The 144,179-nt window shown below is 30.8% G+C and overlaps 1 protein-coding gene and 2 long non-coding RNA genes across 3 annotated transcripts; 1 reads left to right on the top strand and 2 right to left on the bottom strand.

Annotated features, from left to right (window-relative positions):
• Nucleotides 1-2,098: 2,098 nt before the first annotated feature.
• On the bottom strand, nt 2,099-10,771 carry LOC145271275 (uncharacterized). Its single transcript, XR_013865794.1, has 2 exons — nt 10,613-10,771; nt 2,099-3,971 (listed from the first exon to the last, which is right to left on the bottom strand). It is a non-coding gene; the product is annotated as an uncharacterized LOC145271275 (long non-coding RNA).
• A 42,753-nt stretch (nt 10,772-53,524) lies between these two features.
• On the top strand, nt 53,525-64,557 carry LOC145270579 (uncharacterized). The gene is made up of 2 exons (XM_080126209.1): nt 53,525-53,770; nt 60,374-64,557. The coding sequence occupies exon 2, from the start codon at nt 61,824-61,826 to the stop codon at nt 63,186-63,188; it is 1,365 nt and encodes a 454-aa protein (XP_079982335.1). The 5' UTR covers nt 53,525-53,770; nt 60,374-61,823; the 3' UTR covers nt 63,189-64,557.
• A 27,447-nt stretch (nt 64,558-92,004) lies between these two features.
• On the bottom strand, nt 92,005-112,346 carry LOC145271274 (uncharacterized). Its single transcript, XR_013865793.1, has 2 exons — nt 112,099-112,346; nt 92,005-93,142 (listed from the first exon to the last, which is right to left on the bottom strand). It is a non-coding gene; the product is annotated as an uncharacterized LOC145271274 (long non-coding RNA).
• Nucleotides 112,347-144,179: the final 31,833 nt, after the last annotated feature.

Here is a 144,179-nt window from a genome sequence, read left to right as displayed (position 1 = left end):
TATTGATGAAGGTTTCTGAGAATGTGGCAGGGCTTTTAGAGACAAATATGGCTCAATGGAAAACGGTGCTGACAGCAAACAGAGAGATGGGCAGGTTGGCATTAAACGTGGAATATTTCAAGGAGATTCTGTAATGATAATGATGCCACTGAGCATCCTCTTGGAGAAGGAAAAACTGGGGTATAACTTTGGATCTGGTGACAGGCGCCTCAGCCATCTTCTATTTATGGATGATTTGAAAATATTCGGTAGAAATGAAAAGGAAATGGAGAGACTGGTAGAACTTGTGGAGACATACTCAGAAGACATTGGGATGGAATTTGGGATTAGTAAATGTGCGGTGATGGTGATGAAAAGAGGGGGAAAGGTTCATTCGAATCGAATACTACTGACAAATGGAGAAATCATGAAAGAAATAGAAGATACAGGATATAAGTATTTGGGAGTGTCGGAGGGTGTAGGCATCATGAACAGAGGAATGAAGGAGAAAGTAAGAAAGAAGAGTGAAACTAATTGCAAAGTCGAAACTGTATGAAAAAGTCAGTATTTTGCGGGAATTTTAGAATGATCTGACAAGGATTTGCATGACATGGATATCAAAACCAGAAAAGTTTTACCAATGTTTGGTATATTTCACATTCGAAGTAGCGTAGCAAGGCTGTATCAAAAGAGGAAAGACGATAGGAGAGGATTGAAAAGTGTAAAAAAAAGATTGTGTTAAAACTCAGATGTCTTTGAAAGAGCATGTGGTTAGAAGTTAAGAGTGGATGCTTAAGCTTGTGGCCAATGAAGTGGAAGTATATGAGACCAAGGGTGATCATGTGAAACGTATGAATAGAGAAAGTTCAGAGGAGCTTGCTAGGAAGAAAATGCATGGAAGGTTCTTCCAGGATCTAGCAGAAGTGGCTGATGAAAGATCATGGCAATGGCTTAGAGCAGGGTATCTGGCTAAGAGTACGGAAGTTTTTGTTTTTGCAGCATAAGAGCAGACATTAGGAACACGATTGTTCAAAAAGGTGGTTCTAGAAAAGTAAGATGTTGCAGAATGCCGGATTTGTGGTAAGACCTCAGAGTCAATTGCGCACCTTGCAGCAGGGTGTAGTAGATTGGCCCAGAGAGAGTACTGCAAAAGACACGATTGCATGGGACTCCGGATATATTGGGAGGTGTATAAGAGGGTTGGGTGAAGTGTGCTGGAAAATTGTTTGAGGAGGTGCCCGTTGAACTGAGAACAAGGAAGGGTGGCAAGGTAGAGGTATGGTGAGACAAAAGTGTCATAACGACCAAGCAATTGGAACATAATCGTCCGGATTTGGTCGTCATTGACAAGGTCTAAAAAAACTGGCAGATTGTAGACTTCTCAGTACCCTAGGACAGGAATGTGAGAGAGAAGAAGAATGAGAAGTGGAGCAATTATGTTATTGGCTTTGGAGACAAGGCGTATATATGGGTTTAAAACACAAATAATCCCAGTCGTAGTTGGTACACTACGAGTAATATCAAGTCGTCATGAAGGACAATTGAAAAAACTACAAATTCCCGATGTTTTAGGTGGCCTTCAGACCTCTGCAATTATAAGTACCACCAACATCCTTAGGAAAACCCTTGATCTTTTAAGCTCCTGGTTTGAAGCCGGGATTAAGGGAAATGTTGCAGTTATTATTATTATTATTATTATTATTATTATTGGACCACTGACGTGCAGAGATTGGGTTCTAGGTGTACGGAAGCATTTGTCTCTTTTAATCCTGTTTTAAAAGTGATCTTTTGCAGAAGAATGTATAATAGATTATTTTTATTATTATTATTGACGCAGATAGGTTTATTCCGCTGACTTAGGGTATCAATACTACCAACCGAGCTTCACTAAAATAAAGATGCGTTTTGGCCCCATATACATCTGAGCATAGACGTACAGAGAGTGAGTGCTAGGGGTGAGGAAGAATCTGTCTCTTTTAATCCTGTTTAAAAAGTGGCATGAGAATGTATTATAGGGTTGTGACAACAAACTTGCTCATGAGCAACTCCATGGTAGCAGTGATAGCATCGTCAGCTGTACAGACTTTCTTCATCCAACAAATCACAACAAATACAATCACAGACTAAACAATTTTATTTATGCAAGAGCCAAAATAGTAAGTATGAAGTTCAAATCAGAAAAACAGCCGGAGAAAGATTCATTGACAAAACCCGGATGGAAAATAAGGCTAGAAACCCAAATAAACAAACATAAAAAAGAAGCTTAAACGAGAAACATGAAGAAAATTGAAAATTGGAAATGTGACTAGCAAATGACATGTGACGTAAGGTTCTCTAGAAGAGTAGCTATTACACACAATTCGTATAATAATATAATACTCTTCAAGAGAACCTCACGTCAGCTGAATGTCAGGTGGAGCACTGCATTCAATACCCAACTGTTTACAGATGGTCCAATAAACATATTTACACACAAATCGTATAATAATATAATACTCTTCAAGAGAACCTTACGTCAGCTGAATGTCACGTGGCGCACACTCTCTACTTCTGTGTGACTTTCTTTTCATGTCATGAAAAACATTGGCATCTCATTATTTTCCCTTTTAGCTTTCTTTAATCCAACATAATTGGAAACACTATGTTCTTGCCTTATACCATAGTCACAGTGAACCTTAAACCGTTTAGTGGGGATATTTACACACTTCATTGTTTTGTCTCGTATAATGTCTGCTTCTATATGACAATCTGCTGTCATTGACTAAAAGCATTTATGATAAAGCTGTGATGTTCAGAAACGATTATAATTCTGACCTAATTATTGTGGTACGATCCACTTGTTAGCAAGGCTAATATTTACAGAAATACTCAATACTACGGAAAAATAGGGGACATAGTTTCCAATTACTTTTTTTTATTGTATTTTATTTATAAAGTCATGAGAGAATCAATCTACATACTTTTAACTCAGACTTGTTTGCTAAACTTGTCCATTTCGTCCCAGTGTGAATGATCATATGTTTCACTATTTTTTTTCAGAACAAGAATAGCCACACATTTCTCATAACTATGGATTTTTCCCAGTGTGTTTTTTCATATGTCTTGTTAACTTTGATTTTTGGGAACAAGAATATCCACATATTTCACATGAAAATGGTTTTTCTCCAGTGTGAGTTCTTATGTGTATCACTAAATTTGATTTATCAGAACAAGAATATCCACAAACTTCACAAAAATGTGGCTTTTCTCCAGTGTGAATTTTCAGATGTGTCACTAAATGTGCTTTTTGAGAACACGAATATCCACACATTTCGCAAGAATGAGTCTTTTCTCCCGTATGAGTTCTAATATGTCTTACTAACGTTGATTTTTGAGAATAGGAATGTCCACACACTTCACATGAATATGGTTTTTCCCCAGTGTGAGTTCTCATATGTGTCACAACATTTGATTTTACAGAACAAGAATATCCACAAATTTCACAAGAATATGGCTTGTCGCCAGTGTGAGTTTTCATATGATTCATTAAATGGTATTTCGTCGAACAAGTATATCCACACACCTCACAAGAATGTGGCTTTTCCCCAGTGTGTGTCTGCATGTTTCATTCAGATTTTTCTAGAACAAGATTATCAATGTACTAATAATAAGCTGACAATTTTTGTTCGCATTTAAATTTAAATGCAAGAATATGCCATTCATTTAATTTGTCTGTGTTTTGTCGTGCTGCATAAAATATTTTTCTGCAATTTGTGACTCTATCTATTTGTACCTTTGCATTTATTTGCACAATAAGCAGCTATTTCACATAAGATTCTCTTCGACATGTGTGATTTTTTTCATTATTTAAGAGAGTTTGTGGAATATCCTGAAAAGTATATAGTCGCATAGATGTCTTTGTCTTCTTCCAAATACAAGTCAACAACTGCTTCTATAATTTTAAAGTAAACGCTAATTCTTATAATTCAATTAACGTGTTTAATCAGGAACATCTGTAAATAAAAAATAAAACAAAGTCAATATTTTAATATCGTGGATCAAATATTAGTTTTTGCTTGTTGTAAATATAATGAGATAGACTCACAATTATTTTATCAATACATAAGTAAAATTAGCACATTGGATTTGTAAACGTGTATCTAGAAGTGTAAGCCATGTTTAGTTTCAGAACAGTTTCTGATAGTTCGGTGTCCTAGACCGGTCTTGAGAGGTGACTGGTTTGCAGTAGACAGAACAGTTTCCGATTGTTCGTTGTTCTAAACAAGTCTTGAGAGGTGACTGGTTTGCAGTAAACAGTTCCATAGAGCAAAATATTCTTACCGTGTCGATACGGAAAAAACATGCGAAATTGCTACAGAAAAGGTTTAATATTTATGAAGCAATTCTGGTTTCTGATTGGTTGGTAGCAGAACGTGAATTAATTCGATTCGTCAGTTCCTAGCAGCATCGTTTATAAATAGAATCGTCCGACTGTATGGGATCATACCCCATTATACGTCCAAAATATTGCAACAGAGTATGTGTTGGTCTGCGGGAATGTAGTCCAGTGATAACAAATTCCATATACTAGAGGCACAGACAAAGAAGCCAGGCACATATCGAAATAAGAGAAATTCAGCAACATGGCAAGATAACTTCCGCAACACTGTCTTTATTCAACAACATTGCAAGATAAACCATTCCATAGACTAGATGCACAGACAAAACAGCGATGCACATATCAAAAGAAGAAAAAAGTTGTCTTTATTCAACAACATTACAAGATAAAACATTCCATAGATGCACAGACAAAACAGCGATGCACATATCAAAAGAAGAAAAAAGTTGTCTTTATTCAACAACATTACAAGATAAAACATTCCATAGATGCACAGACAAAAAAGCGATGCACATATCAAAAGAAGAAAAAAGTTGTCTTCATTCAACAACATTGCAAGATAAAACATTCCATAGATGCACAGACAAAACAGCGAGGCAAATATCAAAAGTAGAAAAAGCTGTCTTTATTAAACTGAGAAGCCACGATGTCATGAAGTATCCTCTTTGCTATTTTTACAGAAAACTTTACTGACGATTAAATTCAGGTGATGCCACTGGGAATTGAATTTGTTTTACAAACCAAGTTTGACGAAAATGCTGAAATATGTTGGGAGCTTAACTTGTGACACCATTTCAAAGAATTTATAAATTTATTTCTTGAGAGATAAATTGTGAAATTGGAGATAATTTGTGACACTATTTTTACCGATTTTGTGAGAGTTATGTATTACAGATTAAACAATATTATTATTAATTTTTTTTTGATAGAGTAAATGTGTAATGTTTTGAATTTAACCTATGTTTGACTTCTGGTATATAATTTCCTCTTTTCAATTTATTTACTTTTGTGACATGATTTAACCGAACGATATCAGGTACAGGGAGCTGGGTAATCTCTTTAACGGAATTTTATTTATTATGAGAATTGTATTTGCTTCACATACGGAAATGCTGAAATACGTTCGAATTTAAATTTGTAACATTAGTTTAAAAATATTATTACATTTTTAAAGAGTTATCTTTAAAGAATAATCGGAATTTGTTTACGAGTATGACGAGAAAAAGACAATTTTGAAACGCTTGAGCTTCTTGGACTTGAAGTTCTTAGTGGAACATAAAAACACCTTCCTTTTTAAGCCTTGCGCTGAAATAATGAGGATGCGGTATTAATTTTGTTTTTATATAAGTAACTATTTTAAGAGAGAGAAAGAGAAAGATAGATGGTAATGAAAATTGGGGTACTTATAATTCTTCAATATATAAGAAATATGATTAGAGAGAGAAAGAGAAAGAGACCGCAACATTTTGAGAGATGCGTTACTTAATGAGATTATTGCAACTTTAAACAATTAGAATGGATTTTTGTCAAACATAACTCAATCCCCCATAGTGTTGTATTTTGTTAAGATAGACGGCAAGATTTTGAGAGATGCGTTACTTAATGAGATTATTACAACTTAAAACAATTAGAATAGATTTTTGTCAAACATAACTCAATCCCCCATACTGTTATATTTTGTTAAGATGGACGGCTACATGTTGAGAGATGCGTTACTTAATGAGATTATTGCAACTTTAAACAATTAGAATGGATTTTTGTCAAACATAACTCAATCCCCATACTGTTATATTTTGTTAAGATGGACGGCAACAGGTTGAGAGATGCGTTACTTAATGAGATTATTGCAACTTTAAACAATTAGAATGCATTTTTGTAAAACATAACTCAATCCCCCATAGTGTTGTATTTTGTTAAGATAGACGGCAACATTTTGAGAGATGCGTTACTTAATGAGATTATTACAACTTAAAACAATTAGAATGGATTTTTGTAAAACATAACTCAATCCCCCATACTGTTATATTTTGTTAAGATGGACGGCAACATGTTGAGAGATGCATTACTTAATGAGATTATTACAACTTAAAACAATTAGAATGCATTTTTGTCAAACATAACTAAATCCCCATACTGTTGTGTTTTGCTAAGATAGACAGCAACATTTTGAGAGATGCGTTACTTAATGGGTTTATTGCAAACTTAAACTTAAAACATTTAGAGTAATTTTTTGTCAAACATAACTCAATCCTTCTACAATTTTCTTATATTTTCTTAAGTAAAAATAAAAGTCTTATTGTAACAATTGTTGACTAAAACAGATGATTTGTATGAAAAAAGAAATCATTAATCACAATGTCCATTAGTCATTCTAATAAATTGGCAGATAATTTTCTATTAATATATTAATTCGCGAATATAACAAGTGAATCGTAATGCAGTCACAGAAAAGAACATTGTAAAAACAAATGAAATTCATTTGATTCAGTCAGGCAAATGACTGAGAAAGATTTAAATGTAACCTTCTTTAATTTTTTAAGAGAAAATTTCTAATGTTCTAATGAGTTAAAATGACTGGAACAGAGTAATGAGCTAAACAATTTTAATAACTATAACCTAATGCTTCAGTCAAGAAAACAGGCAACAGGTAAGGAATTGCAAAGAATTTTTACTATTTTTTTCTCACTAAGCTGATTAAATCACAAATAAAGAGGAAATGTAAACAATAAAAAAGTCAACACACGAGTAAAATATCTAAATAGAAAACAAAATATAAACAAATAAAAATACAAAGTATACAGTAAAAAAAAGAAAATATGCAAATGAAAAAATAAATACACTAGAAATTTTCAACACTTTAATCTTTAGAAGCCCGAGATAAACAATCGCAGTGCAAGTGGATCAATGTAACCATATTTTCTTTTGTTACTAGAAAAAATGTTTTGCTTTTATGGAAATAGCTTAGAGTTCATAGTGGAGGAAAATTCTTAAAATAAATTTAAAATAAAATGATCATCAATTTCCACACCATTATTCATGGACAGAATTGTCTAACTATTTAGGTTTTCTTAAGTAATTTAGACAAAGCTTTTTTTTAATTCACCCCCTCCTCATTTTGAAATGTCTATTAAAATTTTAATAATTGATTTACTCACCGAAGTTTTATATATCAAAAATTGAAGATAAAAGATCAATAAATAATATATTGTAAATTTAAACAAAAACAAAATGAAATGTTTTTTGGAAATTTACCTGTAAAGTTCAAAGTGTAAAACCTTTTTTTTTAAACCACGTTGTTTTTTTTTAATTGGAAACCTATGTTTTGCTTATATTGTCCAGTAAGTGTTGGACGCTGACGACAATTTTATTCTATTTCATTCAATGTTTTCTTTTTTTTAGATATTTAAAAACATATGCACTCGATAAAGGAGAATTAAAATATATTAAATCAAAAATTTATGTATCCTCGACCGTTTTTTTTTTAAAGGCAAAAACTTATAAGTAAAATTTGACTAGTTTTCATCTATGGGAACATATATTTCTTCAGGAACAAGGCTAGACATCTAATGCAAACGTGTGGTTTTTACTTCCTTCTGTCCATCTGTAGTTCTAAACAAGAACAAACTAGTACTCTCAGTGTTTTTATTAGAACGTAAACATACTTACGTAATGGTGCCTTTTTCAAATAGTCGTGTAAAAATTCTTTTATTTGAAAAATAAATGGAATTAAAAATGTAAATATGGATAAATTCTTACAATGAATAATGGAACTACACATTGAATAGTATTTTTATAGGTAAGTGATTTTTTTGGATTTTATATCGATTTTTTATAATCGAAGTAAGTAACATTTCGTTGATTTTTTTCAAATCTTTTTAAAAGAAAACCGATTTAAAAAATTGCATAATTTGCTATTAAACCTGTTATTTTTTTTTTGTCTTCTCTCCTTTAATTGAAAAAATTACATTTTAAAATAGTTATAAGCGTGTAAAGATAGGAGGTCGAATTATTAAAATTTTTTCACGCATTCTTAACGTCGGTTTCTGACACTGAACGTGTTGGCTCTACTCCCTCTCCAAAGCAGAAAAAAACGACACGGTCACAGTCTCCAAGCCTCCTCCACCACAAGGATTAGAAACTACAAACAATTACATGTCTTGTTGATCATTAACTTGCCACAAAGTGCTTGCTCATTTTACATTAAATTTATATCACACACCCTGAAATCTTAATTATTTATTGTTCTTATCAATTCTTTGTGGATATCTTTATAGGCTTTTGAAACGTAATAACAAAACAGAAGATTTTTTAAATTTGTAGAGGATAAACTATTCTGCGTAGATTGTAAAGATTCACCAATATATTTTTTTCTACATTCCGTAACTGCTAATTGGTGATGGCCAATAAATGGGTGCTCATTTTATGTACACGTTATAAAAGGAAGTTACCTCGATTGTAAAATCTTAAAAATTGGATAAAACATCAAAAATCAAACATTATCCTCTATGTAAGTGTAAACAGAAAAAAGATTGTTTAAAATGTTAAAACAATTTAATATCGAAAAAGCAGTTTTGACCAACTTTGAATTAAATTATTATTATTGTAAATTGTTGTGTTTATGGTAAACATTATTATTTTCTCAGAAATCACACAATGTTTACTTAAATAAACATTTTTTTACAGAAATCTAAATGTCACATGGAAAATATTACTTAAAACATATACATTTTGTACTAAAAACTTATATCGGACTCAATATGTGGGACCAATTTTTTTCTTTAGTGAATTACAATAAAAACGTTTTTTTGGTACTAGTGCACTTATCGATCCATGCTGAAATAACGTTATTATTTAGAATGCCATTCTTAACATAGGGAAGGGGATGGTGTTTTGTACTTATTCTGAATTTTAACCTTAAAATTTAATAAAAACAGATGGTACTGTTTTACAATTTGTCACTGTGCAGAGGTAGATAACTCTAGTTTACAAAGAGATTCATTTTTTCAGCTCATAAATGATGACGCGATGTTTTTTTTTTAATCAAAACATTAAAAAAGCAAAGGTGCGACGATTTTTTTTAATGTAAAACAGCGCCAAACAGATATAACAAAACTTTAATAAAACTTGAAAGCACTATTCCAAAAAAAAAATAGTGCACTGGCACTTTTTTTTATATTTAAGACTATTTTACACCATATAGAATGAGATTGTTGGTTTTCTTTCAGATGCAAGGTTCATTGTTTACTTGTGGTTTTAACGATGTAAGATTCCGTTGTACGGAAGACCAAATCGGCCAAAATGTCTATGATGTTTTTATTGGCGCTTTTCTTCGTATTTTTAATAACATTTGTTTGCACCATTTACAAGTTCTTTTTACAAATAATTTTTTTAATACTGTAATAGTAAAATAAAGATACATTTATTAATTATACGGAAAAAGTATCTCGTAATGTTTTCACACGAGATTTGTTTCCTGTTGATTTTTCTTTTTTTTTTTAAATATTAAAATTGATTTACTATTTAAAGTGATTTTAACGCCTTTAACATGACGGAGTTTACAATGAAAACCAAATTACCGTTAAAATTAAAATAATCTTTATTAGAAATTTGTAACAAAATAACAAAATTATAAAACTATTAGATTAAAATTGAGAACTTTTAATTAAACAACGTGAACATTTTATAATGAGTGTTTTCATGAAATGTATTTTTAATAATAAAAAAATAATAATCTTTATTAGAAATTTGTAACAGAAGTTAGAAATCAACAGGAAAAAAAATCTCGTGTGAAAACATTACGAGATACTTTTTCCGTATAATTAATAAATGTAACTGTATTTTACTATTACAGTATTAAAAAAAATATTTGTAAAAAAAACTTGTAAATGGTGCAAAAAAATGTTATAAAAAATACGAAGAAAAGCGCCAATAAAAACATCGTAGACGTATATTATCATTTAAACAGTATATCAATTTAAATATTTAAATTCAGTAAATAAATTTAAATATTTAAATTATGGCCGATTTGGTCTTCCGTACAACGGAATCTTACATCGTTACAACCGCAAGTAAACAAGGAACCTTGCATCTGAAAGATAACCATGTATATATATATATATATATATATATATATATATATATATATATATATATATATATATATATATATATATATATATATATATATATAAGATTATTTTAAAACATGTTGAATAGAATTGTTTAAATGTCTAAAAAGGAAAAAATACAACTTACCTTTCTTTCAAGAATTCAATAAAAAAATAAGTGAAATGTTTTTTTGTTTGTTTTTAGTTAATCGACACACCTTTTGTTTTGTGTGTCCAATTCATTAAGAAATAAAATATATGAAAGTATAGAAGAATCAAAATAAAAACATGAAGACCACGAGTTAAACGTGAAATTATTTGAAAAAAAAAAAAAACTGCTAAAGAACTATTAATAATTGAGGTCATCGTAACACGGTGAAACCATTATTTTGTTCCTCGCGTAAAAAAATGTCCGTGCATTAGTTAAGTGTGCCGAATCGTTTTTATTCTTTTATAATATATTTCACTTGAAGACATGTTAACGATAAGTAAAGACAACTGACAATAAAAACAGAAACTTGTTTTGTTTTTAGTAAATCGATACAACTTTTCGTTTTGTTTGTCAAGGAGATAAAATATATGAAAATATAATGAATCAAAATTAAAAGATGAAAAAAGCGATTTAAACGTGAAATTATTTAAAGAGAAAATCCACTGGTAAAGAACAAAGAATCATCATAATACGTTGTAATCATCATTTCGTTCCGTGTGTCAAAATATATTCATATAAACATATTTCACTTTAGCTGTGAAGACATAGGCGTATAAGAATTTTTGTGGGAATTTTTGACACCCCCAACACGAAACTGTGAATAAAATATTAAAAAAAACTCGTAATTTCTCTTTTATAAGTGGATTGTTTATTTTCTGTATGGATTATATTTCCAAAATAAACTATTAAAGTTATATAATGTATATAAAGTTGTATAAAAAGTAATAGAAATATTTTTTTTATTATTAAAAAAAACAGTAGTGAAAATAATTGAATTTTACGAGTTCAGTATTTTTCAATTTCTATAAACAGTTTTCTATTGATTCAATTTTTAACGATATTTTCAGGGTCAATTTTATATTTAAAAAAAGGGGGCTTATCATTCCCACTTACCTCCCTTTAATACACTAACAATCTAAAAATAGGGTCTGTCTAATTAACCAATCAGGGACCCCCGTTTATTGGGTTCGCTTTTAGAACAATCGTTTCTTCCTCTTTTAACCATAGCTCGTCCATGAAGCAACAGGTAGGAAAATTCCTCTCCTAAAATTTTGTGCCTATACAAACATTACAAGAGCCGTCTAATTCTTTGGACGTAAAAGAACTTTATTGTTGGACTTTCTCTAAAGCCGCAAACACAATAAGTTTTGCAAAACTTGTACATTTTATTGTTTTAATAATAAATACTTTTTTCTATATCCTGTTTTGTGTCGTTAGTGAACCCCTTTATTTCAGTCTGCTCCAACGAACTTCGAGGCAATTTCGGACTACAACCCTCCATTTGCCAAATTCGCTTTATTTTGCAAAACCTAAAAAACGTTTGGCTGCTTGAAAAAAAAAAGAAAAAGGGAACTAATAGACACATTAAAAAAAAAAACGAGAAAAGTCAACTTAGAGAGCCCTCTATAAAATTAAATTTATTTAATTGCCTTGTAAAAAAGGGTGTCTTTAAAGAAAAAATATCAACTCGCGTGTGAATTACATTTGTTGAGAAAAAAAAATTTAAACTGATGTCATTTCCTTTGTAAAAAAAAAATGGGGTCTCTTTAAAGAAAGAAATTCAACCCGCGTGTGAATTATATTTGTCGAAAAAAAATTTAAACTGATGTCATTGCCTTTGTAAAAAAACAAAAAGGTGTTTTTAGAGAAAGAAAATCAACCCGCGTGTGAATTATATTTGTTGGGGGAAAAAAAATTTAAACTGATGTCATTGCCTTTGTAAAAAAAAAATGGGGTGTCTTTAAAGAAATAAATTCAACCCGCGTGTGAATTATATTTGTTGAAAGAAAATCAACCCGCGTGTGAATTACATTTGTTGAAAAAAAAATTAAACTGATTTCATTGCCTTCGTGAAAAATCAAACAATGCACCCACGCACAAATATGTCTTAAATGACGACAAATTTCAGCACGTGTGTTGTAACGCTTATAACAGCACCAAAAAAAAAAAATGGTAAACAGACCTATTTTTTGGTTTAAATTAAATACTTCATGTGTTCTGTTGGGGTCTCTTATTTGTGACCTTTGAAAAAAAAGGGGTGAGTTTCTTTCCCTTTTGTTGAATTACCTCTGTTTATATACCTCCAGTGAATACTTATTTGTGACTTTCTTAACCTCTGTTGTAAAAAAAAAAACCGCATACATTTTATTTATAACGTTTGTTTAACTAAGACAAACTGCTTCATTTCATTAATTTAAAGGGAAATTGACATCGCGTTTGATTACAAAACATCACTTACCCGAGGAAGCACATTAATAATAAAAATAAAATTTTTAAAAAATGGAGAATTTCATGGCCTTGAAAGGTGTGAAGCCACTCGTGGATTCACGGAACATTTTAAAGGATGATATCATCCTTACTATTGAAATGTTGGAAGAAGGTGAAGGACCGACTAAGAAGACTTACCAGGAAGAATTAGCCATTATCAAGGATATGCAATTAGAGGTTCGTACCTTAAATAACAAAATTAAGGGACTATGCATCAAGGCAAAGCTCGATTTGAAGGAGGGTGGCTTCGTAGAAGAACAGAAGAAGGAAATTAGGTTTCGGACTAGCTCCAATGACCGCCTCTCTGTCATAGAAAGCTTTGTTGTAGAACACGCCCCGCCGGAAAAATCTGAAGCTGACCAAGTTCCTCTGTTGTCGATCCCTAAGTTGCAGTGCGCTACCTTCAGTGGAGTCAACCCCTCTAAGTTTGAATTTAAGAATTTTGTCTCTCAATGTAAAAATTGCACCGATTCCATTAAGTCTGGTAATGAGGACAGAATTGAGAGATGTAGACGATTGAGATTATGTACAGCGTGTTCCAGTTTTAAACATAAAAGTGAAAACTGCCCTGAACTCCAGAGCAAATCACCTCTCTCATGTAAATTATCTTCCTCTAAGGCGCATATTGCTCCATTGTGTGACGGTACCAAAAAGGTAATTTCCCTATTTTCACACATGCTTGAAAATGACATTCTACTGCATATTGTTACTATTTCCTTGAAATACTGCAACCAGTGGACGAATGTTAACTGCCTTTTGGATACGGGAAGCCAGTGTTCTTATTTTTCTAAAATAATATTAAAGGAGCTAAGGTACCCTGACGAAAATCCTAATACTTCTGACTACCAAATGAAAACTTATTCTGGTATTACCCTGAAAACTCTTGAACAGGTTGTACTAGAAGTTAATATAGAACCGGGGAAGCAATTGCCTATTCCTATCCTGATTGATGAACAATTTAACATACAATTTGAATTTAGTAATTTCAGCAAGGTGAAATCCAACTTGAATAAATTAAACTACAAGTTGGCATTTGCAAGTGATAACCAGAGTGATACTATTAAAATACTGGGTATCATTGGTATCGATATATTCCAATTCATGACAAGCACCAGGGTCATTGAATGCATGAATGGACACGCCTGGGATTTGCCACAGGGGATTACACCCTTTGAAAATGTCCAACATTTTTATATCCTCAGCAGATAACCTCTGTGGGAACTAGCTACAGACTTTGCCGTAATTACCATACAGTAGTTTTGGAATATGCATACTGTCCTGAGCGGCAGTTAAATTATTCCATATTAGAACCCAAATCTACATACCCAGATCCATTCCCGGACATATTTGAAACTTCAAACGTGGAAAGAAACTTGAAGAACATGTTTGCTGTAGACTCAGCTGCTGCCCCTCTTGGAGAGGAACTTGTTACCGACTACGGCAAGGAAAAGATTGAGACATTTAAGTCGTCCATTGAATTCAAGGACAATTGTTATTTTGTGGATTTACCCTGGCATAAGGACAAGGTCAGTTCAGTTCCTTCCAACTACCAAGTCGCACTTAAGGTGCTAGAAAGAACAATGCTTTCCTTGAGAAAAAGGAATTTGGAGGAAGCGTACACTGACATTTTTCGTCAGCAGGTGTCTGAGGGGATAATTGAAAGAATTGCACTCAACCCTCGAGATTTCCACAAATACATCTGGATACCACACAGACCAGTCTTCAAGTTGGACCAACAGGTAACTACCAAAATAAGACCTGTTTTTAATTTTTCTCTCTGGAGGCGGTTACTCCCTCAATGAAGCATGTTATCCCGGCATAAATATGATGAATAATATGCTTGAACTTTTACGGTTGTTTGTCGCTAACAAATATGTCCTATTAGGAGATAGAAGGAAAGCCTTTTTGATGATAAAACTCAAGTCTGATGAAGACAAAAACAGATTTTGTGTTTTGTAAAGGATGGAGATGACTTGCTATGCTATCGATATTGTACTTTAATATTTGGGTTCAATGCCAGCCCCTTTATTCTAAATTACATTCTTCGACACCATGTGAATCACTTCCCAAATGATGCATGCACTGAAATGATGAGGAGAAGATTTTATGTGGACAACTTCTGCATGACAATCAATTCTTCCGAGGAAATAATTAACCTCTATAAAAATGCGGTACCTCATTTGCAGAAAGGAAATTTCCAACTGAGATCAGGTAATTCGAATTATGAACCCCTGCGAGATATTATGATCAAGGATGACAGAATTGTGCAACATAGTTGTGAATTTGAGAAAGTACTAGGGTATAAATATCACCCTAAAATGGATTATATCAGCATTGCTAACACTTCTGTTCAAAAAACATTATCTCGAAGAGGGATATTTTGGCCGAGACAGCAAAATTATTTATTAATAAGAGAGATTTGGCCACTGGATTTACGGGCCTTCTTGACTGGTTGGGGAGCCTGAAAGATGGCCTACAAATACTTTAAGTTGTCTAAGTTCTGAAAACAAATGCCATGTGGAAAATGTTTTCCATAACACATTAAGTGAAACAATAAAGGAACCATTGATCCCTTATGAAAGGTTTTCGAACTTTGATAAGCTGTGTCGCTCTACTGCCTACATATTCAAATTTGTCAGAGGATGCAAGCGAACAAAAGAATAGTCTGATTCTATCCAAACTGCCAAGATTTACCTGATAAAATGATGCAACTGGAAGCATTTAATAAAGAAATTGCATATCTAAGAGATCCTTTTAATAAGGATATTCCCTTACTTGTTAAGAATCTTAATGTTTTTATGGATTCTGACGGCATCTTAAGAGTGGATGGGCGAACTGCCAATTCTTCTAGGTACAATTATAATTTGATCTTCCCCATTTTAATTGCCAAACGGCACCCTCTTACAAAGTTAATAATCTTGGACAGCCATCTTCGATGCAAACACTTAGGCATAAGCTCAACAGTGACTAAATTAAGACTATCTGGATATTGGGTTCTTCAAGCGAGACATTCTGTGAAAACAGTGATTTCTGATTGCATTACCTGCAGAAAATCCAATAGCCTTGCCTTCAAATACCCCAAATTGACTAATTTACCTAAACACAGGGTTAAGTTGATAAATCCATTCCAGCACACTGGAATCGATTATACAGGACACATTTGGGTAAAAAGAGATGGGGAGTCTCATAAAATGTATCTATTGATTTTTACATGCATGAATGTGAGAGCGATTCACATCGAACTTGTGCCTGATATGAGCACGCAAGCCTTCATACAAGCATTGCTACGCTTTTCTAACCTTTATGGAACACCCACCCACATATACAGTGGCAATGCTCGTGCATTTGATGCAGCTTTAGGTGGTGATGTAATTAGACATCACATCAGCAGCAATGAATTTAGAAAGTCATTTACTAAATCCGCCATCAAACTCATTAAAATACCCTTATACTCCCCTTGGATTGGAAGTACATGGGAAAGGATGATTAGAGTGATTAAATCCTGCCTATTTAAAAAACTGATTATTTTAACCTACTATCCCTCCTTTCTGATATCCAAAGGACAGTTAAACCAAGACCCCTGACTTACAGATGTTCTACAAATGTGGATCTACTCCCCCAACACCCAACTGCTTTATTCATCCAAACATAAACTCCGAGCTTTCCTTCCATTCCGATTCACCCAGTTTTGTTGAGACAGAACCTACCTCCAGATCAGATGTGATTGCCTTGGAAAACAGAGAAGAGTTGAGGGCAAAATTCAAGGACCTTTGGCACGACGAGTATTTGCTAAGTTTGACTGAATTTCAAAATAAAATTAAGGTCAATGAGGTGATCCTTATTAAAAATCCGGCCAAGTCCAGTTCGTTCTGCCCGAATAAAAAGAGGTGATAATTCAGTAGAAACACACAGCCTCAAACATTTATACCCTTTGGAGTTGTCCCTCACTCACAGCTATTTCCCTGACATATCAGCCGACGAAGAACCTGATGAAGTCATACCCTCTCCTAAGAAAGCTAAGGACGCACCAGAATCTTCAATTGAAATGATAACTAACCGGCCTAAGCAGATAAAAAAAAACCCAACTCTAACCCTGATTACCATTACTTTTGAAACATGTAATTAGGCCATAATAATGCCTAAAAATATTTGAAAATAAATACTACAGTTAGCCATGCAACGATTACATTCGTTGCATTTTTGTTATCGTTGGGAGAGTATAAAAAAGGGGCTTATCATTCCCACTTACCTCCCTTTAATACACTAACAACCTAAAAATAGGGTCTGTCTAATTAACCAATCAGGACCCCCGTTTATTGGGTTCGCTTTTAAAACAATAGTCTCTTCCTCTTTTAACCACAGCTCGTCCATGAAGCAACACGTAGGAAAATTCCTCTCCTAAAATTTTGTGCCTATACGAACATTACAAGAGCCGTCTAATTCTTTGGATGTAAAAGAACTTTATAGTTGGACTTTCTCTAAAGCCGCAAACACAATACGTTTTGCAAAACTTGTACATTTTATTGTTTTAATAATTAATACTTATTTCTATATCCAGTTTTGTGTCGTTAGTGAACCCCTTTATTTCAGTCTGCTCCAACGAACTTCGAGGCAATTTCGGACTACAACCCTCCATTTGCCAAATTCGCTTTAATTTGAAATTATATGCTCTTTCCAATAAACCGATTTTATTATTTTAGATAAACGTTGTTTTTTTTTTTAAATTCACGTCCCCACTATTTTGAAATGTCTATTAAAAAGTAATTAATTAATTTATGTGCCAAATTTTTATATATCACAAATTGAAGAGAAAAGATCAATAAATAATATATTCAAATTCAAAACAAAATAAAGAATAGTTTTTTTTTACAAATTTGCCTGTAAAGTCCGAAGTTTAAAATTAAAAAAATACAAAAAAAAAAAAAAAACACTTGTTGTAGTTTTTTTTTATTTTTAAATGAAACCTTGGTCCTTTCTCGTTTAATTGAAAAGAAAATTAGGGGTTGAATTACATTTTTCGAGTAGTTATAAGCTTGGAAAGACAGGGGTCGAATTAATTCACGCTCCTATTTTGAAATGTCTATTAAAAAGTAAATAATTAATTTATGTGCCAAAGTTTTATATATCACAAATTGAAGAGAAAAAAATCAATAGATAATATATTCTAATTTAAAACAAACAAACAAAAAAGAATAATTTTTGGGTTTGTATTACTGTACACATAGATTCGAAAAAGTTGTCAAAAACAAATATATAACAAATAAATATTATCAAAGGCAAGATAAGTTACTTTTCCACCAAACTGGATACATTTTGTTTTGTTTTTATTCAATGTAACATGTTTATTCAGCTCAAAAAACATGCAGTGTTTATCGATGTATTGGAAAATTAAAAATGGCGCCCGACACTCTCTTTAACATGGTAAGTTCGGGACAACGTGTTATAAATAATAAACTAGACAAAATACTATTAAAAAACACCGAATATATGTCAACTTATGTCACGGTAACATATAATGAGAGAATTTCTAACAGTATTTTGTCTAGTTTATTATTTATAACATCTTTTCCTGAACTTACCGTGTTAAAGAGAGTGTCGGGCGCCATTTTGAATTTTCCAATACATCGGTAAACTGTATGTTTTTTCGAGCTGAATAAACATGTTACATTGAATAAAAACACGAAAAATATATCCAGTTAGGTAGAAAAGTAACTTATCTTGCCTTTGATAACATTAATTTGTTATAGATTTGTTTTTTGACAACTTTTTCGAATCTATGTGTACAGTAAAAGCGATTTTCTGGACATTTCTTTCTCCTGATCTCGCGGGTTTTTTTAAGTCTTAGTTGACAACATTGCATCACTAAAAAACAGTAATACAACCCCCCCCCTTTTTTTTTTTTTTTTTTTGAAAAGTACCTGTAAAGTTCGAAGTTTAAAAAAACACATGTTATTAAATGAACGATAAGTAAAAACAACTGGACACATGTGTTTATTCAACGGATACTTTTATTAACTGCTGAGTGCTGCTTAGTAAGTCGGCAGATGTGTCATTTAGTTGTATAAATATCCTCAAACCAGGTAATTATTGAAAATGTGATCATCGTTATTAAAATTTAATTTAAACTAACCACGTTGTTTAACAAATAAAAAAAAATGCAAGATGAAGTTTTAAAATGATTAAATATGTTTTATTTTATAATTTAACATAAAAACATTGAACAATAAAATGTAATTTTGGGTACTTATGTATTTTTTGTTACTGTGCTAAAATAATGTTATTATTTTGAAAGCCATTCTTAACATAGGAAGGATATTTTGTAACTAGTCTTACAGTAAAAAAAAAAAAAAAAAAAAATTCGTGAAACTTAAATTTAACCTGAAGAAAAAACATTAAAAAATAACGTGATATCTAAAACGCATAAGCGCCAAATTTTGGTTTAATTTTACAGTAGATATTGTTCTCGGACGTATACGATGGAAAATGGCACCGTGCTATTTTTAGGGTCTTTTTTTTTTTAGTTTAAATTCAAGTTTAACGATATATATATATATTTTTTTTTTATATATAAGGTGAAAGCGGAGAATAGTTACAAAATACCCTCACACCCTCATTAAGAATGGTTTTCAAAATAATAACGTTATTATTTCAGCACGGCACCAAAAATATATAAGTACCGAAAATTTCATTTTTATTGGTCAATGTTTTTAATTTTAAATAAAATAAAACACATTTCAAACTTCATCATTTATATATATTTTTTAATTTGTTAAAGATCATGGTTAATTTAAATTAAATTTTAATCACATGATCACATTTTCAATAATTATGTGATTATATTTTACCCATTTAAAGTTTGTAAAACATGTAAACAAACTTTTGCTCGATACCGGTGTCGACTTGTAAGAGTCCCTTTTAGTGATTACCTGGTTTGAGGATATTTGTACAACTAAACGACAAATCTGCCAGTAAGTCTTAGTATAAGAGTAGGAGGTTGCGGTCTAAACAACACTAGTGAGGAAGGGAGATAACTCCTGTTTACCAATATACAACGATTTTTCTTAATATTTATTTATTCCTTGTATCTAAGTGGTACGAGCTTCTTTACAATAGCGTTAAGTGTAGTATCTGTACTTCAGATGCTCCACTTCCATTTTTTTGTTCTTTTTCGGTGGAGGAGAAGTCCTTCACGACTGAGACAATTTTTTTTTTAATTATTATTTCTATACCTTTTCTTCACGTTAAAAAAACGACTCTGGTGTCTAACTCTGTCCCGTGGGGAAGCATTGTAAATAGGTACAAGAGCGTTGTTGCAAAAGTATAAAAATATTTAAATAAAAAAAGGGCCAAAAAAGGCCAAATTGATAATTGTACCTAGAACAAGAAACGGAAGTGCAGCAATCTGAAGAACAGATACTACACTTTGATCTTGGCCAAAAGGCCAGTGATAATTGTAGTCAAATTTTCATAAACAAAAAAAGCTAAATTGAACATTTAAATTCTTAAAAGAAATAACAGAAAATGTGTGCGTAAATGTAAACATTCATATAAATTTCTTTGTGCTTTTGTAGATTAATCATGTTTAAAACCGAAATATTTCAGGCGAAAACATCATTACGTACTTACGTGTCTGTTTGAAATTAGCATAAATTAAAATAAATAAATAAATAACAGTTCATGATGTAGAATCATTTCTCTTAAAAAAATACCCGGATATCTTAGACCTAAATGAAACTAACTTGAACTCCTTCATCTCCTCTGACCACTTTCACATGCCTGGTTATCTTTCTATCGCATTGCTTAAAATGTTACACGAGTTTTCCATCATCTTCAATGACAAAATTAATTGACTAACGATAAATTTTTCCCAAATTTTAAAGTAATTTTCAAGGAAGAATTATTCGAGGAAATCCCTCAATAGAAGTTTTAATTGGGATTAAACCTTCAATTAAGTAATTTTTAAGTAATTTTCAAGGAAGAATTCCTTAATTGAAGGTTTAATTGGGATTAAACTGTATTATAAATGTTGCTGAAATGTTGATTGAAAAATATTTTGGAAAAATTAAATTGATCCTTGAAAAAAAAATCCTCAGTCTTGAAGTATTTCTCCTTCATTAAATGAGGTCAGATTTTGCACATTGATCTAGTTGAATTTAATGGATGTTCGAGATGGTTGAAACTGAAGTTTTCTCGATCTATTAAATTTTACAAAATTGGTCATTAACTGATTTAACTTCTAGGTGTGACGAGAATGGATTGATTCTAAATGATCTTTTAATTATAAACTAATTACTTTGAAGAGTTTCTAAATTCAAAATGAATTTGGTAATGATCTATAAGAATTAATTATCTTTAATAATAAATTAATTTAAAAATTGAAATATATTCTGAATTTTAAGAGAAACTAATATTGAAATGAAAAAAAAAACTTGCGATGTTTCTGAATTTCATTGCGAAAAGTTGGTTAAATCGAAATGAATTTATAACCTTTTGCGAATGAAATTATTTTAATGATGAATCAAATACTCTGAAGTGTTTTTAATATTGAAAGAAAGTTTATTATAAACGAAAAAGGTGTCACGTTTTAACTAATGATACCTTACAAAGGATAAAACAGTTCTCCTTTTTGTCAGTGAAAATAAGATATAATGTGGCAATAATAAGCTTCCTATGAATTATAGGACAACTGTTTTCCTAGTCAGAGAATTGTTAAACCTTTAATCTGAAACCAAGAATAAAATGTAGTTTACTGGTTTCTTAAAGCTGAACATTTTTCATGTTATTACGTCAATAACGTTATTTATACACAGGAAAGCAACTGTGACATTCTTATTATGGATTTCTATGAATATTAAAAAATCTTATCGATTTATACGAATATTTAAAAAATATCCAAAATTTAAATAGAAATGAATAAATGAAATAACGCAATTATTTTTATGCCGAAGAAATGATTTTATTTGAAATTTTTATGGTGTTTCAAATCAAGAAATATTTGAAAAATAAATTTAAAAAATAAAAAAGCAAAATTTCACAAAATATTTGAAGCATTCAATCAGTTTGACGTTGCTAAATTGTGCAAGGTGTGTTGTCTGTTTCATGGATGAGAGGAGACGGTTTTCCTTTTATGTAACTGCAAATGGTCTCTTATTAATTTCTTTGAATACTTAATAAACTAATGTGATTTTCCAGAGAAATAATGATGTAAACGTGCTTTAAAAGTGTATTCCACAACAGAATAACATTTATAGTAGTGACCACTTAATTTGGCTGGAACAAATCTCTTGTTGGAATGTTTTTTGTACAAATAATGGTGCATTCCTCCCTGTTTACATTTATTTTTTATCTGGTTTTTATATATGATTTCTTGTATTTTGTATCCTTTATGATTTTTAGTTTCGTATATTTTCGGTTAGTACGAAACTCCCTTTAGTTTGGAGAAAAGAGAAATGCTAGCTCTGTAATGACGTCACGAGCCCAGCGCGTATGTCGTCCTTTTTTGAAATTCTACTGACGTGGAGAGTGAACGTGTTGTTCATTGCTCGGCGCTGAAAATGGAATTTTGATGAGCCCTCCTTCAAAGAAGAACACTCGGCAAGAAATAAAGAACCGGTTACGTGACAAGACGTACTTCTGGAAACTATTTACGTGACTACGGTTTTGCATGTATTTTACAAGGAGTGAAATTATTTTAAAGAAAATACCTTTTCAAGTGACAAGGAATTTTGGAATTTCCTATCCGGACAAGCGACGAGGTCTTGCTCCTGAAATTCATCTGTGTGTCTACGGTTTGCATGCAAACATGGAGGGAAAGACAATTCTAAAAGGACTTTAAATAAAAAAGGCACGTGCCTGACTAGCTTTATATTGTGAGTACACTCCTAAAATTAATTTCATATCCGAGTGTGATTAGGAGATACTACTATTTTGTACATTCTTGTTGTATTCGTTTATGGATACACACAACTTCTTTATAAAAACCAGTGTTGTTGTTTTTTTCATTACATGTTACTTTTTTCATAATATGTTACCTTGGCGTTTCATAAGTTAAATGCCCGCAAAGGTAAAAATTTGCAACTTATTGTAAATAAAATTTCTTCTTCATTTCAAAGCAAGACATTTATATTTTATTCTTAACCCCCTCCCCCTCTTTTGTTTCATGCTGGGTTTTTTTTCAGCTTAGTTACTTTAGCGTTAAATTTATCTGGAAGCAGGATAAATTCCGACACTCTAGAAGAGACATTCTAATAGCAATCATCGTTTTCAACATGTACACCTTTGAAGAGCACATAAAGAGACACTATCGTGATTTGCCCATTCGCACAGGGGGTCCTTGATATTCTTAGGGAGCAGTGAAAAACTAAGCTTCTAGTAACATTGTTTCTCAACCTATTTTGCTTGGGGTTCACAATTCATGTGGTATTTTATCGTATCACACTTATTTTTATTAAATAAATAATCGCAGAATCAAATACTCTGTAATGTAAACAACAGTTTTTACGTCATTTTGTCAATTGTTTATTTTTACACCATATTTATCACAATTACAGAATTATGAAAATACTGTGGGCAAAATCTTGTCTTTGGTTATTTTACGAATACAAAAATATTGACGTAATGTGCAAGTAATCTGGTGTTTGCAGTCATTTTGTCATTTCCCTAACGTTTTAGTTGTATACTATAGATATTTTCAATTGTTTTTTTCACAACACTTTAATCACAAAACATGAATATTCAATTTTTATTTCATAAAACTTTATTCACAAAAATAATATTCACAAAAACATGAATATTATATAGTTTTTTTCCACAACACATTAATCTCGAAAACATGAATATTCAATTGTTTTTTTCATAACACTTTAATTACAAAACCTGAATATTCAATTTTTATTTCACAAAACTTTATTCACAAAAACATGAATATTATATTGTTTTTTCCACAACACATTAATCTCAAAACATGAATATTCAATTGTTTTTTTCACAACATTTTAATTACAAAACCTGAATATTCAATTTTTATTTCACAAAACTTTATTCACAAAAACATGAATATTATATTGTTTTTTCCACAGCACATTAATCTCAAGAACATGAATATTCAATTTTTTTTTACAACACTTTAATTACAAAACCTGAATATTCAATTTTTATTTCACAAAACTTTATTCACAAAAACGTGAAATTTATATAGTTTTTTTTTCACAACACTTTAATCTCAAAAACATGAATATTTAATTGCTTTTTTTCACAACACTTTAATTACAAAATCATTGTGTGCAAGAATATGCTTTTTACAGGAAAAGCATTAATATTGACAAAGTGTATAATTTTAATTTCTTTTTATTAGACTATTCGTTTCTACAAAACCAAGGATAATTTTAAAAAATCTTTCCAGATACAATGAATAGATTCCTCAATATAGATTTTCAATATAAGTCTGTTGTATAATTAAAATTCTTAGCTTTTATTTCACTTTTTTCATTTTTCTTCATCTTTTTCTTCTAGGGGGGCATCCAACCAGATGTCTAACATATACTCCTATTTTAGCCAGTCATACCAAGAGATCTTTTCAGGATTTTAGCCGTCCCTTTCAGTGCAATCGTTTGTATTTCACTTGCACTTGGTTCACCGGGTATGCTTGCTATGTACTTTTTAAAGTACTTTATGAGGACTGGTATAATTGAAAGGTCTTTTAATTTTCCATTTCGTTTCATATCATACATAAGTCCTTGATACTTTGCTATCTTTTCCCTCTCAGCTCTGTTAAGCCCTGTACCATTGGACACACTGACCTCTATTATGGTCGCTTTTTTGTTTGCTCTGTTCTAAATCACTATATCTGGTTTAACAGCTGCGTTTTCTAGATATGCACAAGTAAGAATTATGTAGTCATAGTAAATGGTAAAGTTGTCATTCCCAACTGTTCGTTCGGGTATATGTTCCCAGGAATTTTTACTACACTCAATGTTTAGTTTCTTACATATCTTCCAATGAAGGTATTTGCAAACTCCGTTATGACGATCTGTATAATAATCATCTCCAAGTCGGACTTTGCAACTAGAAATCAGGTGGCCCACACTCTTGTGGGTTTTTTATGTATTAGCCAGTTACAAACACAAAAATATTCACATTTGCTGTGAGATTTCTTAAATGTGAAAATACAAGAACATCCACACTTCACACGAATGTGGCATTCTACTAATATGTTTCAGTAAAGTTAATTTATGTAAACAAAATAATAACATTTGCAGTGAGAAGACTCTACTCTCCTTTGCATTTTTTTTATTTTTGTGTCGTTTGTACAAAATGTTTAGTCAGTTTTGTGATGGAAGTTTTGTTCTACTGTTTTTGCCTCCTGGTGTTCATATACAATTTTAAGGTTTGGATACTTAGCTCATCCATTATGGCTTGGTTTCGATGGTAAATCTCCGAGAAACCAATATCATTTGCTACTTGAAACAAATGCAACCTTGGTGACAATGGATTCTGTACATAATTTTGTATAGTGTCAACATTTTGTTTTAGTATTATGATCATCATAAACACCTTTAAAAGATTGTGGTCTCAGTGTCAGTAAATGTGATTTTTTAACACAAAAAAAACACACACACATCAAATAGTGTGGCCTTTCCCGCAAAGTGTGTCCTCATTCACTAAATTTGGTTTTCGATAAAAAGAATATCCACACTTCACTAGAATGTGGCTTTTCCTTTTTTATATTTTACTTTTGTTAGTTTGAAGAAATCAAGGGGCTCCTTCATGGGGCTAACACTTGATTCTATTATAATTTAAATTTATATCAGAGGACCCTTTTAAGGATAGACATTGTTCCCTTTATGGCAGCTATTTGTATTTCCTTACATCTTGTTTTTCCAGTATTTCTGAAGGTTTTTTTTATTAGTGCAGTTGCTCCCGTCACAATTCTTATTTCTTTCAGTGACAATGTTGTTTTTAGATCATTTTCTACGTCCTGATATTTTTTTTATCTTTTCCCGTTCAGTAAAGCCACACACCATTAAAGCCAAAGTCATTTGGTACTGTGACGTCGATAATGAGTGCAGTTCTTTCGGGCTTGTTCCATATTACTATATCTGGTTTGATGGCCTTGTCTTTTATATATCTGCCTGCCTGTATGTCTTTGTTGTAGAACATTGTCACTTTTCCATTTGATGCTATCATGGTGGTTCATGTTCCCAGACGTTCAAAGACCTATCTAGTTGCATCTCTCCACAGATCTTCCAATGTAAGTATCTACATGCATTGTTGTGGCGAGCAGTGTAATGACCATCGGCTAGAAGGATCTTGCATCCAGATATTAGGTGGTTTGGGCATTCAACAGCTGAGTGACAGAATCTGAATTGGTCGAGTATTTTTCAGACCAACCATTTTCTTAAATCCATTTGTGCGTAAGCCTTGGTCTTGTGTAGCTATAATTAATCATTCTTCATCAAATGGAAATTTGTCACTTTTAAGCCATTGTAGTGAGGCCTCCTTGTCAATGTATCTCTGGTTCAGTTCTTCCATGAACCTGCCTGCTCTCTTCTTTCTTTATGGTGCACTTAGCGCATTTGTCGAATCCAAACTCCATGAAGATGTCCTCTGTATAATTTTTAACAATGCCTATCAGAGAGACAAGTTGTTTCTTAGATTCTGCATAGAGTTTCATTACTCTATTATTTTCTTCTTTCTTTCTGATATGCTGAGATTGTATCCAGCATTGGATCGTTTAAGTATCTTACTTAATGAATCCATTGTGAGACAGTAAAAAAGTTGTGAGAGGCTGTCTCCCTGGAATATTACTTGCGTGATCTTTATGTTTGGGGTCTTTATCCTTCCTTGCGTGTGCTGTAATGTAATTGAGGTGCACCATCTGGTCATTTGTTTTTGAAGGAATGATGTAATACCAGCATGCACATTGTACAATTCCAAACAGCGAAGTATCCAGGAATGAGGTATACTGTAAAAGGCTTTTTTGTAATCAATCCAGGCCCGTGGCAGATTTCTTTGTCTTCTAATATTGTTCTGTTTACAAGGTGTTGGTTTTTTGTGCCTAGCTTTTTCTCAGACACCCCCTATGCTCAGTTTCTAGGTAATCACCAACAATCAGATGGTCGTATTTGCATCAGCGATTATCTCTTTTAGAAGCTTGTAGGTTGCTGTGAGGCAGCGGATTGACCGATATTTGGAAGCCATGTTGGTGTCCTCATTTTTGGGAATAAGTGATGTACTGCCTACAGTAAGCCACTCAGGCGGCTCTCCATCTCCACTGATGATTCTATTGAATGCCTTGGCATAGTGATGATGAAGTGCGCTCAGTTTTTTTCAGCCAGAAATTTAGTATGTGGTCTACTCCTGATGTCTTGAAATTACTGCATTGAGCTACCTTCCTGCAGACAGCTTCCTTGGTAATTTTTAGAGCTGGCATCTTTTTTCTCCTTGTTCTCCTCTTTGATGGTATTTATCCAGTTGTTTTCTTTATGTACTTCAGTGTCCTCATAGAGTGGCCTTTAGAAGTTTTCAACTTCTTCTTGTGTTGGTGGGGAGCTCACCTTTATTTCTTCTTTAACGAGGCTCTTGTAGACCATTTTTGGATTGTTGCAAAAAGTTTATCCTTTTTGCTTCAAAGTTTTTGGTTTATTTTTTTATCGTTGACTTTTGAAACAAGCACCTTGAAGGATTTATTCATAATAATTTTTACCAATCTGGGCCGATCTTCAACAGCCAGACCTCGTGCTATTTCTATCCTGTTGGCCAGCTCTTCCTCTAGTTCCAACTGGTCCGCGTACAGTATAACATCTTCAAGTGGGACATACTCTTGGCATGTCTGCCCATATTTAAATTGTTTTGGGTCCGTTGGGAATGATCCCTGGGGAGATGTTTCATTATTTGATGGAGTGACACATCGGATATATTAACGGTTTGCTTTTGGTAGGCATGTAAAACTTGGACGAAGGTAGCGGTGTCAGGTGAGAATATGTTGTAGTGTCTTCTTGTTCTAGGATTGTTTGCAAAAAGCTTATTCTGTGTCTTTGCATGAATCTTTGCCATGCGATGTTTAATTCTTTGGGCAATGGCTGGTATTTTGCCTTCCAGTTCCTTCACTATGCTTCTGATATTTTTACAATTTGTTTTAAATTTCGCACAGATTCTTTTGACGATGTTTCTGAGTCTACCTTCCACTGTGGGATTATTCATGAACTGCTTTAATTGGCTAAGTTCCTTTCTACAGGTGTTTATTTTTTTTATCAGCTTGGCTTTCCATTTTGGTGTTGCTTTGGTTACATTAGGTATTTTATTTCTATTTTGGTGTTTATTCAGAGGAAGTATTTTGTTGCTAATGTACAGCCCAGCTGCATATGTGATGTTATTTAGCTGCCTGAGGTCTATTTCTTCTAGAACAAGCCTTATAAGAGCAATATTGACTTTGATGATCAATGACTTACAGAATCTTAAGGCTTGTATTTTAGATAACCTAGGCCTTCCTTCCATGCTCATATTGTTAACTTTTTCTATTGTGTTACAGAGTTCCTCTTCTATTTCCAATTGCTCATCATCTGGTTCTGGAAGCAAAACACAAGATGGAGTGTTTCCTTGTGAAGGAGTTATTTCACACGTTGATGGAAATGCAGATGTGTTCCCTGCTTTATAGTGAGATTGAGCTGGTGTAGAGGATTCTGTAGGTATTTGAGTTCCTGATATAGAGTGATGCACTTCTGTTGTACTTTGTTCTGTAAGGGTTATCTGTTGGGTAGCTACCGATAACTGTTGCACTGATCAAAGGTGGTGGTGTTGCGGACTCACATTTGCGGTCTCATAAAATTCAGTGGGATACAGAATAGGTTTCTCTAGTGGGTTGCCTGTGTGTTTATTAGGACTGTTATTTCATCTCTCATGTATTTTAGTTCTTCCTCGTTAAACACTCGTTCTTTTAAAATATTATATTTTTGAGAGGTTAAATTACTCCGTGGGACATTCTTCTTCCATGCACAGAAATAGAAGATTTCCCTCCAGGTTTCTGTCCTTTGCTTTTGTTTTACACATTTGCTTTTGTTTTACACATTTGTTTTACTTCTTAAACTTTTTCTTCTAGGGGATGGGACATCCAACCAGATGTCTGACATTTACCCCTATTTTAGTGAGCCCAACCAAGAGATATTTTCAGGATTCTAGCCGTCCCTTTCAGTGCAATCGTTTGTATTTCACTTGCACTTGGTTCACCGGGTATGCTTGCTATGTACTTTTTAAAGTTCTTTTTCATAAGCCCAGTTGCTCCTATGATTACTGGTATAATTGAAACGTCTCTCAATTTCCAATTTCGTTTCATATCATATTCATATCAACTCTGTTAAGCCCTGTATCATTTGGTACACTGACCTCTATTACGGTCGCTTTTTTGTTTGCTCTGTCCCAAATCACTATATCTGGTTTAACAGCTGCGTTTTCTAGATATGTAGCAGTAGGGATTATGTAGTCATAGTGAATAGTGTAGTTGTCATTCCTAACTGTTCGTTCGGGTATATGTTCCCAGATGTTTTTACTACACTGAATGTTGAGTTTCTTACATATCTTCCAGTGAAGGTATTTGCAAACTCCGTTATGGCGATCTGTATAATAACCGTCTCCAAGTAGGACTTTGCAACCAGAAATCAGATGCCCCACACTCTCAACCTCAGTGCTACAGAACCTGCATTTATTATTGTTGCTTAGACCACACGTCTATTTGAAGGCGTTTGTCATCAGGCCCTGGTCTTGTGCAGCCAATATCAACCTCTCTTGGTCGTAATGGAGGGATCCTCTTTTGAGCCAGTCCATGGAACCATCCCTATCAATATATTATTGGGATAGTTCAGTCGGTAGGTATTTTGCCCGTTTATGGTTGGTCCATTCTTCTATTTTAACACTATGGAACTGGCTAGTGAATTTTTTCCGACTTTTCTGGGCTATGTTAGTGGCAGGCTTGTTTGGGTTCTCAGTATCATTTGTAAGGCAATCCTTTCGAAAATTAGTGGCAAGTTGTGTTATAGTTGTACTACTTGCTCGATTCTGATAATGATCTTTAATTTTCATAAGCTTGGGGTTACAGGAACTTATTATGTACTGACCTATGCTGACGATTGTGGCTCTGTGTTGATGATTGACTTCCGAGAGTCCCATACCTCCTTCTCGCCTGGGTAGGTACAAACGAGGCATGCACTGATTTCGATAAATAACTCGGTACAAGGTTAACATTTTCTTTGTCTTTGTGTCAAGTCAATTTATGTCTTTCTGATGCCAGTCAATAATGCCAAAACTATATGTTAGTACTGGCATGGCAAGTTGGTTAATTGCCGTAATTTTGTTCTTGTTTGTGATTTCAGTTTTGCAGATTTTTCTTACCCGGCATAAATATTCTTGGCTTAGTTTCTCTCTCATCTTGGAATGCTGGATGGACTCATTTTTATCAATGCCGAGGTATTTGTATGTTTCCTGTTCATCCAGTTCTCTGATTACACTATTTTCATCGTGCTGTATATTTTCAGTAGATATCTTCTTGCCAGCTTTCAGAGTACACATAGCACACTTATCCAGCCCGAGCTTCATTTTGATGTCATTGGAAAAAGTGTGGACAATTTTTAGTAGATGATCTAAATCCTTATCCGAGCTAGCATACAGCTTAAGATCATCCATGAAAAATAAATGGTTTATTAACTTGGAGGATTTTCTTTGGCGGCTGTAGCTTAGATTATAAGCACCTTGGCAGTTCTTTAGAAGCTTACTTAGAGGATTAGTTGCCAAGCAAAATAGTAGAGGAGATAAACTGTCTCCTTGGAAGATTCCTTTTTTTATTCTTATATTTGGGATGGATATCCTTCCCCCGTTATGGTTTAAGGTAATGGATGTTTGCCACTCCTTCATTTGGGCAGTTAAAATTTCCCCCAGTGTGAGTTCTCATATGACTCACTAATTTGGATTTTACAGTAAAAGAATATCCACATACTTCACAAGAATGTGGCTTTTCTCTTGTGTGAGTTCTAATATGTCTCACAAAATTTGATTTGTCAGTAAACGAATGTCCACACACTTCACAAGAATGTATCTTTTCTTCAGTGTGAGTTCTCATATGTCTCACTAAATTTGATTTGTCAGTAAACGAATATCCACACACTTCACAAAAATGTGGCTTTTCCCCAGTGTGTGTTCTCATATGTATAACTAATGTTGATTTTTGAGAACAAGAATATGCACACACTTTACAAGAATGTGGCTTTTCTCCGGTGTGAGTTCTCATATGTCTCAGTAAAGTTGATATTTCAGTAAAGGAATATCCACACACTTCACAGGAATGTGGCTTTTCTCCGGTGTGAGTTCTCATATGTCTCAGTAAAGTTGATTTTTCAATAAAAGAATATCCACAGACTTCACAGGAATGTGGCTTTTCCCCAGTGTGAGTTCTCATATGCCTCTCTAAATTTGATTTTTCAGTAAACGAATATCCACACACTTTACAAGAATGTGGCTTTTCTCCCGTGTGAGTTCTCATATGTCTCTCCAAATTTGATTTTTCAGTAAACGAATATCCACACACTTTACAAGAATGTGGCTTTTCTCCGGTGTGAGTTCTCATATGTCTCTCTAAATGCCATTTTTCAGTAAAAGAATATCCACACACTTTACAAGAATGTGGCTTTTCCCCAGTGTGAGTTCTCATATGGCTCACTAAATGCGATTTTTTAGTAAAAGAATATCCACACACTTTACATGAATGTGGCTTTTCCTTCATATGTTTATTCATATTTAAACAAAATTCTCCTGGCGCAAGATTATCACTTCAAAGTTATACACTCATTTTAATCCTGAGTTGTTGATGCAATTTAGATGTTAAATAAATTTCAATTTGTATCACTTTATTTGATAAGAGATATTTCGTTGTGTAAAAGTTTAAATATTCTATTTTATAAATAAGCAGATTTTTCTGAAATGTTAAATTCGATATCTTATGATTTATAAAAATAGTAAACAAAATTTTCACAAATTTAAATGTGTGTGATGTTCTTATCACTATTTGCTAAACAATTCAGATAAAATAACTCTTCACACATATATGTCTAATAAAGTTGTATGCAGCCGTTTTTGTTGTCAGTCACGTAAGGAAATAATTGTGTATAGAATACTGTTTAAGGTAAAGGATGGCCCTTAATATTCATTAAAAACATTCAAGCAGGAACATCTGCAAATAAAAAATAAATGAAATATTTTAATATGATTGTTTATTTTAATCGTGCCAACAAAACAGAAACATAACTTTATAAAACATTTAAAAATCACAGAAATACACACTTAATTCACATTCATATTTTTTAAATGTAAAATACTATTCATGGTATTGTGTAATAGATAAAGGAATTATGCAATTAATAAAGTAAAATAAACAATAATATAGTAAGAATTTGTAGAATCAATAAACATATAACTACCATGCTACTACTGATAATAATAAAAATATATTTCTAACAATAGAAATATAAGTGTTTAATACAGGAAAAATGATTTCAAATACTCAGCTTTCGTTTTAAGTCGTATGAGTGCATTATTATCATTCCCATATTTTATCATCCAAATGATAAAAGCAGTATAATAATAGATTATCACAATTTCATTTTTTTAATTAACGTCTGATAATACATATTTGTATACGAAAAAAGCCACCGAAAGATGAGAATTTGGTACCTTACCAAACCTTATAGAATTGATATTCTTAGTAGTTATTTTTAATTTTGATTAAAATATTGTTTAATTTTTGAAATTCAACAAATTGTTACTAGCATTCAACAAATTATTTCATCCACGTTTTTAGTGTATTTTTATTATTTATATATTTTTATTTTCTTTATGATTTTTTATCAGAATAATTTTCACCTTCTAATAGTATGGATTAGTAAAATGTATTAATGTTGAAATCTTTCTCTCTATTTTTTAAAATTTTTCTTCATCTTTTTCCTCTAGGGAGTGGAACATTCAACCAGATGTGTAATATTTACGCCTATTTTAGTGAGTCCAACCAGGAGATCTTTTTATGATTCTAACCGTCCCTTTCAGTGCAATCGTTTGTATTTCACTTGAACTTCGTTAACCAGTTATGTTTGTTTAAAGCTAAATATGAATTTAAATATGGCCTTAAAATGAGTCTAATGGTCTATGGACTAATCTTCTTTCATTCTTCTGCATATTAATGTTGTATCTATAACCAGTAGATATTTTATTGTCGGTAAAGCTTTTTATTTCGTTTTAAAATTACGTTTCTTTTTCTTACTGGATTTTGGATTTTTATGTCTTTAAAACTTTTCTAACCAGCTTAAAAATTACGTTTCGCTTTTAGATTTTTATGTATTTTAACCCTTTCTAATCAGCTTTAAAATGACGTTTCCTTTTTTAGAGCAAATAAAAATTACGTTTCCTTTTTTAGAGCAAATAAAAATTACGTTTCCTTTTTTAGAGCAAATTAAAATTACGTTTCCTTTTTTAGAGCAAATAAATTTATTCTTTGATGATTAAAAGTCTGATGATTTCATTGGGTTATGAAACATGTGAAAGTGTAAATCATTTCAATTGAGTTTAATAAACAATTAATTTTAATAAAATTTTAATTAATTTATTATTAAACAATTAATTTTAATAAACGTTGCAATTTTAAGATATGCTTATTGAATATATACATTATAAACGTATATTGTTTTAAGGAAAATGTGCATATGCCTGTGTGTGTGACAATCTTGATGTAATATTTGTCATTGTTATAATGAGATAAATATATCTAGGTTCATCAGAAAACGTCTGTTTCTTGCCTTCCTAAAGCAAATGCATATACTGTATATATATATATATATATATATACTGTATATATATATATATATATATATATATATATATATATATATATATATATATATATATTAATATTTGTATATAGGAATACTTGATATAGGAAAATGTAAATTCAATAAAACTCTCAACACTTTCTTAAAAGAGACTTATTTAATGCAAAAAACGAAACTAATTCGGTTGAAAAAATCTACAGTAAAATATGTACATTTATCTTTTATTAGTTTTACTTGTTTTCCATATATATTTCTCAAATTTAAAGCATATTATTAAAATTTATAAATTGTTTAAGGAAATCCGTTTATCGCTAATTCATTTGAACATAGAAATTGTTGTTACTCATCAGCGAGTTAATATTTAATCTTTAACTATTGATTAAAACAAAATTGTTATTTAATAATTTGTTTACACAATTAACATAGTAAGGATATTAAATAGCCTACTGAAACCTTGCTAGAAAATTACATAAGAGTATCCTATACGTCTACAAAGTTCAGATAACTATATGTATTGTGTATTGTTGCCAAATATGGCTTCATGCAACTATCAAGACAATATTTGTCTTAGAATTCTAAAAAAGTCTCAAGTATACGCTCTGCACCAACGTACTTACTCCTGATCAATGGGACAAACATCAAAATCCAACCATTCTCCTCTGTTCATGCTTGTAAGGCTTCTATTGTTTGAGACGAAAATAGTGAAAATTGGGGTTGGAATGTTTTATCTGAAAATATTTGTTCATTCTTAATTTATCTGAACGTTAAAATTATTTGGAATCATAGACGTTTAACTTATAAGCGAGTTTAATGTTTTATATTTAAATATTTGTAAGACAAAATATTTAAATTATTAACATATAACAAATATTTAACGTAATTATATTATTTTGATTTTTAACTAAACATTTGATAACAATACAACTACCACATGTAGGTTGATATTTTCTTTGCTTGGGACAATTACATTTTCTATTTCTTCTCGTGTATTTCTCAATGTGTCAATTCTATTATCCCAAACCAATGAAGAAAAATATCTGTTCATCTCTAATTCAGCTTAACATATTTTTTTAAACTTAATCACATGTAAGATCGGCACATTTAATAATAAATCTATAAAAATGGTTTTATATTTAGAAAGTTTATTCTGTTTCCTATTTTTTTAGGAATATAGTTTTTAGCGATTTAATATTGAATTGTTACAGTGAAAACAGACGCAATAGAGTTCCACAAGTGTACAGCTTTGAATAGCCATCACTAATATTATATAGTTGTTAATACTAATAATAGCGACTTTAATGCAACAGAATCAGATTCTTATTTTTTACTTTTATTTGTAGAAATAATCAGCAAATTTAAGAATAAATCTCTACAAATTGTATTATATTCAGAAAGTTAATTCTTTTTTCTTCTATTTTTAAGGAATATAGTTTTTAGAGATTTTATAGTGAATTGTTATAGGCAATAAAAACAGACGCAATAGAGCTCCACAAGTCTGCAGCTTTGAATAGAAAGGTACTGGAATATGATGATGTATTATAACGAGGTACCTGAACATAGAATTGATGAAGAGCAACACTAGATCAACAAGTCAAACAAGTTAATCTTTTTTTCTGTATCTTGCCGATATTTAATGTGCATTAATTGTTGGTTTGTGTAGACAGAGCGGCAAGCAATGCTGATTGTAGTGAATTTGTACTTTGTTTTCATATGATTATCATTATTATTGAGTTTTTATTGAATTAAATAGTATTTTATATGATTAACATTATTATTGGGTTTTTATTGAATTTAATATGTAGTGAATTTGTCCTTACCACAAGCTTGTTAATGACTTTAAAGTATTTCACCCTTTACCGTTGAAAGTTTTGAGGATTGTTACACCTAATGTTTTCATATGATTATTATTATTGAGTTTGTTATATTGAATTAAATATTATTTCATATAATTATCATTAATATTGAGCTTTTATGCAATTAAATATAATTTCATATAATTATCATTATTGAGTTTTTATTGAAATATTATTTTATATGATTATCATTATTATTGAGTTTTTAGTGAATTAAAGATTTCATATGATTATCATTTTTATTTAGCTTTTTATTGAATTAAATATTATTTCAAACGATTATCATCATTATTGAGTTTTATTGAATTAAATATTATTCCATATAATTATCATTATTATTGAATTTTTATTAAATTAAATATTATTTCATATGATTATCATTATTATTAATTTTTTTTTATTGAATAAATATTATTTCATATGATTATCATTATTATTGAGTTTTATTGAATTAAATATTATTTCATATTATTATAATTATTATTGAGTTTTATTGAATTAAATATTATTTCATATGATTATCATTATTATTAATTTTTTTATTGAATTAAATATTATTTCATATGATTATCATTATTATTAATTTTTTTTATTGAATTAAATATTATTTCATATGATTACCATTATTATTGAGTTTTTATTGAATTAAATATTATTTCATATGATCATCATTATTATTGAGTTTTTATTGAATTAAATATTATTTCATATGATTATAATTATTATTAATTTTTTTTATTGAATAATATATTATTTCATATGATTATCATTATTATTTATTTTTTTATTGAATTAAATATTATTTCATATGATTATCATTATTATTAATTTTTTTATTGAATCAAATATTATTTCATATGATTATCATTATTAATATTTTTTTATTGAATTAAATATTATTTCTTATGATTATCATTATTATTGAGTTTTATTGTTTAATTAAATATTATTTTATATGATCATCATTATTATTGAGTTTTTATTGAATTATGATTTTCATGATTTTACTGTTTTTTTTGCCTGTTTTACAAGTATTTTAATGGTATATACTCTGACGAACTACAAGCTCTTGTACCCCCTTAATGAAAATCCTCCCGGCAAGCAGCAAAGTCCCACCCTTACACAGTAGAGATCCCTAGATGTATGAAAGCCTTCTATTCTAATAGTTTCTTCCCAACAACTGCTAGACTAGGTGTAGACTTTGTGAAAAAATATTGAATAATTCCACCCCTTGTCTTTCCAAGCTTATAACTACTCGAAAAATGTAATTCAACCCCTAATTTTTTTTTAGTTAAAGGAGCAAGGACCGAGGTTTCAATTAAAAGAAAGAGAAACAACGTGGATTTAAAAAGAAAGGTGTTACACTTCGGACTTTACAGGTAAAATTCTAAGAAACACTACTTTTTTGTTTTAAATTTGAATATATTATTTATTGATCTTTTTCCTTCAATTTGTGATATATAAAACTTTGGTGAGTAAATTAATTATTTACTTTGTAATAGACATTTGAAAATGGGGGCATAAATTTAAAAAAAACGTTTGTCTAAAATATTATATTCAGTTTATTGGAAAGAGCATAAACATTCACATTGACCCTGAAAATATCGTAAAAATATAATCAATAGAAAAATTTTGATAGATTTTTAAATTTTAAAATTGAAAAATACTGAACTCGTAAAACTCAATTAATTGCATTACTGTTTTTTTTTTTTTTATAAAAAAATATATTTCTATGACTTTTTATACAACTTTAATAATTTATTTTGGAAGTATGATCCATAAAGAAAATAAACAACCCACTTTTAAAAGAGAAATTACGAGTTTTTATAAATATTATATTCGAAGTTTCGTGTTAAGGGTGTCAAAAATTCCTACAAAAATTCTGATACACCTACTGCTAGACTTAAAAATTCTCTTCTGGCTTCCTGCTTCCCCAACTGTACTGACATGCAGAAGTTCAAATGTAATGTAAACAAACATTTTGCTGATGAACTCCTTACATAGTGTCCTTGCAACTTAGGTCCCTGATAGTAGCCCCTACATCAAAGTGCCAATGTGCCGTGTTTTGTGTAATTAAAAAAAAACGGGTAAAACCAAACAGGAGACCCATGTAAAAAAGTAAATTTATTGGACTTAAGGAGTCGGAGTTGGATAAAACAAATTTCGACTCCGACTCCTAGTACTCTTAGAAATGCAAATCAAATAAAATTATTGTGTTTATGATAAACATTATGATTTAGTTACATAATAGATAATTGTGGACATAAAACTACATCGAAAAGAAACAAAAAAAATCTAAAAAAAAAAATCTTTAAAAAAAACGAAAAAACTATTTCGATTGTTAATATTTACAAATTATGTTGTTCTATATTAAGTTTCTGTTAATTAGTAATGCCCAATAAATGAGAGATCATTTTATGTAAACTTTATTGAATAAAATTATCCTTATTCGAAAATCCCACGTATTGAATAAAATATCAAAATTCAAACAATTCTCTAGCGACATATTAGATAAATGTGGACAGAAAACTCTTTCTAAACACACACATACACACACACACACACACACACACACACACACACACATATATATATATATATATATATATATATATATATATATATATATATATATATAACAGTTTCGTGTTCAGTTGTTTAACAATTCAACCAACTTCGAATCAAATTATTGTGTTTATGGTAAACATCAGGATTTTCGCAGAAATTACGTAAATTTTACTTAAATAAACACATTTTTAGTCACAAAATCCATATATATTTTTTTAATGTTCAATATTATTGGAAGAATCAATATTTTTTGGACGATTGAAAAAAAAAGAGTTTCAGATTATTTTAAAAGTTTTTGAATGGGAATTTTTAAAGCGTAAAAAATAACTTACTTTTTATATTGGATTGCATTAAAAAATAAACTTATTTTCATATTTAAAATTATTTTAAAGTTGTTGAATAATATTGTTGTAAAGTGAAAAAAATAAACTTACCTTCCATTCCAGGAAGTTAAAACGAAAAAAAAAAATCGTTTTTCTTTTGTGTCCAACGCAGAAAATTTGTTTGTTTGTTAGGATTTCTTAATATAATCGTTAGTAAATTGATACAAATGTTGTTTTGTGTGTCCAATTCATTAAGCAATTAAATATATGAAAATATAAAAGAATCAAAATTAAAAGATGAAAAACACGATTTAAACGTGAAATTATTATAAGAAGAAAAAAATCAACTGCTTCAGAACAAAGAACTTTTGTTCATCGTAAAACGGTGTAATCATTATTTTGTTCCTCGTGTAAAAGATTGAACATTTCATTATGATTTGGATTAGTCGAACTACTGTTTACATCCAAGATGAGAACAGTAATCCAAATAATCCAAATATAAAAAAAATGCAAAACTGAATATTTCACATAAACAATTCAAAAAGGAAAGAATTGAACAAATAGCGAAGTCAATCAAATAACAAAAACTAGATTTGAACCAACAAGAAACAAAACAATAATCACATCATTACATTATGAAAATTGCGACTTATTTTTATCAGATTCGATTCCGTTAACTTTATGATAATCTTAACTTATAATTCCAGACTTACACCTGATGTTTTGCATCAAATGACTGACGATGGAAGTGTAGTACCTGTTTCTAGTTTGTGTGATCATTTCAGCCATGTGTCGCGTTATCACCATTTTGGCTTTACTTGCCATGTTTTGCTTTTTGTGCCCTCCCATATATTACCGCCTCCTTTGATAGAGAAGTAACGCAATGGTGTAAAACGTCCCGACTCGCAGATGTGAATCTGAGAAAAAGAAAATTAACAACATTCAGATCGCCGAGTAATTTGCTTGAACCATACATGATTATTAATATATATATATATATATATATATATATATATATATATATATATATATATATATATATATATATATATATATATATATTCGGTACGGGCAAAAATGACCGGACAAAAAGCCGATTTATCATAATATTTTTGTAGGTTTCCGACTACCTTTTGATTATATTTGAAAGATTAAAGACTAAACTCAATTTCCAAAGGGAGGGAAATATTTGTACACGGGAAAAATTCAGCTAAATTTTGAGACTAAATAAATTCATTGTAAAAATCCTTTAAAAGATAAATAAAAAATAAAGCCTTTGATAGGGTATGGCATAAAGGTTTACTTCATAAGATCGCTAGCTATGGTATAGCTGGAAAAGTCTTCTCAATTATTAAATCATTTCTTTCTGATAGGTTCATAAGAGTAGTAGTTGAGGGGCAAAAATCAGAAGCTCACAGTATTAATGCCGGTGTCCCTCAGGGATCCATCCTGGGCCCAACTCTTTTCCTGATCTACATTAATGATCTTCCAAATCATATCCTTACATCATTTGTAGACATTTATGCTGACGACACTAACATTTATGGTACCACATCTAAGACAGTAAACGACCAAGTTCTCTCCAATTCTCTCTCCTCTGATCTTGAGCACGTAGTACAATGGGGAAAGGAGTGGCTGGTTACTTTTAATGCATCTAAAACCAAGCTTCTCTCTTTACATCATCAAAATTCTAATCCACATTTGGCATCAATTGAAATGAATGGCTCTCGTCTTCAGGAGGCCTCAAGTTTTGACAAGCTTCTGGGCTTGACCATTACTCATGATCTTAAATGGAACACGTACATCAAATCTGTTGCCAAGGCCGCTGGAAAAATGGTGGGATCTTTTTATCGACCCGGTAGATATCTCACTGCTGATGCTATTCTCTATCTATATAAGAGCCAGGTACGTCCAAGGATGGAATACTGTTGCCACATCTGGGCAGGAGCTGCTAGAAAGGACTTGTCCTGCCTTGATATAGTTCAAAATAGACTTCGTAGCCTCGTAGGAGATGTCCTTTTCTCCTCCTTGCAACCTCTATCTCACAGAAGAGATGTTACGAGTTTGTCTCTGATGTATCGTTATTTTCATGGAAAGTGTTCAACTGAGCTTCAATCTATGGTCCACCCTCGCCAAACTTTCACAAGAAACACTCGTCTAGCTGTAAACACTATCAATAATTTCCCCCACTCTTTATCTGTGCCTAAACCTAAACGTAGATTCCATGAACAAAGCTTCTTTCTTAGAACTGCACGCCTGTGGAATTGTCTTCCGTTTTCCTGCTTTCCGGCTGACTACAATATGGTTGTGTTCAAGTCTAAAGTAAATAAGTTCTTGATGAGCCGTTCCATATAAGTTATCAAATTTACCAAATTTTCATTACTAATGATTACTATATTGTCCAATTTCTACTATACACTCTTTAACCCTTATCCTTGAGTGGCCTTTGGGCCTTGATAATGTGGTGATGCCTATGTAAAAAAAAAAAATTAGTTTTCTTTTCTTTTTTTTTACACAGTGGTCACCACTTATCAAGGCCCGGAAGCCACTCAGAGATAAGGTTTATTGCAAGTACATTGCGTTAGTGTGGAGATTTGATGAAGTGTTTACTTAAGGGGCGGTTCATAAGGAATTTGTTAACGTTGGACTTGAACACATCCAAGTTGTAGTCCGGTGGGAAGCAGGCAGACGGAACAGAGTTCCACAGGCGTGCAGTCCTACAAAAGAAGCTTCTTTCATGGAATCCAAGTTTTGATTTAGGCACAGATAAAGAGTGGGGGGAAATTTTTCACAGTGGATTCAGCTAGACGGGTGTTTTTCGTGAAAGATTGGCGATGAGGGACCAGTGATTGGAGTTCAGACAAGCAACTGCCATGGCAATAACCATAAAACAAGAATAGGCTCGTAACGTCTCTTTTGTGGGACAGAGGTTGCAGGGTAGAGAAAAGGGCATCCCTCACTAAGCCACGAAGTCTATTTTGTACTCTGTCAAGGCAGGATAGGCTGTTTTTAGTGGCTCCTGCCTAGATATGGCAGCAGTATTTCTATCCTTGGACGTACTTGGCTTTTCTGGGTCTATTTCAAAGATAATTAATGGGGTAAAGTCATAAGATATTGAATTAAATTAAAAAAAAACACCTTGTTTGAACAAAACATAAATTAATTAGCCAAAAACCGAGTGATTCTAGCGTTCGCAAAACGCAACAAACTAAAATGTTGTAAACAGGAAAATTACGAAAGCCCAAAATTTCAGGCAGTCGAAAGACTGTGAAAATGACGTTATGTAATTAAAAGTGGGGGAAGTTCTGTTTTTTCCAGTCGCGCATCCGTACATCCCTTTTCTGAACGTTTGTATTAATGTTTGCATATTTTAATTTAATTATTTTTCTATGATCCTATTTTTAAATTATTTTTTAAATTATTTTTCAATATTATATAAAAAAAAAAATGTTACGCCGAAAGTTTCACATTTTTGCGAGCAAGGAAATTAGTAAAATCTTGCTTATAAAAATTAGGTGAAATTTGTAATTTAAAAAAAAAGTAGAAGTATTTTTTGCAATTATATTTTTTGTTTGTGTGAAAATATTAAATAAGCAATGCTTAATCCAATGGTAATATCGGTAGTTCGAGAAATTCATCTTTCTTCGAGTTTTATAGAATTCATTAATACGGATTTAGGGACCTTTTTCGTAATGTTTCTATAAAAATTATTTTATTTTATTTTTATTCTTACAAATTACGATGCTTTATTTATATATAAAAAAGCAAAAATAACGTCTTGCGTTTTTTATTTACTACTGAAAACCATAACTTTATCAAAGGTATTTTTGTTAAAACAAAATAATACATTTCAACTAAGATTTAAATAAAAATTAATTTGTTCATTATATTCCGCGATCATTATTTGATAAATACTGAAAATTTCATTAAAATTGGTTAATTTCCTGATTTTTGCTGATTTTCTAAGTAAAGGTCAAAATTTTTATACGTTTTGAGCATCGGTATTCATTTCGTCCGTACCTAAATAATCCAAACTTTTGAACCGACACTTTTATACGAGGAACGAAATAATAATTACACCGTTTTACAATGACTTAAATCATTGTCCCTTAGCAGTTGATTGTCTCTTTAAATAATTCACGATTTTTTTTATGTGAGGATTATTTGAATTATTTGGATTACTGTTCTCATCTTGGATGTTGATTGTGGTTCGACTAATCCAAAAAAATAATGAAATGATCAATCTTAAAAAAATAAAATCTGTTTATTTTTATAGAAAATAAAGATACAAAGAATAAGTGGCAGTCTTACAGTTAACTCCCGGCAAAGTTCGACAACTCTAGAAGGGTAACATCAGTATTTTACACCGTCAAATCAAGAATATTATGGATTATTAGTTTTAAAATAAAACTAAAAATTATTAAAGTTTTAAACAAAAAAAATATGTAATTAATATTTAATAAAATGTGGAGACCATTCTTATCTTCCTTTTCAAATGTGATCAGAATCCCTCCTTCCTTTTCACATGTGACCAGAATCCCTCCAGTGGAGGGATTCTGGTCACATGTTAAAAGTAAGATGAGAATGGTAGCGACTAATGAAAATTTGTTCCATTCCCATCTAATGGAAGAGTTGTGGAGACGGCGTGAGAAAGGACACGCATTTCCACGAATTATTAAAAGCATAAGACAACAAAACACTTTTTAAGAAATGTTTAATTTTCAAAGTTGTTTTATTTTGTATAAATTTATATTTTGTTTATTTGGTGCATTACTTAAGCTTTTATTTTGTTCGTTTTTCTGTTAAGACAATAATACACTTTCTAAAAATTGTTTCATTTTTCTGTTGAATAAAAAGTTATAAATATATAAAAACAGCCTATCCTGCCTTGACAGAGTACAAAATAGACTTCGTGGCTTAGTGGGGGATGAACTTTTCTCTACCATGCAACCTCTCTCCCACAGAAGAGACGTTGCGAGCCTATCCTTGTTTTATCGTTATTTCCATGGCAGGTGCTAGTCTGAACTCCAATCTCTGGTCCCCCCTCGCCAACCTTTCACGAAAAACACCCGTCTAGCTGAATTCACTGTGAAAAATTTCCCCCACTCTATATCTGTGCCTAAATCAAAACGCGGATTCCATGAACAAAACTTCTTTCTTAGAACTGCACGCCTGTGGAACTCTGTTCCGTCTGCCTGTTTCCCACCGGACTACAACTTGGATGTCTTCAAGTCCAATGTTAACAAATTCCTAATAAACCGCCCCCTTAAGTAAACACTTCATCAAATCTCCACACTAACGTAATGTACTTGCAATAACCCTTATCCCTGAGTGGCTTCCGGGCCTTGATAAGTGGTGATCACTGTGTAAAAAAATATTTTGTTCGTTTACTTTATTTAATCAAGCGCTTACTTCCAAGAAATGTTTAATTTTCAAAGTTGTTTTATTTTGTATATATAAATTTATATTTTTATGTAGTACATTGTTTAATTTTTTCTGTTAAATAAATAGTTATAAATATATAAACATGTATATTTTGTTTCTTTAATCAAGTGCGTGTAATATTAAAATATGTTTACTCAAGAAATAAACAATAAAATAGAAAAGAAATTTAATAAAGAAATCACATGAAGCATTGGCAAGTTTTAATCTAAACTTGTTAGTAAAACCTTTCATAGCAAAACCTTTCGAATATACACGCGGAAGGAAATAATGATGAATTCCTATTGTTGGAATGTTAGTTCGTTGTTCCTCTGGCAGGATCCATGATGTTCATGGAGAACACGGCAGGAATGATGGTGCCTATAATCAGGCATAATGTGAGCCCCACAGGACTCCAGAAAAAATGGAAAATAAACATGCAGAGCAGTTCTTGGAAGTCATCCTTGATTTCGCTAGATTCAGCAATATAAGTTGTCTCTGCTTGAAGAAACGTGTCTTTCGTTCACCAACAGTTTGGTGTTCATAAAGGAATTGTCTTTGCTCCCCTGAGGGATAGAGCCGCTGAGTTATTTATTCCGATGCCGTCTTTCTGCTAGACTGAAAAATAAACGCATGAATACAAAAAAATGCGCCAAGTCAAATCACCTGACACATTCAAACTTAAACCAATCACAGACCGGCTACTAAAATTGTGTGGCCGGCCTAAAAGAAAGATGGTGGTTGTATATGGAATTTCTCACAGCACAAGTTCCAAATATTTAAAAACAATTAGAAAAAAAATCAAACATTGGGAGAGGTACTTAAACCATTAAAAAAAAATAACGGTAGCATAAATGCATAAACAACATTTTTTTTGTTTTGCTTTGCTTTGCTTTCATTTTGCTAGTTTGTTAAATCCGCCCCCCTCCAAATAAAAATAACAAAAAAAAAAAATACAAAAACAATAAAAAGAAAAGAATTTGTAAAGTTTGTGCCAGTTGGCACAGTTTAATATTCAAATTTAAAGTCGTTAAATACAATTTAGGCGCGCAGTGCAATTGATTGTTTCGGCGCGTTAAAAAAATGAAAAATGACACCCACGCAAATTCCGGCGTGACCTTTATATACCAAAGGTGCGGACCTAGTTGAAAACACCCCATGTGATGTCTTCCATCCAATGGAATTCCTCCTAGGACACATTTTAAAACTGATTTTCTAGAGCTCGTTTGGAGCCGATCAAATCAAATATAAACATGCACAAACACAAAATCTATCTCTTTAGTCTCTTAGCCTTTCGAGCATTCTTTCGTCTCTTTAAACTCTTCCAACTCATTCAACGCTTTCTCATTAGGACTTGCCACGCGTGCAGACATCAATTATTTCATTTCCACTGCTCAGCGCATTAATACTCTCTTTTAACAGACGAACATTAATATTGTCTCTGTTACAAATTTGAACATTCAAAGAACACAAAAAAAAGAGACTCCCATCTTTCATATGAACTCAATAAAAGGAACTCTGAAATATTGAGAACTATGTTTTAACTTGTTATTGTTTGTTATTTCTATTCCGGAAATAAACCTCCGTTTGTGTTGCACATAAGATTTCTTATTTTTATTTTTATTATTTGTGGAGGAAGTCAGTTCCCCAAAAAAGGCCAGGCGACCCCCACAAGTTGGTGATCCGACGCAGAAATCATATGCACAACGGAATCTTATAAACTATTAAACATCCATGACTCAGCGGCAAAAGCGACAATTTTTTTTGACCACAATTTCAAGCTCCGCATCATCGGAAAAAGTCAGTTGACAGTTTAAAGGCTTTGAAATCACTTTCGAGCAAAGAAAACAAACATGGAACCTTCCTGTGTTGAAAAACCTCTGGCAACGTTAACGGTAAATATACCAGTATTTAATCCTACCAACATAAAGACCTGGTTTATCCAAATCCAGGCCCTTTTCGACGCAAAGCGGATAACGTCACAACGAACCAAATACTGTTACTTGGTGGAAAAACTCCGGGCAGACGTCATCGAAGAGGTGGCGGATTTATTGGAGAATGTGCCAGAAGACAACCCATATAACGAACTTAAGGAGGCCATCTTACGACGGACAGGCTTTTCAAACGAAACAAGGTTACGCAATCTTTTCACCCAAGTAGAATTGGGAGATCGCACTCCGTCACAACTTTTGCGATACATGCGTACATTGCTAGGGGACAACAAAATGTCCGAAAATTTTATGAGAAGTATGTGGCTGGATACACTTCCAGACACAACAGTACAAATCCTAGCACCCACAACGGAAGAGACAAATATTGAAAAACTCGCCGATATGGCAGATCGAATCCATGAAAATCTGAGGCACCGCAAAGTAAACTCAGCACAAGCACAGCAGAAATAGACGTGCGACGACGATATATCGGGACTAAAAATTACGGTCGAAAATCTCACTCGACAAGTGCAGGAATTAACGCAAATAAACCATCGTTCTCATTTAATAAACGATCGGACTACCGAAAACGAAGTCTTAGTAGAGGTCGAAGCAACACACGGGAACGAGCGAACGAAATCTGTTTTTACCACAAAAAATTCGGCACACAAGCTCGGCGTTGCACTTATCCTTGTTCTTTTAAAAACAAGAATCAGGGAAACGAATATTCCGGCCAGTAGAGACGACGACTGTCGTTGGATTTTCCACTAAAGGTCGTTTATTTTTTATTCGTGATAATAATCATGGATATAACTTCTTAATAGACACTGGAGCTGAAATCAGCGTGATACCACCTCTACGTAAACAAAAAGCTATTCCACAGCCTTACCACCTCCAAGCAGCTAATGGCACACAAATACCGACATACGGTGAAAAATATTTAGACATCAATCTCGGCCTGCGCCGCACATTTCCGTGGATTTTTACCATAGCCAACGTGACGACACCAATATTAGGAGCAGATTTCCTAGCACGGTTTAATCTATCGGTAGACATGACTAGTCGCACACTGACTGATAACCAAACAAAAGTCGTAATTAAAGGTATCACCACAAGATACCAGTCTACTGGGATTAGTTCTGCCTTACCTGAAGAGACGTACATTCGGCGGCTGTTTCAAAAATACCCACAAGTTACTCAGCCATTCAAAGTCACGGATAATATTAAACATAATGCAAAGCATTATATTAAAACGAATAGACAACCCGTCTACGCCACCCCCAGACGTCTGAAGCCGGATAAGTACAAGATCGCAAAAGACGAATTTCAACGCATGTTGCAACAAGGAATTATCCGACCTTCCAAAAGTGCGTGGTCATCTCCTCTACACATGGTACAGAAAGCAGATGCGACAACATGGCGTCCATGCGGCGATTTCAGGAGATTAAATGCACAAACTGTACCGGATAGATACCCTATCCCACACATTCACGATTTTGCAATCGGACTGCAAAATGCCACGGCATTTTCCAAACTGGATTTAGTAAAAGCGTATTACCAAATACCGGTGGCGGATGAAGATATCCACAAAACAGCACTGACCACACCATTTGGACTTTACGAATTCGTCAGAATGCCATGCAGACTTAGGAACGCTTGTCAAACCTTCCAAATGTTAATAAACGAAGTTTTTAGGGACCTTCCATTCATATTCGCTTACGTGGACGATGTCCTAATTCCTAGTAGAAACCTCGACGAACATAAACAACACTTGGAACAAGTTTTTCAAAAACTGTCCCATTACGGTTTAAAAATAAACTTGGACGAATGTATTTTCAGTCAGCAAGAAGTAAACTTCCTTGGACATTCAATTGATAAGGATGGTATATCACCATTACCCGAAAAAGTAAGCGCCATTACGGATTTTCCGCAACCTACGTCTGTTAGACAAGTTCGTCGCTTCATAGGTATAATTAATTATTACAGACGATTTTTACCTAACTGTTCCACAATCCTTGCGCCGTTAACGTCATTATTGAAGAACAAAACGAAAAACCAACAATTAAAACTGGAAGAATCAGCTTTAAAAGCTTTCCATCAAACTAAAACTGCCTTAGTCAATTTCACAAAATTGAATTATATTAAGGACAGCGAAGAATCGAAGCTTACACTTACAACAGATGCGTCAGACATCGCTGTAGGAGCAGTTATACATCAACTGACAGGGGATACAATGACCCCTATATCGTTTTTCTCAGCAAAACTGAGCAAGACACAGACAAATTACAGTACTTTTTCAAGGGAGCTATTAGCAATTTATTTGTCAATTAAACATTTTAGACATCTGTTAGAAGGAAGAAACTTCTGTATTTACACTGACCATAAACCGTTATACGCATGTAGATAAATATGATCAAAGAGAAATCAGACACCTTGATTATATTGCCCAATATTCCACAGACATCAGATACGTCAAGGGGCAAGAAAACATCGTGGAGGACGCATTATTACGAGCTGCAATAACTTCACTAAATTCCAGTTCGTTAACTATGGAATTAATTGCACAAGAACAAAAGACGGACAATACACTCACTGACGTACAACAGAAAACGTCTTTGCAACTGAAGGAAATGCCCGTACCTTTTAGTGTAACAACACTTTATTGTGATACAGCAAAAGAACAACCGCGTCCATACATACCGCCAAGCATCAGACGACATGTTTTTCTACATTTTCACAATATGTCGCATCCAGGCAAACGAGTTACCGTAAAAATAATAACAGACCGCTTTGTTTGGCCGAATATGAATGCAGATATTCGAAATTGGACCAAGACGTGTGTATCCTGTCAGAAAAATAAAATACACAGGCACACGAAGTCACCGCTGGGCACTTTCAGTGCGCCTGATGCCAGGTTCACCAATATCCATGTTGACTTGATGGGGCCATTGCCGCCCTCAAAAGGACACACCCACATTCTCACCATAGTCGACAGGTTCAGCAGATGGCCAACAACCATACCCGTGAAAGACACATCGGCAGCGACAGTAGCTGAAACAATACTAAAAGACTGGATAGCAATTTTTGGAGTACCGTCAATACTCACAACGGACAGAGGTTCGCAATTTCAATCGAAACTCTTCGCAGAGTTCAACCAATTGTTGGGAACAACCCACATAAAGACTACTGCTTATCACCCTTGCTCAAACGGCCTCATCGAACGCTTTCACAGACAGCTAAAAACTTCTTTGGCTACGAGTCTTAACAACGCGGACTGGTTAGATAATTTACCATTAATCCTATTAATGATCTGAAACACAATAAAAGAAGACTTAAAAAGCACACCAGCAGAGCTAGTTTTTGGATCCGTAGTCACACTACCTGGACAGTATTTTAATGCATACACAGATATTTCACCCACGGCTACATTTGTGACGGAATTAAAGAACAAAATGTCTTCTCTCAAATTTACCCCTACCAGGAAGGCTGACAAACAAACATATATATCAAACGACCTTCACACATGCAAATTTGTGTTTATCAGGAATGATACGGTCAAAACGCCATTTTGTCCAAATTACACTGGACCATACCAAGTTTTGGACAGAAGTGAAAAATATTTTACTGTCAAACGGAAAGGCAGGAAAGACAATATCGCGATCGACCGAATTTAACCAGCATACATTGAGGAATACCCTCAGACAATTTCCCCACCAGAACAAATTCCCTTAGAACATGGGAGACCAGCAGAAAATGACAAGGACACCAAACCCACGACAAAAACGGGTAGGAAAGTCCACTGGCCGAAACATTTCAAAGAATACATTACATATTGAAAAAAAAAATTTACAATCTGGGGGGAGTATTTGTGCCAGTTGGCACAGTTTAATATTCAAATTTAAAGTCGTTAAATACAATTTAGGCGCGCAGTGCAATTGATTGTTTCGGCGTGTTAAAAAAATGAAAAATGACACCCACGCAAATTCCAGCGTGACCTTTATATACCAAAGGTGCGGACCTAGTTGAAAACACCCCATGTGATGTCTTCCATCCAATGGAATTCCTCCTAGGACACATTTTAAAACTGATTTTCTAGAGCTCGTTTGGAGCCGATCAAATCAAATATAAACATGCACAAACACAAAATCTATCTCTTTAGTCTCTTAGCCTTTCGAGCATTCTTTCGTCTCTTTAAACTCTTCCAACTCATTCAACGCTTTCTCATATGGACTTACCACGCGTGCAGACATCAATTATTTCATTTCCACTGCTCCGCGCATTAATACTCTCTTTTAACAGACGAACATTAATATTGTCTCTGTTACAAATTTGAACATTCAAAGAACACAAAAAAAGAGACTCCCATCTTTCATATGAACTCAAAAAAAGGAACTCTGAAATATTGAGAACTATGTTTTAACTTGTTATTGTTTGTTATTTCTATTCCGGAAATAAACCTCCGTTTGTGTTGCACATAAGATTTCTTATTTTTATTTTTATTATTTGTGGAGGAAGTCAGTTCCCCCAAAAAAGGCCAGGCGACCCCTACAAGTTCAAGCGAACTTGAAATTTTTATTTTTTATTTTTAAATAAAAAATAATGCAGGTATCGTAAAACTTTAATTAAACTTGAAAATAAAATTTAAAAATAGTTCAGATTCCATTTTAAATTTTACTAATTTTCTTCTTAATAATTACATAAACTCTGGCAAAAAAAAAATTCATCCAAAAAACAAAAAAAAAAAAAAACAAGAAAAAAAATAAATAAATAAAAATAAAAAATCAAGCACAAAGTTACGTCTGTTAGAAACCAACCTTAAGAATGCGTGAAAAATATTGAATAATTCGACCTCCTATCTTTCCAAGATTATAACTACTTGAAAAATGTAATTCAACCCCTATATTTTTCAATTAAAGGGGCAAAGATCATTTTTTTTTAAATTATAGGTTTAATAGCAAATTATACAATATTTGCTTTTATAAACCCTTTTTTTTTTGTAAAAAGATTTGAAGAAAATCAACGAAATTTTACTTCTGTTGATTAGAAAAATTCGATATCAATTCCAAAAAATCACTTACCTATAAACATTACTAATCAATGTGTAGTTCCATTCTTCATTGCTAAGGATTTATCCATATTTATATTTTAAATTCCATTTATTTTTTTAAATCTAAGAATTTTTTAAACGTCTATTTGAAAAAGGCGCAATTAACATGAGCATTTTACGTTCTTATCAAAACCCGGAAGTAGTTTTTTTTATTATTGTTTTGAACTACGGATGGACAGAAAGAAGTAAAAACCATACGTTCACGCTAGACGTGAAGAAATATGTGTTCCCATAGGTTAAAAATAGTCAAATTTTACTAATAAGTTTTTACTTTGAAAAAGAAAAACACTTGAGGATTTTTGTTTCTTTTCTAAAAGAAATACATACATTTTTTTATTTATTATATTTTCATTCTTCTTTATCGAGCGAAGTTTTTTTTATTAAATATCGAAAAAAAGAAAACATTGAATGGAATAGAAAAAATGCCGTTAGCGTCCGGTATTTACTTGCTGATATAAGCATAACATGAGCTTTCATAAAAATCAATGTGGTTAAAAAAAAAAGGTTTTACATTTTGGACTTTACAGGTAAATTTCCAAAGAACACTTCTTTTTTTTATTATAATATTTTATTTATTGATCTTTTATCTTCAATTTGTGATATATAAAACTTTTGTACATAAATTAATTATTTAAATTTTAGTAGACATTTCCAAATGGGGAGGGGTGAATTAAAAAAAAACCGTTTGTCTAAAATATTATTTTCGTTTCTTTTTTTTTTTTTTTATTTGGAAAGAGCATAAAATTTCACATTGACCCATAAAATATCGTAAAAATTGAACCAATCGAAAAATTTTGATAGATTTTTAAATTTTAAAAAGTTGGAAAATATTTCACTCGTAAAATTCAATTTATTTCATGCCTAAAAAAAAAGCTGGTTAAACGCACGCAGACACGTTGTAAACACTGTTTGTTTGTTTTTTTAAATAATATTTCTATTATTTTTTAAACAACTTTAGTAGTTTATTTTGGAAGTATATTCCATAAAGAAAATAAACAACCCACTTTTAAAAGAGAAATTACGTGTGTGTTTTTTTTATATATATTTTATTCTCCCGAAATTCTGATACACCTAGCGCAAAGTTCAGGCCAAAATAAAAAAAAAAATAAAAATTAAAACTAGGTAACACACGCAACAATTCTGGCAGTTAAGTCCCGGCAAAGTTCGGCAACTATAGAAGGGGCACATTTATACACCGTCAAATTACGAATATTACTAAAATCAGATTTAGGCGGACGTACGTACACGAATGCTACCCCACGAGCGAAGAAGCACTGAGCAGTAAGCACACATCGGCTCTGATGTTGTACGTTGTTCGACTGCGGGATCCGTTATCATTTCGCAGTCTTGCAGTTAAGTCCCGGCAAAGTTCGACAACTCTTGAAGGGTCACATCAGTATTTTACACCGTCCAATCACGAATATTACGAATTATTACTTTTAAAATAAAAAAATTATTAAATTTTTATAATATAAAAATATGTAATTAATATAAAAAAATATTTTAATATTGGAAGTAAACACTTGATTAAATACAGTAAACAAACAAAATATACATTTTTATATATTTATAGCTATTTATTTAACAGAGAAGTGAAACAATTTTTATAAAAACGAACAAAATACAATCTGAAGTAATGAACCACGTTACAAAATATGAATTTATACAAAATAAAACAACTTTGAAAATTAAACATTTCTTAAAAAGTGTTTTATTGTCTTATGTTTTTAATAATTTGCGGACATGCAAATGCCTGTTCTTTCTCACACCGTCGCCACAACTCCTCCATTAAATGAGAATGGAACAAATTTTCATATTTGACGGGATAAACTACTTATATGACCCTTCTAGAGTTGTCGAACTTTGCCGGGACTTAACTGCAAGACTACGAAATGATAACGGATCCCTCAGTCGAACAACGTACAACATCAGATCAGACAGAGCCGATGCGTGCTCTCTGCTTCGCCCGTGGGGTAGCATTTGTGTACGTACGTACGTCCGCCTAAATCTGATTTTTATATCTTCATGTATCTTGTATATTTTAATAAAATAAAGATACAAAGAATAAGTTTCATGTATCTTGTAGATTTTAATAAAATAAAGATACAAAGAATAAGTTTCATGTATCTTGTAGATTTTAATAAAATAAAGATACAAAGAATAAGTTTCATGTATCTTGTAGATTTTAATAAAATAAAGATACAAAGAATAAGTTTCATGTATCTTGTAGATTTTAATAAAAAAAAAAACAAAGAATAAGTTTCATGTATCTTGTATATTTTAATAAAATAAAGATACAAAGAATAGGTTTACTAAAGAAATAAAAATAAAATAGAAAAAAGAAATTTAATAAAGAAATCACAACAAGCATGAAATATTGACAAGTTTTAATCTAAACTTGTTAGTAAAACATTTTATAGCAAAACATTTCGAACATTTAACTAATTAACAGACATTTTTACACGAGGAACAAAATAATGATGACACCGTGTTATTACGATGACCTTAAGTTCTTTGTTCTTTAGCAGTTGATTTGTTTCTTTAAATAATTTCACGTTTAAATTGTGTTTTTCATCTTTTAATTTTGATTCTTTTATATTTTCATATATCTTATTTCTTAATGAATTGGACAAACAAAACAAAAATTGTATCAATTTACTAAAGAAATCTTAACAAACAAAACAAATTTTCTGTTGTGAACACAAAGAAAAAAGAACGAATTCATCCCACTTTTGTTTTCGTATTGAATTTCTGAAATGAAAGGTAAGTTATTTTCTTCTTTTTTTGTTTACAATTTCAAAAAATACATCCAATAACTTTTAAAATAATGTTAAACATTAAAATAAATTTATTTATTTATTTATTATTATTATTTTTTTTTTTTTCCAATCCAATAAAACTAGGCACCGCCAAAACTGGGGGGGCAGGTCAGTACTTTTTGACGGACCGTCTTTTTAAAAATCTACCAAAAATCAGGTAATTATCCGATCAATACGAAATTTTCAGCGATTATTAGGAGAAGAATGAACTTTATAACAGTGTACTTATTTTCCATAAACGATATTTATATAAATTTTTTTTTTTTGCTTACAAAACCCCCCCTTGTTTTGAAGTGGGAACAAATATGCTTAAAATAATCATCTGAGACTGAAATCAACATATTGTGTTGTAAGGGACAGAATTATAGATTCAAAAAAAAAAAAAAAAAAAAATTGTTTGCATACCTTATTTTGACGTCTGAATATCAGAACTTCGATTGTGTTTAATTATCCCGCTTTTGAGTTTTGAAGTGTGAAATTCGGTGAATATGTTAAGTAAAATAATTAATTTAAGTTAAGCAAAACAAAAAAAAAATTTTTTTAAATATTTATACGAAAAAAGCTATTTTAAAATTTTTGATAAATAAATTAACAATTTTTTTTTAGCGAGCCGAATAATGCATGACCATTATTAAACAGGGCATGCTTTGAATAATCGATACCCCCCCCAAAAATTCGATAAATATTGTGCCCTTTGTGTTAAAAATAGCATCTTTTTTTTCGATCCCGTTTGAAAACGTTTGCCGCCTTTGACTATGGTGGACCAAACGCGCTGAAATAATTTTTTTATATTCTGCTTTAAATTGCCCCCCCCCCATTTTGGGGAGTCTGGCCCCCACACACATACACATTAAAAACCAAACGCATACAAATGGTCACACATCTGGTACTGGCCAGCCTCAGCTTAATAATACATTGAAATTTTCGTCACTGAAAAATAAGGTTTTTTTGGCCTGTTTGGTCTTCCATAGTTTGCTTTTTATCAGACGAAAACGTAAACAGAGTCGATCTGAACTCTACGTCAACGCGAATATCTGGTTACCTATATGAATAAGTGGAATTATTTGAAATTCAGGTACTTATATTATAATATTTTTGCATATTCTCTTAGAAAATCATCCTAAATCTTAGTTAGACAATAAATAAATTAATTAATTATTTCAAAAACCCTTTTTTTTAAATATTTAAGTACGTTTTTTGTGAAAGACAAAAAATGTGAATTGTTAACTTTTTGGGAAAATTTAACATTTAAAATTGAATTAAAAATAGTAGAAAAAGTTTTACATTATTCTGTTTTCTATATGATAAAATTCAGGGTTTTATCTTTCTGGAAAAAAAAAGTTACTCAGAAATAATGGATTTTAATAAACGTAATTTCGTTTTAAAAAACAACAACAACTCGATTTTGCGGCCATTTTTGGCGGTGCCTAAATAAAACTATGGATTCTGCTTTTAACAAACGTGAATAAAAAAGATATGAATCTCCAATTATTAAAAATCTCCGCGAAGAACATATTATTCAATCTGACATTAAGACTTTTTTTAACATCAGAATTTTGTTTATTTTTAGTAAAACTTATGTGATTTCTTAGAAAATAATAATGTTTATCATAAACACGATAATTTAATTCAAATATGGTTGAATTGTTAGAAAACTTAGCACAAAACTGTTTTAGCAGTTTTTTTATTATTTTAATATTTTTAGAAAACGTTGAATACACTTATTTAGTATTATTATAAATATTGTATCCAATACTTTAGATTTAAGAATGCGATCATATTCTTCTATAAATTTACATAAAATGATCACCCATTTAGTGGCCATTACTTAAAAATTTCTAATCTACTTTTATTGACTAATAATTTTCAATAACCTTAAAAATATCCGGAAAGAAATTTTTAAAAATATAATTATTATTTAAGATTTTAGAGTAAGATATAACTTTGCTATATAAATTTATTGTAAAATGATCACCCATTTAATGACCAGTTAACGATTAACAAGACATGTAATTGTTCGAAGATTCAATGTTTTGTGGCAGAGGAGAATTGACTTTTGCTTTCTTTAGTTTTTATTTTTTTCACTCTGTATTTTCATGTAGCAATTTAATAAACAAAACATACCATAAAATATCATTCTGTATTTTCATGTAACAATTTAATAAACAAAAAATACAATCAAATATCATTCTGTATTTTCATGTAACAATTTAATAAACAAAACATACCATAAAATATCATTCTGTATTTTCATGTAACAATTTAATAAACAAAACATACAATAAAATATTATTCTGTATTTTCATGTAATAATTTAATAAACAAAACATACTATAAAATATCATTCTGTATTTTCATGTAACAATTTAATAAACAAAACATACTATAAAATATTATTCTGTATTTTCATGTAACAATTTAATAAACAAAACATACTATAAAATATCATTCTGTATTTTCATGTAACAATTTAATAAACAAAACATACTATAAAATATCATTCTGTATTTTCATGTAACAATTTAATAAACAAAACATACTATAAAATATCATTCTGTATTTTCATGTAACAATTTAATAAACAAAACATACAATAAAATATCATTCTGTATTTTCATGTAATAATTTAATAAACAAAACATACTATAAAATATCATTCTGTATTTTCATGTAACAATTTAATAAACAAAACATACTATAAAATATTATTCTGTATTTTCATGTAACAATTTAATAAACAAAACATACTATAAAATATCATTCTGTATTTTCATGTAACAATTTAATAAACAAAACATACTATAAAATATCATTCTGTATTTTCATGTAACAATTTAATAAACAAAACATAATATAAAATATTATTCTGTATTTTCATGTAACAATTTAATAAACAAAAAATACAATAAAATATCATTCTGTATTTTCATGTAACAATTTAATAAACAAAACATACCATTAAATATCATTCTGTATTTTCATATAACAATTTAATAAACAAAACATGATATAAAATATCATTCTGTATTTTCATGTAACAATTTAATAAACAAAACATAATATAAAATATCATTCTGTATTTTCATATAACAATTTAATAAACAAAACATAATATAAAATATAATTCTGTATTTTCATGTCATAATTTAATAAACAAAACATACCATTAAATATCATTCTGTATTTTCATGTAACAATTTAATAAACAAAAGATACCATTAAATATCATTCTGTATTTTCATGTAACGATTTAATAAACAAAACATATAAAATATCATTCTGTATTTTCATGTAACGATTTAATAAACAAAACACACCATAAATATCATTCTGTATTTTCATGTAACAATTTAATAAACAAAACATACTATAAAATATCATTCTGTATTTTCATGTAACTATTTAATAAACAAAACATACCATTAAATATCATTCTGTATTTTCATGTAACGATTTAATAAACAAAACATACCATTAAATATCATTCTGTATTTTCATGTAACTATTTAATAAACAAAATATATAAAATATCATTCTGTATTTTCATGTAACAATTTAATAAACAAAACATACCATTAAATATCATTCTGTATTTTCATGTAACTATTTAATAAACAAAACATACCATTAAATATCATTCTGTATTTTCATGTAACGATTTAATAAACAAAATATATAAAATATCATTCTGTATTTTCATGTAACGATTTAATAAACAAAACATACCATAAATATCATTCTGTATTTTCATGTAACAATTTAATAAGCAAAACATACCATAAAATATCATTCTGTATTTTCATGTAATAATTTAATAAACAAAACACACCATAAAATATCATTCTGTATTTTCATGTAACAATTTAATAAACAAAACATACCATAAAATATCATTCTGTATTTTCATGTAATAGTTAAATAATCTGAAATTTTATGCACTTTCCAATAAACCGAACATATTTTAAACAAACATTTTTTTAATCCACGTACCCCCCATTTTAAAATGTCTATTAAAAAATAAATAATTAATTTAATCCCCAAAGTTTTTTATATCACAAATGGAAGATAAAAGATCAATAAATAATATATTCAAATTTAAAACAAAAAATAGTGTTTTTTTTTAAATTTACCTGTAAAGTCCGAAGTTTAAAATCTTTTTATTTTTTAAACACGTTTTTTTTTGTTTGGTCCTTGCTCCTTTAATTGAAAAAAATTAGGGTTTGAATTACATTTTTTGAGTAGTTATAAGCTTGGAAAGACAGGGGTCGAATTAATTAACACCCCCATTTTGAAATATCTATTAAAAAGTAAATAATTAATTTACTCACCAAAGAGTTATATATCACAAATTGAAGATAAAAGATCAATAAATAATATATTCAAATTTAAAACAAAAAATGTAGTGTTTTTTTAAATTTACCTGTAATGTCCGAAGTTTAAAATCTTTTTAAAAAAAAAAACACGTTGTTTGTTTTTTTTTTTCTTAATGAAACCTTTGTCCTTGCTACTTTCATTGAAAAAACAGGGTTTGAATTACATTTTTCGAGTAGCTTGAAAAGACAGGAGCTGAAATTATTTAATATTTTTCACGAATTTCTTTTTTTACTTAATTAAAAAGTAAATGTTATGGCAAGGTTATTAAGAAATTAGTCTTTAACCTTTAAAAGCTACCAAGAATGAGACTAATAAAACAAGAATGGAATTTTTACAGCTGCGGCAACATTTTTTTATTACTGTAAGAGAGCTTATAATATTAATAACATCAACATTTAGTTTTTAACATTACAAAAAATGAAACTGCAATGATAGTAGTAAGCTGCGCAAGTTTTTACTACATTTTTTACGACTTTATAAGAGATTGCATGCGACGATAGGAAATTATATTTTTACTTCAGAAAAAACTTTTTAATAAAACCAAGATGAAAATATGAAAAAAGGTTACAGCGGCTTTTTTTTACTGATCAACACATTAATAATACCAGCATCAAGTAAATTGCAGTTTTCGTTTAATAAAATTTACAAACTTTTTACAACTAGGTTTTCCTAAAAATAATCAAAGACAAGATGTTGGCCTTTAAATATTTCTACAATGTTTCTGCCATTTCTGTAACTGAAACTCAATTAGCTGGTGATATACTGTATTTAATATGTAAATATTGAATTATATGGGTGTAAGTTAGAAGAGTGCAGGTATATATATGAAAGAAAATAATATAGTTTAATAGACGTTACACAATAAAATACATTGTACACAGAAGCAGATATGACTAAATATATGAAAGGAAAATAACATAGTTTAATAGACGTTACACAATAAAACATATTGTAAACAGGAACAGATATGAATGAATATATGAAAGGAAATAACATAGTTTAATAGATGTTACACAATAAAACATATTGTAAACATGAACAGATGTGAATGAATATATGAAAGGAAATAACAGTTTAATAGACGTTACACAATAAAACTTATTGTAAACAGAAGATATGAATGAATATATGAAAGGAAATAACTAAATTAAATAGATGTAGAGATTCAACATCTCTATCAACTGTGGCATGGGCCCCGAAAGGCGATCAAGGTTGGATTTTTTTATCTTAAAAATCCACGTTTATTAATTATTTGATCTTCCATGGTCGGGTCCATACGGAATGGTATATATATATTATTTTAATTGGAATTCATTATTGAGATGAGTATTATTTATATTAATTTATTTATTGCGGCTTATTATTCTCATCTTTATTAGTTGTTGTTTCACAACGTTTTGGCCAACTATTCCTCTGGCCTTCATCAGGTGGTAACCACGACAGATACGAAGTTCGAATCTCCCAACTGCATTCTCATCAATCATTGCCATCCATATTGTAATATATGTTTTTCTTCTCATTTTGATTTACATCTGTGTATCTATAAAAGTGAACGTGTCTGTCTGTGTACATTTCCCTACACAGTAACTCTGTAAATTTTCAGTCTACAGACTCGAAATTTGATATACAAGGTACTGAGATTTGGGAAAATCTTTGTAATCCTTTTCCAGCCAGTAATTTGCTGTTAAGGGGTCAAAATTTAATGATTTGACCTGTGAGAACTCTACCAAACTCCGCCAATTTTGGGTCTAAAGACTTGAAATTTTAGATACAAGTTCCTTCACATGGATCCAACTTAATAACTTGATTTGAGCCCAAAACAATAAATATTAAGGGGTCATAATAGGCGTAAAAGTTTTAAAAAATTGACCTTTTTTTTTGCTAATCTTACACCTCCAAACACCCGGGCAAGTCATGGCTGAAATGCTCGTCATCAAAAAATGCTAGATATTTCAACAGGACTATATCTTAAAATAACACCTGTATGGAGTGGATCTGTGTCAAGTTAGAAAATATCTGTTTATTTTCGTAAAGTGTCTCGTATAATTCTTTTTTTAGATTAAATTAATCTAGATATTGAATTCAATCTAATAATATTAATAACAATAAACAAAGATAATATTAATATTTGAATAACAATCTTAAAAATATTTAATTTCATTTAATTTTGCAGATGTTCCTGATTGGACGCTATTATTCAATTTTAATGGAGTGTCATTTTCCTAAGCATCATCCTATACACAATTATTACTTCATTTGAAAGAGAACACCGACATCTGCTGCAAGATTATACTTTTTAATGAATTTTGTGAAACATTGGTGAAAACATAACACATCCTAAAGGTAAAATATTTTTGTTGAATAGAGACAAAAGCTCATCAAATATCAAATTGAAGAAAAGTGTGTGTTTTTCTTTAAGAAGACAATTTTTTACAGCATCAGAAACTATAAAACTTATAAAAAGTTTGTAGAAGAAAAAGTGTGTGTTCTTCTTTAAGAAGACAATATTTTTTACAGTATCAGAAACTATAAAACTTATAAAAAATTTGTAGAAGAAAAGTGTGTGTTCTTTAAGAAGACAATATTTTTTACAGCATCAGAAACTATAAAACTTATAAAAAAGTTGTAGAAAAAAGTGTGTGTTCTTCTTTAAGAAGACAATATTTTTACAGAATCAGAAACTATAAAACTTATAAAAAATTGTAGAAGAAAAAGTGTGTGTTCTTCTTTAAGAAGACAATATTTTTACAGCATCAGAAACTATAAAACTTATAAAAAAATTGTAGAAGAAAAAGTGTGTTCTTCTTTAAGAAGACAATATTTTTACAGTACTCGAAACTATTAAACAAAGAAAAATTTTGTAGAAAGAAAAGTATGTGGCTTTAAGAGGACAATATGTTTTACAACACTCGAAACTATTAAACTAAGAAAAATGTTGTCGAAAGAAAAGTATGTGGCTTTAAGAAAACAATATTTTACAGCATTATATTTTTTTGGTACTAAAACTATATTTTTACAGCGGTGTAGTTTTATAGCGATAAGAAAATTTTTGTAAAAAGAAAAGTATGTGGTGTTAAGAGACAATATATATGAAAATTCACACTCCAGAAAAGCCATATACTTGTGAGGTGTGTGGATATTCTCGTTCAACAAAATATATACTTAGTCATACATATGAGAACTCACACTAAGGAAAAGCGCCATTTGTGTGTAGTGTGTGGATATTCCTGTTCCAAAAACACAATTTTAGTGAAACATATGGGAAATCACAGTGAGGAAAAACCACATATCTGTGAAGTGTGTCAATATTCTTGTTCTGAAAAATCACACTTAGTCATACATATCTTTTTTTTTCAAGTAAACCAGTCTTAGTTTAACATGAGATAACTCACACTAGGGAAAAACCACATATCTGTGAAGTGTGTGAATCTTTTTTTTTTCAAGTAGTTTAACATGAGATAAATCACACTAGGGAAAAGCCACATAGTTGTGAAGTGTGTGGATATTCTTGTTTTCAAAAATCAAGCTTAGTCCGGCATAAGATAACTCACACCAGAGAAAAGTCACATACTTGTGAAGTGTGTGGATATTCTTGTTCTTAAAGATCAGAGTTAGCAAGACATATGAGAACTCACACTGGGGAAAAGCCACATACTTGTGAAGTGTGTCAATATTCTTGTTCTGAAAAATCACACTTAGTCATACATATGAGAACTCACATTGGAAAAAAGTCGCATAGTTGTGACGTGTGTGGATCTTCTTTTTCTCGAAAATCAGGCTTAGTCCTACATATGAGAACTCACACTGGGGAAAAGCCACATATTTGCGAAGTGTGTGGATCTTCTTTTTCTCAAAAATCACACTTAGTTATACATAGTAGAACTCACACTGGGGAAAAGCCACATACCTGTGAAGTTTGTGGAGCTTCTTTTTCCCGAAAATCAGGCTTAGTAAGCCATAATCTAACTCACACTGGGAAAAAGCCACATGCTTGTAAAGTGTGTGGATCTTCTTTTTCTAAAAAATCAAACTTAGTGAGACATGAGAGAACTCACACTGGGGAAAAACCACATATTTGCGAAGTTTGTGGATATTCTTCTTCTGAAAATTCAGATATATTCACACATATGAGAACTTACACTGGGGAAAAGCCACAGAGTTGTGAAATGTGTGGATCTTCTTTTTGTCGAAAATCAGGCTTAGTCAGCTATAAGAAAATTCACATTAGGGAAAAGCCACATGCTTGTGAAGTGTGTGGATCTTCTTTTTCTAAAAAATCAGGGTTAGTCAGACATGTTAGAACTCACACTGGGGAAAAGCCACATACTTGCGAAATGTGTGGATATTCTTGTTCAGAAAAATCAGATTTAGTATCACATATGAGAACTCACACTGGGGAAAAGCCACATACGTGTGAAGTGTGTGGATCTTCTTTTACTCAAAAATATGTCTTAGTCACACATATGAGAACTCACACTGGGGAAAAGCCACATTCTTGTGAAGTGTGTGGATCTTCTTTTTCTCAAAAGTCAAGCTTAATCAGCCATATGATAACTCACACTGGGGAAAAGCCACATACTTGTGAAGTGTGTGGATCTTCTTTTTGTCGAAAATCAGAGTTGGTCAGGCATATGAGAACTCACACTGGGGAAAGACCACACACCTGTGAAGTGTGTGGATCTTCTTTTACTCAAAAACATGTTTTAGTAACACATATGAGAACTCATACTGGGGAAAAGCCACATTCTTGTGAAGTGTGCGGATCTTCTTTTACTCAAAAATCAAGCTTAGTCAGCCATATGAAAACTCACACTGGGGAAAAGCCACATACTTGCAAAGTGTGTGAATCTTCTTTTTGTCGAAAATCAGACTTAGTCAGACATATGAGAACTCACACCGGGGAAAAGCCACATACTTGTGAAGTGTGTGGATCTTCTTTTACTCAGAAATCAAGCTTAGTCAGCCATAAGATAACTCACACTGGGTGAAGTATCTCATATAGAGTTCAAGTGTTAGCCCCGGTTGTGGGCCCCTTGATTTCTGAGAACTTCGACTAAAGTAAAATAAAACAATAACGACTATTATACAATGTTACATAATGGAGTGTGTAAAAAACTCCACTGTAAAATCTTGAATATTTCATGTATTAGCAAGTCTTGGGAACATGTACCAGAAACAACAGTTGGTAATAAGTCATACACCATCCATTATGACTACGAAATTCCTACATCTAAATACATAGAAAACGGGATATTAAGCCGGACATATTGATATGGGACAAAAGGGAGAAAATAGCAACTCAAATTGAAAAATTCAAAAAGAGCTGAGAGGAAGAAAACAACAAAATAGCAAGGACTTATGTACGACATGAAAAGAAACTGGAATCAAAAGATCTGTCATTCCACTCATTATAGGAGCAACCAGGCCATTGAAAAAGAATTCAAAAACTATCGGTGAATCAAGTAAAAGATAAATACAATTGCACCACAATAGACGGTTGAATCATAAAAAAGATCTTTCAATTGGAGTAACTAAAATAATTGGAGAATGTTTGGCATCTGGTGGAAGGCTCTGGTCCCAACAAAAACAAAGATAAGATAAAAAGCCACATTCTTGTGAAATGTGTGCCTTTTTCTTCAAAGAATTTGCATTTATTTACATGAGAACTTCAAACTAGACAACATTACATGGAACACACTTGAAAGGACTCATGATTGATGCAACAATTCTAAATGAATATTGTCATAATAAAGAGAAAAAGAGAATAATATAATATTAGTAAATAAATAATCACAAAGAATTTAATTGGGTGCAACTGAGAGAAAAGTGACAGACATGGAATAAAGTTATATAATAATATATATTTGTGTTATAGTCTTTTGTTCAGAAGAAGATGTATTTCTTGTAAGATAAAAACCACCAAGAGAGCGAAGGTCAATGGGATAAGGTATGTTTCCCTTTTGTGTGATATGCAATGCAAAAATGTCTATTCGTCATGTTAAAAGAACTGTCTCACATACGATATTTGTTCCGGTTGTAAACAATGTTGATATGTGTATCCACCCACACAGGGAAAACCACAGAGGCTGTATACTAATAAAAATGAAAAGAAAACATTATACATACATTAAGAGATAATTTTATATGAACACGGTTACATAGACGCAATACAACCTGACACATACATATGCACGTTATGTATATGTATATATGCACTAGTATACTACAACACATGCTCTCTTATCTGTCCCATGGCTTACTAATATGTACAGTCGACCATCTCACATTAGAGAACACCTTTCTTACAGGTCATTGAAATGAGAACAAGACAGGTGATTAAGGTCGCTTCAAGCATTATTTCAGATATAATAAATGAAAAATAAATGCTTAATGTATACACCAGGAGAGCAATGTGACTTTATATATATATATATATATATATATATATATATATATATATATATATATATATATATATATATATATATATAAATGCTTAATGTATACACCAGGAGAGCAATGTGACGTTATATTATTATACTATATATATATATATATATATATATATATATATATATATATATATAGCATCAATGCAACATTCTTTGAAGCCTAATCCAGTGCCACTACACAGCCACGTAACTTTATAGAAAGCATATAGCAACAATGCGACACTCTGGCAAACGTAATCCAGTTCACTTACATAAAAGAGATAAACTTACATGAACACGTATGCACGTTATCTATATGTATATACACCAGTATATTACAATGCATGCTTTTACCTGTCATATGGCCTACTATATATAGTATGGTATAGTAATAATATGTACAGTCGAACCACCTTTCTTAGATGAAAATTGAAATGAAAACAAGGGAAGTGATTCAGGTCAGATATTAATAAATGAAATAATGATTAATGAATTCTGTCTACATATGTTAATGTCAAGATGTTTAAAGTAAATTGTTTTCTTTAATATTAATAGGTGGTGGTTATATATCTTCTTTCCTTTTATTTTCTTATAATAAATAAATAAAACAAATCAATTGTGAATTGTCTTCCCTTACTTTGTGCATAATTAACTTGTTTACAAATATGAAAAAAATATTTGAATAGACAATAACAGATTATGTTATTAAATATTTTATTAGAATATCTTTTATTGAGAAATATTAAAGTATTTTTACCAAAGGAATCGCCACTTACCAAGGCCATGAGGCCACTTGAGGATAATGGCTAATGGGTGTACGTAGTAAACATAAATGGTAGGAATTTTATAAATTGGATTACTTAGGGGGACGGCTCATCAAAAACTTGTTTACATTGGACTTGAAGACAATCAGATTGTAGTCAGCTGGAAAGCAGCAGAGCAGAAAAGAGTTCCACAGGTGTGCAGTTTAAAAGAAAGAATCTTTGTTCATGGAATGCACATTTAGGTTTAGGCACAGATAAAGAGTGTAGGAAATTATTGATAGTAGTTTTGGCTAGATGAGTGTTTTTCGTGAAGGTTTGGTGAGGTGGGACCATAGATTGAAGCTCACATGATCATTTGCCATGAAAATAACGATAAAGCAGAGACAGTCTTGCAATGTTTATTCTGTGTGAAAGAGGTTGCAGGGAAGAGAAATGGGCATATCCTACTAAGATACGAAGTCTATTTTGAACTCTGTCAAGGCAGGATAAGCTGCTTCTAGCAGCTCCTGCATAGATTTGGCAACAGTACTCCATCGTTGGATGTACCTGGCTTTTATATAGATAGAGAATTGCATCAGGAGTGAGAGATCTACCGGAGTGGTAGAATGATCCAACCATTTTCCCAGCGAGCTTGGCAATGGGTGTGATATACGTGTTCCATTTCAGATCGTGACTAAAGGTCAAACCCAGAAGCTTGTCAAAATATGAAGCCTTCTCAAGACAAGAGCGGTTCATTTCCATTGATGCTAGATGGGAAACAGATCGTTGATTTACAAAAAGAACATGAATACAAAGATTGAAAGTAAAATAAATTGCTTTTCACTCTGCTACATAATCATTCAGTGTCATTTTTCCTCATCAAAATTTTTGTAATCTATCTTTACAAAACATAAGAAAATCAGTAAAAATTGTAAAAATATGATTAATATTCAACACTGGATTTTAATTTTATTTCGACCATAACCGCTTTTTAAAATATTTAATTAATCTTTTTCTAATTTCATCTGAAGAAATGTTTTGCTTGTTATAAAATATATTTATAACAATTTTTGTTTCAAATTTATATATTTTTTCAATGGAGAATAAGTTTTCACATTTTTGTTGCAAATTTATGTTTTTCAATGGAGAATAAGTTTTCAATTTTTTCTGCCTGGTGATCTTATTTTGCGTGTGTGTGTGTTACCGTGCATAGCTTGTTTTTGTCTGAGTGTCTGAGCTAGACACAAAACACGTTAAGCATTTTAACAATTCACTATAATAACCGCCTCCCCCGTCAATAGCTGGAACTAAAAGGAAATAAAAATGGAAAAGAGCATGAGCGGCACATGTTTGCTCCAGCGATGCAGTTTGGTCTGCAATTGTTAATGCAGCTGTAAGTCAATGGTGAAAGCTCTCTACCATCCCGTTAGCAGAAGGATGATAGGCGGTTGTTGCTATGTGAGAAAGTTTGAAGGATTGGCAAAGGTCTCGGAAGATTTGTGATGTAAACTGGAGACATCTGTCAGTGGTAACAGTGATGGGTACACCAAAGTTAGAGATCCAGTTCTCTACGAATGCGCGGGATACGACGTCTGTTGAAATGTCATACAAAGAAATTGTTACTGGCCAACATGGAAAACAGTCTACCATGGTGAGCATGAAGCGATGACCATCAGAAGGTCGAAGTGGTCCAGGTGATAATGGGGGAAACCTGCGTCAGGTACAGAGTAGAGTTTATATGACGATGAACTTTTGTAGTTTTGCATTAAATACGTGCCTCATTCATGCTAGGCCAAAGAATAAAATAAGCTGTGATAAGCCTGAATGTTGCCTGCTTTCTGTGGTCTGTCAAGTCGTGAAAGTGTTGAAATACTTTCTTACAGCAAGAAGGAGGTAAGTAGGGTTGTTCGTGTGCAACAGAAATATCGCACCAGATTAGCTTTCTGAAAAAAAGATTAGGAGTCTTTTTCAACAGAATGTTTGATTTCGACACAAAGTCTGTCAATGACGGTTGTCATTACTGTTCACTCGCGATATCATCTTAATCCAGATGTGTGTCAAAACTATTGAGGTCACAAGAGCGGTAAAGAGGGTAAGCTGCATTATTCGTTTTTCCTGGAAATTATTGAATGTCGGCAGAATATTGCATCACAGTTCTCTGTAGAAGTGGAAGATATAAAGCCCATATATATATATGAGCCCATCAGAGGTTTGTTGTCAGTAAAAATTGTGAATTGTCTCCCTTCCAACATAAAACAAAAATGCGTTACTGCTAAGTACATGGCGATTAGTTCTCAACCGAAAATGCTGTATTTTCGCTGAATAATGTCCAGCTTAACAAAACGAAAGACTGGTGCTATTTGACCATTTACCACCTGGATGAGTACGACACCAATAATCACATCAGAAGCATCTCTAGAAAGAAAAAAATTCACCTGAGCATTTTTGGATGCGTGGAAAGATGAGTGCTTAATCTGAGAGAGACAAGGTCTTCTTACGCATATGAAGTGAGTTTGCACAGCTTAGTATGCGCCGGCGGTAGTAGTTTACAACTCCAATGTAATGAAATTGTCGCAATGCACTTTTGAGGAACTGGCACTGAATTGCAACATTAATTTTTAATCCAAAGGATTGTAACCGGTGGAAGACTCGAGAGCACGATAGTCTCTGCAGGGTCTCCAGTCTCTTTCCGATTTCTTGTAAACGTTGGAGACTTCAGTTACGTGGCGTCCTTATTGTGCGGAAATTGAGATCTGGGTGTTGTCGATGCATGCAAAGACAAAGAGTAGTTCATGAAGGACTTATGTGAACCTTTGGAATGACTAGGCGGCATCACCCAGTTCAAAAGTTAGACGTATAAACTCGAATAGTTCAAAAGGAATACCTATCACACTCTTTAAATCAATGCGTGAGAAAATTGTAACATTGGATAAGGATGCAGATAAATCGTGCAGATATGGGAAGGGATTCCGGTTTGAAACAGTTGCTGTGTTGAAAGCACGATAGTTTCTGCAGTGTTTCCAGTGTCTTTCCGACTTCTTGGGTAAAATATGAAGTGGACATGGCCATGGGCTGCTTGAGAATCGTATAATTTCGAAATCCATTATGTGCTGAAATTTCGACCGAAATGTCGCTTGTCGGATAAACAGGTTTTCAGGTCGACTGGAAGTTGAAAATTGAAAAGAAAATTAACAACCCCTAAGAATAGGTGTCTTTATATAGGCGATGACAAAAAATGAACTGGAAAAATCATCGAAGTCCAAGGTCCAGAGCAAATCACAAGGTACCGTAGATTCAGAGAGAACTTCCGGAAAGATGTGGAATTTGTCGCACAATTCCACATCTTTCTACCCATTTTTATGCTCCGATTCTTTGTAAATGCAGGGTTACTTGCATTTGCGTGAATCTTTCATGATATAAAACAACATTATTTATTTAAAACAAAAAAGGGTAAGTTTATACATTGGTGCAATAATTTAGTCATCAGGTAAGGAAGGACATGTGATTGTGGCTTGTACGTGTTGATCTTTGTGGAAGTGTGTACAAATATTATACACTAGGAATATATAGCTTAATTATAACAGTCGTGGATTGTTCATACTGTGTTTACTAAGCGTGTAAGCATCTTACAAATAACAATGTTTATACATAATAAATTTAATCCTTACTTCACATGATAATACATGTTTATGAAGCACGAAAATTCGTGTGCTCTGCTTGATGCCAAGCAAGAGAGAGAAGAGTAAATGGAAGGCTATGTCAGAGGTCACAGGAAATGCATGCGTATCAATTAGTCATCTAATGTTTGCGCATGCCCCACTACATGCGTGTGTGTGCTATTGCAAACAGCTTGCTCTGTGTCTCTGTGTTTGATCTAGACAAAGCGAATTTGGAAGGTGTAAACGGTTCACTATAAATTTATTAAGATACTAATGTCAGTATTAAATGTGATTCATATGTTAATTTTATTCAGAGTTCATGAAAAAAAATAAATAAAAGAAATGTAAATATTAATAAATTGCTAAACACTTGTTTTTAACAAAGTTGTCTTTAGCAGATAAAACAATAACCAGGAATATAAACAAGACAAGATTTCATGATAAAATTTTTATTTAATATTTTATTATGTGTATAACAAATATCAGTTGAAAAGGCAAGTGCACTTAATATAGTTTATCTACAGTAGTTGTGATACACTTGCAAAGATTTACATCATTTCAAATATGTTTTAATTAGGACAATTACCACAACAAGTATATTTCTCTCGTCATAGTTTGTTTTCAAGTCATTCCAAGATATTCAGAGTCCTTCTGTACCACTTTATTTACCGACATAAAGTAAGTTTTTTTAAGTGCAACTCACCTTCTGTTCATATTCATATTAAGTACATATTGGGATTACATTGTATATTAGTAAATGATATTATGTAGAAAAAGTCCTTTTCAGATTTTTGTGTGAAGACAATTCATGTGGCCTGGTGATCAATCGATAATGAAATATTCAAAAGACGACAGCTTTTGTCAGTTACCTAAATAGATATTGTTTCAGGGAAAAGCTGCCCCCTTTTCCATGTAACTAAGAAGTATATTAGATAAATGAAAATGAGATAAGGATTAGCCGAGACTCGAATCTTGTAAGCTAAGTTAGCAATTGGAATGTTAAAATGTAGTCTATTGTTAAATTCTATTAGAAATTTGATATTGTTTATATTGTAAAAAGTTCAAATGAGTTATGTCAGTTAAGGTGAAATATAGCAGTGTTATTTACACCATAAAAAGATGAGTTATGTCAGTTAAGGTGAAATATAGCAGTGTTATTTACACCATAAAAAGTTTACATGAGTTATGTCAGTTAAGGTGAAATATAGCAGTGTTATTTACACCATAAAAAGATGAGTTATGTCAGTTTAGGTGAACTATAGCAGTGTTATTTACACCATAAAAAGTTTACATGAGTTATGTCAGTTAAGGTGAAATATAGCAGTGTTATTTACACCATAAAAGTTAACATGAATTATGTCAGTAAAGGTGAAATATAGCAGTGTTATTTACACCATAAAAAGTTTACATGAGTTATGTCAGTAAAGGTGAAATATAGCGGTGTTATTTACACCATAAAAAGTTAACATGAGCTATGTCAGTTAAGGTGAAATATAGCAGTGTTATTTACACCATAAAAAGTTTACATGAGTTATGTTAGTTAAGGTGAAATATAGCAGTGTTATTTACACCATAAAAAGTTAACATAAGTTATGTCAGTTAAGGTGAAATATAACAGTGTTATTTACACCATAAAAATTTAACATGAATTATGTCAGTTAAGGTGAAATATAGAAGTGTTATTTACACCATAAAAAGTCCGACGTTTATGTTTTGTAATATATCTTTTAATTCCTTCCCAGGTTAGAACTTGTTTAATTTGGGTCACTCTTCAATCTCTATTGTTTTTGTCAGTTCGCTTTAATTTGCAAGCTTTCATTTTTCGCTTTTCCTTATGTGTTTTATTTTACTTCACTTGAAGTTCTCAGAAATCAAGCGTCCCACAATCAGGGGCTAACACTTGAACTCTATATGAGATACATAGATATTCGAATGTTCCATTAAAGTTCTTTATTTCTCAAACACTGAGTTAGTAAAAAAATTTACAACAATTTTCCTCTCCCCAATTAACCATTTTCATACGTTGTAAAAGCTAATGTGAGTCAGCCATAGTGAGGAGATCTAATTTGGGCAGTGAATACTATGTGATTTTTAATATTTCGTCAGGGTTTACTTCTTTGGAAAAAGTATCCTCCTGACAAACCCCTGTCCAGAGAGACCTTAGACACTCGAGGACAACGTCTAGTAGCATTCAAGTTCTCTCTTTTGTTTTATTTTACTTCAGTTGAAGTTCTCATAAATCAAGGGGCCAACAACCAGGGGCTAACACTTGAAGTCTATATGAGATACATAGAGATTCGAATATTCCACTTAAGTTATTTATTTCTCAAACACTGAGTTAATAAAGAAGTTGAGAAAATAATTTCCTCTCCCCAATTGACGATTTTTATACATTGTATCATATCTTTCATTTTGGCCTCTTGGTTTTCCTGAATTCCAGGACAAGAATTTATCTAGTTTGGTGGAGTATCCAGGTTCGGTGTGTTATTTTAGGTAACATCACTTGGACAAGGTGCACCATTCCTCGTAAAAGCTAATATGGGTTAACCATAGTGAGGAGATCTTATTTGGGTAGCAAATACCATGTGATTTTGAATATTTAGTCAGGGTTTACTTCTATAGAAAAAGTATTCTCATGCCAGGTTGTTCTTACAAACCCCGGTACAGAGAGATCTTAGACACTCGTGAACAGTGTCTAGTAGGCATTTTCGCATGTGTGTCATTAAATTTGATGTATTGAAAAAAAAGAATATCCATACACTTCAAAAGAATGTGGTTTTACCCTTTTCTGTTTTATTTTACTTCAATTTTCCAGTGTGAGTTCAAGTCATATATTTCACTGAAATTGATATTTTAGAAAAAGAAACATTACATTTTCACTTTTTTTGTTTTATTTTACTTCAATTTTCCAGTGTGAGTTCAAGTCATATATTTCACTGAAATTGATATTTGAGAAAAAGAATAAACAAACATTACATTTTTACTTTTTTTGTTTTATTTTACTTCAATTTTCCAGTGTGAGTTCAAGTCATATATTTCACTGAAATTGATATTTTAGAAAAAGAATAAACAAACATTACATTTTCACTTTTTTTGTTTTATTTTACTTCAATTTTCCAGTGTGAGTTCAAGTCATATATTTCACTGAAATTGATATTTGAGAAAAAGAATAAACAAACATTACATTTTCACTTTTTTTGTTTTATTTTACTTCAATTTTCCAGTGTGAGTTCAAGTCATATATTTCACTGAAATTGATATTTGAGAAAAAGAATAAACAAACATTACATTTTCACTTTTTTTGTTTTATTTTACTTCAGTTTTCCAGTGTGAGTTCAAGTCATATATTTCACTGAAATTGATATTTGAGACAAAGAATAAACAAACATTACATTTTCCCTTTTTTTGTTTTATTTTACTTCAGTTTTCCAGTGTGAGTTCAAGTCATATATTTCACTGAAATTGATATTTGAGAAAAAGAATAAACAAACATTACATTTTCACTTTTTTGTTTTATTTTACTTCAATTTTCCAGTGTGAGTTCAAGTCATATATTTCACTGAAATTGATATTTGAGAAACAGAATAAACAAACATTACATTTTTACTTTTTTTGTTTTATTTTACTTCAATTTTCCAGTGTGAGTTCAAGTCATATATTTCACTGAAATTGATATTTGAGAAAAGGAATAAACAAACATTACATTTTCACTTTTTTTGTTTTATTTTACTTCAATTTTCCAGTGTGAGTTCAAGTCATATATTTCACTGAAATTGATATTTGAGAAAAAGAATAAACAAACATTACATTTTTACTTTTTTTGTTTTATTTTACTTCAATTTTCCAGTGTGAGTTCAAGTCATATATTTCACTGAAATTGATATTTGAGAAAAAGAATAAACAAACATTACATTTTCACTTTTTTTGTTTTATTTTACTTCAATTTTCCAGTGTGAGTTCAAGTCATATATTTCACTGAAATTGATATTTGAGAAAAAGAATAAACAAACATTACATTTTCACTTTTTTTGTTTTATGTAACTTCAATCTTCCAGTGTGAGTTCAAGTCATATATTTCACTGAAATTGATATTTGAGAAAAAGAATAAACAAACATTACATTTTCACTTTTTTTGTTTTATTTTACTTCAGTTTTCCGTGTGAGTTCAAGTCATATATTTCACTGAAATTGATATTTGAGAAAAAGAAGAAACAAACATTGCATTTTCACTTTTTTTGTTTTATTTTACTTCAATTTTCCAGTGTGAGTTCAAGTCATATATTTCACTGAAATTGATATTTGAGAAAAAGAATAAACAAACATTACATTTTCACTTTTTTTGTTTTATTTTACTTCAATTTTCCAGTGTGAGTTCAAGTCATATATTTCACTGAAATTGATATTTGAGAAAAAGAATAAACAAACATTACATTTTCACTTTTTTTGTTTTATTTTACTTCAGTTTTCCGTGTGATTTCAAGTCATATATTTCACTGAAATTGATATTTGAGAAAAAGAATAAACAAACATTGCATTTTCACTTTTTTTGTTTTATTTTACGTCAATTTTCCAGTGTGAGTTCAAGTCATATATTTCACTGAAATTGATATTTGAGAAAAAGAATAAACAAACATTACATTTTCACTTTTTTTGTTTTATTTTACTTCAATTTTCCAGTGTGAGTTCAAGTCATATATTTCACTGAAATTGATATTTGAGAAAAAGAATAAACAAACATTACATTTTCACTTTTTTTGTTTTATTTTACTTCAATTTTCCAGTGTGAGTTCAAGTCATATATTTCACTGAAATTGATATTTGAGAAAAAGAATAAACAAACATTACATTTTCACTTTTTTTGTTTTATTTTACTTCAATTTTCCAGTGTGAGTTCAAGTCATATATTTCACTGAAATTGATATTTGAGAAAAAGAATAAACAAACATTACATTTTCACTTTTTTTGTTTTATTTTACTTCAATTTTCCAGTGTGAGTTCAAGTCATATATTTCACTGAAATTGATATTTGAGAAAAAGAATAAACAAACATTACATTTTCACTTTTTTTGTTTTATTTTACTTCAATTTTCCAGTGTGAGTTCAAGTCATATATTTCACTGAAATTGATATTTGAGAAAAAGAATAAACAAACATTACATTTTCACTTTTTTTGTTTTATTTTACTTCAATTTTCCAGTGTGAGTTCAAGTCATATATTTCACTGAAATTGATATTTGAGAAAAAGAATAAACAAACATTACATTTTCACTTTTTTTGTTTTATTTTACTTCAATTTTCCAGTGTGAGTTCAAGTCATATATTTCGCTGAAATTGATATTTGAGAAAAAGAATAAACAAACATTACATTTTCACTTTTTTTGTTTTATTTTACTTCAATTTTCCAGTGTGAGTTCAAGTCATATATTTCACTGAAATTGATATTTGAGAAAAAGAATAAACAAACATTACATTTTCACTTTTTTTGTTTTATTTTACTTCAGTTTTCCGTGTGATTTCAAGTCATATATTTCACTGAAATTGATATTTGAGAAAAAGAAGAAACAAACATTGCATTTTCACTTTTTTTGTTTTATTTTACGTCAATTTTCCAGTGTGAGTTCAAGTCATATATTTCACTGAAATTGATATTTGAGAAAAAGAATAAACAAACATTACATTTTCACTTTTTTTGTTTTATTTTACTTCAATTTTCCAGTGTGAGTTCAAGTCATATATTTCACTGAAATTGATATTTGAGAAAAAGAATAAACAAACATTACATTTTCACTTTTTTTGTTTTATTTTACTTCAATTTTCCAGTGTGAGTTCAAGTCATATATTTCACTGAAATTGATATTTGAGAAAAAGAATAAACAAACATTACATTTTCACTTTTTTTGTTTTATGTAACTTCAATCTTCCAGTGTGAGTTCAAGTCATATATTTCACTGAAATTGATATTTGAGAAAAAGAATAAACAAACATTACATTTTAACTTTTTTTGTTTTATTTTACTTCAGTTTTCCGTGTGAGTTCAAGTCATATATTTCACTGAAATTGATATTTGAGAAAAAGAAGAAACAAACATTGCATTTTCACTTTTTTTGTTTTATTTTACTTCAATTTTCCAGTGTGAGTTCAAGTCATATATTTGACTGAAATTGATATTTGAGAAAAAGAATAAACAAACATTACATTTTCACTTTTTTTGTTTTATTTTACTTCAATTTTCCAGTGTGAGTTCAAGTCATATATTTCACTGAAATTGATATTTGAGAAAAAGAATAAACAAACATTACATTTTCACTTTTTTTGTTTTATTTTACTTCAGTTTTCCGTGTGATTTCAAGTCATATATTTCACTGAAATTGATATTTGAGAAAAAGAATAAACAAACATTACATTTTCACTTTTTTTGTTTTATTTTACTTCAATTTTCCAGTGTGAGTTCAAGTCATATATTTCACTGAAATTGATATTTGAGAAAAAGAATAAACAAACATTACATTTTCACTTTTTTTGTTTTATTTTACTTCAATTTTCCAGTGTGAGTTCAAGTCATATATTTCACTGAAATTGATATTTGAGAAAAAGAATAAACAAACATTACATTTTCACTTTTTTTGTTTTATTTTACTTCAATTTTCCAGTGTGAGTTCAAGTCATATATTTCACTGAAATTGATATTTGAGAAAAAGAATAAACAAACATTACATTTTCACTTTTTTTGTTTTATTTTACTTCAGTTTTCCAGTGTGAGTTCAAGTCATATATTTCACTGAAATTGATATTTGAGAAAAAGAATAAACAAACATTACATTTTCACTTTTTTTGTTTTATTTTACTTCAATTTTCCAGTGTGAGTTCAAGTCATATATTTCACTGAAATTGATATTTGAGAAAAAGAATAAACAAACATTACATTTTAACTTTTTTTGTTTTATTTTGCTTCAATTTTCTAGTGTGAGTTCAAGTCATATATTTCACTGAAATTGATATTTGAGAAAAAGAAGAAACAAACATTGCATTTTCACTTTTTTTGTTTTATTTTACGTCAATTTTCCAGTGTGAGTTCAAGTCATATATTTCACTGAAATTGATATTTGAGAAAAAGAATAAACAAACATTACATTTTAACTTTTTTTGTTTTATTTTACTTCAATTTTCCAGTGTGAGTTCAAGTCATATATTTCACTGAAATTGATATTTGAGAAAAAGAATAAACAAACATTACATTTTCACTTTTTTTGTTTTATGTTACTTCAGTTTTCCAGTGTGAGTTCAAGTCATATATTTCACTGAAATTGATATTTGAGAAAAAGAATAAACAAACATTACATTTTCACTTTTTTAGTTTTATTTTACTTCAGTTTTCCAGTGTGAGTTCAAGTCATATATTTCACTGAAATTGAGATTTGAGAAAAAGAATAAACAAACATTACATTTTCATTTTTTTTGTTTTATTTTACTTCAGTTTTCCAGTGTGAGTTCAAGTCATATATTTCACTGAAATTGATATTTGAGAAAAAGAATAAACAAACATTACATTTTCACTTTTTTTGTTTTATTTTACTTCAATTTTCCAGTGTGAGTTCAAGTCATATATTTCACTGAAATTGATATTTGAGAAAAAGAATAAACAAACATTACATTTTCACTTTTTTTGTTTTATGTAACTTCAATCTTCCAGTGTGAGTTCAAGTCATATATTTCACTGAAATTGATATTTGAGAAAAAGAAAAAACAAACATTACATTTTAACTTTTTTTGTTTTATTTTACTTCAGTTTTCCGTGTGAGTTCAAGTCATATATTTCACTGAAATTGATATTTGAGAAAAAGAAGAAACAAACATTGCATTTTCACTTTTTTTGTTTTATTTTACTTCAATTTTCCAGTGTGAGTTCAAGTCATATATTTGACTGAAATTGATATTTGAGAAAAAGAATAAACAAACATTACATTTTCACTTTTTTTGTTTTATTTTACTTCAATTTTCCAGTGTGAGTTCAAGTCATATATTTCACTGAAATTGATATTTGAGAAAAAGAATAAACAAACATTACATTTTCACTTTTTTTGTTTTATTTTACTTCAATTTTCCAGTGTGATTTCAAGTCATATATTTCACTGAAATTGATATTTGAGAAAAAGAATAAACAAACATTACATTTTCACTTTTTTTGTTTTATTTTACTTCAATTTTCCAGTGTGAGTTCAAGTCATATATTTCACTGAAATTGATATTTGAGAAAAAGAATAAACAAACATTACATTTTCACTTTTTTTGTTTTATTTTACTTCAATCTTCCAGTGTGAGTTCAAGTCATATATTTCACTGAAATTGATATTTGAGAAAAAGAATAAACAAACATTACATTTTCACTTTTTTTGTTTTATTTTACTTCAGTTTTCCGTGTGAGTTCAAGTCATATATTTCACTGAAATTGATATTTGAGAAAAAGAAGAAACAAACATTGCATTTTCACTTTTTTTGTTTTATTTTACTTCAATTTACCAGTGTGAGTTCAAGTCATATATTTCACTGAAATTGATATTTGAGAAAAAGAATAAACAAACATTACATTTTCACTTTTTTTGTTTTATTTTACTTCAATTTTCCAGTGTGAGTTCAAGTCATATATTTCACTGAAATTGATATTTGAGAAAAAGAATAAACAAACATTACATTTTCACTTTTTTTGTTTTATTTTACTTCAGTTTTCCGTGTGATTTCAAGTCATATATTTCACTGAAATTGATATTTGAGAAAAAGAATAAACAAACATTGCATTTTCACTTTTTTTGTTTTATTTTACGTCAATTTTCCAGTGTGAGTTCAAGTCATATATTTCACTGAAATTGATATTTGAGAAAAAGAATAAACAAACATTACATTTTCACTTTTTTTGTTTTATTTTACTTCAATTTTCCAGTGTGAGTTCAAGTCATATATTTCACTGAAATTGATATTTGAGAAAAAGAATAAACAAACATTACATTTTCACTTTTTTTGTTTTATTTTACTTCAATTTTCCAGTGTGAGTTCAAGTCATATATTTCACTGAAATTGATATTTGAGAAAAAGAATAAACAAACATTACATTTTCACTTTTTTTGTTTTATTTTACTTCAATTTTCCAGTGTGAGTTCAAGTCATATATTTCACTGAAATTGATATTTGAGAAAAAGAATAAACAAACATTACATTTTCACTTTTTTTGTTTTATTTTACTTCAATTTTCCAGTGTGAGTTCAAGTCATATATTTCACTGAAATTGATATTTGAGAAAAAGAATAAACAAACATTACATTTTCACTTTTTTTGTTTTATTTTACTTCAATTTTCCAGTGTGAGTTCAAGTCATATATTTCACTGAAATTGATATTTGAGAAAAAGAATAAACAAACATTACATTTTCACTTTTTTTGTTTTATTTTACTTCAGTTTTCCAGTGTGAGTTCAAGTCATATATTTCACTGAAATTGATATTTGAGAAAAAGAATAAACAAACATTACATTTTCACTTTTTTTGTTTTATTTTACTTCAATTTTCCAGTGTGAGTTCAAGTCATATATTTCGCTGAAATTGATATTTGAGAAAAAGAATAAACAAACATTACATTTTCACTTTTTTTGTTTTATTTTACTTCAATTTTCCAGTGTGAGTTCAAGTCATATATTTCACTGAAATTGATATTTGAGAAAAAGAATAAACAAACATTACATTTTCACTTTTTTTGTTTTATTTTACTTCAGTTTTCCGTGTGATTTCAAGTCATATATTTCACTGAAATTGATATTTGAGAAAAAGAAGAAACAAACATTGCATTTTCACTTTTTTTGTTTTATTTTACGTCAATTTTCCAGTGTGAGTTCAAGTCATATATTTCACTGAAATTGATATTTGAGAAAAAGAATAAACAAACATTACATTTTCACTTTTTTTGTTTTATTTTACTTCAATTTTCCAGTGTGAGTTCAAGTCATATATTTCACTGAAATTGATATTTGAGAAAAAGAATAAACAAACATTACATTTTCACTTTTTTTGTTTTATTTTACTTCAATTTTCCAGTGTGAGTTCAAGTCATATATTTCACTGAAATTGATATTTGAGAAAAAGAATAAACAAACATTACATTTTCACTTTTTTTGTTTTATGTAACTTCAATCTTCCAGTGTGAGTTCAAGTCATATATTTCACTGAAATTGATATTTGAGAAAAAGAATAAACAAACATTACATTTTAACTTTTTTTGTTTTATTTTACTTCAGTTTTCCGTGTGAGTTCAAGTCATATATTTCACTGAAATTGATATTTGAGAAAAAGAAGAAACAAACATTGCATTTTCACTTTTTTTGTTTTATTTTACTTCAATTTTCCAGTGTGAGTTCAAGTCATATATTTGACTGAAATTGATATTTGAGAAAAAGAATAAACAAACATTACATTTTCACTTTTTTTGTTTTATTTTACTTCAATTTTCCAGTGTGAGTTCAAGTCATATATTTCACTGAAATTGATATTTGAGAAAAAGAATAAACAAACATTACATTTTCACTTTTTTTGTTTTATTTTACTTCAGTTTTCCGTGTGATTTCAAGTCATATATTTCACTGAAATTGATATTTGAGAAAAAGAATAAACAAACATTACATTTTCACTTTTTTTGTTTTATTTTACTTCAATTTTCCAGTGTGAGTTCAAGTCATATATTTCACTGAAATTGATATTTGAGAAAAAGAATAAACAAACATTACATTTTCACTTTTTTTGTTTTATTTTACTTCAATTTTCCAGTGTGAGTTCAAGTCATATATTTCACTGAAATTGATATTTGAGAAAAAGAATAAACAAACATTACATTTTCACTTTTTTTGTTTTATTTTACTTCAATTTTCCAGTGTGAGTTCAAGTCATATATTTCACTGAAATTGATATTTGAGAAAAAGAATAAACAAACATTACATTTTCACTTTTTTTGTTTTATTTTACTTCAATTTTCCAGTGTGAGTTCAAGTCATATATTTCACTGAAATTGATATTTGAGAAAAAGAATAAACAAACATTACATTTTCACTTTTTTTGTTTTATTTTACTTCAATTTTCCAGTGTGAGTTCAAGTCATATATTTCACTGAAATTGATATTTGAGAAAAAGAATAAACAAACATTACATTTTAACTTTTTTTGTTTTATTTTACTTCAATTTTCTAGTGTGAGTTCAAGTCATATATTTCACTGAAATTGATATTTGAGAAAAAGAAGAAACAAACATTGCATTTTCACTTTTTTTGTTTTATTTTACGTCAATTTTCCAGTGTGAGTTCAAGTCATATATTTCACTGAAATTGATATTTGAGAAAAAGAATAAACAAACATTACATTTTAACTTTTTTTGTTTTATTTTACTTCAATTTTCCAGTGTGAGTTCAAGTCATATATTTCACTGAAATTGATATTTGAGAAAAAGAATAAACAAACATTACATTTTCACTTTTTTTGTTTTATGTTACTTCAGTTTTCCAGTGTGAGTTCAAGTCATATATTTCACTGAAATTGATATTTGAGAAAAAGAATAAACAAACATTACATTTTCACTTTTTTAGTTTTATTTTACTTCAGTTTTCCAGTGTGAGTTCAAGTCATATATTTCACTGAAATTGAGATTTGAGAAAAAGAATAAACAAACATTACATTTTCATTTTTTTTGTTTTATTTTACTTCAGTTTTCCAGTGTGAGTTCAAGTCATATATTTCACTGAAATTGATATTTGAGAAAAAGAATAAACAAACATTACATTTTCACTTTTTTTGTTTTATTTTACTTCAATTTTCCAGTGTGAGTTCAAGTCATATATTTCACTGAAATTGATATTTGAGAAAAAGAATAAACAAACATTACATTTTCACTTTTTTTGTTTTATGTAACTTCAATCTTCCAGTGTGAGTTCAAGTCATATATTTCACTGAAATTGATATTTGAGAAAAAGAATAAACAAACATTACATTTTAACTTTTTTTGTTTTATTTTACTTCAGTTTTCCGTGTGAGTTCAAGTCATATATTTCACTGAAATTGATATTTGAGAAAAAGAAGAAACAAACATTGCATTTTCACTTTTTTTGTTTTATTTTACTTCAATTTTCCAGTGTGAGTTCAAGTCATATATTTGACTGAAATTGATATTTGAGAAAAAGAATAAACAAACATTACATTTTCACTTTTTTTGTTTTATTTTACTTCAATTTTCCAGTGTGAGTTCAAGTCATATATTTCACTGAAATTGATATTTGAGAAAAAGAATAAACAAACATTACATTTTCACTTTTTTTGTTTTATTTTACTTCAGTTTTCCGTGTGATTTCAAGTCATATATTTCACTGAAATTGATATTTGAGAAAAAGAATAAACAAACATTACATTTTCACTTTTTTTGTTTTATTTTACTTCAATTTTCCAGTGTGAGTTCAAGTCATATATTTCACTGAAATTGATATTTGAGAAAAAGAATAAACAAACATTACATTTTCACTTTTTTTGTTTTATTTTACTTCAATTTTCCAGTGTGAGTTCAAGTCATATATTTCACTGAAATTGATATTTGAGAAAAAGAATAAACAAACATTACATTTTCACTTTTTTTGTTTTATTTTACTTCAATTTTCCAGTGTGAGTTCAAGTCATATATTTCACTGAAATTGATATTTGAGAAAAAGAATAAACAAACATTACATTTTCACTTTTTTTGTTTTATTTTACTTCAATTTTCCAGTGTGAGTTCAAGTCATATATTTCACTGAAATTGATATTTGAGAAAAAGAATAAACAAACATTACATTTTCACTTTTTTGTTTTATTTTACTTCAATTTTCCAGTGTGAGTTCAAGTCATATATTTCACTGAAATTGATATTTGAGAAAAAGAATAAACAAACATTACATTTTAACTTTTTTTGTTTTATTTTACTTCAATTTTCTAGTGTGAGTTCAAGTCATATATTTCACTGAAATTGATATTTGAGAAAAAGAAGAAACAAACATTGCATTTTCACTTTTTTTGTTTTATTTTACGTCAATTTTCCAGTGTGAGTTCAAGTCATATATTTCACTGAAATTGATATTTGAGAAAAAGAATAAACAAACATTACATTTTCACTTTTTTTGTTTTATTTTACTTCAATTTTCCAGTGTGAGTTCAAGTCATATATTTCACTGAAATTGATATTTGAGAAAAAGAATAAACAAACATTACATTTTCACTTTTTTTGTTTTATGTTACTTCAGTTTTCCAGTGTGAGTTCAAGTCATATATTTCACTGAAATTGATATTTGAGAAAAAGAATAAACAAACATTACATTTTCACTTTTTTAGTTTTATTTTACTTCAGTTTTCCAGTGTGAGTTCAAGTCATATATTTCACTGAAATTGAGATTTGAGAAAAAGAATAAACAAACATTACATTTTCATTTTTTTTGTTTTATTTTACTTCAGTTTTCCAGTGTGAGTTCAAGTCATATATTTCACTGAAATTGATATTTGAGAAAAAGAATAAACAAACATTACATTTTCACTTTTTTTGTTTTATTTTACTTCAGTTTTCCAGTGTGAGTTCAAGTCATATATTTCACTGAAATTGATATTTGAGAAAAAGAATAAACAAACATTATATTTTCCCTTTTTTTGTTTTATTTTAATTCAATTTTCCAGTGTGAGTTCAAGTCATATATTTCACTGAAATTGATATTTGAGAAAAAGAATAAACAAACATTACATTTTCAGTTTTTTTGTTTTATTTTAATTCAATTTTCCAGTGTGAGTTCAAGTCATATATTTCACTGAAATTGATATTTGAGAAAAAGAATAAACAAACATTACATTTTCACTTTTTTTGTTTTATTTTACTTCAATTTTCCAGTGTGAGTTCAAGTCGTATATTTCACTGAAATTGATATTTGAGAAAAAGAATAAACAAACATTACATTTTCACTTTTTTTGTTTTATTTTACTTCAATTTTCCAGTGTGAGTTCAAGTCATATATTTTACTGAAATTGATATTTGAGAAAAAGAATAAACAAACATTACATTTTCACTTTTTTGTTTTATTTTAATTCAATTTTCCAGTGTTAGTTCAAGTCATATATTTCACTGAAATTGATATTTGAGAAAAAGAATAAACAAACATTACATTTTCACTTTTTTGCTTTATTTTAATTCAATTTTCCAGTGTGAGTTCAAGTCGTATATTTCACTGAAATTGATATTTGAGAAAAAGAAACATTACATTTTCACTTTTTTGTTTTATTTTACTTCAATTTTCCAGTGTGTGTTCAAGTCGTATATTTCACTGAAATTGATATTTGAGAAAAAGAATAAACAAACATTACATTTTCACTTTTTTTGTTTTATTTTACTTCAATTTTCCAGTGTGAGTTCAAGTCATATATTTCACTGAAATTGATATTTGAGAAAAAGAATAAACAAACATTACATTTTCACTTTTTTGTTTTATTTTAATTCAATTTTCCAGTGTGAGTTCAAGTCATATATTTCACTGAAATTGATATTTGAGAAAAAGAATAAACAAACATTCCAGTTTCACTTTTTTTGTTTTATTTTACTTCAATTTTCCAGTGTGAGTTCAAGTCATATATTTCACTGAAATTGATATTTGAGAAAAAGGATAAACAAACATTACATTTTCACTTTTTTTGTTTTATTTTACTTCAATTTTCCAGTGTGAGTTCAAGTCATATATTTCACTGAAATTGATATTTGAGAAAAAGAATAAACAAACATTACATTTTCAATTTTTGTTTTATTTTAATTCAATTTTCCAGTGTGAGTTCAAGTCGTATATTTCACTGAAATTGATATTTGAGAAAAAGAATAAACAAACATTACATTTTCATTTTTTTTGTTTTATTTTACTTCAATTTTCCATTGTGAGTTCAAGTCATATATTTCACTGAAATTGATATTTGAGAAAAAGAATAAACAAACATTACATTTTCACTTTTTTGTTTTATTTTAATTCAATTTTCCAGTGTGAGTTCAAGTAATATATTTCACTGAAATTGATATTTGAGAAAAAGAATAAACAAACATTACATTTTCACTTTTTTTGTTTTATTTTACTTCAATTTTCCAGTGTGAGTTCAAGTCATATATTTCACTGAAATTGATATTTGAGAAAAAGAATAAACAAACATTACATTTTCACTTTTTTGTTTTATTTTAATTCAATTTTCCAGTGTTAGTTCAAGTCATATATTTCACTGAAATTGATATTTGAGAAAAAGAATAAACAAACATTACATTTTCACTTTTTTGCTTTATTTTAATTCAATTTTCCAGTGTGAGTTCAAGTCGTATATTTCACTGAAATTGATATTTGAGAAAAAGAAACATTACATTTTCACTTTTTTGTTTTATTTTACTTCAATTTTCCAGTGTGAGTTCAAGTCATATATTTAACTGAAATTGATATTTGAGAAATGAATAAACAAACATTACATTGTTACTTTTTTGTTTTATTTTAATTCAATTTTCAAGTGTGAGTTCAAGTCATATATTTCACTGAAATTGATATTTGAGAAAAAGTATAAACAAACATTACATTTTCACTTTTTTTGTTTTATTTTAATTCAATTTTCCAGTGAGTTCAAGTCATATATTTCACTGAAATTGATATTTGAGAAAAAGAATAAACAAACATTACATTTTCACTTTTTTGTTTTATTTTAATTCAATTTTCCAGTGTGAGTTCAAGTCGTATATTTCACTGAAATTGATATTTGAGAAAAAGAAACATTACATTTTCACTTTTTTTGTTTTATTTTACTTCAATTTTCCAGTGTGAGTTCAAGTCGTATATTTCACTGAAATTGATATTTGAGAAAAAGAATAAACAAACATTACATTTTCACTTTTTTTGTTTTATTTTAATTCAATTTTCCAGTGTGAGTTCAAGTCATATATTTCACTGAAATTGATATTTGAGAAAAAGAATAAACAAACATTACATTTTCACTTTTTTTGTTTTATTTTAATTCAATTTTCCAGTGTGAGTTCAAGTCATATATTTTACTGAAATTGATATTTGAGAAAAAGAATAAACAAACATTACATTTTCACTTTTTTTGTTTTATTTTACTTCAATTTTCCAGTGTGAGTTCAAGCCATATATTTCACTGAAATTGATATTTGAGAAAAAGAATAAACAAACATTACATTTTCACTTTTTTTGTTTTATTTTACTTCAGTGTTCCAGTGTGAGTTCAAGTCATATATTTCACTGAAATTGATATTTGAGAAAAAGAATAAACAAACATTACATTTTCACTTTTTTTGTTTTATTTTACTTCAATTTTCCAGTGTGAGTTCAAGTCGTATATTTCACTGAAATTGATATTTGAGAAAAAGAATAAACAAACATTACATTTTCACTTTTTTGTTTTATTTTACTTTAATTTTTCAGTGTGAGTTCAAGTCGTATATTTCACTGAAATTGATATTTGAGAAAAAGAATAAACAAACATTACATTTTCACTTTTTTTGTTTTATTTTAATTTAATTTTCCAGTGTAAGTTCAAGTCATATATTTCACTGAAATTGATATTTGAGAAAAAGAATAAACAAACATTACATTTTCACTTTTTTTGTTTTATTTTACTTCAATTTTCCAGTGTGAGTTCAAGTCATATATTTCACTGAAATTGATATTTGAGAAAAAGAATAAACAAACATTACATTTTCACTTTTTTTGTTTTATTTTACTTCAGTTTTCCAGTGTGAGTTAAAGTCATATATTTCACTGAAATTGATATTTGAGAAAAAGAATAAACAAACATTACATTTTCACTTTTTTTGTTTTATTTTACTTCAGTTTTCCAGTGTGAGTTAAAGTCATATATTTCACTGAAATTGATATTTGAGAAAAAGAATAAACAAACATTACATTTTCACTTTTTTGTTTTATTTTAATTCAATTTTCCAGTGTGAGTTCAAGTCATATATTTCACTGAAATTGATATTTGAGAAAAAGAATAAACAAACATTACATTTTCACTTTTTTTGTTTTATTTTACTTAAATTTTCCAGTGTGAGTTCAAGTCAAATATTTCACTGAAATTGATATTTGAGAAAAAGAATAAACAAACATTACATTTTCACTTTTTTGTTTTATTTTAATTCAATTTTCCAGTGTGAGTTCAAGTCATATATTTCACTGAAATTGATATTTGAGAAAAAGAATAAACAAACATTACATTTTAACTTTTTTTGTTTTATTTTAATTCAATTTATCAGTGTAAGTTCAAGTCATATATTTCACTGAAATTGATATTTGAGAAAAAGAATAAACAAACATTACATTTTCACTTTTTTTGTTTTATTTTAATTCAATTTTCCAGTGTGAGTTCAAGTCATATATTTCACTGAAATTGATATTTGAGAAAAAGAATAAACAAACATTACATTTTCACTTTTTTTGTTTTATTTTAATTCAATTTTCCAGTGTAAGTTCAAGTCATATATTTCACTGAAATTGATATTTGAGAAAAAGAATAAACAAACATTACATTTTCACTTTTTTTGTTTTATTTTACTTCAATTTTCCAGTGTGAGTTCAAGTCATATATTTCACTGAAATTGATATTTGAGAAAAAGAATAAACAAACATTACATTTTCACTTTTTTTGTTTTATTTTACTTCAGTTTTCCAGTGTGAGTTCAAGTCATATATTTCACTGAAATTGATATTTGAGAAAAAGAATAAACAAACATTACATTTTCACTTTTTTGTTTTATTTTAATTCAATTTTCCAGTGTGAGTTCAAGTCATATATTTCACTGAAATTGATATTTGAGAAAAAGAATAAACAAACATTACATTTTCACTTTTTTTGTTTTATTTTACTTCAATTTTCCAGTGTGAGTTCAAGTCAAATATTTCACTGAAATTGATATTTGAGAAAAAGAATAAACAAACATTACATTTTCACTTTTTTGTTTTATTTTAATTCAATTTTCCAGTGTGAGTTCAAGTCATATATTTCACTGAAATTGATATTTGAGAAAAAGAATAAACAAACATTACATTTTCACGTTTTTTGTTTTATTTTAATTCAATTTTCCAGTGTGAGTTCAAGTCATATATTTCACTGAAATTGATATTTGAGAAAAAGAATAAACAAACATTACATTTTCATTTTTTTTGTTTTATTTTACTTCAATTTACCAGTGTGAGTTCAAGTCATATATTTCACTGAAATTGATATTTGAGAAAAAGAATAAACAAACATTACATTTTCACTTTTTTTGTTTTATTTTACTTCAATTTTCCACTGTGAGTTCAAGCCATATATTTCACTTAAATTGATATTTGAGAAAAAGAATAAACAAACATTACATTTTCACTTTTTTTGTTTTATTTTAATTCAATTTTCCAGTGTGAGTTCAAGTCATATATTTCACTGAAATTGATATTTGAGAAAAAGAATAAACAAACATTACATTTTCACTTTTTTTGTTTTATTTTAATTCAATTTTCCAGTGTGAGTTCACGTCATATATTTCACTGAAATTGATATTTGAGAAAAAGAATAAACAAACATTACATTTTCACTTTTTTTGTTTTATTTTACTTTAATTTTCCAGTGTGAGTTCAAGTCGTATATTTCACTGAAATTGATATTTGAGAAAAAGAATAAACAAACATTACATTTTCACTTTTTTGTTTTATTTTAATTCAATTTTCCAGTGTGAGTTCAAGTCATATATTTCACTGAAATTGATATTTGAGAAAAAGAATAAACAAACATTACATTTTCACTTTTTTTGTTTTATTTTACTTCAATTTTCCAGTGTGTGTTCAAGTCATATATTTCACTTAAATTGATATTTGAGAAAAAGAATAAACAAACATTACATTTTCACTTTTTTTTGTTTTATTTTACTTCAATTTTCCAGTGTGAGTTCAAGTCATATATTTCACTGAAATTGATATTTGAGAAAAAGAATAAACAAACATTACATTTTCACTTTTTTGTTTTATTTTACTTCAGTTTTCCAGTGTGAGTTCAAGTCATATATTTCACTTAAATTGATATTTGAGAAAAAGAATAAACAAACATTACATTTTCACTTTTTTTTGTTTTATTTTACTTCAATTTTCCAGTGTGAGTTCAAGTCATATATTTCACTGAAATTGATATTTGAGAAAAAGAATAAACAAACATTACATTTTCACTTTTTTGTTTTATTTTACTTCAGTTTTCCAGTGTGAGTTCAAGTCATATATTTCACTGAAATTGATATTTGAGAAAAAGAATAAACAAACATTACATTTTCACTTTTTTTTGTTTTATTTTACTTCAATTTTCCAGTGTGAGTTCAAGTCATATATTTCACTGAAATTGATATTTGAGAAAAAGAATAAACAAACATTACATTTTCACTTTTTTGTTTTATTTTACTTCAGTTTTCCAGTGTGAGTTCAAGTCATATATTTCACTGAAATTGATATTTGAGAAAAAGAATAAACAAACATTACATTTTCACTTTTTTTTGTTTTATTTTACTTCAATTTTCCAGTGTGAGTTCAAGTCATATATTTCACTGAAATTGATATTTGAGAAAAAGAATAAACAAACATTACATTTTCACTTTTTTTGTTTTATTTTACTTCAGTTTTCCAGTGTGAGTTCAAGTCATATATTTCACTGAAATTGATATTTGAGAAAAAGAATAAACAAACATTACATTTTCACTTTTTTTTTGTTTTATTTTACTTCAATTTTCCAGTGTGAGTTCAAGTCATATATTTCACTGAAATTGATATTTGAGAAAAAGAATAAACAAGCATTACATTTTCACTTTTTTGTTTTATTTTACTTCAGTTTTCCAGTGTGAGTTCAAGTCATATATTTCACTGAAATTGATATTTGAGAAAAAGAATAAACAAACATTACATTTTCACTTTTTTTTGTTTTATTTTACTTCAATTTTCCAGTGTGAGTTCAAGTCATATATTTCACTGAAATTGATATTTGAGAAAAAGAATAAACAAACATTACATTTTCACTTTTTTGTTTTATTTTACTTCAGTTTTCCAGTGTGAGTTCAAGTCATATATTTCACTGAAATTGATATTTGAGAAAAAGAATCAACAAACATTACATTTTCACTTTTTTTGTTTTATTTTACTTCAATTTTCCAGTGTGAGTTCAAGTCATATATTTCACTGAAATTGATATTTGAGAAAAAGAATAAACAAACATTACATTTTCACTTTTTTGTTTTATTTTACTTCAGTTTTCCAGTGTGAGTTCAAGTCATATATTTCACTGAAATTGATATTTGAGAAAAAGAATAAACAAACATTACATTTTCACTTTTTTTTGTTTTATTTTACTTCAATTTTCCAGTGTGAGTTCAAGTCATATATTTCACTGAAATTGATATTTGAGAAAAAGAATAAACAAACATTACATTTTAACTTTTTTTGTTTTATTTTACTTCAGTTTTCCAGTGTGAGTTCAAGTCATATATTTCACTGAAATTGATATTTGAGACAAAGAATAAACAAACATTACATTTTCACTTTTTTGTTTTATTTTAATTCAATTTTCCAGTGTGAGTTCAAGTCATATATTTCACTGAAATTGATATTTGAGAAAAAAAATAAACAAACATTACATTTTCACTTTTTGTTTTATTTTACTTCAATTTTCCAGTGTGAGTTCAAGTCGTATATTTCACTGAAATTGATTTGAGAAAAAGAAACATTACATTTTCACTTTTTTGTTTTATTTTACTTCAATTTTCCAGTGTGAGTTCAAGTCGTATATTTCACTGAAATTGATATTTGAGAAAAAGAATAAACAAACATTACATTTTCATTTTTTTTGTTTTATTTTACTTCAATTTTCCAGTGTGAGTTCAAGTCATATATTTCACTGAAATTGATAGTTGAGAAAAAGAATAAACAAACATGACATTTTCACTTTTTTTGTTTTATTTTAATTCAATTTTCCAGTGTGAGTTCAAGTCATATATTTCACTGAAATTGATATTTGAGAAAAAGAATAAACAAACATTACATTTTCACTTTTTTTGTTTTATTTTACTTCAATTTTCCAGTGTGAGTTCAAGCCATATATTTCACTGAAATTGATATTTGAGAAAAAGAATAAACAAACATTACATTTTCACTTTTTTTGTTTTATTTTACTTCAATTTTCCAGTGTGAGTTCAAGTCATATATTTCACTGAAATTGATATTTGAGAAAAAGAATAAACAAACATTACATTTTCACTTTTTTTGTTTCATTTTACTTCAGTTGAAGTTCTCAGAAATCAAGGAGCAGACGACCTGGGGCTAACACTTGAAGTCTATATGGGATACATAGATATTTGAATGTTCCATTAAATCTCTTTATCTCTCAAACACTGAGTTAGCAAAGAAATTGAGAACATAGTTTTCTTCTCTCACATTAACCATTTTCATACATTATTTTTACAAGCTGGTAACCACTTATCAAGGCCCGGAACCCACTCATGGATAAGGCTTATCGTAAGTACAGTACGTTAGTGTGGATATTTTAGAGTGTCTACTTAAGGGGGGGCGGTTCATCAGGAATTTGTTTACATTGGACTTGAAGACATCCAAGTTGTAGTCAGCAAGAAGCAGGCAGACACATTTGTCTTATTTAAGCTTAAAATTATTATATGAAAAATGCAAACTTTTAGAATAAAGCTATGCACATAGTTTGCAGAAAAACAGTTTCCAATGATTTATTTTTTCATGTGTATTTTTTACATAGGCATCGCCACATTATCAAGGCCCAGAGGCCACTCAAGGATAAGGGTTTACACGTGTACAGTAGAAATTGGACAATATAGTAATCATTAGTAATGAAAATTTGGTAAATTTGATAACTTATATGGAACGGCTCATCAAGAACTTATTTACGTTAGACTTGACGACAACAATATTGTAGTCAGCCGGAAAGCAGGAAAACGGAAGACAATTCCACAGGCGTGCAGTTCTAAGAAAGAAGCTTTGTTCATGGAATCTACGTTTTGATTTAGACATACATAAAGAGTGGGGAAAGTTTTTGACAGTGGATTCAGCTAGACGGGTATTTTTTTGTAAATGATTGGCGAGGGGGGATCAGGTAGTATATCTTCCATTTTCGTCTCTTAGTCTTACTGGATTCCAGGACAAGAATTTATCACGTCTACTGGAGTACCCAGCTTCGTGCTTTTATTTTTTCCCAGTGTGTGTTCGCATATGTTTCCATAAGTTTGATCTTTTTGAACATGAGTATCCACACACTTCACAAGAATGTGGCTTTTCTCCAGTGTGAGTTCTCATATGTGAAACTAAATTTGATTTTTGAGAAAAAGAATATCCACACACTTGACAAGAATGTGGCTTTTCTCCAGTGTGTGTTCTCATATGTATCACTAATGCTGATTTTTCAGAACAAGAATATCCACACACTTTACAAGAATGTGATCCTTCCCCAGTGTGAGTTCTCATATGTCTCACTAATGTTGATTTTTCAGAACAAGAATATCCACACATTTCACAAGAATGTGGTTTGTCCCCAGTGTGAGTTTTTACATGTGTCGTTAAATGTGATTTTTGAGAAAAAGAGCTTGAACATACATTACACGAGTATGGTTTTTCCCCCGTATGAGTTCTCATATGTATCACTAAAGTTAATTTCATGGAAAAGGAATCTCCACATACTACACAAGAATATGGCTTTTCACCAGTGTGTCTTCTCATATGTGTCACAAGACACGATTTATGAGAAGAATTGTATCCACAAACTTCACAAGAATATGGTTTTACCCCCGTGTGAGTTCTCATATGTCCCAGTAACTGTGATTTCATAGAAAAAGAACGTCCACACACTTCACAACAATGTGACTTTTTTCTGTTTTCCATTTTATTTTATATCAGCTGAACTTCTCAGAAATCAAGCGCCCCACTACCCTAACCCACTACCTGGAGCTAAATTTGAACTCTATATGAGATACAACGACATTCGAGTGTAACATTGAAGTTATTTATCTCTAAAACACAAAGTAAAAAACAAACTGAGAACACTTCACAAGAATGTGGCTTTTCAACCGTGCGATTTCTCATATTCATCACTAAATTTGATGAACCAAAATTAGAATATCCACATATTTAAAAAAAATGTTGTTTTCCCTTTTTCGTTTTGTCTTATTTCTGTCGACGTTCTCAGAAATCAAAAGGCTCAGTACCTGGGGTTAACACTTGAACTCTATATGGGATACATAGATATTAGAATGTTAGAGTTCTTTATTTCTCAAACACTGAGTTCGTCAAGAAATTGGAAACATAATTTTCCTCTCCACAATAAACCATATTCATGTTTTCATATTTGGTTCTTTTTAGTCTGTCCGTCTTATTTTATTTTAGGACAAAAATTTATCGAGTCTGGTGGAGTATCCAGCATCATTCTTTTACTTGTAGGCATTCAAGTTCTATCTAGAAATTTTACTAGTAGACATTCAAGTTCTCTCGAGTAGGCTTTCAAGTTTTATCGAGTAGGTTTCAATTTAGCTCCAGTAGCATTCAAGTTCTCTCCAGTAGTTTTCATATGTGTCACTAAATTTGATTTTTAAGTACAGAAATATTAATACACTTGACAAGAATACGTTCTCATATTGCTCAGCAAATTAAATTTTCTGAGAATCTACATAACTAAACTATAGTTGTTATCAAGTGTTAGTTCTGTAACAGGTGTTTTTAATACTTTCTCACACTGTTAAAAACACTGTTTTTCTAAAAGCCACATATTTTTCTGTAGTTTGTGATTCAATCTCATCCTACCTTTTGATGCGTTTCAACATTAGACACATATTGCTCCCAAAATTATATTACCTTCGAGATGAGAGGGATTTTCAATACCATTTAAGAGGATTTGTTAAATGGTAATGTCCAGTAAAATGTTTCCACTGATGTCGATGTTGTCCTCCACATAAAGCAATACTTTTCCATATAATGTTTTAAGAAAATCATTCATGAAACATTCAATAAATGCGTTCAAGCACGAACATCTGCAAATAAAAAAGTCAATGTTTTTGGTATTTATATGAACGTATTACAATTGTGTTTAATGTTGTCAGTATTATTTGATTAAACTCAGAACATCTTAATAAACGCAAAAGCATAAAAGATTAGACAGAACCCAATAATTTCTACCATTATCAAAAAAGCAGTCGATACAAATGTATTCTAGAGAAAATTATATAAAGTACTTTTTTCATTACTGTATTGGTAGAAAAGAAGAAACATTGATACAAACGCCCATTATATATATATATATATATATATATATTTCATTTATTCACATAAAATTAATATACGAAAGTATGAATTTCTGCGTAAACTTTAAGTATTTACTTCAAAAGTGTTCAATACGTAGGTAGAGCTAGTTAGTAAGTTATAAAATATATATGGCGATTACGCTACACTGAATATTCCGCGTTTCATCCATGCTAGGACTCTTAATAAGCCTGAGGAGTCCTAGAGTGGATGAAACGGGGAATATTCAGTGTAGCTTAATCGCCATACATATATTTTATAACTTACTATATATATATATATATATATATATATATATATATATATATATATATCTTATTTTTGCTGGAGTTAATCGTTGATCACCGAAAAAATAAATTAATTAATGAAATATTTCACAAGAAGAGACTTAATGGAGTGTGTATATGAATTTTATCCGAGGCAGAGAGAAAAAAGGACGGACAGGTTGGAATACGAATAAAATAAAATATTTACAATTATATAAAATATATTTAAAAGTAAGGCAACGGGGAGAGTAAAAATATATCCCCAAATAAGTCTAATGACCTAACGAATTATTTTGTCGACAAAGAGAAGGTTGGTGTAAGATAAAGATTAAAAGTTAAATTCTTCACTAGTTTGCATTTTGGAGACGGAAGTGTTTTTGAGATAAGTGATTTCAATATTAATTCGTACTTTTTATTTTTAGATTCAAGTATTAATAACTACATTTTATTTCAGTTTATGTATTTATATTTTATTAAATGCTAGCTTTTTTCTCGTCCATTTTTTCCTCCTGTACATAAATGTTTATTTATCTACCGAGTTGATTGCAAAAATAGATTACGAAATTGTACTTATTTTTAGTTCGTGAGAGGGGAATCTATCACCATACTTTCCCTTAAACACGTCTGTTGGACTTTTATTAAGTAGAATACTTAATCATTTTTTTTTTAATGGAGAGTAGAAAACGCATTGTGGATGCGTTATCGGCAGCTCCTGTTACTCTCGCGTCTTCTTATTTTTCCCTCAGTCCTCATTTTTTAATGAGTGATTTTTCTGACATAGGGAGAAGAAATAGCTGTTTTCTAGGTTGGCAGTATTTTGCTCGAACAGTTGGCAGAGATGGCGGAAAATTTCTGTTTCTATGTTTATCCTTGTAGCCATGTCACTAGCAAGGGTGCTGGAGGTAAACGTTTTGTCTGGGCTGACGTTATCCGCCTGATAGTCAGGGACCCGAATCTTGGATTAACCACTAAGGAGGCTGTCCTATCAGCAGGTGCAAAGTACTGGGGTTGCTGTATTGCCATTTGGTGAATGGATTCTGGACCATGCAGTAGCTTCTGGTGGAGTCTCTCGATGCCATACTAATGGGTAATTGTTACGGCTTTACCTTATCATTAGCTACAAAAACAAATTCTTCGTTTCTTTTTCTCTCTTAGTTTTCCCTCTCTGTCCTTCTCTAAGTAAATCTGACGACCTAGTCCACAAATTCCAAAATTTCATCATGACAAGTTTCAAGAATAAATACACGATTAAACCCGGTTCTCCAACTTCCAACGTAGACCCCTACTACCATCCCTCCTTCTCCAACATCAGGGGTCTACGTTCTAACCTTCCAGAGGTTGAAACCCAATTACAGGAGACTAAACCAGACCTTTTATTTTTTAAGTGAAACTGGCATTGGACAGGCTATTTCCCTAGAAGAGTTCGCAATTAAAGGATACTCTAACTTAACTTCTAAATCTGACCCCCAAGATCGCCATGGGCGTGAAATATGTGCCTATATAAAAGATGGCTTTCCATGTGGTAGGGACATCTCCAGGGAAGATCCTAACTTACCCTATATGTGCTTCCGGGTTTCTTTAGCTCACACTACTGCATTCATATTTACTCTCTATCGCCCCCATAACAGTGGAGTTACTATCTTTCAAAGCATATCTGAGAAAATTGACCAAGTCCTATCTGCTTATCCTTCAGCTAACATTCACGTATGTGGAGACTTCAATGTTCACAACGTCGAATGGTTGACCCACTCAAACAAGACCGATGATGAGGGGAGGTTCTGTCATGATTTCTCCATTGCCTATGACCTCACTCAGATTGTTCAGGAACCCACCCGTGTGCCCGACAATGACAGCCAGTATGTGAGGCTACTAGACCTTTTTCTCACAACTTGCCCTGAACTATGTTCAGTTTCTGTTCTGTCGCCTCTTTGATCTTCCGACAACTCTGTTGTATCAATTAAGATAAAAATTAAATGTAATATGTCCCCAGACGTACCTCTTCATCGTACAGTATATCGATACACAAAGGCTGACTGGGATAGCTTCCGTACATTTATATCTGATCTATCTCTGTATTCCATGTTTAAAAAGGATGTGTCCTCTATAGCATTAGACCTGAGCGAATGGTTAATTGTAGGTATTGACCGTTTCATACCCTCTAAAAAGTTTCAGCAAAAACCTTACAGCCAGCCATGGTTCTCTCCAGAATGTGCTGCTGCCATTGCGCACAGAAATCACTTTTTCCACTGCTTCAAACGTAATAGATGTATGGAAACTAAAGCCGCTTTCAGGACTGCCAGCAACCATTGTAGGAAATTATAAAGAACGCAAGAGAGTTGTATGCTCAATCTGTTAAGTCCAAAGTAGCTGAGCAGCGCCTTGGTTCCCACCAGTTTTGGCAAATAGCAAACAGAATCCTGAACAGAAACGTCTGCTCCATCCCAACTATTATCAATGGACCTGAGGTAATCTCGTCAGCATCAGACAAAGCCACATTCTTTGTCAAGAACTTTGTAGCTAATTCTACCCTTTGCGACCAAGGCAGCCAACCCCCAATATTTCCTCCTGTATCAGAAAACACGCTATGTGATATACGTATATCTGTACGTGATGTTGCCAAGCTAATCAAAAACCTTGATTCCAGTAAAGCAACTGGCCCTGACGGTATTCCAATTATAGTACTCAAAAAACTTCAACCTGAACTAGCGCCCATACTTACAAAACTGTTAAAACATTGTCTTAAGGAGAATAGTTTCCCATCTCCCTGGAAAATTTCATCAGTATGCCCTGTATTTAAGAATTCAGGTGATCGCTCATCTCCCTCTCAGTACAGGCCAATAAGTCTCCTGTGCGTCATGAATAAGTTGATAGAATCTGTGTTAAATACAGAAGTAATCAACCATCTCAACAAAAATAACCTTCTTAGTGACACTCAATATGGTTTCCGTTCTGCTAGATCTACAGCAGATGTGCTTACAGTTATATCTCATAGGATTAGCAAATCTCCCGACGGTGGCAATCTTTCTAGGGCAATTGCTCTTGACATATCTAAGGCCTTTGATAGGGTATGGCATAAAGGTTTACTTCATAAGATCTCTAGCTATGGAATAGCTGGATATGTCTTCTCAATTGTTAAATCATTTCTCTCTGATAGGTTCATAAATGTAGTAGTTGAGAGGCAAAAATCAGAAGCTCACAGTATTAATGCTGGTGTCCCTCATGGGTCATTCCTGGGCCCAACTCTTTTCCTGGTCTACATTAATGATCTTCCAAATCACATCCTTACATCATTTGTAGACATTTATGCTGACGACACTACCATTTATGGTAGCACATCTAAGACAGTAAACGACCAAGTTCTCTCCAATTCTCTCTCCTCTGATCTTGAGCATGTAGTACAATGGGGAAAGGAGTGGCTGGTTACTTTTAATGCATCTAAAACCAAGCTTCTCTCTTTACATCATCAACATTCTGATCCGCATCTGGCATCAATTGAAATGAATGGCTCTCGTCTTTAGGAGGCCTCAAGTTTTGACAAGCTTCTGGGCTTGACCATTACTCCTGATCTTAAATGGAACACGTACATCAAATCTGTTGCCAAGACCGTTGGAAAAATGGTGGGATCTTTCTATCGATCCGGTAAATATCTCACTGCTGATGCTATTCTCTATGTATATAAGAGCCAGGTACGTCCAAGGATGGAATACTGTTGCCACATCTGGGCAGGAGCTGCTAGAAAGGACTTGTCCTGCCTTGATAGAGTTCAAAATAGACTGCGTAGCCTCGTAGATATCCTTTTCTCCTCCTTGCAACCTCTATCTCACAGAAGAGATGTGGCGAGTTTGTCTCTGATGTATCGTTATTTTCATGGAAAGTGTTAGACTGAGCTTCAATGTATGGTCCCCCTTGCCAAACTTTCACAAGAAACATTCGTCTGTCTGTAAACACTATCAATAATTCCCCTCACTCTTTATCTGTTCCTTAACCTAAACGTAGATTCCATGAACAAAACCTCTTTCTTAGAACTGCACGCCTGTGGAATTGTCTTCCGTTTTCCTGCTTTCCGGCTGACTACAATATGGTTGTGTTCGAGTCTAACGTCTATAAGTTCTTGATGAGCCGTTCCATATAAGTTATCAAATTTACCAAATTTTCATTACTAATGATTACTATATTGTCCAATTTCTACTGTACACTCTTTAACCATTATCCTTGAGTGGCCTTTTGGCCTTGATAATGTGGTGATGCCTATGTAAAAAAAAGAGAGAATGGAGACCGACTATGAAATATATAAGTGATTTTGAGATTCAGCCTGGTGCAAAATTGTAAAACACTCCATTTTATACACATTGGCACATGCTGGATTTTCATGGAGATATTGGCCAATGACAGATTCCAAGGTGAAAGAAAGAGGGTAAAAGTAAGAATCTTATTTTTATTATTATTATTTTTTTGGATGGAATATGTTGGTTGATTTTAATTTAAAGAGTCGACCGAGATAGTCAGCAGCGCACTGACAATTTTTTAAAAAATCAATTTTCACCCTAAACTTTGAAGTAGGTACTACTATCGGGAACACAAGTTGAAGACGCATTATGGAGGGTGATGAGTAGCAAGATGTTTGTTCACATTACACTTGAACTTCTGCATGTCAGTACAGTTGGAAAAGCAGAATCCCGGAAGAGAGTTCCAAAGTCTAGCAGTTCTAGGGAAGAAACTATTGGAGTAAAAGCTTAGGGATATCTACTATGGAGGGGTGAGACTTATTTGCTTGTCGGGTTTGTCGGGTGTAGTCACATCGAGGAGGTACAAGTGCTTGTCGTTCGTCAAAGCATTCACCATTAAAGTACTTGTAGAACAGACAGAAGGATTCAACATTTCGTCGATAGGACAGAGGATGAAGCCTCGATGACAGTTCAGGATATATCAGGTTGGCGACTCTCTTTTGAAGCCTTTCCAGGTGTGAGAGACAAGCAGCAGATGCACAAGCACAAATGTGACAACAGTTCTCCATACTGAAGCAAAACAAAAAAAAAAACAGGAACAAAGATAGGATATAGTCAGTATCGCCCACGAGGGAGTTCTTGTCTGTAATAACCATGGGGAAAGCAGAAGACAAAAAAAAACAGAAAGAAAAAAAAACTCGCTTCTCGCAGACACGTGGTTTCTCACAAAGAACAATCTAATCGCCAGAACCACCTATACAAAATCTGGAGGACGCCTCCCTGACTGCTTTCCAGTGACCTGCCTTTATAGCAGCTGGGAATTACATATTATCATAATCGCACAAGTGCAAACATGATTCTTCGATAACCGCATGGGGTAAACGTTAATAAAACTCCATGGACATCATCTTGAAACTCTCTCTTCTGCTCAGGCCGAAACACAATAGGCGTATCCGAGGTAAGCTCTCTATTTCCCCTCATTTCGATTATGGCTAATTCTGCTACACACCCGCTTATCTCATGATCACAAATGGGGCAGGGGGGCAGTCGTCTTTGTCGGGTACTTCTTTGAAGAACCAGAGATAGCACTTCCTCCTTTCCATCTTCCTCATTACCACCGTTATTGCCACCAGTCTGTTCCATAGGCGGTGTTTCACAATCAGGGCAGGGGGCAGTATCCGTCTTTGTCGGGTACTCCTTCGTAAAGGCAAGACGGGTGGTTCCTCTTCCGCTTCTTCAGTATGTGCATTATATGGCTCAACATCCTCTCCGTCGTCCTGCATCATACTTTCTGTCCTTTCAGTAGATATTGTACATTGAACCTCGTAGGACATCGAATTTGTTGTCTTTTGACTCACACGCGATCTCCAATCTAGTAAGAGCCGTTCTTATGACCTGGGGACGCAGTTGCGAGATTGGTCTCCTTTACTCGAACTTTGTATCAATGAATCCTGTTGGCAGGCGCAGTGAAGGGAGATATGTCGTCTCTAAGTGTGATGTTATACCAGTAGACAGCCTCCTGTATGGGACCGTGCATTCTTCTAGCCATTATTCATTTCACTGTATGGTGACATCGCACAACTATACCATTCCTGGCTGGAGCATACGCACAATGGAATCGCAAGTGAACTCCCCATTTATGTGCAAATGCTTGGAATGGGTTGCTGCAGAAAGCCGTGCCATTGTCTAAAAGGATTTCATGCGGTGATCCACGCTCGAGGAACAATGCCTTCAACTGATGAATCACGCTTGCTGAGTCCTGCCTTGCCAATTTCCTCCGAATGGAGAAATGCGATGGACCACAGTCTGTTAGAGTTAAAAAGTGGAAGGTGCCATAATGCGTGATATCCATTACAATTCTCTGCCAATTCTCGTTAACTTCCAGCTTTCCCTTTTCCCACCTGACTGGCACTGGGTCAATGGACTGACATTCCTCACATTTCCATATGACCGTTTTAATCGTTGTTGTTGTCGTGGTTGGGCAACTTCTCCTGACAAAGTAGATAGTGCGTCGCACCCCCAGATGTCCCCTACCTTTGTGAATACCCATGATTTGACTCTCATCTCACTCGTCTGTGTGAACCGCGCCTATCACCGGGGGCAAGCCCGTTTTTTTTTTTTCATGACCACTGCTGTGGTACTCATGTCAATCGGTCAGTGATGTTTTGTGATGATGGAACTAGCGTTATGTCCACTGTCAGCCTGTACTCTTTCACAAGCTCCTTGAGAGTACTTAGCTGCCTCCTAATAAGCATCTTGCTTGTTACTTTGGTGCGTACAGTTAGCATGTCGGAGACTCAATGGTATATGCAGACTGAATCTATCTTTGTGTAGCACCTTGCTCTGCCACTGAAGAGCCAAATTGATGCCTTTCAATACGGCATCTAGTTCAGCTAAGTTGATATGTTCAGAATCCTCTTCGGGTTGCAGCCAACATGCATCTTCCAACACAGGTTAACGCATCTCCAAGGCTGCACCAATTGCTAGGGAGCTAGTATCGACCCATACATTTAGCTCTTTGCCGTCCACACACCAATTTTCCCGGGCTGGATTGTTCTGCTGCACAGATTCTAAGGTTTCAAACATCATACAATGCAATACGGCGTCCCTTGCTTCATCATACCAGCCCTTCGTTACTGAACTTACTCTCCTTCTGAGTATTCCAGAAGCCACACGAAGCCAACTGCACACTGGAAAGTGCCCGACAAGTCGACCACACAGGTAAAACATTATTTGTCGCATAACAATGCTAAGAGCCTCTGAAATTGCATTTCCTTGCTTCCACCACAGTTCACTAGTCAATCCTGACCACCAATCCCAGCACCCGTGCACTGTCATTCAACCGCCCTGGGTTCTTGCACTCAAAACTAAACTGCACTAGGTGTTCTCTTACATTGGTCGCGGGTGCCACGTCTTCGTTGACAAAAATGTCATCAATATAAGCAGATGCTGCGCAACTTACAACTTCTTCCTGACAATTACTCTCATTATCAGGGGAGCCATATTCAAACCGAGTATGCATCTTTTTGTCTCCATTCACGTACCATAGCCGCACAAACATCTGCGTTGGATGTAAATGCATCTACGTAATGATTTAGCTCCCAGTAGTCCATCACTGGGCACACTTTGGCTTTGTTCTGCTGTATCACAGCCATGAGGGAAATTAGGCTCTGCGGGAGGGGGGCGTCCCAATTTATTCTCTGGGTACGGCATGAGCCAACCATTATCTATCAAGGTGCAGAGCTCCTGTGTGTATTCTTCACGGATTTCTGCCAGCACTGGGTATTCTGACATTTGATTGTGTAGCATTTCAGGGGGGTGGTCCTCAGACCACTTGCACAATGCGGTCCACGGTCAGTTTTGATGGTCAAAGATGGCAGTGAAATCCGGTTCATTAATAGAAATGGCTGTGCATTTAATATTTTTCCTGACGCCCAGACACACTGATCCTGTAGGGTTGACAACGACACCTCCCTGAGCTTTTATGGCGTCGATCCCTAGAAGTAAGTCAAACCTCAACGGTTTGCCACGCACCACCAACACATCGATTCTGGCAGACACACCTTTATCAGTGGACACTGAGACCGTTCCAACACCGCAGCACGCATGGGACATTCCACCAATCATTTTGACATTCACGTTTGTCTTTCTCCAAGACCGGCACCGGTCTGCATGTAAAATCGTCTTAGTGCATCCTGTATCAATAAGCGCAAAACATTGCGTCCCATCAACATGGATACTTATCATGGGGAGCGTCGTGTTCACATCTTGGTGGGGAAGGAGACTGGCACTTACGTGTCCTCCCCTTGCTCATTTCCCGAGCAGTTCCGAGACCAGTGTCCACTCTCACGGCAATGATAAGACCGTGTTCTGTATTTTCAACAGTCCTTTGCAAGGTGGCCTTTAACATTGCATTTGAAACAGGTCACACTAACAGGAATATTCTGGGCCCTATTGTTGCTGGGTGAGCGTGTGGCCACAACCACATCCTAATTTTGTTCCCCAGTCGTCGCCAAAATTCTCACTCTCGACATTAGCTCCCCCATGGTCAGGGCTTTGATGTTCGGCACCTGTTGAAGAGCAATTGAGATGGCGTCAGGGAACCTAGTGACGGAAGTCAATTTTGTGAGTCTCTCTAAGCTATCTCCTGTGAATTTGGCCAATCCAAGCAACTGCCTGATTTTGTTGGCGTAAACATCCACCCGTTCGCCAGCCCATCTAACCATAGTTATTTTTCTGTATACTGCTGCAAATGCATCGTCTGTAAATACCTCCTTTAATCGGGGCTCAATCTGGTCTATCTTCTTTTGATCGTCCTCCTCCATTTCCATGTAGAGTGCCAGTGCATCACCTTCCAGATATAAAGGTAGCAGACTCGCTATATCATCATCCTGCTGAAGTTGTGCGACAAGTCTCACCTTTTTTAGCCACGCTACAACGTCTCCCTTGCCAGAAAACGGCTTTATAATATCACTGTTTATCCGCACCTTCACCATAGTCGTGCCGAAATAGCTTGAAGCAAAATGTAGTAGGCAAAACAACAAAAAAATCAGGAACACAGATAGGAAATAGTATCGCCCACCTCCAGAAAAGAGGGATTTCTTGTCTGTAATAACCGTGGAGAAAGAAGAAGAAAAAACAGAAAAAAACTTGCTTCTCGCAGACACGTGGTTCGTCACAAAGAACAATCCAATCGCCAGAACCACCTACACAGAATCTGCAGGACGCCCCCTGACTGTTTTCCAGTGACCTGCCTTTATAGCGGCCGGGGATTATGTATTTGCATAATCATACAAGAGCAGACAGATTCTACAATAATTGCATGGGGTAAACGCTAATAAAAACCCATGGACGCCATTTTTGAACTCTCTCTCTTCCACTCAGGCCGAAACACAACAGACGTATCCGAGGTAAGCTCTCTATTTCCTCTCATTTCGGTTATGACTAATTCTGCTACACTAAATGGGCGAATAGTAGCCTTATAGAAGTACAGGATAGTTTCAGGCATAAGTAGTTTTCTAGCACGGTAGAGAGAGCCCACCTTCCTTGCAGCACCCTTGGCAATGCTCTCAATGTATCTTCCAGTTCACGTTCATGGTAAATGTTAGGCCGAAACGTTTAAAGGAAGTACTTTCAGGTAATGTGTTCTTGGCAATTGCTATTGGTGGTAGAGGAAGGTTCTTGTAATTATTGAAGGAAACAAGCTTGATCTTAGCAGCATTGAATGTGACCATCCATCTTTGTCCCCATTCCACTACAGATTGGAGGTCGTCCTTTAGTGTTTATGCCATTTCCTTAGATATGTGTTCATTTGTTTTCCCCTTGTCCCTGTTATAGAGTATGGTGTCATCAGCAAATATACCCATCTCAGAAACAAGTTTATCAGGGAGATCATTTATGAATATCAGGAATAATAAAGGTCAAAGGATAGACGCCTGAGTTACTTCCGCATTTATATCATATTGTTTAGATTTACGACCGTCAAGGAAAACTTTGATTTTTTCTCTTTTTCCTTAGAAAACCATTGTGCCATACCCTGTCAAAAGCCTTAGATATATCAAGGGTTACCGCTCTACCCTCCCCTGTTTTGTTCATTGAACGGTATCTACATTTAGAAATTGCAGTTAAGATATCTGCTGTGGAATGGGCTTGCCTAAATCCATATTGTTTGTCGATCAGGAGTTTAGCAGCTGTTACATGTTGGACTAGGACTTGATTAATTAAGGACTCAAATATTTTGCGATAAGCGGGAGGAGGCTAATGGGCGATAATTTAATTGGTCAGTTCTTTCACCAGAATTGTTGAAGACGTGTACAACAGAAGCAGTTTTCCGGGAAGGCAAGATTTGTTAAGGCATTTATTGTAAAGTTTGGAGAGAACTGGATCAACCTCACGGAGTAGTTTTTTATAGCACAGCTGGGATGAGATCGGGTCCACTTGCTTTTAAGGTGTCTAGTTTTTTTATTATACCATGTACCTGAGAAAGGGTGGTTTTGAAATCGTCTAGTGTGGTGTCTGTCCGCAAAGGATAGTCGGGGAGGGAGTGGGGTGCCGGGTCCAGTGTGGAGTTTGAGACAAACTGACTGGCAAGCAGGTTAGCCTTATCAGTTGCCGTGCAAGCAACCTTATGATTGTTTGCTTCTGGGAGAATCGTTGACAGCCCATTATTTACTACACTGTTATAGATTTTCCAAAATTCACAAGTTCATAATTCCTGTGTTTCGATGCATTTTCTGGTGGTTTCAGTGTATTCTGTCTAAACTGTCGCTATTTATCTCTTACAATTACTTCTAGCTTCTATATATTTCTAACTGTTGGAACTGGACTTTTGTCGGTTAAATCTGCAGTATGCATGCTGCCTTTGAGCAATGACAGCCGCACAAGCAGAAGTAAAACGTTAGGGGCTTGCTATAGAATTTCCGTGTGGGAACCTGTGCTTCAATTGCAGTTTGAACCATTCAGTGGTCTCATTCGCACACTGTTCCGCTGGAAGATAAAGATATTTCGCCATGGGTCATCTCTGATTAGTTCCCTGATGGTCTCACAGTCAGCCTTTTTGTAATACCTTATTTGTTTTTAGCAATGGGTCTTCCATTTTAGAGCGAGAATTTAGAGCAATTTCTACCATTATCACAGCATGATCAGCATTCCCAAGTGGGCTGTGGACATTTATTGTACAATCATCGAGAATTGTGGTCAGAAATAGATCTAGAAGTGAGGCATGATCTTACTGGCCTGGGAAACGTGTCGGAAATGTAACCGTCTGAGATAGGGAATGGGGTATAGAGAAACGATGTGTTGTGTTACCAGCTACGTCTGTGTAAGTAGAGAATTTAAGCAAGGTATGCTGGATATTGAAGTCAATAAATACATGTACTGGTGCACTAATATTGAGGAAGAGTGCTATATCTATATTGTGCAGTCCTGGGTTGAGAAAGGGCGGTAGAGAAAATACCAGTAGCTAATATTCTGTTGCATGTTTAGCCTGAAGCACATGAAAAGCCTGGTCGTCTGATTCTAACTTTGTTTCTCTACCCGGGGAGGGTGTTACAGATATAGCCTCCAAGCCCATGCATATGTCTGTCTGAGTCTTTATGGCAGAGTGGGAGATAACCAGGCATATTCAAGTGGTTAGAGGGAATGTAGGAGTGTAGGTTAGTTTCACTTAATGCTAAGATATCCGGGGTTTTTACTAGGACAAATGATTCAAAATCATCTAAGTTAGTCCTAAGCTTGCGGATATTCGTAAATGCAAGCCTCAAGGGAGGAGGCAGGTTGGTTTACTTTGAGTTTGGTCCTGGTTTAAACGTAATTTTTGCTTGAGCTGTCATTTCATTTCATTTAAAAGTTTCAGTTAGGATGAGTGAGGGGTGCTGGACAAGTGGTTGTGCAGGATATCAGACATGCAATACAAATAGACCATCAGCTGCCCTCACCTATAGGATTGTTGCCTCAGGAAAGCCTACTGGGGATGAGTGCAAGGTCCTATCTCCTCCTTACCCAGTTTAAGTTTGCCAACCTTTAATATGTTTGAGTCACCAGATCTAGGAATGTTGTCATCTGGGGCGGAAGAGGCTTTCCCATCTAGGGTTAGCTTCAGAGTTTTACTTTCTCTAAGACGGATGACCTAGGAAGATCTACAGGTCCATCAACAGCAAGAGAGTTCGCCCTGCGCCCGGGTTTTAATGCAGGTATTTCTGTGACCCCACATGCGTCGCTAATATTAATAGGTTATTTAGGTTAATATCTACTGAAAAATTACACTCCTTGAAGTGATTAAAAAGGACATTACTATGCTTTTCATATGCTTGTTAATGGGATAAGAAAAAATTCATGGAGTGGAAGCAAAAGACATTAGTTGCTCAATACGTTGCTTTTGTACCTGGCGAGCGGAAAATATCATATCTACACAGCCTTTTCCTGACTTTCAGACACCATTAATGTTTAGATCTCCTGCTGATTGGTTTGAGAGAGAGTTAATGTATGGTTAAATATAGTTTATGTTAGTTTAGGAATAGGATAACATGTTGAATATGATTTACTACACAGCATTTTCCTGACCTAAAGCCGCACTGAATTTCAGAGTTAATGCATGGTTAAATATAGTATTAGAAATTAAAATTTGGTGCCCAACCTGAGTATTTAATATGACTGAAAGATAAGATATATCCTCAATATACAAGAAACAAAATTTGATTTGTTGTACACTTCAGTACAGGTACATCTGAACGATATAAGTTATGGTGTATTCTGTAAGTATAATTAAGTATAGATGGATGGTTAAGTGGCATATTTTTAGTATATGCGAATATATGGAATTTTAACCATTGAGTGTGTTTGATGGCTTCACCTTTCTTTGAAAATCCGGAAGTTTGTATTACAATGAGTATAAGTTCAGTTTATGGATACGATCTCCTATCAAAAGGAAAGATATTAAGGGTTGCTGTTTATTATAGATCACTTGAAATCTATGCATAAGACTATGGCTAGTAAGTATTTACTTTAAAGCTTAGCTATTGGAGAAGAGTATAATCTAAAGCATGCATTAGAAATCTTACGAAAAGTCTAAGGGTTGAGAGCAAAGAAATTTTCGATTACGAAAAGTTAGTCTACTAAGATTAAGCTAACTCAAGCTAAGTTAGGTGCAATGGATTAGATTTAATGGCAACTTCGGAAATAAAGCATTTAGTTAATGAACAGGAGAGATTATTTAAATACCAGTACAGTATAATTGCACGTTAGGGTATAGAGTTTAGGGTAGATTAAAAAAAAGAAAATGTTTGTCATGCAAAACAGACAAAGGCAGTCATCTTGGAGGTAAAGTATCTATAGGATATACGTAGTATACTAGCAAGGGTATTTTTACAGTTTTGAGAAAAATTACAGGTACATAGTGTCATGGTTTCTTGTTCTAGTCCATAAACTAGGTCAGGCACAAAGCACCTCAAGTGAGTCTAATATTGTAACTGCATTTGTCTAATTTTTTTAAAAGTAGTTGAATAGAGTATTAGAAGGCGTTCATCTTAGTATAGAGATAGAATGAAAATTTATGGTAAAATTCAAAGTGATATAACGAATTAAATAAGGATGTACGATCACTGGATGTTGAGCTGATCGGGAAAACTTTTTGTATTTATTCAGAAAATGTCTTAGTAATATAAGATTTTAGAAATTAACAGTACGAGGATACTGAAAGTAAGTTGTGAGCTGATGAGGATCCAGTATAGACGATTAGTTTAGTATGAATTGTATATATTAAGTATACTACTTAAGTTCTACCCTCTATCGTAAGAGGAAATCCGTTTGTAATGCAGTTGGCTAATTTGACAAGAAAAAAAAAACCGTGAAAGGTTGTTGCAATGGATAGAACTTATCTACTCATTTAACGATATAAGTTTACAGACAATTTTGCAAATTGATGAATCGTTATACTATCAATTTAGCATAGCAGAAGTTTAGAAATTGTTCTAAAAAATGAAGTAAAATGGTTAAAATATTAAAAACATAAAATAAATCTGTAGAGAATGATATATAGAAAATAGTGTTAAGTGTAGATTTGACATTTTAAGAAATGAGGGGGATTTCATAAACCACATTACTTTTTGTGATGTAAACCATGCTTAACAACTAGGGGAAATGCAGACATTTAACCAGAGACCAAACACAGGACGGGAAGTAATTTGGCACAGATTTAATGATTTGTCTACTCAAATACTAACCCTAAGCCCAATCCAAGGGACCTTTAACTCCTGATAAGTCTGTTCATGTTTTTCACGGATTTTGCCGGCTACTTTCTACAGTGAAATCCATAAGTAGCATATGTATGTTCCAAGATATCAATATATATATATATATATATATATATAAAGAAAAAATCAAAAGTAAAAACGATTGGATTTCAAAGATGTAAATATAGAAAAAAGTAAGATATTACTTTATTCAATTAAGGTAAACCCAATTACGATAAGTTGCTACAATGATTTTTTTTTTGTTTCAGTCTTCAAAGACACTGGAAAACAACTAATGATTTCTGGTCTTATGCGAAGCTAGCTATTTGTCTTTTAAGCATGAAACAGTAAATGTATGATATTTTTATGTAAATTGTATGAAATAGTGTATATATATATATATATATATATATATATATATATATATATATATATATATATATATATATATATGTATAAGAATAGATATACGCCCCATTCGACACCTCCTCTCTTTGTGAAAATCTTGAATTCTTTAAATAAGGATCACATCATGGATGCTTAACTCCTTCCCGACAGACAATATAAATTTAAGCAAGTGTGTTCCATGCAGATATCCTAACTGTAATCTCTGTACACATGTAGCATGCACTGGATAAAGCAAGGATGCTGGGTCAGTAGCTCTAGACTCCTCTAAGGCCATAGACGGTCTGTTACGAAGAATTTCTTTTAAAAATTAAATGTTATTATATTAATGGATGAACACTTGATATAATCTAATCCTTTTTTAGAAGAGAAAGATCCTTTTCCTCATTGATCGTATATCAAAACACAATATATATGCAAGTTAGCCGCAAGCGTCAATCGTTGGACCTTTAGTATTCCTTATATTCACAAATGACTTCCCTGATAAAATTGTCTAAAAAATGGATACATTTACTGATGACATCACGCTCTATAACAAATACAAGGGAAATCGAGTGAACAAACATCTTAGAAAAATGCTTAAACTTTAGTACAAGAAAAAACGACTGACACGATTTGGTTATTTTGGAGTCCAGACAATGGCTCAGAAACGAAAATTAAAGAAAATACTTGCAGTAACACATCTAATATGTCTTTTTGACACTTTTTTTCAAAGTTTTATTACACCCAACTATATTTATATGACATCTTTTAGTTATCAAATTGTTAGATCAACGTACAGAAGACTTAACACCAGTTGGATCTAATCCACACCCTCCAAACAAAGTGTAATAAAAAAAATATGAACGCCTCATTTCATCCCTCCATTCGCTAAAGAATTGGAATCTGCGAACGATTACATGTTTTCTTTACCGCTAACTGTCCAAGAAATGAGGGCTCATTTAAGTGAAATTTATATAAGAAAGCAATCTCCCAGTCTAACACCTTAAATGATATATTTTTTAAATTCCTTCTCTGTGGATATTTTAGGGCTGTTGAAAAGTAGTAGCACAAAATACGTTTTAATTATTTTGGTACTCATGCAGAGAGTGACCCGTGCTGAAATAATAACAGCCATTCTTAACATGGGGAAGGGGTGGTGTTTTGTACCTACTGTGTACTTTAACCTTAGAATTGAATAAAAAAACATATCATAAAACTTTAATTAAACGTGGAAATATGATTTAAAAAATAGAGCGGATCAATCTCTGCATTAGCACCTTATTTTTTAAGGGGTAAATTACCGATATATTTTATACTGTGGAAACTTTCTCCACTGAAAGGTAGAGGTAAACAATGATTTTACAATAATGGTTTGTTGCAACCTGTGACTACGTAACAATTGTGGAATGTTGTCGGTCTGGTAATAAGGGTAATGATTCAATTTCCTTCAACTCCAATCGCAAACTGAAATCACAACCAAAATTAAGTTCACTCCATCATTCTTATAATCCAGTCAGCCAATCAAATAAGTTAAACGTAACAACTACCAATATAAAAAGAATCATCACCCCCACAAAAAATTTCTGCTGCCACTCTTCCTGAGAGTCGCAGGTAAGCGTTTCAAGTTTTCTCAATAATATATTAAGTTTCTTCTAATTAATGATAGCCAATAAATGTGGGCTCCTTTTATGTATATACATTTTAAAAAAATAAAGTATTGTAACTGTAATCTCTGCACGTATATATCATGCACTGGATAAAACAAGGAAGGCTAGTGCAGTAGGCCTAAACTTATCTAAGGCCATAGACGCTCTGTTACAAAGGATTTCTCTTGAAAATTAAATGTTATGATATTAATGGATGAATACTTGATATAATCTAATCCTTTTTTTTTACAAAATAAAAATCCAAGTTGTCTGCAATGGCCGTATGTCAAAACACGATGTGAATGCAAGTTAGCCACAAGTGTTAATCCTATTATAAATGATCCGTTTATTATGATTCATTGTTATTATTACCCAAATCTAATTCGTCTTAAAAATGCTTAGTTAAGTTCTCTCCAAACACTTCAACTTGCTGAATTTTACTTTACTGGCTGCTGTAAAATTGTTTTGCTGGTACCAGTTTTCAAGAATTTTGCTGAAATAACTGAACTAAATGATCGCACCATTAGCCTTCCTCCTCTATTCGCCAAAATATAAAAGTCTTTAATTAAACAAGAACTAGTTCATCACATCATTGATGCTAACTTTCTTTTTGATAGACAATATGGATTTAAGCAAGCGTGTTCTACCGCAGATATGCTAACTGTAATCTCTGTACTATGTAGCAACCACTGGATAAAGCAAGGAGGCTAGAGCAATAGCTCTAGACTTATCTAAGGCCATAATTGGTATGTTACAAAAATTTCTCTTGAAAATTAAATGTTATTATATTAATGGATGAACACTTTATATAATCTCATCCTTCTTTTACAAACAGAATATCAAAGTTTTCCTCATTGATCGTATGTCAAAATGCGATATAAATGCAAGTTAGCCATAAGCCATAAGCGTCAACCGTTGGACTTTTAGTATTCCTTATATTCAAAAATGACTTCTCCAATAAAATTATGCCAAAGATGGATACATTTACTGATGACATCACGCTCTATAACAAATACAAGGGGAAATCGAGTGAACACACATCTAAGGTAAATGTTTAAATTTTAGTACCCGAAAAAAACAATGACACGAAGTTGTTATTTTGGAGTCCATATAATGGCTCATAAACGAAAATTAAATTAAATACTTGTGCAATGTCCGCCATTTTTTTAAATTTTTTAAGCAAGAAAAGAAAGTGTTATGACATATTTTTTTCTAAACAAGCGAAAAAGAAAAATGCTGATGATTTTTTTTTTTAAATGAAGTGATTCCCATTTAAATACCAAAGGAAATTCTCTAGCAACAAAATAATTAAATATAAACAAAAAGAAATAAATAAAATGTTAAAACAATGGAATATCGAAAAGTTTTTTTGTGCTCAGCTCAGTTGTCTAACAATTCGAGCAACTTTGAATTAAATTATTGTGTTGATGGTAAACAGTCTATACTGAACGCTATTATTTGCAGTAAATATCTATTTTTACTGTAACATAACACCGACCATTCTAATGTGTGTTTTCGAGGCCACTGAAAACGAATCTGGCATTTAAACCCGTCGCAAATTTATTGTTTGTATGGTGTTAACATTTGGAGCCTGGGACTATTTTGCACCATTTCATCGCTTTCGTTAACGCTTTTCTTACAGGCGTAGTAAACTATATAATTGACTACTCCACCCCAAAACAAGGACAAAAACATAAAAATATGTTTGCGTAAACCGCTCATGAAAACTTTTAGATCAATTAAAAAGCATTAAAAACTACTAAAGAACAACAACGACAACAACAAAAATGAGCCACATATTTAAAAAAACAAAAATTTGTTATTTCAAATCACTGCTAAGAATTCCTCCGCGATGTAAATGTGACAAGTACTACGCGCGAACGCATTATGTAAGAAAAACAAACTAGAGTGGCCGGGGTTGTGTTACAGTTAAAATATTATTTTCTTATAAATCACTATTTTTTTTCTTTTTCACTAAAACTAAAAGAAAATCTAAATGTGAGCTTGAATAATATATTTTAAGGGAATTTTTTTAAAATCCTAAATTCATACTTTTTATTCACGTATTATAAGATAAACCATGGCAGAAAAAAATGTTTTTGTTTTTTTCCCCTTATTAAATTGCAATAAAAAAAACTTAATTTACTATTTAAAATTAGTTTTTTACAGATATTGAATGATAATTTGTAAATGTAAAAATAAAAAAAGAAACTTACCTTTCATTCCAGGAATTTAATGCAAAAAAAAAAAGCAGGTTGATTTCGATTTTCTTTTGTGTTCAAAAAGAAATTTGCTTTGCTTTTAAATATTTCTTTAGTAAATTGAAACAATTTTTGTTTTGTGTGTCCAATTCATTAAGAAATAAAATATATAAAAATATAAAAGAATCCAAATTAAAAAGATGCAAAACACAATTTAAACGTGAAATTATTTAAAGAGAAAATCAACTGCTAAAGAACCATGAATTTTAAGGTCATCGTAACGCGGTGTAATCATTATTTCGTTCCTCGTGAAAAATGGCTGTCATTAGTTAGTGTGCCGAATTGTTTTCGTATCATGTTTACAATATATTTGTCAATGTTTGGGATTCTTGAATGAATTCATCTTTTATGTATCAAATTATCAATAACAAAAAAAAAAATATGAAGAAAAAAAAATTACGAATAAATAAAAAAAAATACGGAGATAAAAAAAATCAGGTTTAAGTTTTAAAACTGAACATTTCATTATTTTTATGATTATTCGAACAGTTGCAATAAAAGGGATATAACTCTCCAAAGCACCTCCTCAATGTAGAATTTGTTGCATGTTGTGCATCTTAGTGCATATACTACATTTCTGGAGGTGCAATTTAGATCCTTTTTTATTTTGAATGTTTGTGCTGGGTTTTTGAATGTGCATGTGTTACCTTCTATTATTATGTCACATACTCCACATCGCGGTTTGTTGCATTTTGTTACTCCTTTTGTAGTATGTGGGACGAGTTTTGAGGAAGTTAGGATGTGTTTTAAGTTTTTGGGTTGGCGTTTGCTTTTTATTATTTTTGTTGTTTTAAGTATGTTGTTTAGTTTGTCATTCTGATTGAGGAGGATAAGGTTTTTTTGTTATCTGTGTGAATAGTTCTGGGTTGTTTGTGTTGTGTGTAGAGACGTATGCTAGAATTTGTTCTTTGTTGTGTTCTTTTAGGGTTCTTAGTTGGTCTATTGGAATTTTTTCAGCCAGTTCAATACCTTTCTGTATTAGTGGTAGTGGGTATCCTCTTTTCCGCAGTGTTATTTGTAGTTCATTCAGTCTAGTTGAACGGAGGTGTCTGTCTGTTACTATGGTGCAGACTCTACGTGCTAGGGAGTAGGGTATTGATTTTAGACAGTTTTTAGGATGGTGGCTTTTAAAGTGGAGGTATTGTTGAGTGTCAGTGGGTTTGTGGTAGATGTCTGTGATTATGTTGTTGTTTTTTATTGTTACTAGGATGTCTAGGAAAGGTAGTTCTGTGGGGCTTTGTTCTAGTGTGAAGTTTATTTTTGGGTGTAGCAAAGTGTGGAGTTCTTTGATATCCCCCCACGAGGTTCTCCAGAGGATAAAGCAGTCGTCTAGGTATCTTTTCCAAGATTTTATGAAGAGTGATTTTATATTGTGTCCGTACTTTTGCTCTATCCTTTCATAAAGGGTCTCTTCTAGGAAAGCGAGTGTAAGGGTGGCATATGTCGGTGCCATTTTGGTACCCATTGCTGTGCCTAGTATTTGGATGTAGTTGTCTTTATTGAATTGGAAGGAGTTGTTATTGAGGATTATGTCGATGCTATCAATCACGAATTGTTTATTGAATCTGGGGTGTAAAGTCTGTGTATGTTTGTCAATCCAATATGCGATAGCTTCTTTTCCTAGATTGTGTGGGATATTGCTATATAGGCTGCTAACGTCGAATGTGGCTAGTATAGTCCCATCGTCTACTGTTTGTGGTAGGGAGCTAAGGAAGTGTGTGTTATCTCTTACAAAACTTCTGACTAGATTGGTGAAGGGCTGTAATAGTATATCTATTAGGTTGCTAAGTCTGCTTGTTGGGCATGATGGTCCTGCTACTATGGGTCTGAATGTGAGGTCGTTGGGGTTTGGGGTGCTTATGTATTCTGTATATATATATATATATATATATATATATATATATATACATATATATATATATATATATATATAATAGAATAGATAAAAAAAGAAAGTTACACGGCGAGCAGGATGTCGTTAGTTATCGATTCGCATATTCACACTTTTAACGCAAAACTGCAAATAAAATATACAAAACTCATAATTCCAATTTTTTTAAATGGTTATTAATTTCTTTATGGAATATACTTCCAAATAAACTATTATAGTTTGTTTTTGTAAATGATAGATATTATGTTTACTTTTTTAAAAGTGATTACAAAGTGCATACGCTCGCTCATGAAGCCATTTGTTCTACGTAATGAAATGAATTGAATTTTATAACTTTTCAATTTAAAATTCTTTCAAAATTATTCTATTAGTTCAATTTTTAAGATATTTTCAGGTTTAATGTGAAATTTTATGCTCTATCCAGTCAACCGAATATAATATTCTAGAAAAATCCAGCCTCATTTAGAAATGTCTATTAAAATGAAAATAATTAATTTTCTCACCTAAGGTTAATATATCACAAATTTAAGATAAAAGATCACTAAATAAAATAATCTAATTTAAAACAATAACAAAAGTATACTTATGTGCAAATTTACAGTGAAAAGTGTAACACCATTTAAAAAAAAAACTCGTTGATTTTTTTAAAGTGAAACGTCATATTTTGAAAATATTCCCCAGTGAAAATTGGACACCAACACTATTTTTTTCTATTTCATTCTATGTTGTTTATTTTTTTCTAGGTTTTTTAAAAAAATAATCATTGCACAATGAAGAAATAAAATATTTTAATCAGAAACTCGTAATTCTTTAAGAGATTAAAAAATGAAAAAAAAAATGTCGGCTGGTTTGTGTTTAAACGTAAACGTAATTATTCAACTGATGAGTGAAATGTGATCATTTTTCAAACACTAACGTTTTTGTTGACACATGTAAGAAATTCAATAAGACATATGTCATCACTTCAAAGGGAAAACAACTAAAAATAAATTAACTTTTTCACGCATCAGTGCACCACCACGATAACGCACGCGCATACTTCTGTTTTATATTTCATCCTCTGCTTTTCACCTTACAATTAATACAAAGAATACAATTTTTATATTTTTACAACACGTGATTATTACTTTCACTGCTGAGAAAATTTTAGTTTAAATTTTAGTTGTTTTTTAATTCTTTATTTGAGTAAAAATAAACTATTAATTTTTAAATCAGGAATTGGAAGTAATAATAATAGTGAAGGAAATTATATCAAAAAAACTTATCTAAATTTCATAGCTAAAAAATATTCTTAATTAAAAAAAAAATTTCCTAACTAAAATTTACAATGCTTTAAGTTATGAGAAAGTTTTACCTTAAATTTTAGTTTCTTTTTTACTTCTTTATTGGAGTAAAATAAACTATTAATTTTTAAATCAAATAATAATAGTAGTGAAAGAAAATTATATTAAAAAACTTATTTAAATTTTATTGCTGAAACGTTTTACACCCAATTTTTATATAAGAAAAAGTTTTCAGTAGAATTAAATAAAAATTCATAATTTTCATAACTAAAATATTATTCAGTAGAATTAAATAAAAATTTAATAATTTTTATAACTAAAATTTTTTTAAGGATTTGCTTTTTGGGATTATCGAAAATCTTTTGATTTTCATAATTTTTTTCTAATCTAAAAAATTAAGATACAATTTTGAAAATAATTAATTTTCTATTATTGTCATTTTCTACAACCTACTTTTTTTGGCCTCAATTTTACAATAATCTGAAACAGGTGAATGCAGTGAGCCAGTATTGACTGATAATATATTTTATATGTTGATGTAAATTTTGGAGTGGGCCACTGAAAAATGTAGCAAATAGTTTTCCTGTAGCTTCATTTGTATGCTGCAAAGAAATTGAAATACTACAAGAAATGTTTCTTCAAATAGTATTAACCAGGTTTTTACTAATTACCAGTTTTACTATATATATATATATATATATATATATATATATATATATATATATATATATATATATATATATATATATATATATATATATATATATATATATATAGGTTAATCATTTACTTTAAACGTACTCGGTTTATAGATATAAATCGAAATAGATTAAAAATCTTTCTCGTAAATATAGTTTCTTATAATAAAACATCTTTATATATATATATATATATATATATATATATATATATATATATATATATATATATATATATATATATCCAAAACCTGTTCATGAAATGTCTAAACCAAAGTCTTCTTGCGCCAGCACAACCACCAGTAACGCTAACACCAGCACCACTAGCACAACAACAACCTGCCGCAACAATTGTGATACAACAACAGAGACAATTTGTAAAAAACAGCCGCCAAAGAAAAGTTCCAAATATATTTCGAGAATACTATTTTACATTTGAAAAATGCATAATGTGGCAACTAAAAATTTGCCACAATTAGTAAAATCAATTTACATACTTTTTAGGTGTTGAAGTGAATTTTTTTTCTAAAGCTACAGTGTTCAAGATGCCGATAGAGTAAGGTTTTATTGCAGACTATATGACTGTGGATAAAATCCTTAACTCTGCAGCGTCTATCCTGATTTTTGACGCCACCACAAAGCATGGTAACAACACCCGAGTCAACCCATGTCGAAGCTGGTGGTTATGCAAAGGACTATGGAAGTCACATAAATGACTGCATTAGTAAAGAAAATTATTAAAATGTCTTCTTTTAGATATAATAATACTTTAGGTTTAATTAAAGAGTTTAAGGATTTCTTAGGAAGTAGATTTTCAAGTAAGGTAGTTCTTAGATATAGAGGTAAAATAATTAATATAATATTTCATTTAGCTTTTGTTAACTTTACACATAGGAGACAATTTATCATTGTTAAGGAGTTTTAGGAGTACTAAATCTTTGTGCAAAGATTTAGAAGCTGCTTTTTGGAATGAAGTAGGATATTTAGAATTACAGGTTGTAGGTGTTATAAGTAAGCTTCTTTCAGGTGCTTGGATGGAAACTTTTTACACGTCCCTAAAGGATCAGTATTCAGTCACAGGTTAAGTTGAGAAGTTAAAATTTTTAGTTGAAGATCCCATAAAAGTGCTATAAAGCACTTTTGATTTTGGGGGGAATTCAATTGACTTGTAGGAGGATTTAGGTAAATTGATGAGGCGTCCTCTTTCCAAAACTTGTGACTTGTTTACATCGATGATGAAAAAGTCTTTAGAAGCTATCATCGGCGTCATCTAAACGCAGTATACAGCTAGTTTTTCTAGAGTAGATAGATATTGAAAGGGTGCTCTGGCCTCACCAATGTTACACACTATCGACGCAGAAAGGGTCTTTAGTGAGTATAGTGGTAGGAAAAAGTCCTCATCTAGTTTAGATACTTTTACAATAAGCATTCTCATCAAAGCAAATAGAAATAAGGTTTTAGATGTCCTCCATGGTGAAAAAATAGATGTAGAATTTCTGGATAAGTTAAAAAGTTTAGCAATAAAACGGAGCACAGAAGACTAAAAACTAAATACTCAATATAATAAAATCATTAAAGAAAACTGTTAAGAAACGAATTTTAGATAAAAATAGAAAACAATTAGAAGTAGAATTTAAAAACCCCAGAAAAAAATCACCCCTCTCTTCCAAATAACCTATTGATAGAGAAGTTCCCAGATCATGTTGAAATTAGGGATATTTTGTAAGGCAGTATCATAGATAGGATTATTTTTCATATCTGGGAGGATAATAATGTAGATAAAGAATTCAACGGTCTAGTAATTAGTTTTGAAAATAACAAGTATATTGTTGAATATGATAAGGAGGATAAAGTAATGGACGAAGTGGTATTAACTAAATATGAATTAGCAGCAGACTATACAAATAACGAATTATTTTTTATCTAACCTTAGGTTTTAATTTTTTTTACATCCTTGCTATTTCTTTTTTGCATAATTACAAACTAATTTTAGTTTTAGTAAAAATCTTAGTCTTACTAAAATTTAAAGTGATTGCTTTTTCCATTGTTTAATTCACATATATAACTGTTATTGTTAATTGTACTTAAAAAATATAAATTTCAAAATTATCAAGAAAGCAAACACTATACAAGAAGATTTAAATATTGTTCTTCTCATAAAATTATTATAATTTCATCCAGAATTTAACATCAGTACAAGAATATTTAAATTAGTTTTTGGTAAAAAGAAATAGTTATTTCATCCTGAATTTTATTAATATACAAGAAAATTTAAATTATTTTCTTGTTAAAAAAACTACTGAAAACTGGATTTTAAATCTGTTTTAGATTTTCTTATTATCTTGTTTAAAAAATATTATTTAAAACCTTTTACTCCAAACTCAAAATGCCTGCTTTAAATTTTTTATTATTTTCTTGTTAAAAAAACTGATTATAAACTTTTTATCCTAGATTTAAAATCTGTCCAAGAAAATTTAGATTTTCTTATTTTCTTGTGTAAAATTTTTTTTAAAACCTTGTAATCAGAATTCAAAATGTCTGCTGGAAATTTTTAATTATTTTCTTCTTTTAATGGCATTTTAAAACTTATCTTTATTTTGTTTCCCTGAATTTAAGATAAAATAAATTTCTTTTTTATTTCAATAAATTTAAATTGAATTTCGTTGGGTCTTTTTGTTTCATTCCTCATATCTTTGAAAAATGTATAAGAAATTATTTGAGTAAAATCTTAGTTACATTTAAAATTTAAGAAATGTCAATCCTAAAACTTTCTTTTTATATTTTTGGTATATACATAAACATTCATTTAATAAAAAAAAACTGAATAAAATATGCTCATAGTAAAAAAAAACGTGTTGTTTGTCGTTATTGTTTCATTAAATGTGTTTCATCACATAGGTACTATCGAGATTACTTTTGACATGTATTTGGTCTAATGTGTTGTTTTTAACGTTTTTGAAATAAGTAATTATGGCCGTTTTAGGCATCTGTATTCGACAACTAGAAGAAAGAGAGGAAACACCGGATAACGACATACGAAAACACATTTTTTTTTCAGACTCTTGCTTAAAAATGCTTTTATTTAAAAGGTGCATGGAATATAAAATAAAAATATGGACAAATTCTTATAAATAAAAAGTGGAAGCATCCATTATTTAGTATTCTTTATAGGTAACTGACTTTTTTGGCATATATATATATATATATATATATATATATATATATATATATATATATATATATATATATATATATATATATATATATATATTAGATTTGGATTAAGTTAGAATTCGTTGAATTTCGTGAAATATTTTTTTTAAAAAGAAACCGATTTTTAAAAAATTGTATATTGTTGATTATACTTTTTATTATTTTTAAATTTGAACTTTGCCCTTTTTATTGGAAAAAAATTAGAGTCCGAAATTACATTATACATGTTGATATAAGCTCCGAAACATAGCGAGTCTAATTAATCAAATATTTATTCACTCCTTTGTAATGGAGACTTCTGACAATCCTAGTGCTTAAGCTAAACGTAATTTCTATGGACAACGCTTGTTTCTTAGAACTGCATTATTGGGGACCTCTGATAACTTGTGACTACTTTGTAAAAAAAATATCATAGATTACAACTGTAATTTTCAAATTAAAAAAAAAAGTTGTAAATAAATATTTTTATGACTTTTATCATTGGGGATCCGTTTTCAATTATGAAATTGAACCGCAGATTTGTTGCCGTTAGTTTCACGTGACCGGTGAATATTCGCAACTAAAAATAGGGTTACTTTTTAAGAAGTTATGTCTGCGCATAATGTAACACATTATTTTCCGAAAATGTTCATTCTTTGAGCGGACATTAGTTTTTTAACCAAACTTTATTTTTTTTTACAGAATTTTTTTTTTCACAGTTTGGCATTCTTTTAAACGAGACGATGTAGTTAGAATAGGGAGAAAAGATAGATAAGAGAGAGACGTGGTTGAAGTAGGTTAAGAAAATTCCCTTCCTAAGCCTTTTTAGACACGAATATTCACCCATCATGTGAGTGTCGCAATATATTTTCTTGTTGATAGTTACAACATAGGTGTTTAATGTAGTAGAACGTTATATTATTATTAGTCTGTTTGTTTACATATTGTGGTAGTTCCGTGTGCGCAAGGAAAGAGTTGTTATAGCAATCAACGAATTGATAAAAAAAAACGATACAGTTGCAATGGAATAATTTCTTTATACAAAATTGTGGTGTGCATAGATTTTGTCATACTAGAAATAAACCCAACGTTATCATCAACATTGCAGACGTTATTCCTGGTGCTGGCATTTAGATTTGTTTTTGTAGTATTGAGACGTATTCAATATCAACTTGGTCTCTTGTTTATTTTACTTATATTTTCTCATCATATTCGTCTATCTGGGATGGAGCAACCTAGGGGATTCCAGATTGTACCCTATTATCTTTTATATTCCAAACCCGAAATTTTTACAACTTTAATTATCGATTAAATTGTAATTGTTTAAAGTGAAGTTGTAAAAGATCAAATGCCTCCTCGAGATAACATCTGACTTCATTATGCTTATTGCAATTATATCCAAGGACTTTTAAAAGAATAGACATTGTTCCCTTTATGGTAGCCAACTTTATTTCGTTACAGCTTATTCGTTCATGGATTGCCTTCAAGTGTTTATTTGTTTTCAAATATTTTTCCTGTGCATATTAAGGCCAACGACATTTTGCAAGTACAGTTTGATTAAGGCCATTGTCATTTAGAATGTTGATATCAATGATAAGCGCAGTTCGTTTGCATGTATTCCGTATTACAATGTCTGATTTGACCAACTTTGTCCATTACATATTTGCCCGCTTGTATTCCTTTCTTTAGCATTTGATGTTATCCGAGGAGGCGCATGTTCCCATATGTTTGATCATCTGTCAAGTTGCATCTCCCTAGAGATCTTACATCGGAGGTATTTACAAAATTTGTAATGACAATCATCAAATAGGATTGTGCATCCAGATATCATGTGGCTCTGCTTATCAATAGCTGAGTAGCAAAACCGGCACTAGGTGTGTCAGAAATTTCGTGAAAAATAATGAATAATTCCACCCCGTCTTCCCAAGCTTATAACTCCTCGAAAAATGTATTTAAAGCCCTAATTTTTTTCAATTAAAGGAGCAACGACCAAGGTCTCATTAAAAAAAACAAATAACGTGTTTTTCTAAAAGAAAGGTTTTAAACTTCGGACTTTACAGGTAAATTTCTAGAAAAACACTACTTTTTTTTAAATTTGAATATATTATTTATTGATCTTTTATCTTCAATTTGTGATATATAAAACTTTGGTGAGTAAATTAATTATTTACTTATTAATATACATTTAAAAATGGGGAGCGTGAATTAATTCGACCCACTGTCTTTCCAAGCTTATAACTACTCGAAAAATATAAGTCACGCCCTATTTTTTTTTTCCAATTAAAGCAGCAAGGACCAAGGGTTCATTAAAAACAACAAAAGAAAAAACAAACAACGTGGTTTTTTTAAAAAAGGTTTTAAACTTCGGACATTACAGGTAAATTTCTAAAAACACTACTCTTTTGTTTTAAATTGGAATATATTATTTATTGATCTTTATCTTCAATTTGTGGTATATAAAACTTTGGTGAGTAAATTAATTATTTACTTTTTAATAGAAACTTGAAAATAGGGGGCGTGAATTTAAAAAAAACGTTTGTCTAAAATATTATATTCAGTTTATTGGAAAGAGCATAAAATTCCACATTGACCCTGAAAATATCGTAAAAATTGAATCCATATAAACATTTTGATAGATTTTTAAAGTTTAAAAATTGAAAAATACTAGGTTCGTAACATTCAATTAATTTCATTACTGTTTTTTTAAAAAATATTTCTATTACTTTTAAAACAGCTTTAATAGTTTATTTTGGAAGTATAATCCAAAAAGAAAATAAACAACACACTTTTAAAGGAGAAATTACGAGTTTTTTAATATTTTATTCACAGTTTCATATTAGGGATGTGAAAATTCTATACAAAAATTCTGATACACCTAAATCTGCACTGGCTATTTTATGATAGGATCTGCTTATCAATAGCTATGTAGCAAAACATGCACTGGCTATTTGCTGATAGGCCAGCCATTTAAACATCCATTTCTGAGTAAGCCATGGTCTAGACTGGCTACAATGAGTTTTACTTATCAAATGACATTCTCCCACTTTTGACCGATTGGACTTAAGCATTGCTTTCTATATATTCCTGTTTTGTCTATATATTCCTGTTTTGTCTATATATTTCTGTTTTTTCTATATATGTCTATATATGTCTGAGTAAATTGTTCTTTTCCTTCTCGCATACTTTGAAAGAATAGTATTGTCATTTGTTAGTTATTTTTTCATAAAACTTCATTTATGAAAACCATATTATTAATATAGTTATTTTTTCATAAAACTTCATTTATGAAAACCATATTATTAATATAGTTATTTTTTCATAAAACTTCATTTATGAAAACCATATTATTAATATAGTTATTTTTTCATACAACTTTATTCATGAAACCCATATTATTAATATTATATGTTTTTTATTGATTTGACATATTGCATCAAAATCAAATGGTTCATTCTTGGAGCAAATATTTAACTTTATTAGGATCGAAGTGTTTTTTTAAGTTTAAATATTGTCAATTTTTAAACTTTATCTTTTTCACAGCAAGTTGCTCTTCCAGACATTTAGTTTTCTATAGATTTAATTAATTTGCTCTTGAAACAATTGTTGTAATGTTTATATCTTTAAGATATTATGGCGTTTTAAAACAATTTTATACTTCCTTATATTGTATAATATTCTCCATTTTCGATTAATTTTAATCAACTCCGAGTCTTTTAGTGTGTTCTATCAAGCTTATATTTCTTTTATGAATAAATGCGAATTTTTACAATAAAACTTTACACACATGTTGCAAGAATATTGCGTGTTTTCTTTTATTAATTAAAAACCAAGAATATTCACACATTGTACAAGTATTTAACTTTTCCGCATTGCACTTATGTGGCTTTTTCCCAGTGTGAGTTCTCGTATTTTTCAATAAGTCTGATTTCTAAGAATAAGAATACCTACATAAACTGCAAAAATATGGGTTTAACCCAGTGTGAGATCTAATCTGTATAAATAAATTAGATCTATCAGAAAAATGTATCCACACATTTCAAATTACTTCTTTAGAACAAGAATATGTATACACTTAACAAGAATGTGGTTTTATCCCAGTGTGTGTTCTCATATGTGTAACTAATGTTGATTTTGTAGAACTAGAATATCCACATAGTTCACAAAAATGTGGCTTTTCACCAGTGTGAGTTCGAATATGTCTCACTAAGTCTGATTTACGAGAAGATGAATAGTCACACACTTCACAAGAATGTGGCCTTTCCCCAGTGTGAGTACTCATATGTCTCACTAACTTTGATCTTTGAGAAAAACAATATCCACACACTTCACAAGAATATGGCTTTTCTCCAGTGTGAGCTCTTATATGTATCACTAAGTCTGATTTTTGAGAACATAAAAGTCCACACACTTCACAAGAATATTGCTTTTCCCCAGTGTGAGCTTTCATATGTCTTACTAACTTTGATCTTTGAGAAAAAGTATATCCACACACTTCACAAGAATATGGCTTTTCCCCAGTATGTGTTCTCATATGTATCACTAATGTTGACTTTTTAGAACATGAATATCCACACACTTCACAAGAATGTGGCTTTTCTCCAGTGTGAGTTCTTATATGCATCACTAAGTCTGATTTTCGCGAACAGGAATAGGGACACATTTGACAAGAATGTAGCTTTTTCTCACTATTAGTCCTCATCTCTATGATTAAGTCTGATTTTCGAGAACAATATATCTGTGGCTATTCAGTAGTATGAGTTTCTTTAATATCTGACTACCATTAAACAAGTATATCAACACACTAAACAAAAATGTGGTTTTTGTTCATCATGAATCTGATATATTTAACAAAATCTGATGTTTGAAAACAAGAATATTTACACACTTTACAAAGTATAGCTTTTCGCAAGTATACTTATATATTTTACTAATTCCTATAAAGCAAAAACAATTACATTCACACACTTTACAAGTATGTGACATTTCTTATAGATTTTTCACATAATTTCGTATCAGTTTGTAAACAAGTAGCATTTCTTTTATGCCTCAATGTGATTTTTCAGATAAAGAATAGTCACTATATTTACATATACGTTGCTTTTAGTTTTTTTATGCCTCATTTACAATAATTTTTCAGTGGAAGAATATTCACTATTTTACAAAATCCGTAAAATAGATTGTGTCCTATAGTATAATATATCTTCAAACAGATGTCTCTGTAGTATTCAAAATAAAGCATTAACTGTTGATAGGTCAACGTGTAAGAGAATGATACTCCATTGAAATTCAATAATAGCAGTCAATCAGGAACATCTGTAAAAGAATAATGAATGTCAATATTTTTATTATTTGCAGGCATATATGTTTTTGTTATTATTTTATTAGATTGAAATCACACCCTCTAGATTTATTTTTATTTGTAAAGAAGTTATATTCGAAATTTATAAAAAAATATTTGCATATATATTTTTGTGTTGTTATTAAGATTATTAGATTGAACTTACAACGTCTAGACTTCTTTTTATTTTTAATAAAATCATATGAGAAGTATTTTTAGTATTTGCATTCATATATTTTAATGTTCTGTTATAAATATTATTAAATTGAACTTATTAAACTCACATATATTTTAATGTTCTGTTATAAATATTATTAAACTGAACTTATTAAACTCACATATATTTTAATGTTCTGTTATAAATATTATTAAACTGAACTTATTAAATTCACAATCTGTAGATTTATTTTTACAGAAAGCACATGAGAAATGTTACATTATTTGTAAAACACAGCTGTTTAAGTTATTAACAGTTTCACTGTTTTATCCTTAATTGTTTCTATTATTTTAATAATAAAATTGTTTAATATATTTTTTCGTGGATTACTTCCTTTAATAATGTGCTTTTGCAATCGACAAATCAAATTAATTCACAGGTCTTATATCTTGTTTATATGGAAGTCACTACAGACAATATATGAAGACACTTGATATAATTATAAAAAACTAAACATAACTAAGGCAACGGCAGTCAATAACTATTTTCGTTAGTCAAGAAAAAACAAGGTAATAGGTAAAAAGAAAACACAGAACGAAATAAACCGGTATATGTATTTGTGATCTCCAATGGGGAAAACAAATAAATAGCGACTAAAAAGTGTGTAGGACATGATTTAAGATTTTTTAGTGACTCTTTTTCGGATGAGGGATTAGGGGTTTGATGATTAAAAACATCAGGGTTGTTACAACTAATGTTACAACTAATGTTTATAAAGCAATGTATTGAGACACTTCTGATCTACTGCTAACAATTTTGCATGTGGTTTATTAAATGCAAGCTGGGATGGTATTACGTATTTTTTTTTCAGTTAAATACGAGTTTTGCATACGAAAGTGTAGGGAAAATTATAGTAGGCGTCTCTCGCTAAAGAAAAGAAACAGAAAAGTCTTAAACTCACAACCCGACAAACACAAGACAGAAACGATTATACAAATTGAGATGCGGTCGTGTTTGACAATAGAAAAACCAGCCTTTCTTAAAATTGGGTCGATTTATGTGCTGTTTGTTCGACGTGGTGAACTCTGTGTAGTTTGCAATCTGGTGTCAGTTGAAGAAGGCTTGATTTGCGATAACGCTGAGAAGGGAACAAGACTGATTTTTATGTGTGTTTATAAACGGTCGACATAGCGACCATGAAATAAAATCATTCTTCATTTTCCTTTAAGTCAAACATTCAATGTTACAGAAAAATATTATGAATGACTTAAATTGGCTGTACTTGAATTATGGATACCGGATGAATAGGACTTGGTAAAATTATCCTCTCTCAGCCATCATTCCTATTTTGATAGGAACAATTTCAAAACTTTGTCTTTTAAGTCCCATTATAACTCGCTTGTGCATTGTATCGACACTATTACCACTCACTTCATAAGAATACACTATGGAGAGTGATTTGGATATGACATAATAATACACTATGTAGTGTTAATTGGATAAGAAATAATAATACACTATGTAGTGTGATTTGGATAAGACATAATAATACACTATGTAGTGTGAATTGTATAGGACACAATAATACACTATGTAGTTGTGATTTGGACAAGACATAATAATACACTTTGTAGTGTTAATTGGATAAGACATAATAATACACTATGTAGTGTGAATTGGATAAGACATAATAATACACTATGTAGTGTGAATTGTATAGGACACAATAATACACTATGTAGTTGTGATTTGGACAAGACATAAAAATACACTATGTAGTTAGAAATTGGATAAGACATAATAATACACTATGTAGTGTGATTTGGATAAGCCATAATAATACACTATGTAGTGTTAATTGGATGAGACATAATAATACACTATGTAGTTGTGATTTGGATAAGCCATAATAATACACAATGTAGTGTTAATTGGATAAGAAATAATAATACACTATGCAGTGTTAATTTGATAAGACATAATAAAATACTGTGTAGTGTTAATTGGATAAGACATAATAATACACTAGGTAGTGTTAATTGGATAAGGCATAATAAAACACTATGTAGTGTTAATTAGATAAGACATAATAATACACTATGTAGTGTTAATTGGATAAGACATAATAATACACTATGTAGTGTGATTTGGATAAGACATAATAATACACTGTGTAGTGTGATTTTTATAAGACATAATAATACATTTGGATAAGACATAATAATACACTATGTAGTTAGGAATTGGATAAGACATAATAATATACTGTGTAGTTGGGAATTGGATAAGACATAATAATACACTATGTAGTGTGAATTTGATGAGACATAATACTACACTATGTAGTGTGAATTTGATGAGACATAATAATACAGTATGTATTGTGATTTGGATAACAATTACCAAAGTTTTGAGCTGCCAGGATTTTGTGTTGACTTATAAGATTTCGAAGTTATGAAATTATTTAATTAAAGTTGCTCAAAGTAGATAGCAGTGAGTTGAACAGCGGTTTTGCAAGTGGTGTCGCTGTGGTACCACCTCTGTTCAAATCGCTGCTATTTACTTTGCAAGACGGTTTCAGTGAAAACTCATACTGTCTTTTCTTATCCTCTTCACAATTTTAAGTTTGCTATTAAATTGAGTTTTTGAGAATTCGATGAGCTTCAGATATCATCTCTTAAGGAAATGCTGAAATATGTTAGAAGTTAATTTTTGACACAAGTTATAAGGATTTTTAACAGTTATTTTTAAAATGTCAAACTTTATTATCAAGTTTAATACAAATGTAAAATGTATATCTTTACCTTTTGGAATTTTACACAAATATGTTAAACCTATGTCACTCCCTTTCATATATTCCTGCATATCTGCTCCTGTTTACAATTTGTTTTATTGATTGCTGATCTATGAACCTTATTCTAAAAACGTGTATCAATTTGAAACCTTTATAAGCTTACCAACATGTTCTTCCTATTCTAATGAACATATTCTACATACTACGAAAAGCTTTTACAATTATTTTCAACCTTTTTTTAATGCTGCACAAAAACTTTATATATTTTCCAGAATATAGTTCCAGCAACTTTTCATTAAATCAAAGTTAGCTGAGAAAAAGAAATATATTTTTAAACACTCAAACCTATAGAACGTACATTTCTTAGTTGAACATAATATAAATATATATTTGGAGGGAGATAAAGAAAATAGGCGACATTAAAAAACATAGGTCATTGATGAGCTTTATTGCAAACTAAAGTTAATTAAAAAAATTAAAATGGATTTTCGTCTATAAAAACTAAATCTCTACACAAAATAATCACGTTCTGTTATATTTTCTTCAATTTTTACCTTTTAAATTTTAAGTATCTATTATTTATTTTATATATTTTATTAGATATATACCTTTTAAATTTAAAGTATCTATTTACATTAAAACTTATATTTTATTAGATATATACTTTTAGATATAAAGTATTTATTTTCATTAAATCAAAGTTAGCTGAGAAAAAGATACATTTTGACACGCCCAAGCTTATAGAACTTACATTTCTAAGTTGAATATATTAATTACCTTTTACGCATTGTGCTAAACAGGTAAGATGTGGCATATGTAATTATTTTGAGGCAGAGGAAGAAAATAGACGACATTGATAAGCTTTATTGCAAACCAAAGTTAATTTAAAAAATTAAAATGAATTTGTTTATATTTTATTAGATATATACTTTTTAGATTTAAAGTATCTATTTATATTAAAAATATATTTTATTATATATATACTTTTTAGATTTAAAGTATCTATTTACATTTAAAAATATATTTTATCATATATATACTTTTTAGATTTAAAGTACTTATTTACATTAAAAATATATTCTATTAGATATATACTTTTTAGATTTAAAGTATGTATTTAAATTAAAAATATATTCTATTAGATATATACTTTTTTATATTTAAAGTATCTATGTACATTAAAAATATATTCTATTAGATATATACTTTTTAGATTTAAAGTATCTATTTACATTTAAAAATATATTTTATCATATATATACTTTTTAGATTTAAAGTATTTATTTACATTAAAAATATATTTTATCATATATATACTTTTTAGATTTAAAGTATCTATTTACATTAAAAATATATTCCATTAGATATATACTTTTTAGATTTAAAGCATCTATTTACATTTATAATATATTTTATGCGTTATATACTTTTAAAATTTTAAGTAACTATTTACATTAAAATATATTTTATTAGATATATACTTTGTAGATTTGAAGTATCTATTTACATTAAAAATATATTTTATTAGATATATACTTTTTATATTTTAAGTATCTATTTACATTAAAATGTAAGTTACATGATAACGTAATTGCAAACTAAACTTATTAAATCAATTAAAATTGATTTTTCTCAAATATAACGCGATGCTCATACGTTATATTTGATTAAGCAGACACTTTCTGAGATTAAAATAGAAACCTGAATGGAACCACTTTATTAAAACAGAAAATTATTAATAATGTACTTCTAATAAATTGGCGCGAACATAATTCAGTATTTGCATCACTAATAAATTCAGTTTCAGTCAGAAATGGCCGAAAATTGTACAATATTTAAAATATTTTTTTCGGAAAATTTGCAAATATATTTTTATGGGCTAAACATTCTCTTGATACCTGTGGTAACTTTTTATTAAAAAAAAAAATTAGTGTGGTTGTTTTGGTTGGATGTTAATTCACAATATAAACAATTTATATTCACCGCAAATAAGCAACATTGAAACCTACGGAGATACTGTGTACTAGAAGGACATACTAACTGAGTTATGTAGTGATATCCTTCATTCAAATTTCTGCATGTTCATAAAGTCAAGAAAACAAGGAGCAAGAGAAGGAATTACACAGGATATTTAATTATTTTTCTTTCATTCATGGTTAAGTCATGATTATGGGGGAGAGATGAATAATAATAAACACGTAAGTAAACTATTTAAAACTATTAAATGAAAATACAAATAAATTAATTTTAAACATGTAATTAACAAAACACGGTAAGAAAAAAAAAAGATATACAAATGGGAAAGACAAAAAATATCTAAAATATTCGAAGCTTTGATTTTAGGAGGCATGTATTAACGCATTAATAATCAGCCAAAACTGGATCTAAACATGGAATTCATTGCACCGTTTATTTATAGAAGTATGAATAACGATGCCATTGCACCGTTTATTTATAGAAGTATGAACAACGATTTCATTGCGTCGTTTAATTATAGAAGTATTAACAACAATGTCGGGAAATTATGTTAAAGGCTATCTTTGGTAACTACAATGTCTTTTAAATGTTTATTTCTTACTTTTTTAGCATGTTCGAAAACATTTTTTCATTTTTATTTTCGGTTTACAATTGACGAATATGGAACTGCATTGTTTAAAGTATTTTTTATGTTTGCAATAAAAAAAAAACCCAGCTCACCTCATTAATAATAACAACGTTATTATTTAGAAAGCTATTCTTAACATAAGAAAGCGGGTTTTGCTTACAAATTTGTACTTTCACCTTACAATTTAATAAATAAAAGAAGCATTTTGTAGTATAACAAGAAATAACAAATATATAACACATAATCGTTACAAAAGGCAACATAACTTACCCTTGTACCTATTTGGACAACTTTTCTTTTTGTGTTTAAACTTATTTTAAAGCGGTTATTTAGTTTTTGATAAAATTAGTACTGAGCCTTATATTACGTTAGAAGAAAAAATACCTGATATAAAACGGTATCGACAATGGCTTAAAAATTGAAAATAAAATTAAATATGTATGGAAAAGCAATAAAATGTCACGGTGACATTTTTGCAAAGTTTTATTTCGTCCAAATTTTTTACAGTATCTTTTGTTATCTTTCGTTTTTTGAAATTGTCAAGTGAAAGTACAGAATAGTTTACATCACATGGATCTAATTCCCATCCTCCCTAAAGAAAAGTAAGAAAAGTTGATACAATCCCTCCCTTGCCTCTCGCTGCTACAAAAATTGAAAACTGTGAACAACTACAGGAATCATTGACTGCTAAGTGACCATGAAGTGGGTGCCCATTTTACGCTGAATTTATAAGAAAAGTGATTTCCCAAAATATTAATTATGCATTATTTTTTTTAAATTCCTTTTGTTTTAAGGCTATTGAAACGTAATTATTTTTTTAAATTCCTTTTGTTTTAAGGCTATTGAAACGTAATAGTCGCAATAAAATCATTTCAGGAGGTAAACTATGCTGGGGTTTATTGTAAAGATTTATCATTTTTTTCTGCTGATTGTATAATTTTAGATAAACTTTATAAAGGAAAGTGATCTCTATCGTAAAATTTTCAATATTGCATAAAACTTAAAAAAAAAAAATTCTCTATCAACATAGAAGGTAAAGCAAAACATGTTTTTTAAATGTCAAAGCAATAAAATTTTGGGCAACAACTCGATCAACGTCGAATTAAATCATTGTGTTTATGGTAAACGTTATTAGGTTATCAGAAATAACACAATTTTACTAAAATAAACATATTTTTGGCAAAAATTTTAATGTCAGATTGAATAATATATTTTAAGGAAAATGCTTTTTTTTCATCGGACATTCATATATTTTTATTTACGTTTTTTTTTTAAATCAATATTTTCTAAGATTGTAATAAAAATAAAACATTTTTAATGTTTACGATTATTTTAAGAATCAATATTTTCTAAGATTACTATAAAAATAAACCCTTTCTAATGGTTAGGATTATTTAAAAAAATCAATATTTTCTTACATTGCAATAAAATTAAACAATTTTTAATGTTTACAATTATTTTAAGAATCCATATTTTCTAAGATTGCAATAAAATTAAACCTATTTAATGTTAACGATTATTTTAAGAATCAATATTTCTTTCATATCATTTTAAAAGTTATTGGATTGGATGTTTTAAAAGCGTAAAAAAGAACTTATATTGGATTGGAATAGCAATAAACTTATTTTAATATTTAAAATTATTGTAACGTTATTGAATTATATTTTGGTAACGTGAAAAAACAAAACAAATACAAAACAAACTCACCTTCCATTCCAGGAATTCAATACGAAAAAAAAATCATTTTTTTCTTTTATGTTCAATTAAGAAAATTTGTTTTGTTTGTTAAGATTTCTTTAATAAATTGATACAAATTTTGTTTTGTGTGTCCAATTCATTAAGAAATAAAATATATGAAAATATAAAAGAATCACAATTAAAAGATGAAAAACACGATTTAAACGTGAAATTATTAAAAGAAGAAAAAAATTAACTGCTTCAGAACAAAGAACTTATGTTCATCGTAAAACGGTGTCATCATTATTTTGTTCCTCGTGTAAAAATATGGAGAAATAAAATCAGGTTTAGTTTTTAAGACAGAACAGTTCATTATTATTTGGATTAGTTGAACTAACTCAAGATAAGAACAGTAATATATATATATATATATATATATATATATATATATATATATATATATATATATATATATATATATATATATATATATATATGTGAGAATAGTTCGGATCATTGAAATAATCCTCATATAACAATTGCAAAACTGAATATTTCACATAAACAACTCAAATAAGAAGAATGAATTGCACAAAAGGCGAGGTTAGCCAAATAACAAAAAATGATTTGAACCAAGAAACAAAACTATAACAACATGATTCTGGCTTCACTTGCCATACGTTGCTCCTATGTATTACCTCCTCCTTTGATAGAGAATAGTGCAATGCTGTAAAATGGTCCGACTCGCAGATGTAAATATGAGAAAAAATAAAACAGAACACAAATCGATACTTTACAACATTCTGTTCGCCGTGTAATTTGCTTGCACCCTAATAGTTTATATATATATATATATATATATATATATATATATATATATATATATATATATATATATATATATATATATACTAGACTACCCGTGACTCGTTGGGTCAGTATGTCATATATTAGCTATAGAATTCCTGTATGAGCGTGACACTTGTGACGTCAAGAGAATTTTTTTTTTTGACATAACAGAAACATTTCTATGGAAGTATATTACAATGAAAAAAGAATATAAATATATTTCTACGAGCCGTTCTGTTTATTATAATTGATTATTTTGGAAAAAAAACTTTTTTTTTTACAGTTACTGATTTATAAGTTGTTGGCCATACTTATACTGAATAGATACCATAATATTGATTATACCATAATACTTATTATAGTTAAATAATAAGTAATACTACTTATTATAGTTAAATTTAAATTTTGATATATCTGCTTTTTTTTTTCTTTTTTTTTTTTTCGTCGTTCACGGAATCCTTTATCTTTGATTGTCCGAATTAATGGGTCACCTTAAGGGCATATCAAATAATGCTTGCACCCTAATTGTTTCATATATATATATATATATATATATATATATATATATATATATATATATATATATATATATATATATAGTAGACTACCCGTGATACGTTGGGTCAGTATGTTATATTAGCTATGGAATTCCTGTATGAGCGTGACACTTGTGACGTAAAGAGAATAGTTTTTTTTGTGTTTTTTTGACATAACAGAAACAAACATTTCTATGAAAGTATATTAAAATGAAAAAAGAATATAAATAGATTTCTATGAGTCGTTCTGTTTATTATAATTGATTATTTTGGAAAAACCTTTTTTGTTTACAGTTTCTGATTTATAAGTTGTTGGCCATACTTATACTGAATAGATACCATAATATTGATTATACCATAATTTTTATTATAGTTAAATAATAAGTAATACTACTTATTATAGTTAAATTTAAATTTTGATATATCTGCTTTTTTTTTCTTTTTTCTTTTTTTCGTCGTTCACGGAATCCTTTATCTTTGATTGTCCGAATTAATGGGTCACCTTAAGGGCATATCAAATAATGCTTGCACCCTAATTGTTTCATATATATATATATATATATATATATATATATATATATATATATATATATATATATATATATAGTAGACTACCCGTGATACGTTGGGTCAGTATGTTATATTAGCTATGGAATTCCTGTATGAGCGTGACGTGACACTTGTGACGTAAAGAGAATAGTTTTTTTTGTTTGTTTTTTTTTTGACATAACAGAAACAATACATTTCTATGCAAGTATATTAAAATGAAAAAAGAATATAAATAGATTTCTACGAGTCGTTCTGTTTATTATAATTGATTATTTTGGAAAAACCTTTTTTTTTTTTTACAGCTACTGAATTATAAGTGGTTGGCTATATTTATAGGTAAATGTGCAGTGCACAGTGCACTGAACGGATACCATAATACTTATTATAGTTAAATTAAAATTTTGATATATCTGCCTTTTTTTTTAATTTTTTACATCATTCACGAAATCCTGTATCTTTGATTGTCCGAATTAATAGGCCGCCTTTAGGGCACATCAAATTGTTGACGGAGACGAGATTTGGACTCAGTAAAAAAATAAAAAAATGTGCTCACGTGGTGATCGCGAAATTTAACGAGTATTCACACAAGTACAAATAATTTTTATATTTTTATGGCGTTTTTTTTTTTTTTTTTGAACTTTCTGAAAAGTTGACGTCATATCATCTCGTGTTTAAAAATAATTCGGAGGTGTTTTGTTTTGGTTGATTCGATAAAACGAATTACTGTGGAAAATGATTTTTTGTCATAAACAAATTCTTAAAAGAAGTTTACGTATTTGAAAAAGACGAAAAGACTGAACACTTTTAAACTATTCTTATTTGTTTGGTGATTTTTTTTCTTCGAACATTTCTTAAGTGCTGACAATTATTCTTTTTATGTGACGAGATTCGAAGGGGAAAATCTTTTTCTTTAAGACAATTTTGTATACGTTAACTTTGTATTTGTACGTTTAAAAGAAATTAAATTAAATAAATGCCTTCGGAACAAATAACAGAGTTAACGAAAACGATAACCGAAAGCGATTAAGCACAGCAAAAAGCTGAAATTGAATTTCAACAACGGATGCTGATTCAACAAGAACGTTTTGAATCATTCGTCATTCAGCAAACTACAGAGAATCGTCTATTATGTGAAACTGTGTTGTCACAAATCTGAAAATGGCGCATCTAGATTTTCTTTCGGCAGAGGGTATCGCCAACTCTCTAGCGGAGTTCAAATACGACCCGGAACTAGGTTATATATTCCCCGCCTATTATCGTAGGTTCGAGACGATTTTTACAAAACGAGGCGAGAAATGGTCGGACGAGGAAAGACTCACACTCCTACTTCAGAAATTGGGTACGGAGAAAAACACAAAATTTACAAATTTCATTTTACCAAAGAAGCCGGAAGATATTTATTTTTCAGAAACTGTTCGAATTTTGTACTCGATATTTGGTGAAAGAGACAGCCTTTTTCATACAAGGTATTAGTGTTTGAACATGCAAAAATAAGAAACTGATGATATTGCCACATATGTGAGTAAAGTCAACACCCAGTGTGAACTATTTAAAATAAAAGATTTGTCAGTGGGCATGTTTAAGTGGTATATATTTGTTCAGGGACTGACAGCATCGAAGGACAAGAATTCATGGCCAAGGATTTTATCGATTATGGAGCAAGATCCAGAAATTAACTTGCAAAAAGTGACAGAAGTTGATAAATGTGAAAAGGGATACAACTAGTATAGAGGAAAAACTATATCCCTCGTCCTAATGGTAAAACAAAAAACATTTCCCAAGAGCAAAGGAAAAAGTTTTTAATATTGGAGCTGTGCGGGTTCGCACTTAAGAAAAATTGCTCTTTTAAAGACCAACATTGTGGTAAATGTGGTTTAGTCGGACACCGAGGTTCCCAGTGCCGAACTAAACAAAAACAGAAATTTAAGTCGAAAATAAACGTGGCGTTGTCAAAAGAGTGACAAGGAGGCAAAAGGAAATTTGTCAAAACCAAAATAAATGGTCACATAGTGAAACTACTTTTGTGCCAGTTGACGCGGTTAAGATTCGGATTAAAAATTGTTATAAAAATAAATACAATTTAGGCGCGCAGTATGATTATGATTATGTTGACGCGTGAAAAATAAAAAATAACTCCCACGCAAATTCCGACGTGGTCTTATATATTAAATCGACTCAAAACGAGCGGACGTAGTACAGAGCACCCCACGTGATGTTTCCGTCCAATGGGATTTCTCCAAGGACATTTTTCTAAACTTTTCTTCTTAAGCTCGCTGGGAGCCGGTCCAAATAGTATTTAAGCACACACAAATATCAAATCTCTCTCTCAACTGCATTCTCATTCGGACGTTCCACGCGTGTTACTATCACTCTTCCATTTTCACCGTTCCGCGCGCTTCATATAATTTCACAGGCGAACATTACCTATTGCCTCTCTTACCATGTTTAAACATATGAACAGTTCAACAAAAAAAAAGACATATATATATATATTATTCCTTAATTGGAATTTTTTTATTTTTTGTTAATTTTATTTTTATTTCGGACTATTAGTCTCATCTTTATTAGTTGTTGTTTGTTTGTTTTTATTGGTTCACAACGTTTCGGCCAATTTCCTCTGGCCTTCGTCAGGTGGTAACCGCGACGGATAGGAACTTCGAATCTCCTAACTGCATTCTCAGTCATCACTGCCATCCGTAGTTGTCGTCGTCTCACCACATTTTTGACCAATTACCTCTGGCACGCTTTGGGTGGGATTGAAACCGCTATCTTCAGACAATGTTCATCTGGAACCGTAGAGATTCAACGTCTCTATCAACTGCGCCACGGGCCCCGAAGGGCGATCAAGGTTGGATTCTTTGATCTTATAAATCCACATTTATTCATTATCTGATCTTCCATAGTCGGGTCCGTACCGATTGGTATATAATAAAAAATAAAATTAACAAAAAAAAAAGACATTCTCCTTTTTTATACGAACACTTAAAAGGAACTTCTGAACTCATTATAAAGAGAATTATATTTTATTTGTTAATGGTTGGTTTCTGTGAATAAACCTCCGTTTGTTTTGCATGTAAGTCTTCTTTTTATTTTTATTTATATGTGAACGCACCCACACTTTTGATACAGGTAGCGATATTTCAATTATCGACGAAGTGATCTGGAAGAGGATTGGGTGTTCAAAACTGAAAAAAAAAACATTTAAAATTGCCAAAAAAGTATCCGGCAAGAGATTAAAATTCATGGGAGAATTTAAGTGCAGTATAGCCCTTGGATCGAAACTTTTTCTACAAAAGTGTCAGTTGTTCCAGGTATAAATTATTGTCTCTTCGGAATTGATTGCATCGTTTTGTTTGATTTATGGGAGCTACCCATAAATTCATTTTGTAACAGTGTGAGTGTAGCTGAAAAGAAAAATTCCAAACAAAATGAGGATTTTCTTACGGTCTTAAAAAGTGAATTCCCCATGTTTTTTTCTGAGGGGTTAGGCATGTGTACTAGGACCGAAGTGAATTTTGAACTAAAATAAAATGTTAAACCTATTTTTAAGCAAAAAAAAAAACGTGTTTTTTTTCTTCAAAAAAGATACTGAAATTGAACTGCAGAGACTGCAGGAAAATGGTGTAGTCAAAAAAGTTGACTATTCTGAGCAGACAAGCCCTACTATATATGTTTAAAAGAAAAATAAGAGCATTCAGGTATGTGGCGATTTTTCTATAGGCCTCAATGACTGTCTTATGGATCATAGTTATCCACTCCCCTCCCATGAAGACATTTTTACAAAGCTGAATGGAGGGAACATTTTTCCAAAATTTATTTATCTGAAACTTATCTTCAGATAAAAGTTAGTGAAGAATGTTCGAAATATTTGTGTATCAATACTCATTCTTCAGACTCAAAAGGTTCCCTTTTGGATTGAAAGTAGCTCCAGCGTTATTTCAACAAATAATGGGCACAATGCTTGCGTATTTAGGTTTTTCAATCGCATATCTTGATGATATTCTTGTGAAGATTAAAAATGTGCAGGAACATAAGGAACATAAGAACAGTTTTCCAAAGTATTGAGGAATTTGATGATTTAAAAAAAAAACAGATAAAATATCTGGATCAAATCATTGACAGCCAAGGCAGAAGACCGGATCCTCGGAGAACAGAAGCCATTGAGAGGATGCCAGCACGTAGCAATGTTGCCCAGTTACAATCTTTTTGGGGTTTAGTACAATATTATGCTATCTATATCCCCAAAATACATCAGCACCAAGGACGAAAGTTGATTTTGTCAGACTAGTGCCAAAGTGCATTTGAAGAGATAAAGAAAAACCTGCTATATGATTTAACAATGGCACACTTCGATCCACAGAAAGAATTGATTGTGGCATCAGATGCAATTGATTATGGCATAGGAGCAGTACTTCTCCATAGACTGGAAGACGGATCAACGAATGCTTCCAGATCACTTTTCCCTGTAGGGAGAAACTATTCTCAAATTAAAAGAAAGTTTAGCAATAAGTTATACAATTAGAAAATGTCATAGATTTATTCATGGCAGGATTTTTACGTTGCAGACTGACCACAATACCTTGTTGACTATTTTTGGATCTAAAAAGTCATACCCACTCAAACTGCAAACAGACTTCAACGATAAAGCATAATTCTGTTGAATTATAATTTTAAAATGGAGTACACTTCACCAAAAATATCAGTCATGCAGATGGACTATCCAGATTGATTCAAAAGTGTGCAGAACCTTTAGAGGACACAGTGATAGCTGCATTAAGAGAGGAACCTCTCCAGACTGTTGTGCAACACGATTTGAGAGTTACCAGTGACTCTGGACGGCATCAGTAAGGCAGCAGAAACAGATGAATTTATTGCAAGAACGAACAACTAGGTGCAATTAAATGACAAGTCAAAGAAATACTAAAAGATTTCGCCATTTTTTATTTGCTCACAGACTTTATTGTATGCAGACAAAGTCGTCATTTCGACCACACTGAAAAAGAGAATGCTAACAGAAGTCCATAGCGGTCATCCATGTATGTCCAGAATGAAGGCCTTGATGCGCGGATATACATAGTAAGCCTAATATGGACCGAGACATCGAAAAAATGGTAAGAGAGTGTCGAAGGTGTCCGCTATTGAAGATTTAACAACTGCAATATAGCATCCAAGGTTAAACGGCCTCGCAGAGAGATTTGTTGACACGTTAACAAGAGCTTTAAGAAAACACCAAAACATGAAAACTGATGAAAAGAGTCTTGGAAATATTTTGTCTGTGTACAGGATCACTCCTAGCCCAAAAACGAATGCCGGTTTGTCACCAGCTGAACTAATGTTTGCACGGAAAATCAGATCGGTATTGGACAGGATTTTACGAAATGCAACCAAGACAATAGCAATGAGAGAAAATCAATCGACAAGGTTCTACAAACCTAGTGACAATATATTCTTCTTGAACTATAGGACTGGGAAAAGATTTTGGGAGGAGGGGATGATTATGAAAAGAATTCGGCACATGCTATATTCGGTAAGAAGTAGTAAATTTGACTGTCACAGGCATATGAATCAGACACTGATGACTACAAACAGGCAGAAGATAACGAACTGCCATTAGAGGTATCGTATGACTCTAAATATTCCTCTACCCATAGCACAACCTACTACGAGAGTAGTATCTTCTACTCCAGGTCAGAGAGTACTAGTTTCACCACCAGCTCCACTCCCTCAAACATTGTTGAGAAAAAGCACAAGGGTGAAAAGTTAACCGACCTAAAAACAAACGGTATTAAGCAAAATTCTCAAAGGAGAAATTTTCTTGGGGAGGTATTATGTGGAGATAGGAAACCATCCCAGAACATTCTACATAACGAACCGAGTCATCGGTTTTCACCGGACGCAGCAGAACAAAGACTTCCGCCTGAATAATGAACACGCTTTTATTTGTCTCTATGTAAATACATAAATAAATTTCTCTTTCAGTATTCAAACCACAGTGCATATTCATTTATTCCTTTCACGGAATCCTTTATCTTCGATTGCCCGAATTAATGGGTCACCTTTAGGACATATCACGCACAAAAAACAAGCACAACGCCCGACCGGTTTATAGGAAAAATTTCTTCTCTATAAAAATGAAAAAAAAAATTCTAAGGAATTTAAAATACATGTTTTAATAATTTTATTGTTTTTTTTTTATTTCCGAAATATATCTTTTTTTAGATTATTGAAAAAATATCATTAAAAACAATCATTGAATAAAAAGATTGATTTGTAAAATAATTTTTTTATTCATTGAAAAAATATTTCAAAAAGTCAATAAAGGAATGTATTCATTTGTAAAACATTTTTTTTACTTCATTAAAAAAATATTTTTAAAAAGTCATTAAAAAACAGATTTATTTGTAAAACATTTTTTTTTACTTCATTAAAAAATATTTTTTAAAAAGTCATTGAAAAACAAATTTATTTGTAAAACACTTTTTTTTACTTCATTAAAAAATATGTTTTAAAAAGTCATTGAAAAACAGATTTATTTGTAAAACACTTTTTTTACTTCATTAAAAAAATATGTTTTAAAAAGTCATTGAAAAACAGATTTATTTGTAAAACACTTTTTTTTACTTCATTAAAAAAATATTTTTTAAAAAGTCATTGAAAACCAGATTTATTTGTAAAACACTTTTTTTTACTTCATTAAAAAAAAATATTTTTTAAAAAGTCATTGAAAAGCAGATTTATTTGTAAAACACTTTTTTTTTTACTTCATTAAAAAAATATTTTTAAAAAAAGTCATTGAAAAACAGATTTATTTGTAAAACACTTTTTTACTTCATTAAAAAATATTTTTAAAAAAAGTCATTGAAAAACAGATTTATTTGTAAAACTTTTTTTTTTTACTTCATTAAAAAATATTTTTTAAAAAGTCATTGAAAAACAGATTTATTTGTAAAACACTTTTTTTACTTCATAAAAAAAATTTAAAAAAAAAGTCATTGAAAAACAGTTTTATTTGTAAAACTTTTTTTTTACTTCATTAAAAAAATATTTTTTAAAAAGTCATTGAAAAACAGATTTATTTGTAAAACTTTTTTTTTACTTCATTAAAAAAATATTTTTTAAAAAGTCATTGAAAAACAGATTTATTTGTAAAACACTTTTTTTACTTCATTAAAAAAATATTTTTTAAAAAGTCATTGAAAAACAGATTCATTTGTAAAACTTTTTTTTTACTTCATTAAAAAAATATTTTTTTTAAAAGTCATTGAAAAACAGATTTATTTGTAAAACACTTTTTTTTACTTCATTAAAAAATATGTTTTTAAAAGTCATTGAAAAACAGATTTATTTGTAAAACACTTTTTTTTACTTCATTAAAAAAATATTTTTTAAAAAGTCATTGAAAAACAGATTCATTTGTAAAACATTTTTTTTTACTTCATTAAAAAATATGTTTTAAAAAGTCATTGAAAAACAGATTTATTTGTAAAACACTTTTTTTTACTTCATTAAAAAAATATTTTTTAAAAAGTCATTGAAAAACAGATTTATTTGTAAAACACTTTTTTTTACTTCATTAAAAAAATATTTTTTAAAAAGTCATTGAAAAACAGATTTATTTGCAAAACATTTTTTTTTACTTTATTAAAAAAATATGTTTTAAAAAGTCATTGAAAAACAGATTCATTTGTAAACCACTTTTTTTACTTCATTAAAAAAATATTTTTTAAAAGTCATTGAAAAACAGATTTATTTTAAAACACTTTTTTTTACTTCATTAAAAAAAAATATTTTTTAAAAAGTCATTGAAAAACAGATTTATTTGTAAAACATTTTTTTAGTTCATTGAAAAATATCTTTTTAAAATCGCAGCGTGTTTAATAGTGAAAAATGTTCGTTTATTTGGTGGAATAACCGAATGTTGGAATTATAGAATGAGTGGTTCTTATCTAATCAATGACGACGGATATTTAACAGGGAGAAATCATTATTTTTTCGGATTTAACACGTGTAACAAAGGTGTAGTCAATGAATGGCGATTAACATCGAGGAAAACTGTAAAAGTATAAAACTACTCGGTGTAGAATGGTGTCGTAAGAGTAGTCGGTAAAGTGAGAATGAAATTTTAGCTACTTCTTTAGGTTAGGACGATAATGGTCATGGCACTCCTCGGACTAAATGTAATTTTTTAAATATTACGAAATAATGTGTATGTAATTGCGGTCTTCAGTTAGATTGTGAAGGGGTCCCTGTCAAAGGTCACTGGCAACAGGTGTGAAACCTCAGTGATCCCTTATCACATGCGCGTCATATTGTCTTTCACAGGGAATTCTCTGCAAGTTCTCTAGGCACAGCGGGATTTCGTTGGTCAGTGTCGATTTCGCCTTCGGCTTGATATGCTGTGTCGCGCTGGAAGTGAATAGAGTTTTATTCACAGAAAAGAAAGATAAACCCAGATGTCTATTCTTCGAGTTTAGTCAAGTCAAATTTACAAAATATGATATAAACTTGTATACAATTGTCAAGTTGTGGAGTTCTTACAAAACACACTATTGAATCTCATTAGATTTAGGACTCTCCGTTTTTGTGGTAGCCATGGATGGTGGAAAGGGGTGTGTGTGGCGAGGACTTTTCTATTATGATCAGATTCGTTCAAAAGTCAGATTCAACTGATTTTGCTGCCAACATTCGCTAATATACAAGCTATCAGAGGAGGGTAGGTTGTTTTCTAGGCCAATCGCCAATCAGTACGTCATTCCAGGCGAATTCCCGATTCCCTGCGTGCGTGCTAGTGATTCTACAAACGCCTGTTAACCCCCATAACCCCTCGGCTGGCCCCAGAAATGAGATTATATTCGTTATATTCTCAAAACGACATCAAATTTTCACTTTTCCACCAACAATAAAATGTATATGCCGGTTTTACAAAAAAAAAAAAACCAAACATAATAACATCCATAACTAAACTCTTCCTTTCAGCAAGGTCTGTCGCCGCTGCCCGGGCACGCAGTAATGCTGAACAATTAACACACGCATAGTTGCGCGGAATTCTACAGTGTTCGGTAGTCTTAGTCTCCTCCAAATGAGGAGCCCTACCGCTTCCAGCAGCTGTCACGCCACAAGATAACGTAATGACTAATGACGTAAAATAGTTTTTATGTGCCATCGGTTATTGTCCATAGGGGGAAAATTGCGTCTCTTATTATATACAAGAAGATAATCAGCCTGCAGGTTATATTCTCCAGTCGTCTCAGCACTGTAAGATGCGATAAATTGTTTTATCTGAAACAATTTCTTTTCTGAAAAAATTAAGCCGATTCTGGAGCTTCCGATTTCAATATGTGGTCTTGTTTTTGTGTTAGAACGCAGTTTTTATTGCAATTGAGTAACTCATAATTTAGAGTCATGCAGCTTAAGATATCTGGTTAAGCTCCAAATGGAGGGCGTTGTATGTTACAACTCTGAATAGCAGCGGTAACTCTATTTCTGTCGTTGTAATTCTCATAGTTTGACGTGTGACAACTGAGCTCTTCCCTACATTTCCATACTCAGGACTTACTGGCCATCTAGGTTCCGCAATTTTTAAGGTTATTATACAGTTGTATGCAGTAGCTTCGGTCATTGATAGTAACGAGAAAGAAAAAGCAAGTGACGGTGTGATAGTTTTACATTTTTAGCTTCTGATGATAAGGGACATATAGGGGAGTCAATTCACATATAAGATCATGGATATTAGTGTTAAGATGCCATGGTCAAAACTGTTCAAATGAATCAACAAATGGATGGTGGTATAGATTAAAAGGTGTTTCTGATGCATTGTTGAATGAAGCCAATTGTGATTCTCTTTTTTACTTATGGGAGATGATATTTGTGTTTTAATTAAAACAAACTTTCATCGTTGACAGTTTATTTTAAGCTAGAAACAGTGGATTATTTTTCTTTTCAATAACGTCATTTTCTTTAATTTTCTCATCCAGGAATTTATTTTATTTGCTACAAAGTTGGATTAGTGATAGCAAAACACTTTCTTTTGATAAAAATCCATGGGTTTTATGAGTTTTTAATTCTCTATTCGTTGCTACAATGATGGAAATATACGGATCTAAATAGATTTTATCAAGACTTTATATCTGAAATCGTCTCATTTCTGTCCTTTATCTTGGGTGCAGCATTTGTTTGCATTTTTTCATGTTATTTTTATACATGATTATCTCATGGTGTTTTTAATATTATTTTTTATATATGATTATCTCATGTTTGTATTTTTCATATTATTTTTATATATGATTATCTCATGTTTGTATTTTTCATATTATTTTTATATATGATTATCTCATGATGTTTTTTAATATTATTTTTTATATATGATTATCTCATGTTTGTATTTTTCATATTATTTTTATATATGATTATCTTATTGTTTGTATTTTTCATATTATTTTTATATATGATTATCTTATTGTTTGTATT

Source organism: Euprymna scolopes, chromosome 46 (assembly GCF_053919585.1).
Source record: "Euprymna scolopes isolate OS-2025 chromosome 46, ASM5391958v1, whole genome shotgun sequence".
In the NCBI taxonomy this organism is placed as follows: Eukaryota; Metazoa; Mollusca; class Cephalopoda; order Sepiida; family Sepiolidae; genus Euprymna; species Euprymna scolopes.
This window is presented reverse-complemented; position numbering and strand designations above follow the sequence as displayed.

Excerpts from the sequence above, each read along its gene's own strand:
- LOC145270579 (XM_080126209.1), top strand. The coding sequence starts at position 61,824 with ATGAGAACTCACACTGGGGAAAAGCCACATACTTGTGAAGTGTGTCAA.